Genomic DNA, 144,179 nt, shown 5'->3' with positions numbered 1-144,179 from the left:
GTCGTTTCGTCGACGCCTAATTACTCCTTGCAATGATGGGTAATAACGTTTGTGATCAATTTAATTCATATTTAATTTGATTTTGGTTAATTAATTTAGCATTTTATTTGTTGATATATATTTTGGAAAGTGTACATTTCAACCTGTCTTTTTCGCTTTTATTATAGTCGTTATTTTGTAAGGAAAAAAAATTGTTTATGTCAGACAAAATATTAAAAAAAAAAAAAAAAAAGTTTTTCTTCGTGTTATTGCATAATCGTGATGCGGTAAAATCTTTGTTGAGTAGAACAATTCTAATGCGTCAACACGAAATCAAGCTAGACCACTTTTTCACAAAATTAAGTATGTGCTACATTTCTATTCCTTGAAAAATTATTCTCAATTTATAGTAAAACATTCTTCTTATTAATCTTTTGAATGCTACACAAATTGTATTTAAATTAACCAAAATGGATCCTCACAATACAAGAACGATAAATTAATGTATTGGATTTTAAACCTTAAATATATTTTTTGGTATGAAAATAATTTTGGCAAAACGATTATGTAAAAGTAATATTATGAAAAAGAAAAGTTTTTGGATTTTTTTTCCTTCTAATTACTAATTAAGAACTACCTCCTTATCATAATTGCAAATTAAGAACTACCTCCTTATCGTCATTACAAATGACATTTGCAGTTCACATACAAAACAGACCTTTAATAGATGTAAGAAAAGTTACAATTTGACAAATTTTCGTTGAATAATATACTAAAAACCTTATTGCAATATACAGCATTTACGTGTTTAAGATCACCGGTTAACCTTTATAAGTCTCGTTAATCAACTAAAGTATCCAAACTATGGTTAAAACTCTTGAATCTTTTATTATCTTTTAAAATATTAGACAATAGAGAAAATAATAATTAAACGAGTTAAAATTTTATTTAAATTATAATTTGATCTATATTTTTAACAAAAAAAATCTGAATAAGTCGACTTTGACTATATGTAGAATATAACTGTTGAAAAGTTGAAACTTACATATCCTTTGAGTAGAAACAATTCAATCCTTTATCATTTTCAACTTAAAAGCCTTTTTATTAAAAATAAACATACACTTTTTTGATTCATTGTTTGCCCATTAGGAACATGAGCCTTCTGTTCTGGGTTATGAAATTTTTGTATGTAGTTACAAGATTATTTTGATGTAGGGGAAGCAATCATGAAGCATGTAATGCTTCTAAATTTTTTTGTATATGTTCATTTATTATTTGAAAGCCATTGTCTAATGGTTCTTCTCTCATATTTTTCATAACCCAAACTCAAACCATAAATCATATTCATACTTCTGAATCCCATTTTTACACAAAAAAAAAAAAAAAAATACCACATTTGTAATTTTTTTCCCTTACTTAAAAAATGACGCTTTCATGTTAGAAAATTGATCCGTTAAGGGACTTTTCTACAAACATTTCAAAGAAACAAAATATATATTATTTGTAGATAGGATCATTCAATCATATCAATGATGGATGTGTGATGAAAAAGTTGAACAGTTACTTACATTTAAAAAAATCCAATAGGGACGGGGGGTGTTGTGAAAAGGGAACGTGAGCTGAAATCAAATTTGGATGATGCATCATAAAGTTATGATATGTTATTATGATACTAATATATTTTATGTTTATATATATAATATGACTTTTGTCATTAATTTTATTTTATTTGTTTACGACTTGTTGGACTGACTTTTGTTTTTATGAGTTTTTTATGTATAAAGGGAAATCGAAAAAGTTATCATCATGATTTCATTATTTTTCAGTGCACCAGCAACTAAAGAAGAAATAAATTTAACTTTGTAGATAAATGCAAAGTGTCAGTCTACTAATACACTTAGTATAATGCCTCACTCAGTTATTAAATGTATTTGATCATGGTATTTGTTAGTCAAGGTCGGATATATATGTGGCAAAACTTCTAACAAATGCATTGTATTGCTATAAAATAAAGTTTATATATAAATTTGTTGATATTTGCTCCGATATTTTAAATGACGAAATCAGAAAATACGAGAGAATAGATAAATATGTGATTCAACTTTTTAGCATTTTCACAAACGTCATAAATTGAATCATATTTCTTCTTATTTAAGGTGGGTTACCCCTTTTATCGTGCATGTACACGTCTAAGTTGTTATATAGGTACTGACGTAAATCGTATGAATTTTTAATTGGCCCAGTTTTTTTGTTTTTCTTTTTCGAATTGCTATTGTAAGAAGAAACTTTCTTTTCCTTAGTTTTTGTCATTATTATCTAATTCCTGAATAGTGAACATCATTTTCTAATTAGGTTCAATTATATTCAAAATCAGATTTAACGTGTATGTTTGCTGAAAAAAGACAGAGCGCATATTTAAGGATTTGTTGTCAAGTTACAGTTGAATGTTATTGTTGGAGTCAGAGTAGAATGGGGGATTGACATCAAAGTAATTATTGCGAATGACTTTGTTTATTTCTAATTTCTTCTCATACCTTGTTCTTGCTCATTATAGCTAATCTCCTTCAAATCATTTCTCAAACGTCAAATTTCAATTTTTAAGAAGAAATGTCACATAAAAATGTATCTGTTTACAAATTAATAGATTTAAAAAGTACAGTATTTTCAATTTCAGGAACATTTTATTATCAAAATTATACAAAATTTACATAAACGAAATGGTTATAGCTGGTTATTTTTTCAAGAATATTATTCTCTAATTTATTTTTTTTTATTTTTTTTTGAGGTGCAGAAAAAATATTTGTAGATTTAGGTTTTTTCTTTACTGTGCCAATAAATTCTATTAATTATTTTTTGTGCAAAATTAGTTCAGAAAAGTTTTTTGCGATGTTATTCGTAAATATCGATTTGACAATTTTTTGACAAAACTAAAAAATGGACTTTACCTCACTACATATATATATATGTTGGTATGTTTTTTATAGTTTATAAGACAATATATATGTTTTTTATATTCATAAAAATACTACTATGGTTCTATGTGCCAAAGGTTAGAGTTTTTTTATATTTTATTTATGGGGGAGGGAGGGGTGCAATGATGAGACTTAGTGGATTACGAAACAGAACCTGATTGATATAGTGTGGATAGTATATTCAGTATAAAATATAGTCAATTTTTGCTCCATTGTTTTTATGAAAGGACAGGAATTATAATTGTTAGGATCTTTCTCGACAACAACGAAAAATTCAGATTATAATTTTCTTTTGTAAAATAGAATAATTCTGTATATAAAATTATTTTCTTAATAATTATTCAATTATTTTGACCATTGTCAATGTGATTTCCTGCTCCTCCCTTGGCCAAGCAATCCCGGGCAATCCTTTGTTATTATGCCTATAAATATACATCAGACTTGAACACGCATGATAAATGTTTTTTTAAAAAAAGATTTTTTGTAGCATTTTCACCGTAAATCATAAATTAGATCATAACTGAAACTAGGGATCTGGTTTCAATAAATTACTGTTTAAATTGACATTAGAACATGAAAATAGTTGTTGTGTGAGCTCTTTCTTCCTTTTTAAGACGGGTTAACAAATCTATCATCTTCTGTATATACGTCTAAATGGATTTGTATAAATGATATCAGGGGAAGTGTTGAACTTACGAAAACTTCCTTTAATCATTAATACATATGTATGTATATACACACTTAGACGTGTACACGCTCGATAGATAACCGCCTGAGTTCATTACTTCCTTAATTATTGTTGTGATAACATATTTCACTATTAAATACCATAATTTACCACTTACATTGTGCAACATTGAATATAATAATGTTATTAGTCTAAAGCCCATAAAAAGTTCCTTATCTGCCAGGATTATAATTAATGGGATCTGCATCTATTTATTGATCCAAGGTGTTCATGTTTTTCCATATTTATATGCTAGTCAAACTCCTTTGGACACTTCAATTACCTGTTTAAAGGATTACTTGATTTAAAAATAACAATAAAGCAAGGAGTTTGTTTAGCTAAAGCTCAGCTCGTCATATTACAATAGAAAAAAAACATATATACACAGAGTTGGGCAGTAAAACAGGGACAGCTAACTAATTTTAATTTTTTCATAATTATAGAAAGGTTTAGAGATTATTTTTTGTCATTCTAGTTCAGCCATACTTTGTTCATAAACAAATTACAATTAACATTTTGTCATCTCTTAATCATGTAGGAAAAAAGTGAAAAGGCAGCATATCTCAGATCTCGTCAGAAATGAAGTTAAGGTGGCGAGGATTATGGACATTATGAAATGCTCCTGGAGCCTGATTTTCAAAGTGACCATGATGGAGAATACCTCTGCAGGAAAGGAGAAAGTAGAGGTACAATTTAAAGAGAGATACGAATTTCCTATCCAGCTTGGAGAATAAGATTACGGAGGACCCTACTAAATCAATGAATTTCCAAGCCAACGACTTGTCCCTGGTTGCTAGGACCATAAGGAGGCCTGTGAAGAACCTCATGCAACCTTATGTCATAGATCATGAAGGCCAAGAGGTTCCAGAGGTTAAAAGACATAGAGATGTGGTCCCCATCCTTGCAAAATGGGGACCCGCTGGATTTTGCTGTTTTGGGCATTTGGGAGAGGTAAACAAAAAAACTTCACACTCAAAAGTGACCTTACGGAAGGTCACCATAGCTTGTGTGTGGGACAACTTGTCTGAGAAGTTTGTCGTCAATTTTTGCAAGACATTTTGTGGCGTCTAAAATGTATGATTGATGCTGAAGGCGGCCATATTGATTGAACAAGTTTGCAAAGGCCTTGTTTACAAGTTTTGAAAGAAATATTTAATTTTTCTAACTTATTTCTAAAGCAATCATTTGAGTCCTCTTTTTTCTGCCAAATACTGTATTTTATAGATATACGCCAATAACTCCGAGTAATGCCGGGTACTCCCGCTAGTACTAATGAGTACAATCCACGTGTTCTTGTTTCATCATCATTTTGTAAAGTTGTTGTCTTGTAAAAGTAATATACAACCAAATATGAATTTAATTTGCTCCAAAAACATAGTTTATTTTTTATTATTCTTCAAGCCTCTGAATCAGGATTGCATGAGAATTTGAAGGAGTTGTAATTTGTTGACAGGTACATTAGCTAGTACTTAGTAGAGTAACCGGTAGTTTTGCCTGGAGGAGAATATGATACCTGATATATTGCCCATTTTCTTATGTTTATAAAAAATTGGTTAGAACTTTAATGGTATATCTTGAACACATTAATTATATACAGGAAACAGAGATCAAATTGTCGCCTACTTTAAACCTTGATAACTTGAAGACGACATTATCAAATAAAAAGCCGGTTACCAAATAGGAAAGCTATTCTCGTCAGCTGACGATACGTAGTTCAGTTAGCATCATGCCGTCATCATATGAGGAGATAAAGAGCTATAAGTGGAACGAGGAGCTTTCGAGGTCCGCCGTAGTCATGGCATTGGTTAATAATGGAGGTGAAATCTCCAATTCAACGATTGCTTCAACCTTACGAGTGAATTTACGGACTGTTTAGCGTATCAGTAAGAAGCTAGAGGACACCTGAGATGTTGATGCCACCATAAAGAGGGCAACCAAGGAGGAGGGCGCCGACAGGAAGGTCAGGGACACCGACTTTGTCGACAAGGTGAAGAAGATGGCTGAGGATGACCCTACCAGGTCCATGAAGGCCATGTTGAGGGATCTGGACTGCCATGAGAAAACAATAAGGGACTGTGTTTCTGAGGATTTAAGGTGCAGGAGCTAATCGAGGTTAACCGAGGATTTGTGGCCTCCTAACTCTCCCGACCTTAATCCTCTGGACTATTTTGTCTGGGGCTATGTCGAAAGACATACCAACAGACATCCCCATAGCACCAAGGCCAGCCTGATGGACTCCATCAAGGAGGTATTCGGCAACATGGACAATGAGATGGTCAGAAGAGCCCGCGGCCTGTTCAGAGGCCGTATTGAGACTGTTATTGATGCCAACGGTGATTATATCGAATGAATGGCTACTCTATACGTATATGCTCGTCATAGTTTTGATTTTCAATAAAAAAGTTAAAAAATGTATATTTTGTGTTGTTTTTTGTAGAAAAATATTTTGGCGACAATTAGATCCCCGCTCCCGTATATGTAGATTGAGTTGAAGTGAAATGAGAAATGAGACTTTCCACCCGTTTAACTCCTATGAACATTGTATAATTTTAAAGCTATGAAATTGTCGTAGTTGTTATTTTCTATACACAGCACTTTCATTTTGAGACAATATTTCAAATCTGGATCCACTGAATATATAAAATTCAAAATCAAAGAAGAACAGGTCTAACTATAAAAATCGAGGCAAAATTACCAACAGCAAAAATATTTATTGCAAAATTATCTAGAATCATACAAAGCTCTTCATCAGGGCATCACTTTCGATGTTAATATGAAAAAATATTTAGGTATACATATAAATTTTTCTTTTCAAATATACTTTTAAAAAGTTCCATTTACCGAATTTCCTTCCTGTCATTTGCTTTTCAAAATTCAAATCCATCTTCAATCTTATTTCCCATTAAGGAATTATAGCTTAAAAGCATACATATATTTGAATATATATTCGTTTGTATGTACAGATTCGGAATGGCAAATAAAATGTTAATGTTGTTGCTTTTGTTTCTCTATGTTTACAGGACACAGCCATTGTTTCTTTTCTTTCTTTCCTATTAAACATACATCAATGTATGCTCAATGTTCATATCATCAATCTCCAAGAAAAAGAGATCCTTATCATCAACTCTTGTAAATAAACGACAATGGCAGGAATACGAAGTATCAATCTTATTTCTAATACTTTTTTTGCTGTAACATAATCAAAGCATCTTAATCAAATGGTTATTGTTGCTTTAGGAGTCCTATAGAGAAAGGATGGAAACAAAAGAGTTATGCAGACCTCTATAGAACTGCGGAAAAGCACTCAGTCGCCATCTTTTGATACGAGGGAATTAAAGGGTTATTACACAGTGTCTACAGAAAGATCTGTTAAATATTTATTAAATACTAATGATATCACTTATGACATAGTTTATATATAATTGATAGTTATGTCACATGTTCCAAAAACATGTGACATAACTTTCATTCGAAATGGTCACCCTTAGCCTAGACCACAGCTCCAAGTCGCTCAAGAAATGTCCACCGGGATGGAATCCCATGCAGCCACCAGTTTAGCCTTGGGGTCGTTCAAATTCTTGCTGGGGGGTGACAAAGGCTCTTCTCTCAAGAATACACCACATGAAGTAATCAATGACGACTCTGGGCGTCCTTTTTGACCTTGGTCTGCTTGATCTGGGTCTTTCCTTGAAAGATTGAGTCTCCCCGTACCTCGCAATGGTTCTTTAGATGAGCGAGGGGTTGATCTCAAGGCTCTTTAGGTTCCTCAAGATAGATCGTCAAGATTTACCCTTCTGGTACTTCCTGATTATAGCCTCTCTCTTGGCTTCCATTGTTGTTAATAAAACTGTTATTTTATTAAAAACTGTTTGTTTTGTTGTAGTTTCGACGCAACTAAAGTTTTTACATATTATATTACAACCTTTCATATAATTTTTTATGATTATAATTATCCTATTTGAATAACAAAGGGATAAAACATATCACCTAACTTTTTCATACTATCCTAAATAGTTATACCCTGTAATGGACTAATTCATGTGATAAAAAAATTTTTTTTTTTGCTAAATTTGTATGTCGATTTTTAATATATTCTAATATTTTAGCTACAACGATATATTCTTAAGAAAATGCAAGTTAAAGGTATACAAAATTATTATATTTTAAGGATTTTATTTTATAAGCAATTACTCTTTGCTTATAAAATTATTTTTAGAACAAAGGAGCTTATTGAATCGTAAATAATTATGACTTCACCTACAATGAGTATTTGTAATAAAAAAAGAAGTCAAATAAGCAACTTTAGTAGTAGTGTCCAATATTAAATTGTTTATAACTGAGCAAGAGCTATTCTTAGTTCAACCAATCATCGTTTAGAATACACTTTGAAGGGAAATAAAGGTTTTTATTTTTTTCCGTTAAAAGAAGCAGAAGAGTTCAGAATGAAATTTTATTTTCCTAATGTCTAGGCAACGCCGGGAAAACCTTTTTCTAGTTAATCATGAATTGTATATTGATAGGCAAACCACTGAGAAGATCAATCCAAAATGGTTACACAATTATCACTGTATATGTTGACCATATTCGGATAATTTGCACTCAAAAAGTTAGAGTAATTGCAAATCAATTATTCCTAAAGCCATATTTACTTTTTCGAAGTTTTATTCGATTATCAAATTTTAAACCTTACCACTATCTTAACTTATAGCAGTATATTCGATTATCAAATTTAAAAATAAACAGGCAAATAGATACCATTTTTGAAATAGCCACTTTGTTATCTTAACTTATAATAGTATATATTTTTCTTTTCATATTATATACAGTTATAGTATAAAAATAAGGAGTCAGGGAAATGGATACAATTTTTGAAATAGCCAACGTTTGTTATTATCCTAGTACTATGAAAAACTTGCATTTTTATGCTTAAAGTAGAGTTTTTCATGCAACCCATTGTGAAAAGATGGAAGAATCTCCATAAGCCATGATGTGACAAGAAGTTGCTTATATAAAACTGATAAGATTGATCTAATCAACCCTGTACATACCAATTATTGTGTTGGTCCTTACCTTACAAAAATGTGTCCTTAATTTTTGTTGCATTTGTCAATTTTTAGACAAAAATACAAAAATACAAAACCATGGAAGCTATTAAAATAAAAAAAGCTTTTTTTTTTAATTTGTTTAAAAACAATCGTGAACATGAATCAAGAAAAGGTAAAAAATCTTACTTTATTTTTTCCTTTGTTTCTAAAATCAGCCAAATACTTCATTGACATCAGTTCATTTAAAAATCATTCTATACTTGAAACAATAACTGTGGAACCAATAATAGCATCTATTAACAAACCCTTAGTCATCATATAATTATTTCGTTTATAGTACGTCTAGTCTCCCCTCTACTACAGGATTATGTATATCAGTAGATAATAACATCATTTAATAAAGAAACAAATGAATTCTTTTATCTTTACAGGGTATCCACAATAAATTGGAACTACTTTAAAATTCATCCAGATCCATAATGTGGATATTCGGGGTTAAATCATACTAAAATAAAAGGTTGCGTGAACAATACACTATAACTTACATCACAATTGTTTTGACAACAAACAATAGTCATCATGGAACAAGCAAGGAGAGACGCCATCCTCGAATTGGCTCGCGCAGGACACACGCCCTCTGCTATCTACAGGCTTCTTAACTACACCAAGACAACGGTGCACCGGGTCTTCAATGCCTGGGAGGTTGAGGGAAGGTCTGCTGCAAGGGGTATCCACAATAAATTGGAACTCCACAACATGAGAAGTGACCGAATCAGCACTCCCCACTTCCTTGAAGGCCTCCAGAAGTCCATCAAGGCTTCGTCGGGGACTTCCTTGTCCAGGTTGGCCAAGAACCGTGGAGTGAGCAAGCAACTGGTCTCCAAGGCTGTGAATAAGGATCTCGGGTACAGGTAATACCGAATGGCCAAACAACACATCCTCATGGCATCCATGAAGGCCACCAGGCTCACCAACGGCAAGCGTCTCCTCAATGACCTAAAGAACCATGGAGGAAGAATCATCTTCTTCTCCTATGAGAAGAACTAGACTGTCGACAGAAGCTACAACGTCCAGAATGACAGGTGGCTTGCCAAGGAGAGAGAAGAGGTCCTTGCAGTCTTCACCAACAATGTTCCCGGCCTCTGTGATGACCCTAGGTGTCATCTGCAGCACCGGTGCCTCCTTTCTTCATCAATCCCAAGGAAAGGGTTAACGTGATAAGGTACTGCGAAGTCATGGAGGAGTTCGTCATGGTCTGGATGAAGGATACGGCCGCTGGGAGGGAGTTCATATTCCAACAAGACTCAGCACCCGCACACATCGCCATGAGGACCACTAACCTCTTCAACTCCCACGACATCACTTTCTGGGATCGCAACACCTGGCCCTCCAACCCACACGACCTCAATCCGTGTGATTACTACTGGTAGGGGAAGTTGGAGAGGGAGATGTGCAAGGTCAGCCACAAGAGCATCGCGATCCTGAAGGGATCCATTGCGAGGGAGTTGATTGCTGTTGATTCCACGGAAGTCATCAGGGCATGCAAATCCTTTAGGGGCAGGATGGAGAAGATGGTGGCTGCTGAGGGAGGACATTTTGAATAAATTTATTGTTTAATATCATGTCTAACTTTTTCATATTAACTAATACACTCCAAATTCCGTTTTTATAAAGCAGGTTAAATTTTAAGATAGTTCCAATTTATCGTGGACACCCTGTATATATATATAGTGGAAAGTATAGAACATTTTGTCATTTCAAGATGGCAGACAAATGCGGTTTGTGGTAGGAAAGTTATTAAATGATTGCTTCTGAAAATTATGACATTTTCTAAAATGTAATCTTCTGGGTCATTTTTTCAAATTTTAATTACGATTTTATTAAAATTATCAGAATGGGTAGAAAAAATAAAGATTAAAGAATTCTGTATCCTTTTAACTGGGAATCTTCAGAGGAAAGGCTTGCAACCATTCCTGCTGTAAAAATACACATTTTCTTCAGAGAGTGAAAGTTTATTAGAAACCCAGAATCTATGTAAAATTTAGTGTTAAATAAAGTTAATCAGAAAGCCTTATATTCTAAAGTAGAACTTTCTTTCTCTTTGGACATTCCAAAAAGATTGTAAAGAAAACGAGTACATGGGAACATGGTCATTCAAACTAATATAAATACATAGATCAATGGACAATGGGATGGGCAAAAATTATTCTCTTGAATTCAATGTGCGTAGGTTCTTGTCCGGTAATTCCTAAAGAAGAAAATATACTTTTTGTATATGGACTTCAAATAAGATTCCATGTTCAGATGGAGTGAATATAATACTATTATGTTATTTATACTTAATCAGTGCAACTCCATCTGACCAATTAAATGAACATTTAAAGAAAAGAAGGGAAAAATTACAATATTAAAGTCAAAGAAGTAAAATAATGCTTGGCATCTTTCTAACGCACGGATACTTAAGTTAAAATCATTCCACAGTCCATGGAGGGTGAGTTGAAGTAAATACACCCACTCAAAAATTGAAGCTGACCTCTAAATTTCCAATTATCCCTAACATAAGTGCAGATTTCCATTATTAACCCTTTCCATGACATATAGAGATCAAAAATATATCTGACATATTTTCTTGCCATTATGATCCAAAAGAGGCTGAAACAACATTTTAAAAAACCATTGGCTAAGTTAATTTTAGTTGTCAAATTATATATGCAAAGCACAAATATTTATAGATTGTGGAAGAAAACCACTAGGCACCGGTGAACGGATGAAAGTACCATTCCCAATAGATCTAAAAAATCCCCACTTACATAATAGTTATTCATTATTATTATTCTCAATTGAGTAGGAATTATCAGCAATACACATTCAACCCTCAATAAGAAAGAGGCAAGACCCCTTTATGGGGTTCAATTTGATATAACCTATCATTCAGACATGTTGTATGGATATGATCATGTTGAAAGGGAGAGAGGTACTTTCATTGTGTATGAAGAAAAATAATCATATCAAATGGATATAAAAGTGAGGGATCTAGGAATAGGTTCATATATAGAGTAATCTTAAAGAATCAAATTTCTTTCATAAAAGTAGTACATTGCTTATTTTATAAGAAATGAAATACTTGCGGAGAAAAGGGGGAATTTATGGTTTTTGGAACCAATGGTATAAGAGGGAGACGGAAAAGTATTAATAAAACGACTAGGGAAACGTCATTTTTTACCCCTTTTTTTTACTTTTTAGCAGTGAGAAATAATAGTTTTTCTTTTCATATTTTTTTATTCTTTTCGCTTAAAAGTCTTCCGTCATATCCTAATGGATTCTTGAGGGTTTTTTTAGATAATATCACAAGTCAGAAAATAAAATGAACTTGCTACTCTACTCAGCATTGTTCAAAGTCATTTATTAAACAATGAAAAAAATCAACTGCCTTCTTACCCAAATTCATTTGGTAGTCAAGTGGAGAAATGACACTTTTTTGATATCAACCAATAATTTTTACCAAATTTATATTTAAACATTTATTCATAAAGTAAAACTATTACACAAAAACTTTAAGATCTAAAAGTAAATTCAAAACTGCAAAAAAACACATGGGATAAAAAGTTCCAGGCTTTACAAATAGAGGGCGCTACTGGCGTTAATTTCAAAATAATACATCAAAAACAATTTCGACACAGCTTCTTGATTGAAAAAAAAAAAAAATTGCACTCAAACTAATAATAATAATAATTTTAAAAGAAAACCAACAACAGGTGTTTTATGTTTAGCCTCGGACTTTTCAGCCCAAGTGTTACAGACTAAAAAGTACTTCCTTTCAAATAGTATTCTTTAGTACTTGCATTTTACACTAAGATATAAAAACAATTTTTACAATTAGCTAAGAATTCAATCTATAACTAATACAACAATGAAATGCAATGAAAACGTTACGAAATGTGTTATTTCATTTTTTCTTGACAACCTCATTCATTATTCGAAGATTCCTTAAGTTTAAAGTATTAGGGGATTCATTATTTTCATCATTTTTATATTCTTCAATCGTAGCTAGGAGTAACGATTATCATTAGATAGGAAGGATCGTAAGACTAATTACTCAGGTCATAGAAGTGTTCAATGGTAAAACAGTTCAGACGGATAAAAATATATAACTAAGTAAAAATTTAACAAAATTGATGTCTGTAGGATTAGATAAATTATATAACTTTTTTTAACAACAGGGGGGATTAGGGGCTATTTTGGGGGAGATAGGTTTTTGAAAAAATATATCAAAAATGAACATCCATTGGAAATAATTTGAAATATTCTAAAATATTAATTATAAAAGTAAATTTTTGGAAAAAAAAAGTAAATCAAAAAAAAAATTAAATTTAAAATACCAGCAGAGAAAACAAAATTACAAAAGTCTACAGTTATTTACAAAAAATTAAATATTTTGGTAAAAAAATTCAAATATTAATTTCTAAATATTTAATTTTGTGGAAACAAATTTCCAATATTAATTTTTTGAAAAAATATTTCAATTATTAATATTTTTGACAAAAACTTCAAAAATACATTTCTTGGGAAAAAAAATTAAAAAATTAATAGTTATTTTCAAAAAAATTAACTTTCTTCAATCCACAGCTGTTAAAAAAAATGATATTCAAATATGTATTTTTTGAAAGAAAATTTCAAATAAATTATTTTTTTTGGAAAAAAATATGAAAAATCAAATATAATTTCAGATATCTAATTTTCTAATAAAACCCAAAAAAAAAACTTTTTTTTTTTTTGGGGGGACTACAGCCCCTCCAGCTCGCCCCTTTTGGGCGCCCTTGAATATATTCATATTATTTTGCATTTTAGTTATAACAGGATTATTTTTTAGATGATACGTGCAATGCTTCTTATACAAATCTTATAATATATTATTTGGCTTAATTAACCATATACATTTTAAGAAAAATTTCCAAGGACCGAAGGCTGGAACTAAGGACTGAGAATCCTTAGGATCTATAGGGAATGTCTTAAAACTAGATTGGATCGAATAATTAACTACTAACATAATATTACAATTAAGTGACAAAGATTGATTTTTTTAAATTGTTATTTATTTCATTAGAGACGCGGAGCGTCATATACTCTTATATTTTTAGATTAATTAGTCATGTACTTAATTTTTAGATATTCTGTGACAAACAGATAAACTATGTTGTATTAATATAGAAATAACATCCAAAATAAATAATTTTGCTAGTAAGGAGATTTTACACATTAATGAAACGTTTACTTTTACTTCAAATCACTTTTCTTCTACGATAAAAGGGTTATATTAAACCCTGCATATATATTTTAGTTTCCCCTGGTTATCTTACAATCCCTTTGCCTATACATCATCCCTGGGTTGCACACATATTATCAATCCACCTTAAGAGGGATTACACTTCTATTTTATCCTTTAATGCTTCTTTTCATTAAAACGAAATCAGCCTTTGTATGGATCTGCTATTATAAAATGTTCATACATTGATGTATATCTCTTTGATGTTTTTGAAGACTATGGATAGCATCCGTTTGGTAGGCTGCTTACCCTTGATGAGGAATGCAACAACATATAACTCATTATGTAAGTAAGTAGTCTTTTAATAATTTTTGAAGCAGTATTAATTAATTATGCAACGATAAATAAAATCCAAAAAATGTAATTTTGTTTGATAAAAATTTAAAGTATTACATGTTTTGAAAAAAAATTCCTAATATACAAATTGAAATTTTGTTGTTTTTTCAAAAATCTATAACTATTTTCAAAAAATTAAATATTTAAAACAAAAATCCACATCTCCTCACAAAAAAATTAATATTTTGAAGAAAAATATCCAATATTAAATTTTATTGAAAAATAAATTTGAAAATCACCAGCTGTTCGCAAAACAAAAAAAAACTAAAAATTTAATTTGTAATGTATAATTTTTGAAAAAAAAACCCATTTATTAATTTCCTTGTAGAAAAATTTCAAAAATGCATAGTAATACACAAAAAAGTATTACTTTTTGAAAAATTAAATTAAATGGCAAATAAAAAATTATTGATAGAAAATTCAAATATTAAATTTTTCTAATAAAAGTAAAAATTCCTTAATTTTAGAGAGGCCATTTTTTTTTTTTTTTCATAACCTAGAAAGTAATAAAAAAGAATTGGAATTGCAAATTATACATTATTTTCCTGATGTTGATCTTGATTCATTTCCCAAAAAAAACCCCACCCAATTCTCTGTTTCTGATTAATTGTGCCATCATTAGTATTAATCATAATTAACATAGTCATATACAGAGGGGGATTTGTTTTGAAACGATAGCTGAAATAAAATTATCAAGTTTTGTCTTTAACCAACGTCCCTGGGTGTGATAATGACGGAGCACCAACAGATATACTTCAATAGCTGAAATGACTTAGTTACCATAAAAGAACGATAAGGACCAGCCATAGAAATTACAAAACCAATCTGGATCTGAGTCATAGTACCTCAATCTTATATTCAGGGCCGTGAAAATGAAATTTTTGAATTTTTTTTATCAAAAAATATGATTTCTTGTGAACTTTTATAGATTTTTTAAATTTTATCCAAAAAACTTAATAATTGGAATTTAATTTTGATTCTGATTAAACTATGACTCACCTCCTAATTGATTTTGTAATTCCTATGGCTGGCTAGACCTATCCAAGCATATAAGTTTTTGAATTTTGATATGGTTCCGCATTTTTTTCCATTTTTTAAGATGAGAAAAGCTTGATTTTTTTTTTTTTAGTGTTGTAAGTATGTCATCGGCCTTAAAGTTGTTCCAAAATTATTGGAAAATAAGCTATGGAGGTAAGTGCATAATCTTTCGAAAATATTAATATTTTTCCGCAAAAAATGGGTATATATAAGAGAAAATAACATTAATAGATGGGATTATACATTTTTAGTACCACAGTTCTTGCACCTAGATGTTTCTCTTTGCCTTCATTAAACTGGGCAATCTTGATACTTAAATAATAAAATATATAAAGAGTATTTTTTTTTAAATGATTATATTTTAATTAAATGTATTTTTAGGCATTCATTAGTATTTTTTATTAATATTCTTTTTCCAAAAACTACGTTAAACTATTAAAAATAACATATTAGAAAAACTTTAAGGGCGTTGAGGCAAGCGTGTTGGTCAACCATAGATTACCCAAAAAATATTTTGTCCTTTTTACATCTTAAAGCATGGGAAAAATTCGGAAACATATCCAAATTCAGAAAAGTATGTTTGTAAATAAGTAAAATGGCTAGTCCGTTTCGGTCTTATATAGTAACTAAGTCATTTTCTGTGAATAGTTAGGATTTTTTGTTTTTTTCAGATAACTTGTTTGAGATAAAATTGCATTTGTTAAAAATTAATCCTTGTAAGGGCTCAGATAACTTTCCCAACCTATAGAAACCTATGGAGATATTACATATTAAGTTAGGTTGGTGGGGACTCCATTATTACCACAATTTATCTGGAATAGCTTAAAAATAGTTTCAGTTTTATATGTCTTTTTGTTATCTCCCCTAAAGAACTTTTTCTGTATGGATTAGTTTTTCAGATCCTCATAAATAATCCATTATATACAGACAAAGAAAGAAAAAAGTAGAAGTGAAAGAATGGGAGGAAAAATGGTCTTTTCCAAGTTTGTTTATACTTTTTTTGCAAAAAAAAAACAACAAACAAGAAAAAAAATGTTACTCAAAAAAAAAATTATATATCTACACTCAACCTTGTAATTGTTACTTTTATATTTTTTTGTTATTTTTTCTTCAGCTTCAACTTATTAAACAAAACATGTAAGACATAAAATTACACCCATAAAATATCATTGGGGAAAGAGGAGGGAAACACTGAGTGCAGCTCACAAAGTGCTGACTCAGATGGTCATAACATGTAGATTGTAAGTACAATTTATACGTAAATATAAAAGTTTTTCAGGACGATAAAGTTGCTTTCACATCATTTTTCCTTTATTTTTTTATTTATCAAGGAGTTTCTTGATCATGGAATGTGGAACTGGTAACTGTTTTTTTTTTTTTTTATTTAATAATTGGCTGACTTGATATTCCATATCCCTTTGTTAATAAAATGAAATTGTCGTTACTTCATATTTTATCAAGTTTAAAATAGATTTTATTGCCAAAAATATAGATTGCCTTGAAGCATCCCTCAGAAAAGCATAAACGCAACTTTTTGTTTTCCATAAATTGTATTTTTGGCAATTATTTGTAGATTTTGTAATTTTTAATCAAGGTTAGTTAAATTTGTACGTTTTTTCGTCTTTCTTTTGCTTTTTCTATTTCCCTTTTTGAATTTAAGGTATATGAATTGCTACAAACAAAAATCTATTATTTAATATATCACACTCAACTTCATCAAAATTAATGAGTGTTAAAAATGTATGTACAAGATCTTTCTGATGTTTTTATCACAAATAGAATTAAAATGTTTTCACAGTAATAATATCAAATTATATCTTATTATTAAGATTGATTTAAAAAATAATGTTTCTTCAAGTATTATATTAGAAATTTACGACTACCAAAAGAATTTTTTTTTGAAGAACACATTACAAATTTAAATGGTGTAGTATTGAGTTAACATAGACGATGTATGAAAAATAAAAATTCGTTTAATATTTGAGGTTATGTATTAATTTAGTTCACTAACTACGTATAAAAAGATTTCCCTAACAGAGGGATATAAAAGGCATTAAGACCAAATCGGCATTTTCTTGCGATATGATATGATACAGATGTCTGAGGGTCTCTATGTTTTTTCTTGCACAAATGATGTTGCTTCAACAAACTTTAATGAAGTTTTGGTAGTCCAGGCAACAGCTGCACCAGCTATAAACAATATTTAATTTACATAGGAGAAATCGTGTTGCACCGTAAGGATGGTTTTTGTCCACAAAAACACGGATATTTGCAGATTAAGAGGTCTCAAATATGACTGATGTCCCAATCTAGACCCTGAAACAAGGCTCAGCACCTTTCTATAGATCAGTTAATGACTCAGTGACTACTGAAAGATTTTTGAAAAATTCACCAATTTCATCTTAAAAACCTGTAGAAGCGATTCTTTTTTTTTTTTTACGCCGTGTCATAGTTTCATTAAAATATGTTTGAACACTTTAGATCAGTTCTACGGACGACATCAGTTGCATTGTAATTGAAGGAGACACCATTTTGGTGGGTCAAATTTCATATCTTTACTTCAAAAAATGAAAAATAAATCCAATACTTAGTACAATGACTTTAAGAATATATAAATGCATAATACCTGCATTAAATATTACTAGATATCAATGATAAACAGGGATATTTGAATATAATAAAATTATTATGTTAATGAAATCTTTAAAAAGACCAAATTTGTACAACTAATTATTTTGGTATTAATAAAGAACGATAAAAATAGGATCTTTTTAAAAAAATATCTCATTTTTTTCTTTGTGATAGTTATGTTTTATCAATAATACAGAAATACGATTGTGTAACGATGGGGTAACATAGTTTCAAGACATATTAGTTGTATGTTAAATAAGTTGCAAGGGGTGCTCATTTCCTTATCCGAAGGATCTAAGAATGTTTTTGTAAGTGTATAGTTTTATGTATAAATTATGTTCATTTTATAAAAAAAATATCAATTTTCTCACATACTTTCATAAAAATGTTTCAACTATCGTTGGACAAAATTTCATGAATGGGACATAAACTATCTATGTCATATTATATGTTACAGAATCATAATGTAGAATTAAAGAAGCTACGAAAATGAAGTAGTAATTTATGTCATAAAAAGTTCAAATTACTCCGTCCCTGTCGAATAAATCGGATTTTTTTAAATCGTTAAACATACCTATATTTAAAGGTATTTTATAAAATAAATTTTTTTTATAAATACAAAAGTAAAAGTACTTTAAATTCTTGGTCCCATTTTGACATATAAACGTTCACTATGTTCCTGAACATTAATGAAAAAGGGTTTCATTCATGTATAACTTGTTTGTTTATGCCACTACCAAAATGACATGACAACGTTATATAATATACGAAACAGTTGGTATAATTTGTTCTACTGAAACAACGGACTGTGTTAGGCACAAGACGTTTGCATATTCTACTAATTCACTTTTTTTCTATATATAAATGGTGAACTCCGTATTGAAAGGATCTTGACATAGAAACTTTCCTATAATCAAGGAGTGCAATAAATAAAATTGGCTTGAAGTAACTTTGTAGGGACTAAAAATATTTTTAAATTTTGATAAACCCTCGAGTCGTCTTATCAAACCAAATAAAATCCTCAAAAATAAAAAATTGAAAATCCCTTTATGAAAATAAATACTAACTCTGGGGAGCTAAAAATGTATGAGATGTACTCCTCTACTGAAAGGAGAGATTAGAAAATCAATCAAGAAAAAGTTGGTTATTTTTAAGGGAAAGGGTGAAAAGAAACTTTGATAACGAAAATATGGAACGAAAAATATATGTATATATATTTATGAAATAGTTCCTTGTATTACATTTTTCAATATCTTCCAGAGTAATCAAGAGACAATCCATTCAATTTTGGGTACATAAATGATTAAACTAAAACTCATTTCATGAATAAATTTTATCTGAAAAAATATTTTGTTAAAATATATGTGTTTTTATGTACATATATGAAATTGTTTCTACAAAAATTATGTATATAATGTAGATCACTTTTTACATCAATTTTAAATTACAAAAGGTATATGAGAGTTGATTAAGCATACTATGTTTCACAGTTATTTATGTAATTATTGTGAATGTGGTCTGAAAAGCTTTTTACTTAACAAAGATACAATACATTTTCTTCTGAAATTTGTATTTAATTTTTCAACGTAGTCTCCTAATAAGTCTTTATTTCTCCCAACGATGCTCAATCTCTTTACTCCCCGTCCCTATAGTACTTTGCATTTGTCTCAGCAAAATAATGGTTCACAAATGTAATTGCCTTTTCATTTGACGAAATTCTTTGCAATCCACTTTTTGAACTTTATTTTTTTTTTGGCCTTATAACAGTGTATCCAAATTCTCTCTAAAGTAATTAATTAGCGTAACACGGATTTAATGAGTCTAAATTGTGCTAACAGAGCAATACTCGATTCTGTCAATTTTCACAAAAACACTCACATCCACTCTTTCAAACGACTGTTACATAACAACTGGGCTTCTAAAATGGCTGAAACTTTGGTAAGTTAGTCTCAAAAGATGGTAGATAGATGTGACTAGTTGTTTGTTTTTGTTTCTTACAACGAAGTCAAAGATTTGGTTGATGTATCTTCACTTTATAAAGTCTTTCAGTGAGGTGGTTCCCATTCAAAATTAGAATCGAGGATGGGGATCTAGTGAGATATGTTGGTCTAGAATTAAAGATTAAACAGCCCTTGATAATGCAACATGTATTTCCATTCTCAATTTCAACATATTTTCATATTTTAAGTAATAAAACTTTTTTTTTAAGAGGAGGAGGAGGAAGGAGATATCTACTAATTAGCACTTAAAATAGATGGAAGGTCTCATTATTAAAGAAACTTATAAGTTCGTCCCTTATACAGTATCAATGGGAGAGGGACTTGGAGCCTATCTGTGGACTGAGAGATATTCCGGGAGATGGAGGCCTAATCTAGAGCATGCAAGTTTACCACAAGCTGAGTTATCCCAAGGAAAAGTTTTCAAGGGTATGCATTCCTAGATCCAATTCAGCCAATCTACGGTCAAAATATTGATTAAGAGAGAAAAAGCAGAAAAATGGATAGTTGACAACGAAATACTTTGTGTATTTTAATGTTAGCCAAGTAACGCCGTAAACAAGAAGAGTGTTTTGTTCCAAATGATTGGTTTTTTTTGTTGGAAGTTTTCTTTTATAAATAATAATTATTTCACATATGATGGTTGCGTGTTCATCTACATAATAAATTTATACTGTTCCTTCTTAGTCCCTAAATCAATATAAAGAAAGGGGAAAAATGAGATCATTATGAAAATATCTTTATTCGCTAATGGATCATCATTATTAAATGTTTGTGAAGCATTCACTGCCTTTCATTTATATAACCGTATATACATACAACCATTTTTCTTTTGAAAAGAAACTATGAAATATAATAAATCCCCCCCCCGCCCATCATTTATCAAATTCCACATCATCACTAACAGGATAAAAGATAGAAGTAAATAAAGCAAAAAAAAAAAAATAACATCCCTAATTTGCTTCTTTCATTATTAACTCAGATAGAGTCCAAGTTCTTTGTAGGATGCGATCTACGCGTGTAAGAATGCTCGAATAGTTTTTGAGTTAATTTGTCATTATGGTTACAAATACGGGGTCAGTATTTCTTTCTGTTCTATGTTCATAAAGGTTCTTGAACCTAAGATATTGAACATTATTTTAATAAAATAATGTAAGTAAAGAAAATCAATCATTTTTTCATTAGATGGTTTTAGTCATGTTAATCTTGCGTTGTATAAGTGCAGTCGCTTTAGAAAGTTAGAAAAATACAATTTCGTACTATGACCAATTATATAAAAGTTTTGTAATTGTTGGACAAAGTATTGTTTGAGCTGATGTCAAAAATAGATAATATGGAATTGCCGTAGTTAATGAACAATGCATTCAGGAGAAATTATTATTTTGAACTCAATGAGCATAGGTTCACGCCGAGGGGATTTCTAGAGAAATAAATATTTTTATGTTTATGGACTTCACACATTATATCTATATTAGTTAGAATAAATGTAATATTTACTTATACTTAATCAGTGCAACTCTATCTAACCAATTAAAGCAACAACACATATTTATAGTTTTTCTTTGAACAAGAGGAAAACGCAAGCCAGGGGCTGAAAATTTAGATAGTGTGGCTGGTAAGAGAAATCCCGCACGGGTTTGGTTTCGTTGATTCTGTTCCGGTAGTTTTGATATCAAAATGCAACACATTCTAGAAGACCGAAAAAATATAGATGGAAGTCGAGTCTCATCGTAAATAAATCCTTTTTTTATCGAGTATCAAGATATTTGTAAATGTCGAATATTTATTTGTATAGGTATATATTAATTTTAAATAGAGGTTTAGTGAATTTTATTAAGGGTTCTACTGAAAAGTTGATCCTTTGTTTTTCCTTTTGATTTCATTGATTCTTTTTTTTTTTATTCTGAGGAATAAGGCGTATAACGATTGCTACAAAATGATATTATAAAATGATAGTAACTGTTATTCTTATATAATATATGCATTCCTAATTCCTATCGAAAACTGATTTGTACTCATTTAATTTCTTAAAAATTTAAAGTTTTAACAATAGTAGTAACAAATTGTAATTCCAAATTCATGTTGTGAAGATTATTTGAAAAATATTTTTTTTTATGTTTTATGTTTATACAAGTAATTTTAGCATTTTAGTTGATATTTACATGTGCAAAATCGATGGAATAGGTACCAAATTGGTACCCTAAATATTTAAAATAATTATTCAACAATTTATCATGTAATAAAGTACGTTGATTTTTAGTATTAAAATTTTTTGAAATATATATTTTTTTCTACATATCATAAATGTATCAAAAATAATATAGTATTAATTACTAAGAGGATTTCTGTTATACTAACTTAAAGAAGCATTTCAGCTTAAAGTTAGATCTTGTAGCCAAGACTTAGGGCTAAAAATAATCAATAAACATTTTATTATTTTGGGATACAGTTTGCCATGAATACCATCGAATTATGGTCATGAAAAAATCAATAATCATCGCGTAATCTCTCGAAAAAGTGATTGCAATTGCACATCTAGATCTTGCAACTTCTTCCTTTGAGGCCATGTGAAGATAAGGTCTACATCAACAGGCCAGCGTCGATTTAAGAACTCAAATATGGATTTCGTGGAAGAATACGGTAATATAGTAATACTCAACATTAATCGGAGCTGTTAGAATTTTAATATATTATAAACTTGCTAAAAAATATGTTATATGATAACTTAGAAAAATATTTTTTTCTGTGTGTATAAATGCGATTTTAATTAATTAAAATGTAAGAAATAATTAAAAGTAAATATTTTCTTCAAAAAAAAAAATTATAAGGTTAGATAAAGGACAACTTTCGCCCCCTCATTAATAAAAGTTTACAATTAATGTTGGGAAACTCATAGAAGAAAGAAAATCTATTAGACAACAAACAAAAAGTTTTCTTGTCCATTAAAAAAAGTATACAATTTTATCTATCGGATAGATGACTAAATAGAACACAATTACTTGGAGTATGGTCAAGGTTTCTTGGCTTTTGGTGTACTCTGTTTATGGTATTTTTGCACGTGCGTAGTACAAATAGTACATTCGCAATTATAATTGATCCATTTGCTATTAAAACCACAAAAGTATAAATACAAATTTATAGCATTATAAAAATATTGTAAAAACTTATATAAATACATATATCGTCACAAATTTGTGGAAATGTACTTATCGCAACTAGGACTTAAATTTTGTTACACGTCGTTGCTTTCACATAAAATACTAATCTTTTTAATTTTACAAACTTTTTAAAAACTGAATGATATCTAAATATATAATATCTAGATTTGTAAAAATCATAGTATTACAATTACTCCATCTAACCTTGGAATCTTTTGTCAAATCCATGTACATAAAGTATATGTCTTTCTGTAGGAATAACGGGGTACGAACCTACGCACAATGTGTTCAGGGGAATAATTTATCCCGAGCGAGTTGCACATGAGCTTCGGCGGTTCCATTTGGTTCCCCACTGTTTTAAAGAATAGAAGACATCTCTCCTTAGATACACCGAATAAGCCGAACATGGTTATTTTTATTTTTTAGTATTTAGGTATTTGAATTACTTTTCGTTCAGACATTCTAAAGGGTTGGTAACTGCTTACAAAAAAAAACCAATATTTAATTAATGACGTATCTTATTTTATAATTGCTGATTATTTTTTGTGGTAGGGTTGGAATTCGACAAAGCTGTTAGAAATATGATTTTCTCCAAAATAAATCCAGATTAAATTACGATTGCAAGTTAGTAAGTGACTGTATGTCAAAAAATCTAAGAATTTTGACGTTATACTGGAACTACTCCCATCCTGCTAATACTTCTACATCCAAATTGCCACGAATTAGAATAAAGAAAATTATTTTGGCCTCCCTGCCTTACCCATATGAAGTATTTCTCAAATTATAAAAAAAATCAAGCCAAAAATAAATAAATCCATGACCATACCCCAATTACTTCTTTAGCTTAATTACCACGGATTATAAGAAATAAAGTTATGTTGCACCACTTTATATGACCTATTTGAAGCATTTCTCAAACTATATAAAAAATTTAGGCCAAAAAGATTAAAAATATTTTCATGGTTAAAGTAAAATAAACTTTACTATTAAAAACTGATACAAATTTATAAGATTAATTAATAAAGAAAGATTGATCTTAATTTACAAATTTAGTAGAATACTACAAATTATTATCACAAGAGAAATTTTTTTATTTGGCGTGTAAAAATTTATTATTAAATTTATTTAAAGATAAGAGATGTAAACAAAGTTAAGTGAGCACTCGATTGCAAGCTGAAATTCAAAATATTAGTAATTTTGTTTAAATAAACGTGTGATAATATAATATCTTAAATATTATTAATTTTGAACTATTTTATGAAGAATAAAAGGTGCATGAAACAATTTTTAATTCAATTTATTAAAATATTGATAATTAGTTGTTAAAAGTCATATTTAACTTTTAAGATAATTTAATTTTAAAGAAAAAATACTTTTTAATTCATGCATATATTTTTAAGCAATATATCTTTTAAAAATAAAGTAAACAAATTCATAACTTTTTAATGAACTATATACAACATAATTGTGGACATGAAGAATGTAATAAGTAAATTAAATAAGACTACAGAATAATGAAGGGCTGTCTGTACTCAATACTTTACCGTGTGGTCCATTGAAATCTGGACATTTACTAATTCAATAACTAATGAAGGTTGAGTGATTGAAATTAATACATATTTTGAAATATTATAGTATAAACAATTAGAAACAAAAAAAAAATATGGCTATCTATGTTTTGTACAATTTGAGAAAATAATACTTGAACATGATTGAGGAATTTCCATTCGTGCAATCCAAGGAGTTGGACTTGTCCAGTACCGCCATCAGCAAGTCCGAAACGTTGGAAAGGAAGAAGGTATCCATGAAAAATGCAAGGGGGACCCTGAGGTGTTAAAGAAAACAGCCCATACTAATCCTCTTAAGTGAATGACGGCCAATGCAAGATATCTTGGGGTTTCACAAGAGACTGCCCATAATGCTATCAAAAAAGTGGGTGGAAAGAGCCTTGTGAGGGTGGAGAAGCCACTTTTGACACAAACAATGAGAGAACCCCATTTTCTCTTTTGTAAGACTCATTTGAATTAGTCTTTTCAATTATTGAGAACTCATTTTGACTCTTTTGCCCCCCCCCCCCCCAATCCCTTGGACGCATTGACAGAGGACTACTTCTAGAGCCTTCTACAAACCACCTAGAAGCCATTATATCCGTTAATGGCGGATACATTAATGATTAAAAGATCTCAGACATACATCTATCTATACTATTAATCTTGCTGAAATTCTATTTCTTATTAATAAATTATATCATGTGGAACTTTAAAATTCTAAGTTTTCAGATTGTTATGGACTACTTTGTACTTATTTAAATAATTTACTTGATATTAGAAGAAATGTAAGAAACTCAATCAATAAAAAGAAATGAAGGTTTCAAAAGTAAAGACTAACGGTAAAGTCAAAACTTATAATATAAAAACATCAAATGTTGGCGAATATATTCATGCTGGAGAATTTCCATGAGGTAAAAATGTTGGGACCGTTATTAGACTTAAGTGGATAAAAGAAATCAAAATCGCAATAACACTAGTGGCAAATTCAAGTTCTATAAACAATTTATTGTAGAACTGTTTTTAATGTATCAATTTTTCAGTAAAACTATATAAAGGTTACATATCTGGATTATATATCTATGTTGAGAGGACTTATTCAATAGTGGGACCTTACTTATGGTAATGATCATGGCTGATGTTTATAGTATATTTAACAGATGATAATCTAGCTTTGGAGTTTACGTCGAGTCGAGAGTCTTTGATTAAAAGGTCAAACCAGATCGCAAGTCTTCAATTATGGACTCCAGTCTTGAGTCCAAATCTCCACTTCTGTGAAATACTAAGGCCTCCATGTTTGATATTTGCTTTATCCTAATTACAAAGAATGTTTTCTTGACAAAAAAGGCCCAAAATCAAATGATATTTAGCCAATTTCAAGTTATTCTTCATCACGACCATTTTTTTTTTTTTCATTACATAAAGATTCAGTGTATTTTCCTTCCAGCTATTTTCATAAATTGACTAATCTATAATTAAAAACAGCTGACTTTATTTTTTATCAGCTTAATTTATACCAATCAAAAACTTTTGTTTGTAATCTGTGTCATGTCATACTTAGTCATTGGAAATGCTAATTTATGACAACTTTCAAAGTGATAAGTTTACTGAATTTATTTGGCTCCCAGCTTTCAAATGATTTATCACATGTTGCAGTAAAAATATGGATGAATATTTACTTCTCTAGAACCACTGTGAATCGAACCTAAGCAGATTTAGTTCCGAGTATAATTTATTCCTAGCTCATTTTCACTTGAGCTAGGTTACTCCATAAAAAAAAAAGTTCACTCATATGGGAAAATAAAAAGATCTATTTTTATTCTTAATATATATAATTCCATCTCTTGACATAACTTATTCTAAACTATACAAACTCAATGTTTGTTTGTTTTTCACTAAAAAATGAATGTCGTTACCAAATGTTTTATTTTACCTATGTTAGATCCTTGTTTTTTGTATACATATATACTTATACAGTACACTCATATGCATCTGCCAAAAGAAAAGGTATGGGTGGGTGCCAATTTCCATATTTTGAAGCATACTTATAACGTTATACCTAAGTCTCTGTCAACAAGTATTTTTTTCCTTATAAATCAAAGTGAAATATACTATAATTCAAACTCTATAATATATTATATAAATATTTGATAATAAAGTTTCTTACAATGTATATAATTTTGAAAGTAAGGAATTGATGATTTTGAGAAAGTAAGAAACAAACTAATTCCATGGATTACAAACAAATGTCATATAGGTATATGTAAACAAGTCGTGTAGTCGTGATTCCCTTTTTTTGGGTTAATTGGCTAAGGTTGTAAACTGGAACCATTTTTAGCTGTGTTGAGTTATCAGCTAACGACATTTCTATTAATATTAATACTTATTTATGATGACCTCACAAGTTGGTAAAGACATAGAAACAAAAAATTAATATGGTAACACTGACCATTTGAAAAAATGTTTTGAAGAGAGCAGCTTAGCTCTTATGACGTTTTATTAGATTGGCTACACGCGGCAGCTATGAGAAGAAGGCAATAAACAAAATTTGCATGTTACCAAGCTAATTTCTGTTTATTCTATTCATTACATACCAAAAATGCTACGATTTACAATTCTAACCATTTAGTCCAAAAAGTGATGACTCTTCCCCTTCTTTATATGCATTTATATGACACCTTTTATACACATATAACAATTGATACAAATCATGTATAATTTGTAGGTCCCCTGCTATTTTGGAATTGGTAATTTGAAGAATAAACTTTCTATTCCTCAGCTGTTGTCATTACTATTTAATTCATAACTTGTAAACTTCTTTTCCTACGACACTCATTTATATGCCAAACCTTATTGAACCTTTATAAGTTCTCATAAAGTACAGAACTACTACCGCAACCATTCTACAAATCTTTCGGGGTTTATATTTCTCTACTTTTTTTTTAAGCTTTAAGACAAACAAAAATACTATGAATTTTCTCTTAAGCTGTTTTTGCTAAATGACTCTACCTGATTTAAAACAGCAGTATATATGTATTTATGAATCCACAAAGGTAATAGTACATTTTAGCCTGCTTGAAGGTTCCATAAGTTTTTGGGCATTTTTTTTTTTCTTTTCCCTATAAATATAAAGTTTTTGGGGGAAAAAAATAGTTGATTTATCACATTGAAACCTAAGGCGTGACTGAAAATTGTAAAAGCAAGGAAACTTTCTATTTGGGAGACACGCGAGTCATTTTTTACGAGTAGGGATCAAGCATCAAATCTTTGAATACGAGTCCTTATTGAGTCAAGACTGCTATATGTTGGTTTTTTTCCGATTCAAAGTTGGAATTAGTATTAAATGACATTTGGGATTTTGAAGCCATGATACTTTTCATAACTTTGAGCCGAATTAAATTGGAGAGAGAAATTCCATTTCTCCTACCTACCAAGTCAAACAAGATCCAATGATTTAATCAACAGCTTATCAAATGTCTCTTAATTCGGTGTATGACTGTAAATATTCGCATATATCATAAATACGACCCATAAAACATTATATCATACTTTAATCCGGTTATTATTCAACATATACTTACCATGTACATTGTATATCAAATATTATATCTTTTTATTCAATATATCATTCAATAAATCTTGACATAAATTCATATATATAATTATACAGGGTTGCAAGTCCAGAGCATTTTGGACATATAAAAATAAAAGAAGCCGAAAATCAGAAAATTTGAAGAAAGTTTTGAAGGAGAGTACCTTTGCTGTAATGATTTTTAATCTGATCAGCTACAATCAGCTCTGACAAGGAGAAGAAGAAAATAAGCAAGAACATAGGCTATAATTATTCCTATGTTGACCTTTAATTCTACTCTGAGTCCAACAAGGACTTTCACTTACAACTCCGGAACAAACCTCCTTGTTACTCATGACCTGTCAAAAACATATGCAAATAGGTATTACTATGCATTTAGATGTTCCCTTTTCATTAATTGTATAATAATGATAACGAATTAAGAAATATAAAAATTTTATTCAAGTTATAACAACAAAATTAGATCCACCTTTAAAAAAATTATTTTATTCACCTTGTTAACCGTATTTAATTGGATCCTTTAATTATCGAAAACTTTGTTAAAAATGTTCAAACGCGTTATATTAAAAAAGAAAAGAAAAAAGGTAGTATATATCTATATTATTAAAACTAAGTGTGTCTGTTTGTCGACGCCTAATAAGTCAAAGCATTGTTGGGCTCAAGATTTTTAATTCTTCAGGAGTGAACATCTAAGTATAAACTAAATACAGAAAGACGGAGAGTAACATTGCAGATTTTTTGGGAGGTTTAAGTAGGATTGTAAATCTGAAGCATTTTGGCATATAAAGCATACCGTAAATTAACATGGTAACCCTGATAATTTGAAGGATGTTCGAGGAGAAACTAGTTAAACTGGTATGATTTTTCAATAAATTAGTTACTAGGAACTTTGAGATTACACAATACGTCCCACTCTGTATTACAAGAAATTAAATTTATTGTCAAAGTTGTGGATTTACAATTTTTTTGAAATAGCTATAGATATTTGATTATTTTTGTCCTTTTTTAACAGCTGTTCCAAGCTCATTCCCCCAAAATTATAAATCTCTGCGGACGCCCTTTTTCATAAATATATTTGTATGTTGTGTGAATTTTAGAATTTAGTATAAGTTGTAACTTCAATTATATCTTATTCTTTTTACGACAATTTCTAATTTCAACATCACTTTTATCAATTAAATCTGCAATTATTGGAACTGTGGATCCACAGATCCACTAATATGCCACACTTTATCTATCAATTATAATTTTAATACGTCATATATAAATTACGCCCTTAAATGGTCACTAAAGAAATGTTAACGAAGTATTATGCTTATCTTGAAAAATATATTGTAAAGTATTTATTTAAATGAGTCATCTTATTTTTAGTTGTAACTTGTGCATTATATTTTTATACAATAGTAATTTATTCCTCGATATATTTTGATTTATATATCTAAATAATGTTGATTTATTTGACAAATAATTTACTGTAAATATACAAAAAGCAGTGGTTGACCTTTAATAGTAATCCTCTCCAAAAAATGAGCTTTTTCTATGATATTCTTAAAAAACATACAAAATCAATAAAAAAAATAGGTAAAAAAAGGTATACATATTATTGATTGAGTGTTCTTTGTTGTTTAATACTGTGGGCCCTTAATGATGCAACCCCACCCAAAAGTTATTACCCTCATCTTACCCATTAGTGAATTCTCATAACCAAACTCTTTACAAAATGAGTTTGACCTTAATGTATTCAAGATAAGTAAATATCCATATACGATTATGTATTAGTGTTGAGACTTGATTGAGGACCGAACTTTTTTTTCAGTTCATTCTTTTAGTAGACCGATTTCGACTGATATTTGGGTCAGAACTGCGATCTTAGATTGTATATCTAAATTTAATTACTTTCAAATCATGGCTCGATATTTTTTTATACATACTCAATGAATGACTTCTATTTATCAACCAACACAATTAAAAAAAAAATTGTTCTCCTAAAATAATCATCTAATTTTAAGCAAAAACAATACAAATTGAAAGCTGAATTTAAAAAAATATGTTTAGTTACCATAATTATCTTTGGTGTTGATAACCACCTTGACTCCACTTCAAAAACAGAAGCTGGTTTTAATGGCAGTCTCTTTGGAAGATTCTGGAATTCCTCCTGGATACTGGACAACTGCTTGGAATTTCTGTTATAAGAGGATCTTTTGCTCAACTGTACCTCGCATAAAGAAGTCTATGGGATTGTGATCCATTTAGCTAGGTGGTCAAACACTGGGTACAACAAAGTAAACATAAAATATAATAACCAGGTCAACGTTTTCTTTACAGTGTAGTATGGAGCAGGGTTTTGGGTGTCACCTCCAGACTCTTCCTCTTCCTTCCCCACTTTTCAAGACATCAAAGATCTTTCCAGTCTTAAATAGTTGCAATCTTAACATTGTCTCGTTCCAGTGAGGATCACAGAAAGGACACTCACCCTTTACACGATCCTGGAAGAAAATCTTTGTTGATCGACGCTATTTTTGTAAACTGACCCCTATAACTTTTAGCTGGCCACCATTACAACAAACTAGGCCCTACCTACACATGTGCAGCTGTGACAGACGCTCTAAGTTTGTTATTAAACTACGTCCTCACGCTGTAGACCGATTGTCTCCCCAATCATGAGTTATGTGTTGTACAAATATGTTTGTGTTTTTTATACAGAATACTTCTAATGACGTCATTCTGCACAATTTTGAAACACACCTGACATCACCAACAATTCATATATAGAAATCGAATTTTAAATAAGATGAATCCAGTTCAAACGCTCCTTTGAGACCCCTCCAGATCGAACTAATTTGAAGTACAGAATTTGTTTGGTCAATTAAAATCATAGCCGTCTCAGACCGAAAAGCAACACTAATATATATACATATAAGGGATATTTTTGTTGCATCATTTATTATCATTGATGTGTCATTAGCGAAGACGAGATGTTGGTTGTTATTTTTTTTTAAATGATTCGCATTGCGGTATTTTTTATAGAGAAGATCCATTAAACGTCATAGAGACTTAAAGAAATAAATAGATTGAAATGTTTGTGTAGTATTTTTGATAAAGAAGAGGGTTAATGATTAGTGCCTAATTTTTTGGGTGTATACATATATATATTTTTATACTTAGGAGGGGGATACAGTAATGAGGCTTCTTCAATCTCCATCTCTCATCTCTAGCAATAAGGGTTTCCGCCCCCTCTATTTAAGTACCATAATGGATGTTGATTTTGGTATATTTATATAATATACAGCATATACTCGTATCCAGAGTATAACAAAAGAAATCCTGCGCTTTTGATCCATCCACTTTTTATTAATATAAAATTGTTACAGATTTCCAGATTCATAAAAAAGGCAAATACTGAGCACTAGGTAGAATCATTCAGAATATAGCTCACTCAAGTAGCCTTGAATAGGGTCTTGAATCGTGCACTGGTCCATGGAACCAGAACCTGATCTAAATTTTTGTAGTCCAGGACGTTGGAGTGGATGGAGGACTGAATGACTCATGGGAGAACCTCCATACACCTATAAATTAAAGGTAGCTCCAAACAAAAAACAAAATTAAATTCAGATAGAGGGTGCTAGGAGGCAAATTATCATTGTTGAGTAGTTTAGTTGCCTTCTAAGGCCTTGTATTTTCAATGAGATAATGGCATGTAGTCAGTCTATCAGATTTGGAACGCATACCTTTATGTTCATATCGACCAATGTTCATCAAATTGGTGTTCAGCTCTTGTGTCATGCTTTCAAAAGACCGTTTTGGGTGAACAACCGCACTTTGTAGCCTTTCTCCCGTCAATCCCTGTCATTTTTGAGATCTCAGCATTGCTAACATCCAGATTGTTCTTCACCAAAATCATCTTCAAGTATCAAACAAGGACTTACAGCTGTTTTCTGTCTCTGAACACTCTAATAGGATTGAAATCTTTTCTTGTTGACTCCATAGAAGTGTTTTGGTTATTTAGTGAAACGTGTAAATGTACATTTTATCACAACAAATATTGCGTATTTCCTACAAATGTGTGATAAAAAAAATCAGGATAGTCTAGAGCAACACCCTGTACGTTTATGTGTAACTCAATAATGGATGTTTAGTAATCGATAAAGACCCTAAAGTCCAATTCTTTGTTCTTTATTCTCCTTATCTTTTTTGGTCAAGATTTTTCATTATTTTTTCTTCCTATTTCATTTTCATTAGAGCAAATTGCCAATAAAAGCCATCAAACTCAGGGAGATAAACATTTATGTGTTCATGCTCCACAACTATTAAGGGTAATATCCCTGTACGTATACCTGAAAAAACATCTAAAAATGTGGCATTATATATGTTAAAATACAGATTATGTTTTTAGATACATATCTAAACAAAGAAGTATGCTGATAAAAGAAGTAAAGGCCTAGGATGGAAGACCATAAAATAAGTAATGGATACTAATAGTTGGATAGATAATGTAGGTATCCATTGATTTTGATAACCCACAATACACCTGAAAGAAATTATATTGTCGTAGTTCCTCCTATTATTTCAATATGCTAATTGTGTTTGTATCTAACCAGTTCAAAACAATTAATACATGTTTGATATTTAATTAAAAGCACATACGTTTATTTAGCGGTCACCAAAATATAACTAATATTCTAATCCGTATCTTTATTATTAAAGCAAGGTTTCATCTCATCGATCCGTAATAACTCAGGTCAATACTAATTACTATCACTAGTGTGTATTTTAATCAATTGAAAGAGATTTTCTACACCTGTCATCAGAAGGTCAGATCAGACATAAAACTAATAACATTTGTGTACTCAATGCTACATTTCCATTGATCAAGGATTATTACTCTCTAAACACACCCAATCCAAAAGAAAATATATAATACATAAATAGTAAAATTATTCAAATAAATAAACAAACTACTCAAAAAATATATGTATGCATATGAAAACTATTCAAATAAGCAGGGTTTTTTTTTTTTAATATAATAATGTTTGTGTAACCCAATTTTTTTTTTTTTTTTTGTAATAACAAACTGTTTTTATTATTTTTAAAGTTTGTTTGCTTTTAAGTTATGAATAAAAGGATTTAAAAATTATATATATATGTATTTTTTTTAAATAAAAAAAACCTTTTATTGAGAAGTAGAACTCTCAGTTGAAGAGAAGGAATATATATACCATGATAAGTCTAATTTCATAGATGTATTTAGTAATAGATGAGGGCCTGTGTTGCAATAGTTTTTAAGCGGTGTTTTGAATATTTTGTAAAATTTTCCTCGTATTTTCCACTTGAAAAATCTATGGGCCTTCTTATTAAAATAACGTAAAAGGCCATTTTTCTTATATAAGTTTACTTTCACAAGTACCATTATTTTTTTTAAAAAGAAAGACAATGTTTTCCAAGGTAGAAGTTTTTACAAGATAAATTATTGATAAAGGATTTGGCTTACCTTTTCCAATTTGTATGGCAATTCGAATAGTCGAATCGAAGAGAATCAGAGATGTCTTAATTCAAAGAAAGATAAACAGGGTCCCTGCAAGGTCAGTGAAAAGATAAACACGCTCCCTCCAAGGTCAGTGAAAAGACAACCAAAAAAGTGCTGTGATATTTCACAAGAAATACGTCCTTAAATCATTCATCCCAACCGCTACATAACTTGACCGTAAAAATACTTACGATATAGACTTGCAACCTCTTTTAAATATACGAATAAATTCTTTTAAAAAAATTGGCTTCTTTTGTAATACTTCAGTAGAAACCTCATTTCAATTCTTTATTAAAGCTAATTTATAAAACTAGTTGATAATCTCATCCCAGAATAGTATGGAAAGAAACCTCTAACACATTTTTGGTATTTGCACCCTTTATTGGAGGAAAAGTAAATTATATTAAGGAGAAAACACTTAGCAAAATTCATTGGCTAATCTGCACCTCTAGATCTAAATACGTCACCACTCCAATAGAACTGGAGGAAATGATTCTGTGCTTCATGAACTGTATAGACTAATTAATTTTCTTTTTATACCATTTCTTGTGTTTTTGAACAAGGTAGAAAAATCAAAATTAAAAAAAAGGACAACGTTTTTAAATAACCGTTTACGAAAGGATCGAATTGTCTTTGGTTCTATTCTCATAAACTTTTTTCGTTAATTTTGTGTTATTAAATTTTTTTTCTAAACAGTCCTTCTTATAGGTGTAGAAATATCTCTTTTTTTTTAAAGAACATTTTCAGTTTTTTTATTTAGCCAGAACGTAAATCATCCTCGAAATTCCAAATGATACCCCATTTTTTCCAACTCGTTGTTACGGATTATACTCCGTAGTAAGGACCCTGATGTGACTGATAAAATTTAAAACAGATTAGCTGAGATGTGTACTTTTTCATTGTTCTCACACATATTAAAGGGGTTTTTTTCATTATTAATTCATTTAAAATGACGTTTTAAAAAAAAGTTATAACTTTTTTAAGCCCCTTTTCCTGAGCTATGCCAAAATTTAGTTTGATGACCTACGAATCAACACAAGTAAATAAGTAGCACCACGATGTCACTAACTCAACCAACAGAGATCCCATTTTTTCTTTTTCTAATACTCCATGTGGGTCAACCCCGTAGCAATGACCCTGATAATAATTGATGCGGATAAATTTCTGCAATAAGTATTGTGTGGTCCCAGAGGAAATGTTTACCTGTTGAATTTAGTGAACGTGTTAATTTAAATTTTTGACTTGTTTTTACACCACTTTCCCGCCATTTAAATGATTTGATTAGTTTAATTAAGTATTAATTTCATTTGTACTTTACAACTCCCAGCCATTTTAGTTTACTTTTGATCATAGAACCAAATCAGTGTTTATAGGGGGTTGACAACACTCTTCTGATATAAAGCTTTACTAGAAACTACAAAATCATAGGAAAGGATCTTAATTAGTAAACAAATGAATAAAAAAAACTCACGGTCTCGCCGTAATGTTGCACGGAGTAAAAGTAAAGACATTAGCTACCCGAAATAAAGATTGCCCTTTTTTTTACACCACGTCTGGAGGCAAGAAGGCTCATTAAATGAAAATATATATAACCAAAAAGAAAATATATACTTCACTTTGGTGGTGTGTCAGTATTAAAAAAATCAGGAAAAAGAGTATGGAAGGAAACAAATCACAGTATACAATTTCTCTTAATTTATACATGCTGGCCAATATTTTATATACATATTTGAATCAACCATAGCCTTATTATTGAAACTTGAAGGACAAATTAATATACCCAATAATTTTAGTTTTTGTTAAAACCCTTTATTTGATTTCAGATACTTATGTAGCCCTGATGTGGCACCCTTTATATGAAATCAATTAATTATTTGTTCTTAATTTGTAAAAATTAGCTTTTCCTACTTAAATTGCTTTTTTCTGCACACCCAAAGTGTTAATATGTTGATAGATCATTCGTCAACGAATACAAGTGTTATCTGTTCTTATTTTTTTATAATATCATTCTAGCTTGTTTTTTTATTGATGGATCACATATGGTGCTAACATTACCTTTGCATCCCCTGAATGCAACTTTGCACCATATGGTATTCCAAATAATGTTTTTCATTTTACTTTATTAATTAACTTGTGTTTTTATAAAATCTCCTGTTTTTAAAAGTAAGATTTTTAAATAGATTTCTTATTAATTAGTTCATTTTTCTGTTTACTATATAAAACAGACCTTATTATTAGAGAGTTCACGGTGTTACTTACTGATCATTACAGGGTGTCCACGATCAATTGGAACTATCTTAAAATTCAACCTGCTTGATAAAAATGGAATTTGGAGTGTATTTGTTAATATTAAAAAGTTAGACATGATATTAAACAATAAACTTATTCAACATGTCCTCCCTCAGCAGCCACCATCTTCTCCATCCTGCCCCTAAAAGATTTGCATGACCTGATGACTTCTGCGGAATCGACAGCATTCCACTCCCTCGTAATGGAGCCGGCAACTTTGTGGTGAAGACCGCAGGGACCTCTTCTCTTTCCTTGGCAAGCCACCTGTCATTCTGGACGTTGTAGCTTCTGTCGACAGTCCAGTTCTTGTCGTCGGAGAAGAAGATGATTCTTCCTCCATGGCTCTTCAGGTCATTGAGGAGACGCTTACCGTTGGTGAGCCTGGTGGCCTTCATGGATGCCGTGATGATGTGTTGTTTGGCCAAAACAATTGTGGTGGAAGTTATAGTGTATTGTTCACGCAACCTTTTATATTAGTATGATTTAACCCCGAATATCCACATTATGGATCTGGATGAAGTTTAAAGTAGTTCCAATTTATCGTGGACACCCTGTATTTTTCTTAGAAAACCAGTACGCCTAATAAGAAATCATTCTAAGAATTCATTTTTGAAAATCAACAAATAAATATTCAAGTGTGTATATTTTAATTACAATATTCTTTAATAAATTCTTATACTTTGTGTATATATCCTATATTCAATTGAATAAATACTTAAATTTCTTAAGATATAAGGTAATTTAATACATTTTGATTATGTAAACTAAAAATTACGTAATGGGTTAACCATTGCAACATATAACTAATGCAACTTAATATATGCTGTAAATAATGCTGTAAAGGATAGGGCCTTGACTGTGGCTTTGTTTAAAATAAATTAATTTTTAGATTTGGTATCTTTAAAAAAATAATCCAACTAATTTGAATATTAATTTTGTATAAAGTGGTATGTAAATTAACGGATTAATAATGTATGTTTAAATTTCCTCACATATAGACTGATTTTGCATGTAAGACACATTTGTCTTTCTATTATTCTACCAGATAGATTGTTCATTGGCTTTAAAATATTTACGAATAGGCTATAGGCTTTTTTAGTTCGTATATCAAGTGTTTACAGATTATAATAATTCAAAAGTTATTGAAAATCAAAATTAATGTCTGGAGAAAAATTATAGGTTTGCTGTATATTTATTCATTTTAAATTAAAAACAAAATACAACTGAATGTTTTAAGCTTATCAGCGAAAAGAAAAAGGTCTCATATTTCATTCGTGTCTACTTTTTCCTAAAGTTCTTTGGATAATTGTTAGTTCCTTATACAAGAGTAGGGACCTAAAACTTGTATTAGCTTTTTATTACCCATTAATCCTTGTTATTTTTCATTGGGATGTATCATGACGAACCCAAAGGGTAGCTGAAACGAAAATAACCAATTTTTGTTTTTATCCCATGTCTCAAAGTGTGAAAATGTAGTAGCAACAACAAAAAAGGGGATTTCCTACGTGTCAGTGCCAAAAAGTGCTGCAGATACTATAAGTAAATAAGTCCATCTGGACTGCCCACAACATCAAGAAGTCTATTAAACATCCATACAGTCAAGGAGAACCAAAAATTATATGGCAGACTTCGGGTATGCCTCTCTGTGGCTCTGTGATACTTTTGTGAGAGCATATAGCACTATGCACCAAAATCCATGCCTTGGAATGCGTGCTCGCATAAACCCACATTTATTATTGTAATTCAAGCCATAGAACACCAAAATAAACTTTAACAATTTCAATTGTAATAGATTTTCACTTTAAAGTCTTTTTTAAGAAAAAAAATTAGAATATAATTTCGATTCAGAGGCAGATTACAAAATGAAATAACCATATATGTAGATGAAAAAGAAAAAGACTAACATAGTTAATATATTATTAATTTAATAATAACAATTGATATACAGTATTCCAGCATTTGAAATATAATATATTTATAAAGGTATTTTTAATAAAATTCTTATAAAATTGGTATAATAATAAAAAAATAAAAAAAAATGAAGGGTTTTCTTTGGAAGCTAATATTTTGAGTATTTTTTCAATTGCTTATATTATAGCTAAAACTGAAACCTTTTTTAAAAACTTAAAAATATGAACTGCAAAAAAAAATAGATTATTTCAGCTAAACTTTAAATTTTCTAATATAATATATTATAAATATGCAATGTAAGATTATGTGAAAATGTTATTATATATAAAATAATAAAGTCCATTATTGGACCAATTGTTATAATTAATCAATATTTCAGTGAAAAAAGTAGTTTAAAAGTTAAACATAATTAAGTTGATTAGATTACTTACGTTCAATCAATAAATACTAATTATATACATTGAATATTAAACATATTTAAATTGGGGATAATTTCCTGCCTCTAAAAAATATTTTTCTTTTAACAATTTGTTAAATAATCGATTTTAATTGTCATTTTCATGTTCTATGGCTACACAACATATATAAATATGTTTTTTAGACAGAGGGTTAAAATAATATATACTGTTATGTATTTAGGTGGAATGTCAAATAGATCCTTGCCAATTTATGAATAAATAAAGAGTCGTGAAGGAGTATGTAGAAAGAGGGTATAATTGAGATAAGTGCAATTCAGTTGTAATTGGTAAAAAGGTTACGTAGGTATATAAAAGGAAAAAAACAAAGTATATTATAAAACAAGAAAATCTACAACCGGGATAATCATCCCACCCATCTAATCAGGCTAACAAATAAAATACATGACACATACTATGATTGTTCGAGTCGAAAGCAGATCCCTGGACAAAAATGGGAAAAACGATTATACTTTTAAAAAGTATTTATCCTTGCTGAAATATTTTATTAATTTTTATATTGTTGGGAAATTAATGTGAGCACTTAACCATTTGGTTTTTTTAAAAGACATCCATTAAATCTACTTCTCTAAATAAAATGAAAAGAGAGTGTTCATTAGTTAAATAAACAACATAGGAGATGATGGAACTTCTAAGTAGTCAAAGGTACATAATATATATAAATAATCAGTAATAGCACGAAAGGGGAATGTCGTAATATACTTTAAAGGTCCCCCTCAGGGGGGAGTAAAAGAAAGAAATTAACTCTTCCCCTCTCTGTTCGATAACTTTCCTTATCTTCTATTTTGCCTCGTTATTAATTAAATTAAAATATTTCTCTCCCTATTTGTGTATTTTAACTAGTAAAACACTATTATTAGGGGGGAAAAAATATGAAATATTTTTGGGATAAAAGGGTTCTTTCATGGCGGAATCAAATATATTTTTGTTTTTTCTGCCAGCAGACTAAAAAATATATACATATATTTTTCCATTACATAGTTACTTTCTGATGAATCATTGTCTTATTATATACATTGGAGAAAATAAGAATTTGATTCCTGATTCCTTGCTGGCTTTGTATGTTTGCCCACTGACAAAGATTTTCGGTGGGATTGAGGTAGAGAGATCCATGACCTTATGTATTTCTACTAACCTCACTTCTTTGTTGCTTTCGCATTATGTTTTTTGATCATTGTCGTACTGATAGACCCAGCAAGGGATCTACAAGGTGTCTACGATAAATTTGAACTACTTTAAACTTCATCCAGATCCATAATGTGGATATTCGGGGTTAAATCATACTAATATAAAAGGTTGCGTGAACAATACACTATAACTTCCACCACAATTGTTTTGACAATACACAATAGTCATCATGGAACAAGCAAGGAGAGACGCCATCCTCGAATTGGCTCGCGCAGGGACACAATCCCTCTGCTATCTACAAGCTTCTTAACTACCCCAAGACCACGGTGTACCGGGTCTTCAATGCCTGGGAGGTTGAAGGGAAGGTCTGCCGCAAGGGCCACAACATGACAAGTGACCGAATCCGTACTCCCCTTCCTTGAAGGCCTCCGGAAGTCCATCAAGGCTTCGCCGGGGACTTCCTTGTCCAGGTTGGCCAAGAACCGTGGAGTGAGCAAGCACCTAGTCTCCAAGGCTATGAATGGCCAAACAACACATCCTCACGGCATCCATGAAGGCCACCAGGCTCACCAACGGTAAGCGTCTCCTCAATGACCTGAAGAGCCATGAAGGAAGAATCATCTTCTTCTCTGACGAGAAGAACTGGACTGTGGACAGAAGCTACAACGTCCAGAATGACAAGTGATTCCCAAGGAGAGAGAAGAGGTCCCTGCGGTATTCATCACAAAGTTCCCGGTCTCTGTGATGACCCTGAGTGTCATCTGCAGCACCGGTGCCTCCTTTCTTCATCAATCCCAAGGAAAGAGTTAACGCGATAAGGTACTGCGAAGTCATGGAGGAGTTCGTCATCCCTTGGATGAAGGATAAGGCCGCTGGGAAGGAGTTCATATTCCAACAAGACTCAGCGCCCACACACATCGCCATGAGAACCATTAACCTCTTCAACTCCCACGACATCACTTTCTGGGATCGCAACACCTGGAACTCACCCGACCTCAATCCGTGTGATTACTACTGGTAGGGGAAGTTGGAGAGGGAGGTGTGCAAGGTCAGCCACAAGAGCATCGTGGCCCTGAAGGGATCCATTGCGAGGGAGTTGAATGCTGTTGATTCCACGGAAGTCATTAGGGCATGCAAATCGTTTAGGGGCAGGATGGAGAAGATGGTGGCTGCTGAGGGAGGACATGTTGAATAAATTTATTGTTTAATATCATGTCTAACTTTTTCATATTAACAAATACACTCCAAATTCCATTTTTATCAAGCAGGTTGAATTTTAAGATAGTTCCAATTTATCCTGGACACCCTGTACACTGGTAAAAGAGGATTGTCGTCCAAGATTTCACAGAGGATCAAATCCATTTTTCACTTCCATTCGGCGAAGTAGTGTTCTGTATATGAAATATTTAGAACTGAAAACGTCAGTCTTTTCCACTTTGGTATTGATCTGGTACTGTTTAGTCTTATAATGCCAGTCATAAAACTGATAATGTTCGGTCCTTGATAAAGCCATCAAATATTAATTCTTCTTTTTTAAATTAGTTATACATAGTACTGACAGTCCAAATGACTAACGGTCTTAAAAACCGATCCCAAGGACTGATAGGAACGGTCTTAAGACTAAACTGGAAGGAATAAACAAGGGCAGACATAACCTAACCCCATATTATTAGTAAAAAGTATGTAAGTAATGTCTCAGACTTATTATAAAAACCGGCAAGGAATCGAATACTTATTTTTTTAAATTTTTTTTTTACGGAGAGGAACTTGTATATATTCTTTATATCACAGCTGTTTACAGTTAATTTTATAAAACGTCATGATAGCTCAGCTGCTCTCCATCAAACATTCTTCAAATTGAATGGGTTATCAGACTATTTTTGTGGTGTTTTTTTCTTTACTTGACCACAAAATTTATAATTTACATCCCTATTAACAATTTTCCACTTTACAAACGCAGACTTGAAACAGATATTTTTATTTATTTAAGAAAAAATAGAAATTTTAAATCACTCAAACGACTGTTACTGTGCGTCTAAAAGGGGCAAATTTTTGGGGAGTAACTGTCAAAAGGTCCTAAATAGATGTAAGTAACTTTTATTTACGAGTGCTGTTATCTTCACGTTGAGATAGGAAACATTTCAAACATTCCCCGTAGGACTAAAAGAATAAAATTTGGTCAAATAAAGGCTGGAAATAAGATTATAATGGTTATCAAAATTAAAGATTAAAACTTACGTGTATGATTAATCGATATTGTATTAAACTAAATTTGTTATAATAACAAAATTTTGTAATTTTGTATAGATGAACTACATGTCTTTTTCAAAATTTCAAAATTTTGGGAAAGTTAAATTCCATTAAATATTTATAAAAGTAGTTAGAAGTGTGTGAATCATGTTTTCTAAATAAAAGAGACGTATTGAGGTTCTAATACTTATATATATATATCACCCTATTATACATACAAATAAAATACATCTGTCCATGCAATCCTTATACCAAAAGATGACTCAGCTGATAATACTGATTGATTGCTATGGAAAACTCCTTTAATAAATATAAAATCTGTTTTTTAGATACATTTAATCAAGATAAATACATAGCTAAAAAGGAAGATCTGTTATCTAATGTGTTTGTCTCTAACCATCTCACTCACGTTGAGAGTAAAAAGCAATTAATCATTCTGATGGCTCTATTTATTATCTTAATTTATAATTGACCAATAGTATATTGTATATAGTAGTCTATGGTATAAGGAGCCCCTATAAATTATCTTTATGTATAGCCACTTTGAGTGCCCTTATAGAGTATGGGGGTATTTGAAAAGTCTTGTAATTAAAATAACAAGAGGTTTAAGTGGTTTGTAGATTATTTTTTTGCAATATTCGGTTATACATTTTTGGCATAATAGTTTTAGAAGTAGTTTAAGCTTTGTACATAAAATTGCATACTCTTAAATAGAAAATAAAAGTAAAAAGAAATGGTGTGGGGGTTCTGCTCTATATTGATCACATCAATACCAACATAATGCACATGTTCTTAGCCCGCAACCTGACGGTCTGGAGGGTGAGAAAATCATTCGAAGCTGGAAAAAACAATGAAAAGGATACTTCATGGGATCCATCTATAAAACTCACTTAAGAAACTGCTAGAGAGGTATTTGAAGTCAATTTTACGATGAAAATGACTGAGCTGGCCAGAAAAAAATGCATTGACAAGTTCACTGTGTTTAGAGCCGTAAAAATTGCTACTAGCAAGTTTCTACGGATAAAGATCAACCTTTATTTTGATGTGTTAAAAAAACTCGTTTTCAGAGCTGTAAACTCATCTTAAATTATTTTAAACATCTCAAAAATACGGCTATTTTTTCCAGTGATGAAAAACCTTCATTTTTGATCCGGTTATTAATTCGCAAAATGAGGGATTTGTGATTATTAAAAAAAATTATTTCGAGGTTTGTCTTTAATTTCATTTCCAGATTCAAGTCGTTTCCTGACACTCCAAACCGTTTGTCTACTGACTGAGAGTATGTTAATGATATTGGTATTGGTATGAATGGCACGGAATATAACTTCCAATTTCACTTCTAAAGCTATTGCACTAAAAAGCTCGAAAAGGATGCTTAAAAAATACAGAAATAACCTCTTAAATTTTCATTTTAATCAAATGCAAAGACTTTTCCAAAGGCTGGTAGTTAAAAAAAATAAAACCTATATTATCATTTTTGTTGGTAGAAATCTTTAGTCAATAATAATGATTAAATTATGTAATTCAATTTCAATTTCGTTAAAAGAAATTGCACGTTCTACTTAATTTATTTAATTCTCTTTTTGTAAATGTATGTAGTTTTCTATACCAGGCTATTATGGGGGTTTTCAATCCCTACCCAAAACTCTGTCAAGTACTTTTAATAAAGTGGTATAATTGCAAAAAAATTTATTCATAGCAAATTTTCTTGTATATCGGTTCTTGCATTTTTTTTTTTTTTTGTAAAAAATCTTACTTTTGATAATTTATATTTTGAATTTTGACTTTATTGAGTTCCCTACATAGCTTTAAGCCAACTTTTGATTGAAAAAAAGTAGTACCCACCACAAACTGTTTTCATTTCGTAACAAAATCATATTTTAATTGCAAAAATGATTTAGTATTTCATATAAATTTTGAGAGAATGCAAAGTTAAGATAAGAAACTTATTTGTTTTAATGATTTGATTTCAATTATTTTGATGTAGAAATTGCTCATAGCAATTAATCATTTTAAGCAAACGATTTTCATTTAAAGTGTGAATATTTAATCAGTCATTAACAAAAGATTACTTCAGTTTAAAAGATTCAGTTTTGTAGGAATATTGATTTGATCTTATTTTTTTTATGCAGCCTTTGCTAGAAGTGAATTACGGAAATGTTTAAAATTCAGTTATTATGAATTATGTTCAATTAAAATAAAAAGTACTGCAATTTAGGCATCTATTAAATATATTAGCTAAAGATTAAAAGCTTGAATGATATAATCTAAGACTGCAATACAGGGTCATAGGTGAAATCGTAAGCTTTTTGACGACGAATAAATGTGGTAAAAATTTTGAAAAAAATAAAAAGAATTAAAACATTCAGGCTTTTTCAGCGACTTCTTTATTGATATATTTATCCATTTTTCAAAATTTTATTCCAACACGGCCTGAAAGTACAGCAGCACTTCTTGATAAAGGCCATGATCATGGCTGCCCACTGCTGGTCGAAAGAGGCCTTGAGTTCATTCAATTTTCAGTGAAGGGTAGCGCATGCTCTCTTCTCAACCATACCTCTAATGACAAAATTGAAGTGGAACAGTGGCCAAGGAGAGTGGCCAACGCCCATTATGTTTAAAATAACTCAATAATTTCTGGTCTCACATGACTTTAATGATCTTGGTTGCAATCAATGTAAGTTGCTGACGTCGTAGTATAAAAGGAGATTTTCCCAAATCCTTCAATACTTCCTCACAGTTCAATAAACGACATTATATGATCCTTGGCATACTTTTTCATCAACTTAGACGGATATATGATGATTACGGTCTCCATCATCCCGATTTTCCGGCGCTACCACTATCAACAGACTTCTCAAGACACTTAACTGAAGCTGATATGCTTTTAATCTTGTAAAAAGAATCTGGAAGCACCTTACAACCTTCATGCTATCTTCAACACTCACTTGGGCTTTGCAGAAATTAGAACTGTTGATATTTGAAAGGTTTTTTTTTTATATTATTAACCAGAAAAGTCCCCACTTTTAATAACGCAGCTTAACATCCTAAAATATTACCATATATTAATACAGCTTGATTTAAAGATAAAAATGTACATAAAGTATTTTCATATGTCCAACTGCTTAACATATAATTAAATACGTTGAATTGTTGGGTTCTTTTTATACACAGCTCAATAACCAAGTTATAACAACACATTAATTAGGAGTGATATGACTTCTACCTTTAAATCATGTATTTAAATTAATTTGATTGCATAATGAAACAACAATAACGAGACGTTAATATTTTGTGGACAAATGCTATTGGTGGAGAAATTGTCAACTTCTATTCTACATTATTGACTATATATATGAGAAAGTTTTGTCCTATTATAAGTATATTTATAGGCTAATTGAATACTTACAATGTTAGGGAGAAAAAACCGTTTAGCACCCTTCTCCCACCCCCTTATTTCCCCCCTCTATCATTCAACCCAGACATCCACTTATGTAACTAATAGCTTGATTCGTGTATATAGGTATACATATACAGACCCCTAACTCTAAAGACAATTAAGGATTTATTTTTACCCCTTCTCTACTATAAACTTATAGGTTTTTCAACAAAGACACCTTCTGTTGATAACGATTCTATTATAAAGATTTCACATTTACTTTATATGGTCCATCGAAGAGTTCGGGGATGGTTTTTGTAGCCATCATGTTCTTAATGATTTGTATGTAATATATTCAATTGTCTATTACTCTACTAATATACATTTGGATTATTAGTTATTTGGATAGGAAATATTAATAGATATTTATATGTAGGAACCATTAAATGAAGTGGATAAAATAAAGATGGAAAGAAACAAAGAGATTTGTAGAGGGGGGAACCGAAAAAAAAATACATTATCTACTTCAATTTTTTTGAAGGAGGTCGTCCTTATTTAAAAAATAAAAGATCTTCAAAAGTGTGCAGAAAATGAGAGGGGAGATTCAATCTACGTAAATATACTATTTCTCTCAATTCAATGCACATTCGATTTATTAAATATATGAAAACCAAATCACAGACAAACACTCAATAATTATTTTTTTTTGTAAATTTGATATTATACACACCCACATTTAAAAAAATATATCTTATTCATTTGAATCTACATTGGCTGAATGAAAAACGATACATCTAATCTAAAACCTTTTTACAGAAGGTTTTGAGTTTGACGGAACGTTCAAATGTCATGCAAATTTGGCAAATTGTCATGATTTCTTTCATTGTACAAACGTGGAGAATACGGGATATGTCTAATGGTGAATAAATCATAGGGAACCTTACTTATGTTCGATCATTTTCTTTACAGTTGCGACTACCCTTTAATCTAATAAAAATCCTTTGAACTATCTGTCGTTATCTCTTTATTTGATCATATTGAAAATATTTAAGGAATTAATGTAAATCATGAAGATGAATGGTAAAAATTTAATGATTACATTTACACCTAAATTTGTTCGAGGTTTGTTTTTCGCAATGATGAATGGTAAAAATTGTAATGATAACCTCATGGAATTATTTATTTATCTTGATAATACCTTGTTTAGTATATATTAATATATTTAACCTTTGTGATAGAGGTTTTATAAATATAATTAAATAGTTTTTCAGGTTTTATTTTGAATATAATACAAATGTTTTTTTTTTTTTTTTAAGAGGCTGCATTATTTTTGAATTCCGTAATCCAGCATAACCTCCAAAGAAAGAAAATGAAATAGTAAGTGAAGTTTGAAGTCATAGAGCAGCTGATTGGAATGTTGGCACACACATATTTAGGGCAGCAAATAATTAATTGAAAATAATCCGAACAGAAGGCATTAATTTACAAAAAAAAAAAGGATAATGAAATTCGTATCTAAATAAACGCTACTATTCTCGAATGACCATTTTGAAAAAAAAAATCAAGGTTGCGCGATTTTTTACATTTGTATATAATACTAATTATTATAAAGTACTATTTATAACATTTTTCTCACATCTTTTATTCAGAACATGACAGAATAAAGGCCCAAAATAAGTAAGTAATTAGAAAAAAATGGAAAAGATTAAGAAGAAGTTGTTTATGTTTCTATTTAGTATATATGACCAACTGTACCCTTAATTTGCCAAGAAATATAACGCAGTGATGCTTCTTCAGTCTCTTGTTTATCAATTTATACCAAATTTCCGTCTCTCCAATTGTTAATACAGCGTTAATTTTAAGTTCTAAATCATTTTTTAATATTTATCAGGCTGTGCAGATCAAAAAATTGCATGTCGCAAACTATGTGACAGGTTGCGAAACTATGAAAGAATGTGTATTTATTACAATGTGGTCAATCCTTGAAATGATGTCTGTTTATAATTTTTATGAATAATTAGAAATGTATTGATTACAAGGTTACTGAAGCAGTAGAAAAATAAGTTTAATAAAACCATTTTCATTTAGAGGTGGATCGGACTTCTGGCCGATTCGGGCTACGAGGTGTTGGGTTTTGGGAGAGACCTTTGATTTTGGGACAAAAAAAATGAGAATCTATATTTTTACTGTTTAAAAGGTCTTTCAGCGTAGGTTGACTCTATTTCTCCTTAGATATTTCCAGTTCTTTTGAATATTCTTTCTTGGCATGTCTCCATATTGGATATTTTGATCTCTAACCATTTCCATTGAATTTCCTGAATTTTTACTATTCCATGAAAATTCTCTATAGTTTGTGTCGTTTTAAAGAAAAAAAGAATCATCGAAATCCATTCTATTGTAATTTAAAATACATCTTTACTGTTTCATCTCTTCATAGTCTCTTTTTATTTTAGGTAACCTGTAATTAATGTATGTCATCAATTATGGTTTATATTTTTTAGTGTAACACTTACAAATAAACAATAACGTCATTGTCCGTTATTTTCCATAAGGTATCAAATCGAGGATGAAGTCGGTGATTAGTAGTAAAATAATTATTTAACACTATATATAAAAATTGGGCTGGTAGGTTTAGGCATCGAGCTTTTTGAGCTTGCTAAAATAACGTTCAAACGGCGGGCTTTTGGGATCTGGCCTAGACCGAAGTCACCTGTACCTTCTTCAGGAATTACAAAGGTGACATTGGATACACGGAAATTTCGCAAAAATGGTTAATTTTTAAAAATTATACAATATATTTTATTGTATATGTCCCATAATAAGTGTAAATAATTCATTGAGTGAAGGAAACCAGTATTTGATCCCTTGTCAATTTTGTATGTTTGCTCACTGACAAAAAAAGAAAGAATAGTTTATCATTTTAATAGTAGGATTGTTTTAATAGTGAGAGACAAAGTATTTTAAAAAGGTAAGGAAATCACATTATATGAAAATTGTAAATACATACAGAGACGTCTGAAGGTTTCCAATGAACATCTGAAGGATTCAGTGGAGGTTGGAGAGAAAATCATATACTCCGATCAGACCAAAATTAAGGTCTTTTGTATCAACTCAATTTGCAGTATTTGAAAAATTAAAAATGACTATAACTCCAAGATCACAATTCCCACTTTCAAGTGCGACTGTAAAAAAATTATCTTGTGGTCATGAGCTAGGGAATTATGGGCACCTATTTCTCCTTCTGTCAGATCAAGATATTAAAATTCGTTATGAGTGGGACTTTCAGCACTACTATCATACAAAAAATACTACCAAAGCGACAAAGGAGTGGCTAAAGAAAAGCACATTTAGGACATGGAGTGTCTGGTTCAGTCTCTGAACCTTAGTCCGACAGAAAAACTTCTACAGTAGACAAAATTATAAAATGGGCCAAGAGGTCAAATACTGACTTCCACTAATGTACCTCAGGAGATAACATGCCCTATTCAGTGGCGAAGTAACACAAATTTCACAGGAGTGGTATTTGCAAACAATAGTACTCCCACATTTAAAAAAAAAAAGAAGCATGTTTATAAAAAACCGCATTCAAAGAGGAATTTATTCCGAATTTTGTTTTTTTTATGTAAAGATAAATTATTATTTGTGTGTTTTTCACCCTCTTTAACTTTTGACACTCTTTAAAAACATTCTTCGTCGTAAGGGAGAGCTTTGGATCTCTTGGCCCTTTATAATCCTGGAAAAAGTCCCAATTGTCCTTATATCGTGTTATATCGAAACCTGTCTTCCTAATTATTAATCTAAAACGTATATATTTTTTTAGTGTTTCTGTTTTTTTTGGAATTGGTCATCTGAAGAATGTATTAGAATGTAATTACAATTGTCAGGGTTACCAAGTTAATTTTTGGTTTATTTTTTTTAACATACCCAAAACATACACGATTTTAATCATTATTCAAAACTCAAATACTCGGAAAATGTTATATAAAAAAGAACGAAGTAAGAAAATAGTCCTTACACTTTAAGTTCAAGTCAAGGCGAGTCACTGGTCCAAGTTTTTGAATATTACATTTTTACTTTTATTATTTTACATTATTTTTAACCTTTTCGAACTTTTAGTATAGTATAACATATTCATCATGGCAGGGAGAGAAATAGACCATTGGCACCTGCAAATCTGGAAATGATCCCAGTCTTCCTTCTATCGTGCTCAAAAGATCAAGCTTCAAACCCCTAACAATACCAAAATATAGAACAAAGGCTAGAAAAAAATTCAATCCTTAAATCCAAGTCCTTATATATTTTCCTTGCGTTCGGTTCAAGAATCTCACAAATTATAAGATACTAAAAATAGTTTGAAATATTCTATCCTGCGAAAAAATTAAAATAACTTTTGAATACAACCCGAATGACAAGTCTATGCATTTCAGTCCATGTCCAACCTCAAATGATTAATTATGTGATAAATCCGAGTCACACATATTCAAAGCAGTAACTAAAGTCAAAGCTGAGTCATAAGTGTTGAGTCCAAGTCAACACATCCCTATAAACAGCTCTGACAAAAAAATACTGTAATTTATTTTTTTAAATAGGGAAACCATTGTGTTTCATTCTTAATAAAAATATTTATAAATTCCACCATATCCCGCATATCCACAAAAGATATGTAAATAAAAAAAGTACCTTCATAATATTTATTAGCTATTAATCATTTTTTTTTAAATATATATGTGTATACAAAAATAATTTATTAGAGTAAATTTTAGATATAAATTAATTTGAATGGTTGAGCGAATCATACTACATTATATTGTACACTGAATGAAGCACAAATGATATATATGTATGTATTAGAGTTTATCTCTTAGAGTACGGAGTACCGGTTTCACAGAATTTTGTTCGGTTTACATTTACAGAAAGTTTCCAGAATTATTTTTTTAAACTATTTTATAATAAATACAAAAATCCTTTAATTATATAGTTTATTAAATTAACAGTAACATTAAACTAGAATAGGTACTCAGTACAGCACCTTTAGTAAACTTTACAAAATTGAATAAATTTGCTATATGAAGCAATATTATTAAACTTACATAATAACACTAATTTGAACTCTGTACCTGAATATGTTTCAAAATCATGGTCGATTATTTATTTTTAATTTTTGAGCGACCATAACCTTCGACTTTTATCTTTAAGAATTGCGTCTTATTGTGAATATATATGATCTTTGTACCATGTAAGATAAAAAAAAATCCATGAATTTTGCCGTAATCCTAGTGACCAACAGACGAACCAATTTATTTTCGTTGGTGAAGGTAATAAAGAAACACTCAGTTTTTTATTTAATATTTGCGCTCTGCAATGGATGTCATATGTAAATTTTTAGAACATAATGCCTCACAAAGCATATAAATATTTCGAATAATATTACTCTATTCTAAATAGCGTGACCCGTGAAATATAAAAAAATGTACACAACCCTACATAAATATGCTAAGTCAATAATAGGTTTATTATTCAATTTTATGGGATGATTGAGGATATCAAATACTTTAAGAAATAGTTTTAAAACTTTATTGGATTTATGGGGCTTATATTGGGCCTGATATGGCCCCTTTCAAATAAAATCTATCAATTATTTCATTGTGACGATATATTTTGAGTCAGTTTAAGTGTATTTTTCTTATACCGAAAGGATTAAATATATGGGTGTACCAATGGATCTGAATTTGCAAGAATCAGCTTTTTTTTAAAGTATGGGTTATAGGAATCAGCAAAATAATGCCGATTCCACGTATTCACCTATTCCTTTACATTATATTGGAAAATAAATTATGATTTTATTATTGTAAATGCTCAACCAATAAAAAGAAGTGAGGATCATACTATAGACTAACTTAGGTTTAAGACTAGAAGCTCCTACCTGAAGAGGCACTGAAAAAAATTATTTCTTCTGTAATTTTATTTTCAAATATAATAAGTACAATAATAATAGACATGCATAACAAAAATCAGGTGCATTCATTGGAAATGTAAGTCTATTTATTAATGTTGGTAATAAATATGCACAACCAAAATAAATTGACTCCTGAGTAAAGATATAAATAATTATTTAAAACTAATTATAATAATAATTATGATTCAAACATTTACTTATTTTTATGTCAAGGTCTAATTAATAAAAAGTTAAATTTAAAAAAAAACAGTAAATAATCTTGTTATTTGTTTGAATTCTTTAATACTTAATATTAATAAATAACTGTGATCGGGATCAGCTGAAATTTTGATATAGGTACATTTATAGTTAATAAGAATATTTTGTTGATAAAAATGGACTATAATTAGCATAAGAATAATCCATATTCAATTGTAGCTTGCTTTTGTGTTGACAGGTCACATATATGTATGTATATATTGATAAAAACACAAATTTCATATCCATACATATTGTGGACTAAGAATATTCTGATGTTGTGATATCAGTAACTAGAGTTTTTTAAGTTCTGATAAGGGTTCGTCAACATAAAAATAATTACAAACATATTTGAGTTAATTAAAGGACTTCTATTCAAATTTTTGGAATGACTTAATAGAATAAAGAATTTACGCTGCAGTTTAGAACCTTTATTTGAATTACGAGACTTATACGAGCCTGATATGGCACCTTTCAACTATAAAATATATTCAAAAATCATTCTGATTTTGTGTAGATATATTTTGGCTAATTTAAGTGCAATCTGCAGGACATTCAATGGTTAAATATGAATAATTTGCTTATAGAAATTGATGATAACTTTGTCAAAGAATATAAATGTAATCTACACTCAGTTTTGAGAAAAATCATTCAATATTGTTTTTGTCTTGACGTGCAACATATATAGCTATAATATATATTTTGAAAAAGTACATAATTAAAACGCTGTACCGAAAAGGATTTGGTGATTTTATCATTTGTATGTTTGCAGTTACCTTAGCGCGTACTCGTACAATGATTAAATGCAAAAACAATTCCAATATTTTTCGAACAACGGGGACATTCATCAGGGAGATCCTCTGTTCCCAGTACTTTTCATTTGATGGGCTAATACAAGAAATAGATCATAGAGATGGAATAAAAGCCTTTCAGTTGCCACACTCAAATATAAAATGTCTATGTTATACAGACGACTTAACATTGATATCTTGCGAGAGTCCGTATATGACAATTAATTCAATCAAAAACACGTTTGGGGTCATTTCTTCATTCTCTAAATTATCTGGTCTCTTGTTGAGTGAAGAAAAACTGAAATTATGAGTTCTTATAACGGATTACCTGGAAAGGCTTGGCTTAATCTTAAATTTCAAAGTATATATTATTAGTGTTTGTTTTCCCGGGCTCAGGCCCAATGACAATTTCCCGAGATATGGGAGTGTATGAAAGTAAATATATACATTTTTGCGCTTCAAGGATTTTATGATATATAATGGAGTATGATCTAAAAAGACAACAGAGAAAGAAGGAGAGAACCAAAAAATGTTGGGTTCTTGTTTTCTTGTATACAAACATAGAATCCATTTGAAACAATGGTTATATGTACATGATATATATTTGTTTCTTTTATTTCATTAAAAAATCAAAATATCATATTAATAATTGTAAGAAGAAAATGATATTATTATTATTTTTAATATTACATATTATATAAAAATGCACATTTTTATATAATATGTAATATTATCATAATGTTACTGACATATCAATTGTATAATATATATATGTGTAATATAATATAATCAATGTCTATTTCATTTATTGGAGAGAGAAACTTTTGGGCATGAAACTAACTTTTGATGTATGATTTTATAAGGGCGTTATATATTTTATATAATACAAACATTCCCCGAAATAGTGTTGTGTTGAAGATTACTTTACCCCCAAAAAATATATTTATTTATATATCAATAAGTGTCTGTATGTTTCTGATTCATGCAAAAGTTATTTTTCACGAGCCTACCAAATAGTCCATTAAAATCTGAACACTTGTAATTTTAAAATTCAACGAGATATTATTTATTCATTAACGATATAATGCCAACAAAATTAATACTATGAATAGATGTGCGTTCTATAAATGATTAATGTAAATGGCCTACGTGGCAATGATGTCTTACAGGCGGCGGCAGAAGGCCTGGGGCCAACTGTGGATGTAGCCTTCTATCAAAGCATCCCTGGTGCTGACTAACAATGGATTCAAGGACCTTGTAGTTTCAATGATGGACACTGAAGGCCTTCCCTATGACATGCGCCCAAATGTTTCGGTCGAGGGGTTTGTTATCAGGGAAACATGGGGGCCAAAAGTGTCAAAAAAGGGTTCGAAAGAACACAAAAGACTGATTTAAAACACATTTAAAAGAGTATTTCAATGGATGGGATGTGTTGCTTTCGTCATAAGAATCTTTCCACTCACTTTTTTGATAGTTCTCGGATCCTGGAGACTAATGTCGATCAATTTTCTTGACTTGTACTTAAGCTAGAGATCTCAGATTGAATTAATAGGTGCTCAGATTTAAATGGACCACCCTTTGTAAAGCTAAAGTTCCCCACTTTATATCAAAAAAGGAATATACAAATCTTTATTTATAAAGCACACAATATAATTGTCATTTTGATAATCTGGAGGACTCATTTTAAACAAGGAGCGTGTGTAGCCATAGTCAGTGATACATAATAAAAGGAAATCCATTATGTTATCAAAATGTTATGGCTGTGTTAGTGTGTAAATTGCAGGGTATAAGTGCAATCTCTTTATGCATATGAGGGCGTGTCAAAGATGGACTACAGCAAAGAGAAAATACACAATGTTCTACGAGGTTTTTCGAACAAGGATAAAAAGCTAAAAATGTGAACACTATTGATGATTATGATACAGTTACAACCAATCACAGGCAAATTTGGTTTCTAAGATTCCGTTCTGGTAATTTTGATGTCAATGATTGAAGGCCAATATCACAAATGTGGATAATGTAATTGAAATTTTCGTGTCCGATAGTCATGTAAGCACAGTTTTGATTGCAGAGGAGGTAAAACAGGATTGGACATTTGCGTTTGCTTATAAAAGACAGAGAGTAAGCCTGAGAATTTGTTGCTGGGTTTTAATTATAAGTCCCTGTCTCGTAGTGGAACTCAGGATTGGCATTTGAGTAACTATTGCCTATTTCTTTTTTTGATTTCAATCTCCCCCTCTATAATCTCCTCGATAAATTGAAACTATCTTAAAATTCAACCTGCTTGATAAAAATTGAATTTGGAGTGTATTTGTTAATATGAAAAAGTTAGACATGATACTAAACAAGAAATTTATTCAACATGTCCTCCCTCACCAGCCACCATCTCCATCCTGGCTTCCACGGAATCGACAGCATTCCGCTCCCTCGTAATGGAGCCCGAGAACTTTGTGGTGAAGAACGTAGGGACCTCTTCTCTCTCCTTGGCAAGCCACCTGTCATTCTGGACGACATAATTCTTCCTCCATGGCTCTTCAGGTCAATGAGGAGACGCTTACCGTTTGTGAGCCTGGTGGCCTTCATGGATGCCGTGAGGATGTGTTGTTTGGCCATTCAGTATGACCTGTACCCGAGGTCCTCATTCACACCCTTGGAGACCAGCTGCTTGCTCACTCCACGGTTCTTGGCCAACCTGGACAAGGAAGTCCCCGGCGAAGCCTTGATGGACTTCCGGAGGCCTTCAAGGAAGCGGGAAGTGCGGATTCCGTCACTTCTTATGTTGTGTGCCTTGCGGCAGACCTTCCCCTCAACCTCCCAGGCGTTGAAGACCCGGTACACTGTGGTCTTGGGGTAGTTAAGAAGCTTGTAGATAGCAGAGGGCTTGTGTCCTGCGCGAGCCAATTCGAGGATGGCGTCTCTCCTTGCTTATTCCATGATGACTATTGTCTGTTGTCAAAACAATTGTGGTGGAAGTTATTGTGTATTGTTCACGCAACCTTTTATATTAGTATGACTTAACCCCGAATATCCACATTATGAATCTGGATGAAGTTTAAAGTAGTTTCAATTTATCGTGGACACCCTGTACACAGCTGATTGTAGTTGATCTAATGAAAACCCATGAAAACTAAGATGTTGTAATAACTTTCTTCTAATTGTTGGGGTAACCAATTTGATTTTCGGTTTCTTTTTTTGTCAATATGCCCAAAATACTACCAATTAGTAGCACAAGTTGTAAGTGAAAGTCCTTGTTGGACTCAGAGTCCACCAATTGCGGAACGAAATCCGGGTAATTCTTACAGATGTCATTATGGGATTCGAAGTGGTGTTTTGTGTGTATTTCCTTCATGTAACAGCTGTTTGCAGCTAATCAAATGAAACGTCATAACAGCTAAGCTGCTCTCATCCCAGACAATCTTAAAATTGTCAGGATTACAGCATTGGTTTTGATTTTTTAACAATAGCGTCAAGTCATATTTTTAACGAAGATACTCATAGTTATTGATCTTCAATTACAAATATCTACCTACATTTTTTCCCCCTTTTGGTTATCTACTCCTTCCATAAACAGAAATGCTTAATCGACATTATATCAAAAGGAATCAAACCCATGTTCAATCATAATGAAGTGAATGGAGGAAGAAGCAAAAAGAGGCGTAGATTCATCCATCTATATATGTGGTGGATAGCTATAAATACGTACATGATACATATTTATTTGGGATATACAATTTGTCTGTATACATTAACATAAATACGATCAAAATATATAGATAGATACATAATATACTCATCTATTGTAATACTTAATCAAGGTAGGAGGATGGGGGGAGGACATTAATTTATATAAATATATATTCATGAGAGTATCTATGGTTGTAAATCCTAAGCATTTTTAGTAGTGATGGGACAATTAATTGGAATCGACATCCTTGAGGGGTCTCCTCTATTTTTTTTTTTCATCTTGGCTAACTTAAAAACCAAAGTCCTAGAACGCTTAACAATGTCCTTCACCGTCATCACATCAACTCCAGCATCTAGGAGATCTGAGATGAGCTGCCTTTTTGCTTGTTGCTCGCTGATGATGATGAAATGACTTAATGATAAGTATAGTTTGCTTATGTAAGAAGGACGTTAGAAAAAAAAACACTAAATCCTTTTAAAGTAATGAGAAAATAAACATTTAATGAACAGTCCACGTTTTGCTGCCACATTTTGTATATCTAAATATAATTATAATTTTTTTCTTGCACTAATGCAATTTTAAATGTAGAATGTTCTCTTTCTCATAGCAGTAATTCATATGATTCACATACTAATAATGGCCTTAATTCAACTGTATAATAATTCTTGCTCCTTACCTCTCCTCGCATTGTAGAGCAATCAAATCCCTAGTTGGTCGCTTTAACAATTTGAAGAATATTAGAGAAGAGAGCTAACTTATATGTCAAATAGTTTAATTACAGTAGGGTCCAAATAAAAAAGGAAAATATTTTAAGACTTATAACGAACGAATTAGAAGAGGAAGAGTAATACATTTTTTATTATTTGCAAGCCACTTTTAATGATATTCCAATACTCATAATGAGAACCGCCTTTCTTGATAACCTTGGTCACATGGCGCAAGAAGCTTTAGCACTGCCGGGGACCTCGTGCTGTACGTGTAATATAACTTTTCAGGGCATCCACAGATGAATGACACTTAGCACAGGCCTTATTCTCTACCCTCCTCTTGAGATAGAAATCGTATAGATATAGGTCTTTGCATGCCAAAAATCTGGGCTTAAAAAAGGAACCTATGAGATGAAAAGGAGGAACAAAAGACTAACTTTTAAGCTAAATATTTAATAATTTCACTAAACCTTGATTAAAAAATGTTTAATATAAGAATAAATTCAAAACAAGGATCAATAAATAATTGCATAGAATCTGATTTAATGGTACACGAGCATGCTGAAAAGCAATGAATATCAAATCTAAGTTCAAAGTCCTACCCTTACTTGAGATGTTTTCACATATATATAAGTTTAATCAAATGTATTTCTTCAGACTCAACCAGAAAGACAATGACTGGCTTGGACCTAGATAGAAACGTATTCCGATGTATTCTTAGATATTCAAATATGCCAAATAAATAGATTTCTTCTATCGTCCGTAGCCTTATACATATTGTAGTTTATGCAAACCCATTTTTAAGGAGAGTCAAAGGATATATTCTTATTTTATTAGTGTGTAAAAAAAGGGTCATAAAGTTGAGTAATGTGGCAATCAATGCCCATTATATTTATGTATGTACTTAAATAAGTATATAATTATGTACACAAAAACATATAACATTAAGAGGAGACCAATGCAAGAAACTAATGTTACCAGCAAATTGACCATAAAACTGATTATATCATTTTCTCATCATATAATTTATAACGAAGGCAATTAGTAGACTGACTCTAATAGATGATCTTTTTGGTCATTTATGCCCTCAGTCTAGTATGTAATACTTTATTAAATTCTGCACCTTAGTCCTATTTGCTATAATTGAATGTCTAACCCCAATAACTTAATGTGAATAACTGTCCAAAGAAACTCTAAACAAAAAATAAGTTAAGGCAATTTATAAATAAGAACGTCATAACTAAAAATATGGAGTAACGCAGAGCTGCAATTCTGGAGCTATCCACGCGTGGGAAATCACCGTCATAGATCTATAAAGTGCTGGCCTGTAACTTCTTTACTATGTACCAGGTGACCACAAAAGGCACACTAAAAGCTCTCACAAGGTCGAAATAAAGTCGGAAATAATTGGTTAAGACAGTTGAAGGCACCATTGAAGGCAGAAGAGGCAAGTTGACCGTCAATGACCTTGCTCATGAATTTGAGAGCAGACACTCCAGCATACCCTGTTTAGTGAAGCAAAACTTTAATGCCTAGGAGATAAATCTTCGTCCAGATTGGAATACATTGGATCGAGTAAAGCGTGTGACTCGGTGCAAAATTTCAAATCTTTTCAAAGTGAAAAGACTTTTGGTCCCCCGACTGTTCCCCCTAGACTTTGGTATTTTTGAAGACCTCAAGGAAAGCTTTCAGGAGTCGGATACACAGCAAAGGATCTCCTGAAGGACACCATCATCACTGCTTGAGCTAACCTAAAGTCAAGTGTTGTAAGGAACTGCAGTGCAAAGTTCAGCAATAGGCTAGACTAGGTCATTAAGGCATAAGGGGGATATATTGATTGAGAATGAAAATAAGGTGTCCCTTGATTGTATCCTAAATAAAAAGTAGGGGTATCATGAGACCCGAAAAATTAGCTTGAATTGGCTTATACATCTTAAAAGTTGCCACTTGTAAATAAAAATCCTATCATTAAAATGAATTGGCCCTCAAATCCTGTCAAACCCCCCTTTTACCCAGAAAGATTGAATTTTGAAGCAAAAAAAAAGTAAACTTTTTTAAGCTTAATCTGTTTAAAAAACGACTGTATGTTTTTGCTTACATATTCCAACATTAAATCAGTTACTTCTAGAGCAAAATAAACGTGGTGCGTGCATGTATTTTGTAAGAAAATAAACGAAAAAATATAGAAATCACTTATGAAAAAAAAAAACATATAGCTAATATTTTATATTTTCTTCCATGTAAGTTTATGTTCTACAAGAATTTATATTTCTAAGTGACAACTTTTGAGATGTTTAAACCGGTAATAGCTCATTCTTTGGTTCCTTTGATACCACTTCTATTAAGTTTTTATTTCAAATTTCGATTACCAATGCAAAATTTATTTTTGGAAATTGTCTAATGGAATGAAAAATGAGATAAGTTAGGAAAATTTCATGATCTGCGTATAGTGCGCTGAAGAAGCATAATTTATTTTATGTTATTGTCTCTTTTTGTTCCAAAAGATAGCTTTAGGAAAAAACGTAACAAATGTTTTTACAGGTCAGAATAATGTCCACCATGCTTAATATATGTAAGAAAATGATCAATGCTGTATTTTAATCTTTATTGACGAAATAAACCACTTATGTACCCATTCAAACTTTGAACTAGACGTGTTTTCTAAAGATGACATCGTAGGTAAATAACCTTTTCTAAAGGTTATTTTCTTATATAATTTTTTTTTAAAAGACCTGTAAAAGTAGTTTATACATATTTTGGTCTGAAATTAATCTTTCTGTAGATTTTTCTAATCAAAACATGCAATATGTATTACTATAAAAGATATTGAATAGTTTTTTTCTGGGGAATAATAATTTAATTATACTTGTTCGTCAATATGAATAATCAACTATGAAAAATGATCATTAATTTATAAAATTAGAAGTGATCAGCACTTCTTCCATTTCCATTCCGTTCGAATTGTAGTTAAGTTTGTATTTTTTTATTCATTTTTTATTTATGACATATTTTGCATCTCGATCGAATTAATTACATAGTGAGATTTCGATAGTATGAATGCATTGAACTTGAAACTATTTAAATCATGGAACAAATTTAAATAAAAAGGCACTCACAAAAAATCAGCAAACAAACATGAAATTGGTGTTCACTCTGAGTTTTTTTCCCCAGGAAGTTTCACTTTTTCTGGCATAAAAGATGCCAAGCTACACAATATGCCCATTCCTTGGCATTTCAAAATGAATTTTTCTAACTCAAAAGAGAACTCTGTTTGATCAATGTGTAATGGTTGGATTAAGGAATTAAATCTATCCAGTAATTGGAAACATAGGATTAGTTCATTGACTTCCCGAATAGCTAATGGAAGAAAATTCACAAATCAATTTCAAATCAATTATTCAACACGCTTTCTCAGTTACATATTCTGAGTTTATTTATTAATTTAGACCAGAAGGGCCTGGAGGAAAATGACGTTAATATAATTACGGCAATAATTCTATTGGGCCTATCATCAAAAAATAAAGAAAGTACTCCTAAAGCTAGGTTGATAAGTATTGCTTTATTAAGTGTTAAGAGTTAGCTAACAGAAGATAAAACTGTAGGAGAACCTGTGGTTGTGGTGGATATTCGTGCTATTTTAATTTCTGCGGTGACAATATACAGAGTGTTCAAATTGAAGATCCCTAGGACGATCGAGGGTGCTTGGAACTGGGCCTCGGATATTATTAGATATCATCCATTAAACACATCAAGACATTTTTGGAGTTAGCAGAAAATAATCAAGCTTTTTAGAACGAGCAAAAAAAAAAAAAAAGCTTTGTTAGTCAAAAGAAATTTTGTTTTTCATGTTACATGTTTGTATTTTATTGATTTTAGATGCTAATGTTTTTAAATTGGATGTATGAATGTTTCATGTTTTTTGCTTTATCTTTCACAGAAATTTTAAACTACTGTTGTTTATTTATATTGCTGTAAATGCATATTCACTAGAAAATTTTAGATAATTCTTATTTTTATATATCATTTGCTGTCTAAATAAAGATTTACAAAATAAAATGAAACCTATATTTCACTTAAATCGGTCTTTAGAATATTAAACCAAAGTTTGTCTGTTCATCGAATACTAATAAATATGAGTTATGCCGAGTACTACCTCCAATGAAGATTTTTTATGTTTTTGCAGATCATTTTACTTTAGTAACATTTTATTTATTGCCATATAGAAGCAGAGTACATATGGTTCCGAACGTGTACAATACTGATAATTTCGTTCCGTCTTTGTCACATATAATCTCGACGTTATTTTGTAAGAAAAAGAAAAAATGTTTCAGTGAGACAAAAAATTCAAAAAAAAAAATTTCGTTTCTTCTGTTTGTCGTCAGATTAAAAACATTCATTGATAAGTACATTTTTGCCCTGTCAAGCCAAAATCAAGCTAGTATGTTTTGATTCAAAATTGACTGCAAACTACATTTCTATTTTTTGACGAATTATAGCTTAATTTCTAGAAATTAAGCTGTTCTTATTAACTCCCAAGAGGAAATGTGAATTAAAATTCAAGTAGCTAATAATGAAGTGCAAAAATAAAAACTAGATGAATTGTTGGATTTTATTCGAAAGCCCATATCGGGGCCAATATTATTCTTGTAAATTAAATAAAGGTTCTAACGAATAATAAAAATTATTGGATATCTTAACACATACCAGAAATATTAGTATTAACCCCATAATTGTCTCAAATATATTTAAACAAAGTAAAATAATAAACTAGGCTATTGTTCATTTTCTTGATTTTTGTTCAGGATTGGTTTTAAATTGACACATCCCATATACAACATTATTTATAATGTTTTACTTTATTTTTATTTTTAATTTTCACAGCATGGAATTCAATTTGATATCCAAATGTTTCTACTCACTCCAAGTCATTTATTTCCTATTGTATTTATTTTTTACTTAACAAAAAAAACACGGCTTTTTCTTTTTGAATAAATAAACAAAAATCAGTGCTTTCTATTCCCCCTCTCCCTGTTCCCTTTTATTTTCATGTCCATATATTATATGTACAATACAAAAAAAAAACATAGAAAAAGTTCATGGTCTAATGTATGTAAAAGTAGAGAAGGTCTACAATATATAGATCTTCAGTTACTGTATATATGTATGAACATTTGAATTCCCATGAGATTGAAGGAAACAGAATCAACTACTTTTCAATTTCTCTCTTTCTTTTTACATATGAAGTCTACAAGGTCACTTTTTCTAACCCCTCTGTTAATACAAAATTCAAAAAACGTTCATGTAATCAAATAAATAGAATTTTGGAACATTTAAAATTCATATCGATAAATGATATGAAAAATGCTTTGTTTTTATTTCTAAAAAAAGGTATGTTTGTAAAGTATTTGTCTACCTATAAGTGATGGATTTTGGTCTGAAAATCCAGAATTGGGCTAAGACCGAATTGAACTTTGGTCTGGACTGGTCGCAGCGAAAAAATTGATTTAGATCCGTCATACAAAAAAATTGTTCTTATTTAAAAGTCCACCTAGACTTATTCTGTAAAGGAATTGCTCATTGCGTCATGTGTGTTTCAAACTTGATAGCATTGGCACAATAAGGTTATACTATGTCATATTTATTACTGTGGGGTTTTGTCTCGGAGTGGTCTTAAAGAAAAATTTGCTTTTGATCGGCCTTACACAAAAATTGTTTTCATTCAAATTTGATGGATGAACTGTTGTTTACGACATTTCTGTATTTTAAAACTTACTAAATTTCCACAATATGGTCACATGATGTCATACTTCTGAAATCCTAAACAGGTTTCAGGCCGTTGTTATTTTTAGTATTTTGTACGGTCTAATAAAGATGTTCGGTAGAGATCAGTGTAAAAGAAAAAATTGATTTATACCTCGTACACAAAAATTACTTTCATTAAAATTCGATCTAGAATTATTATATAAAAGAGCTTCTCATGACGTCATGTGTATTTCAAAATTGATAACATTTCAACAATAAGACTATATGATGTCAAACTTAGTAATATTGGGTTTGGGTCGGGATCGGTCTCAAAGTATTATTTGATTTATATTGTTATACATAAAAATCGATCTCATTCAAAATTTGGGATATACTTATTCTAGAGATGAACTCTTGATGACATCATTGGTGTTTCAAAACGGATAGTATTGGCACAATATGGTTATATGATGTCATACTTATAACAGGGGGGTTTTGGTCGGGATGGGTGTTATAGAAAAATCGTAAATTTGTTGCATAAATCATATTTCTACTCTTCATAAAACAAGATAGTGAGAAAATCTTCGATCCATAGATTGAGACCGTAAAAATTTGCTCAGGATTTAAAAAGGATTAAATTTCTTTGTTTAGTTTTAAGATTGCGGACTACACCAAAATGTTGGTTCAAATTTGTTGTAAAAAAGTACTTTGGACTAAATTGAAAAAAAATCGGTCTGGGAATGTTTAACAACACTAATATCTTAATGCATAAGTATTTAAATTAATGTCTCTGGAGTCTTTTAAAGTTTTGTTGTTCAAGAAATGTTTTATTTGTTATCTATGTGAAATAAGGTATCTTCTCACAAGGGAAATGACTAAGTTAATGTTTATTATGTGTACATATATTATATAAAATTTGAGAATTTTTCAGGAAAATAAAGTGTTTTTAAGAACATTTCTGAGTTTAAACATTAACGAATAAATTCTTACAAATAAAATGTTAGTTTAACTCATAAAAAAAGGCAAAAACAAAATTTGAGGATCTTTTTATAATATTATGATCGGAAAACTCCCCTCAGGAAAATTGTCATTGCGGGCAAATTTCAATCCGCAGAAAATTGAACAAAATTGTGTATGCATAAATACGAATATTCAAATATTCCATGCTACAAAAACAGAGAGTTTATATCATTTCTTCCTATAAAAGAGAAAACTAAAGCGAAAATGAATATCTTTTTAAATTCTAGGAAGTTTTACTGAATGAAGATTACCCTACGGAATAATGACATCCGAAAATGTTGCTAAGAAAATTTCAGTCTGCAGAAAAATTCATTACATAAAGGTCTAACTAATCCAATGATCTGTAGATAATTTTCCCATATGCAGAAAAACGGGTGAAAATAGATATCAACCGTTGGAGATGTAAAGATAATAGGGATATAAGAAAATTTGGCAGGATTCTTTATGGTTTTTGAAGAGGCAGTACAATAATAAACACTTCAATTTTAAACTATAAAACTAATGGACTTGAAGCATACCCATTTATTCAAGTGACAATGGTAGTATTTAACCTGTCTTGAGGTTACACGTTTAACCTACTCAAATACCGAGTGTATGATTTGCAATTAGGAAGATAATGAAGGTTTTTATATTGTCACATATCTGCAGATGGTAAGACTATTAAGGGATTCTTCGATGGTGTTCAACTTATAGTAGATAAAACAATATAACTGCTGTATAATTTTCAAAGGACAATTTTGTGATGGCAATATTCCGGAGGGCGATTTTCATGCGGGCAATCTTCTGGGGACGGTCAAATGATATTATTGGTAATAGTAATTTATAGTTTGAAAATTGACCATTAATTCGAATCTGTTTTTAGCTTTTTCTAATAGCATTTATTTTTTGGTTATTTATTTGTATTTCTTAATATGCAAATTTGTAGCATTTCTTGGATTCAGTCATAAATTTCTCCTTTATATCAAATAAGGAATTACTCCGTTTTCAATTATCAATGTTAGTCTAAGTTAAACTTATCTGTGTAACTCCCCAATAAGTATTTAGTGTTACTTCCTGGCATACCCTCGTGGTCACTCTTTGTAATTATATGCATAATATCACCTCAAGAATGAAATACTAAAAGTAACAATTTTAACAAAAAAAAAAACACTTTTCAGTGTCTAACAACTACTTAATTCATATAACAAAAATTGATTAGGATTTACAATTATAACTATAAACTTACTCCCTGGTACGTTAGTCTTTTCAAATAAGCAAGAAAAGTTAAAGAGATCATTAATATATCTTGTTCTGTCACCATTATATAATTTTTTTTTAAATTTTACACTCACTGTAATTTGAATAATTTTCTCAAACTAAATATATATATTTTTTATTTACTAGCTAATGCGTAGGGAAAATGATTGGATGATTGGTTGTTGGACGGGATAAGTACTCCATTTTCTAGTATGACTCTACGAGTTATGTTCAGTACTTTCGTCGAATAACTGCTTGGGATGTGACTAAATTTCCGATTTTTTTATCTCAGTCAGTGTAATATTTTTCATTTTCATTCCTTATTTCCAAAAACTATACAAATTAGTTTTAATCTTAACCGTAGATTATTGAACTGTGACATTATATGCCCTATGATTTATAAAAATATTTATTATTTATTTAAATTATACTTTATTTAAAATTCCTTGTAGTATACACCTCAAACATTAAATAAATTGATTTGAATTTATTATTTTATCTTGATACTGTCTTCCTCACTATTTATTTCTATATCAAATATTGTTGGTTAAACGGGGTTAAGTGACTTTAATAAATTGGTTTGCTTGAAAGGTGTTTCTTTAGTTTTTCCTCTTGATATTTTGGATTGTTATGTTTTTGTTTTTTAGTCAATGTGGGGACTGAGGCGTATAATGGTAGCCACAAAAATGTAATATTTTAGCTATTACTTTAAATAATACAAGCCACCTCAACTAATGCTTACTAAATTGATTCCCCAAATTTGAATAAACTAATGAATATTTTATAAAAAGTTTTAATAAACAAAATAATATGTAATGTTTTATCTATAAGAATAACAAATTGAATCTTGTTGAACCCCTCAACTCATGATAATAAAATACATTTAAAAAAAGGATGTATTTTTTTCAATGAAATATATATTAATGCATGTGTTTTTGCATTTTGATGGATATTTATGGGTGCTTAATGTACGAAATAGTTAAAAAAAACTATACAAAATAAATAAATGACCTAATTATTATCAAGTAATGAAATACTGCTTTATTTTTTAGGTTTCTTTTTAACCCAGTTCACTAAAAGAATTAAAAAAAGGTGGTTCACTAACCGAGAGGTAATCACTTTTCATTTTATGAGAAAATAATTATTGTATTAAGTAAAAGGTTTTAACAATTTAACATTTATGTATTTAGTGACCTATATCTCACGATTAATATATTGTGTCAAAGCTTAAAGTATGTGTAAAGTTTAAGGGTACACTTTAAAAAAAGTTAATTTACAGTTTTGTGGTCTAGCCTGTTGTGTGTTAGAGCCTTCTAAAATGGAATTAAAAAATAGAAAATTATATTAATTCCTCACTATAACTACAACCAAGGTGAAACGATAGAGCTGACAGTAAAAAAAAAAAAAAAAACTTTTAACCGACCCAATACAGTATCCACCCAACAGCAAAGTGGTTTTTCCAACAGTTCTTTTCTGGTAATATAGACATAAAAGATGGGCCACCTTCTGGTAGGCCATCATCGAAAATGTCCATAAAATAATGGCAATCGTCGAGTTGGACTGGCATGTTAACACTTATTTCATTGGCCGGGAAGGGAATATCAGCCAGAAAATCCTTTTGAGCCCTTTTCATAAAGCTGTTCCTTACTATGTTGATTTTATTGTCGAAATAAAGTGAAAAAGCGCTCAGAACATTGCAATTAGTAGTGTGGGGGTCCTTATTTATTCAGTCAAGTCTAAGGACCAGTTCTATTGTTCCTTACGACTGTCCATCATTAACTGACTCAACTGTCGGTCTTCGGAATTTTTCATAAAATATCGAGGAATTATTAAGCCAAAAGAGACATATTAAATATTTGTTTAAAATTTTGCACATATCTGTCAATAATATGATTTTTTTCATTATAATACATAAAATATTGTTACTTAGTTCATTAATGTATTATATTATATTTTGAAATAATTAAAAGAAGGAAAACACCCTCAGTGACGTCACGAGGGATCAATTGTACCTTCGTTAAGGAACAACAATAGAGACTGTACTGGACCGTGATCGTCAGTCCTAAATAAGGACCAAGACAAAACTATTTGTAGTTCATTTATTATTTGTGATTAATTTCAGAATCAATGAAGGTTTAAGTGCACTTCAAAATGCTCCTTCATTCCATGGGTTGAATAACAAAGGTTGAGTGATTCATTCTGATTCCTTTCCTTCTCTTTGACTATTTCCCTTGTACAACATCTATCAAATACTCAAATTGCTCAGTCAACGACCTCTTTATGATTTAAATTTCTTTTAACTTTTTCTATTGAAAAAGCGTTTTAATTGAAACGAATTGATTGTTAAATGACTTATTGACAAAATGACGCACGCCTAAGCACATGACGTATGGACAAATCTTTCATCATTATCTTTTTTTTTCTTTTTTCCTCCTACTCAGTAGGAACGAGCCATTGACGAAAAATCAAATTCAATTAATTTTTATTTTCTTGAATTTTATTTTCTTGTACATTGTATACAAAACGAATATCAAATAAAAGCTTGTCAAAAAGGGAGACAAATGACAAATTGTATATACTAAAAACTATATATAAAAGCATTCCCCTAGTTCTGACATACATTTTTTTCTGACCGAATATGATATTATTAATTACAATGACCGATGACTCCTGTTCGAGTAACTCTCGTCCTCCCCTCTTTCCTTACCCCCTCTCCCTTCGATTTCTTATCAACAATAACTTCTTATGGTATATATATAAAAAGCTACGAGGATGATTACCCTCTTCCCTCTCATTTTACAATGTGTCCTCATTTTTTCCCGAATTTTATTGCTGCATATAAACAGAGCAATTATTTATTCTACGGAAGAGTGGTTGCGTGATAGTTTATAATAGTGCATTTTGACAACTTATTATTTAGTAGCGGTAGTGTCCTGTATTGCCTTGTTGAACAAACAAACTTTGCAAAGAAATAATGACGATAACTACCTAAAACATCAATTGAGTTACTTCCTGCTTTTCTTGATCATAACTCACACATGGTTACTAAATACATAGATGTTCTCTTCTCAAGCATAAAAGAATAATAATAGAAGCTTTATAAAAATAAAAAATGTGCAGGGATGAAAATCCAGTGTGAAAAAAAAGAAACCAAAATCAACATGGTAACCCTGACAATTTGAAGAATGTGTAGGAGGAGAGAAATAAAAAATGCTCATGACGGTTCATAAGATCAGCTTCAATCAGCTGAGACAATGGAGGGAGGAGAAAAGACTAAAAACAAGGATATTATTTAGAATTTCTTACATGTTTCTACTCTGATTCCAAGAAGGAACTCCATAACAAATCCTCATGGATGGTCTTTTATGATCAAACACGAATGTTCAATTAAGCTTTGAGTAAAATTAAATCCATTAAGGAAAGGATGTTCAATACTCCGGAATTAAATATTAATGACAACTGCTAAGGAAAATAAAATTTATTCCTTTTACTACCAATTAAAAATTAACAGGCCATTTAAAAAAAAAAAAACTAGATTTAGATGTATGATTAAAAGTAATACGGATGATTAGTAGGGTGGAGTTATTTTAGGTGTAATTCCTTGTTCAACTAACTAATCAACTCCAAAATATAGAAAATAACTTGACAGCTATATAATACAACGTTATTTACTAATGAGCCAGGGAGTACTTTAGTCTCAACAGTGCTAGCTGGCTAAGCCTTAACTATACACGCTCAATGCTACATATAAAATGCTAGCAAGATATCTTTAACATAACTATATTGTTATTTCTTCGATCAGAAATGACTTTATTTTTTTCATTCAAACATACATTCATACGTACACACTTTGCTTTACATTATTTAATAACAGTTGTACTGGGCATTACACAGAGTTATTAGGCGTTGTTGAACAAACAAATTTTGCCAATATTGAAAGAAGGTAACTACCCAAAAAATTAGTAGTGATATTCAACATTTTGTTATGAGGATGCTCACATGTAGTTACTCAATACATAGATGTTCACTCATTTCGAACAAAATAACAATAGTAATAGCTTGAGAAAAAAAAATAACATAACGTTATGATGGATGACCAGGGAGTACTTAAATTACCTTAGTGCTAGCTGGCTGAGCTGTAGCCACAAACACTCAATGCCTAGTCCAAAGCCCCACAGGATTGTATAAACACGACAACAGAATTTTTAATATGATCAAGAAGTTTGATATAATATGTATCAGGAAGCACTATTTACTGTTCACCTTGTATACACGCTCAATGCTACACCTGCAAGATTTCCTCTTTTTGTTATTTTTTTTTTTGTGCAAAATGTCATTAAATTAACTTCAGTCCTTTTCTTTAGATCATAAATATATCCATACGTTTATGAAACATTATTTTTTTTATTCGTTAGGTGACTTTTTATGTGAATTATTGTTACTTTTTAAAGACATTTACACGACACTAGTCGCCAATTATTGACAAAAGAACAGATGTTCAACTCAACTTAGTCAAATTTACTGAATATGAAAACATTATCTTATGGTTGGATAATTTAATACACTAATTCCCTGAAGGGAACATCCGTTAAGATAGCATAAAGTAGAGTTGATGTGATTATAAATGCCAGGGAGTGAAACTTTTATTTTATTAATTAAGGGTTTTAAATATTTAATGATTTTTTTTTTTTTGCTTAAAAGGGCAATTATACATATAGGGGGTGCAACATCATAGAAAGGTCAATATTGTTGGGAAAAACTAAAAGGCGTTGCAAAAATATATACATTATGATTTAATGTAGCAAAATAGCCCATCATCAATAAAAAATTTAATTTGTCAAATATGATAATTTAATTAAAGGAAAAATGAGTCGACCACAATTTTTATAAAATAAATATTGTCAAAGAAATTACTACCATTTTTTGTAAGTTGTGTGTAAGTACTTGTTGTACTTGTTCCTTATTTATTTGCTTTTATCTAGTCTTAGGACCAATCCTATCAGTTCCTGGGACTGAATCTTAAGACAATTAGTCCTTTGGACTATCAATAATAGAAATGATTAAAAATAAATAAATAAAGTTGAGTGTCATCAAAGACCAAAATACATCAGTTTTAAGACTGATTTGTAGGACTGAACTGCACCAGACCGAGACTGAACTGGACAGATGTCTTGATTCTTCATTAAGGATTGATACAACAATAAAGAATGTATTTAATAAAATTTGTTTTTTTCTTTTAGCAAAAAAAAAAAAAAGATAATCAATGAAATAAGCCATTTTACCTTTTGCAATGAAAATGTCACCAAAAAATTGTCCATATTCATAAAAAAGTAACTTAATTTTTGTATGAAATTTTGTTAAAAATTGTTAAACTTTCTGTTTTGAAGCAATACTCAATGGAACAAAATCTAGTCGAACGTAATTGATTACAAGTTTCATGTTAAAAAAAGAACAAAAACTCACATAATGATAGGTTTGAGTTCCTACATTTACACATGTCATTAAAAATAAAACGAGAATTTTAAATAATAGTTGAGCCCACTTACACAAATGTCCAAATATTGAATAATATTATCTTAAAATTCTACTCATGAAGACATTGAACCCTGGTAGTTATCGACAATCCAATATTGAAGGTCATTTAGGCATAGATATTAATGACTTTAGCCATTCTCACCCATGTTTTTTTGTTGTTGTCTTTCAAGCTCTTTGTCATTTCAATTTGAATACAAATGAGGCTTAATGAAAGGGTGGAGCAAGTCAAAATAAGTTTGTGATGTTTTAGATGATCATTTAAAATTGTATTTTTTTTATAATCGACAACTATAAATGTAATGGAAGGATTGCAAAAAATATCAATTTTTTGAAAAAATAATAAGTCTTCAATTTAACTATTGTATTATAATATTGTTGCATAATTTATGCGTAAAAGTAAAATTATTTATCTCTATCATAATGTTTTATAATTGTTATTTTTATAAAATATCTAAATTTTTAATAATATTATTAAATTTGTCTCTTACGCACCGTTCTCAATCGTTGGGCATAACTGTAACAACGTTGTGGCGAATTTTGCGAAAAGATCTTGACTTACACCCGTATAAGATCAAGTTGACACAAGAACTGAAGCCGCTTGACCACTTCAAATGTCGGGAATTCGTAAAATGGGATGAAGGAATATTCGAAAAGGATCCTGATTTTTAACGTAAAATCATCTTCAGGGATGAAGCACATTTTTGGCTCAATGGCTTTGTTAACAAGCAAATTTGGCCAGGATTCATGAAGCGCCATTACATCCCCAAAAAATTACTGTTTGGTGTGGATTGCATGCTGGCGGTGTCATTGGGCCGTACTTTTTCGTCGACGATGACAATCGCCACGTTACTGTGAATGGAAATCGTTACTGCGACATGATAACCGATTTTTTTGCCTGAATTGGTAGATATGGACTTGGACGATATGTGGTTTCAACAACACTTCACACACAGCAAATGTTACAATCGATTAATTGAAGAGTAAGTTTGGTGAGCGTCTTATCTCCAGATTGGACCAGTCAATTGGCCTTCTCGCTCGTGCGATTTAACGCCTCTAGACTATTTTCTTTGGGGTCACGTGAAAGCCCTGGTCTACACCAATAATCCGTTGACGTTAGAAGAGCTCAGAACAAATATTCAATGCGAAATTGCTGCAGTTTCAACCAATTTATGTGGAAAAGTAGTCGGAAATTGGGTTCAACGATTGGACTTCATAAAACGTGCACGTGGTGGTCATTCACACGATATCGAATTTTGTTCATAAATTAACTTGAATGTATTTTAACAGCAAATAAAGAAATCGTCGATATCTCAAACCGTTTACGTTTTATTTTAAAAAAAAATGTGAGCGCTGTTAATGAAAACACCTTTATTTACCTAAATAAGAATCCTAATTTATTTTACTAATCAATGGAAAATATGTATATTATATCAAATACGAGTTTAAATATAGAATAACAATACAAATATACTATAAAAGTGGTTTACATACTCTAGTTAATCCTCTCATTAGAAGTGATCCCATTAAGATCCCACTCTGAATTTTAGATATGTTTGAAAACATGTACGGAAACATTTTCTACCAAAATTAAAACAACATCGGTTTTGCTACTTGGCAGGGGCGTCATTTTGAACACCTCACCAGAGTCCCAAACTTTATTTTTTTGGATTAAAATCAGGTATTAAATAAATAAATATTATAGTTTGTGTTCTTGTGCATCTTTTGACGTAATTTTAGTTAACGTTTAGCAACTATGAAAGGAATGATAAATTATATCTTGTTGAAGTTTAAAATTAAAAGTGTGTTCAGATTTTAACTGACCACTCGGTACACAAAATGATTAAGTTGTGGAATTCCAAATAATTGGAAGTCTATCACCATCATTTTGTTTTATTTTTTTACCTCACTTGAGTAATAAATCCTTCTTCTTATATGTAAACATACACTTACATTTCTTAGACCTAAATTTGTATTAAGATATTTATATTTTTTTAATTCTTTGGAAATAAAAATAGTAGACTTTGTATGTATTGTAAGTAATTAGTTTTGTATGTAAAATTTTTGTCAAAATTTAAATTTTGTAATAAAAAAAATTAGAGAGGACCAATCTTTTCTCAAAATTGCCGTTTTCCATTTTAGTGATGTTAAATACAATATAATAGGACCCCATTTTATTCTGATATATTGCTGTATAGAACATAATAAAAAATGACTTTTTGGGAAAAGAAAAACGCTGTTTCTATTCCAAATATCTAGAATTGAGAAGATTCACCTTTTTTTTTCCCACATTCCCCACTTTTTAGTGAGTCACCTTTTCAAGAAAAGTGAGTTTTTTAATTCACATATAAAGCTTGAAACCAGCAACCAGGATCCCACAATAAGAAAAAAATATTTTTTCGTATCCAGCTAAACGACGATTTTTTGGGAAAAAAGAAACCCTAGCACTTTGCATGATTTAATAAAACAAGTCGCAATATATTCATGTGCAATATATATTCTATTCATTTAATGAAGTAAGTAATTAGCAAAATGCTGAATGAACAATGAATCATGTTGAAATAATAATTGAAGCACTACAAAACCCCTTCCTGAAGGTTAATTCAGTAGTGATTTTCTTTTTACTTTCTTCACAGACTTAATGTGTACACGTATAGCCTTATATATTAATGAAAAGAATAATTAAAGACAAATTATACATTCAGTTGAATCATTGATGATGTTTGAGAGGGGGAAAAAACCCCTGCAAATACCAAGGATATAAAATTCTGAATTACTAATGAGATCTGTTTGTACATAGTAGTTCTTCATTTCTAAAAATACAATAACAAAATGGGGCCAGTCATTAAATGTACACATATATATACAGGGTGCAGAGAAATGAGGGTCATAAATAAATATTTGTATCTCTAGCTCATCGAGGTTTTGTGATATTAGGTTCATTTTCTGCATATTCTATATTTATTCATAATTAAACGGTTGATCTCTTTAAGTCTTGAAAACATTCGTGACCGATAATTTTGCCGCGAATATTTTTGTCGCTTGAAATTTTGGCTCTAAGAGATTTTGCCGCATGATATATTCAGCCCCTTTTTATGTTTTTATATAATTATGTTTTGACTGAGTGTATACAATTCAAAACCAAAAGAAAACATACCTGCCTATAAATTTCATTAATTATTGGTTGATGAATGATAAGTCAATCATATTGGTATTGAATCCTTTTTCTTCTTCTCCTAGCTATATAATTAATATGATGGAGATACAACAATAAAGTTCGAATCAAGGAAAGAATAACTCCCCATATTTAGATCCTATGGACAACTCTTTATGACCCAATCTGGAGAAAAAAGCATTTGCAAAGTATCATTATAATTTTGAGAGTCTGAAGGCATTGCTGGTTAATGTATGACACCAAATTAGTAATAAAGTTGTCCATGCCACTACCAAATACTTTTCTTGTCGTCTGACTGCAAATATGTGGCCATTTTGAATGAAATTTGTATAAGTTACACAAAATTAAATTTAAATTAAACGTACAATGTTGGAATGTCGTAATTTCAAAATTAAATTTGTTAAAAACATTTTTCTGTATCACCATAATTTATGTACACCCTGTAAGTATATGTATAAATGAATGATGAAAGTAGTGAACAACCCCTTGATTTTTGTTTTTGTTTCCTATCCTCCCCTTGTGACGATGATGAATCAGTATGAATTATGACATGGCTATCTGTAATATATGTATGATATTGTATATACTACATATATGGTATACAAACAGATAAAACAAAAAAATGAATTAATTAGAAATAAGCAGTGGATAGAAGGCACTCTGTCCAGGGCTTCTGAATCCATTATTTACTAGAGTTTTTTTTTTTTTGTATGGTGGTGGCTTTTATTATCCAAGGGGCAATATAAAGGCTTGACTTCATGAAAATCTACTTCTCCCAACTTAAAAGTCAGAATAAAAGTTATTAACATGAATATTTATTTTATTAAATATAGTTAAAATACCGTCCAAAAAAAATATGGAGTTTAAATAAATAATTCGTTTGAACTTGGCTCCGAAATTCTGAACATATTATTTAATAAGTGTTTTTTTCCTCATAAAAGTAAGTTCGTAGTAATACAGTATGTTCAAAAATTCAGGGTTTTTTCTTTAAATCTTGAAATAACATAAACAAGTGATTTTTTTTTGGCGAAAAACATTATTTAATTCCCTATATGACGAACTTTAAGCTCAATACATTTTTTATGCCTTTTGGGATCCCTTGATAAAGTTAATTCAAAGAATCTGGAGAAATTTTTTCCCTAGCTTTTGTCAGTTTTTTTATTTAATTCATCCTCTGAAGTAGAGGACGTATTTTCATTGAGTTCCCTCTGGACCACATGTGGAGTTCCACATCTCCCTTATCTCAAGCCCAACCCCTATCTGTTTGGGGGTTTGGGGTATGAAATACCTCAAATGGGACTTCCATCACTGAAGAGGAAACATTTCCAGTCATCTGCAGTCTAGTGTTTTCTCTCACGACAGAATTGAAGCCGTGCCTTCCTTTGGTTTTCTGAAAGTTTTGAGTACAGACGAGGTTTGTATGGCAAAGCATTCAAAGAGTGTCTCAGGTAGTTGTGGAGAGATGACTTGAATAGGAGATAGCCGTTTGAATTCAATCTTGCTCCATGTTTCCTTGTGGATTGTCCCTTTTTGGTCATAGATTTTGAAATCACCAGTTTGGGAACTTTACTATTTTTTTTCTTCCTCCTCGACCCTGATTATTTACAAGGGTTTGTCCATCCTTCCTTTGTTTACACAAAGTCTCAATGTTCCTGAGAGGAATCTGTAACATTTGAGCAACGTCTCTCTGGCTTTATCCACCCTCTATCATCCCAACAGCTTTGGCCCTGTTCTCCAAAGAGTGCCCTCTCACCATTTCGGATATTGAATTTCAACTAATATCCTGTGGTGTTTTCTGAGCTCTTTTATACTGATGTATGATGCAATCATCGTAAATTATGTCATCAGAAAAATTAAATATTGATTGTATCAGCCAAATTTCATTTTATTCCATCAAAATAATTTTTTATACTATAAAACGGATATTTTTAATACCACCATCAATTTTTGGATATGCTGTAATATTCAAATAAGTTAAATTATAATCTGGGATTAAATCCATTCTTAAAAACATAAGAAAATATCTTTGAAAAATTAATTTAATTAAGTTTAACAGGTGGGGGAAAAGTAATTTCGTATTTTTGTTATTTTTCAATGCTTTAAAACAAGTATTATTACAGTCATGAGATTTAAGCCAAGTATGTCCGGTTTCGATAATTTGTTACCAACGAGAGTCCAACTTCATAAATCATTCTCATAGAGGCCCTTGTCCCTATTGACAAAAAAATCGGACAACCAATATTCACAGGCCTTTAATGAGGCCAAATTTGTAGACCCAAGCAATGGTTATAGACAGGAACAGGTGGTAGTCACTTGGTGCCAAGTCCAGACTCTAGAGTGAATGCAAAAGCACTTCCTATTCGATTTTCCGGAGTAAATAGCACGTCATCAAAGATGTATGGGGCCTGATATTGTTATCTTGATGTTGGCTTTTGTTCGATTTCTATTTAACCAATGTTATGTAAAGGGCAGAATTGAGTTGGGGAAAATGGCTAGAACCACTATATAATGTAAATATAGTGTAAATTTTCTTGGTCGTTTTCAGGCATTTTTCCTTTTCAGACAGCAAAAATGTAAAATATGCCGAATTTCTTCATTTGAGACCTCCATACACGACCCAAAATAATGCACAAATGAACTGGCTATGCGCAATACAGTCCAAAAAGAGTTGTAGAATACACTCACACCTATACGTTTTATCGTATGATCCGATGGGACCATTAATGCACAAAATATACTTATTTAAAAAAAGGGCCGGAATTACGAAATAACTTTTCTCCAAACTTGTATATAATTATTTATATATTACTCTAATATATTTTGAGGTTTATAGTTGCTTTTTTTTTTCAACGATCCAAAAACATTTTCTACTAGGAACCATAACAAAACTAACTCTGGCATAGTTTAATATTTAACATTTGAATAGGCTATTTATTTAATTTAAGTAAAAAATTTCAGTCAAAATTGGTAATTTGTAGACGTTTTGTTACGTTCAAAATATAATGTGTTGAGTCCAAAAGAGTACAGTATAAATTATTTCATTCTTCTTCTTAAATAAGTTGAGGTATGTTCAATGATTGGCTGTTTCCATGTTTTACCAACGATAATGTCATTTTCTTTGTTCAATAAATATCATTACAATTTTGGTAAAAAATTTCATGTTATCAATTGTAATGAAGCAAATCTTTTCTGTTAGTCATTTCTAAAAAGAAAGTCTATAGGTATAGGTCAAAGTATCATACTAAAACAGACAAGAAATTGGGATGCCATATATTTTATATATAATCTAACCTATGATTAGCTTTATATAATGTTCGTGTTTAGCTATAGCTTATCGCGTCATATAAACAGAAAGAAAAGGAGAGTACATACAAAAAGTAATTATTGAGACTTCAGAATATCTTTAGCAACGACTGTTTGTTCCTAAGGGTCAGCACAACATATAAAAAAGGAAAAAATAAGGGGATTACCCATAAAAAATACTCATTTGGACTTTAGATGATGTTTAGCAAAGAAAGTATCTAGCTATAGTTTAACTCGTTTTTTAAAACAGAAAATAAAAGGAAGTATAAAAAAATAATCAATGTGGCATTAAATGAGGTTTATGAACGAGTGTGTGTAGCCGTAGCTCAGCGTGCCATATAAAAAAAGAAAAAGGGAGTGAACATAAAAAATCATTTATGTAACTTTAGATGAGGTTTATCAACGGTTGTGTTTAGCTATAGCTTAGCCCGTTATATTAAGAAAGAAAAAGGCTGTTCAAATAAAAAATAATCAATGTAATTTCAGATTAGGTTTAGCAACGAGCAAGTGTAGCTAAAGCTCAGAGCGTCATACTATAAAAGAAAAACATATGTTTTTCCTTAAAGCAGAGTTCCCTTATACATAATAACTCCAAGCAATACCGTGTAGTCCTGCCAATATTTGATAAAACAGGGAAACGGCAAATTATTGTTCACATATTTTAACTAAAAATTTGCCAAAGTCAGTATTTTTACTTTTCCCACCAAAAAAGTATTTTCCAGATGGGGAAATAATATGAGCCCGATAACTGACCAGTCTAATCTTTATCTTTTTGATTTGAGTGTAGTGAATTACATTAAGAGAGCTCCGGAAGAGGGGGTAGAAAATGCATTATTCATGAGATGTGAAAATGAGGAAATGCATTTCCGATGTTTGATTATTTGTTTGCCACTATTGAATGGGGCTCATTCTGAAAAGGATATATTATATATGTTTTTTACATCAATGGGAAGAACGTAGGAGAAGGGTTGTCAATGTTGTTTTTGAGTGATGTGACAATGGACCAGAAGGAAATCTTACTTTTCTTTCCCTTGTTTCTTGATATACTTCTTTATGGGTTTGCTTCTATTATGATTGCTCAATCTACTTGTCAAATGACAACAAAAGCAATCAAAAGTCGGAAAGAGGGGAAGAAGAATCACCAAATTATTCAGATGATACATACCTACAAAAAAAAAAAAAAAAAAACACTAGGGCCCTCTGATGGGCAATATATATATTTATAGATTACAGCTTTTAAAAGACGATTTCTACCTAACATAAAAATCAACACTATATTTGGATGGCCGTAAAAGGTTGCAAATGAAAGAGTTTGGGTGTAATATTGCTGTGTCACAAAATAGTCGTGTTCATAATGATCATGAGACAAAATTAGTGTGAGGGATATTTAGTGTAGTGTGATCTGAACCCACCTAACAAATATACAAGATATTTTTTTTAATTTCTATTTTTTTAGGCATTGTCTCCTTATAACTCTCCAAGCTTTTATTTGTTGAATCTATTTAAAGATTAAACTGTATATACAAATATTTAATAACAGCTTGATACTCGATTTTGTCCATTTTCACTAAAAAAGCTCACATCATCTTACCCAAACAACTGTTACATAACAATAGCGCGTCCAAAAAAGACTGAAACTTTCCTGAGTAGGTGTCAATAGATGCTCCATAGATGTGCCTAGCTTTTATTTACGAGTTGTGTCATCTTCACCTTGAGGTCGGAAACCTTTCAAACCACCATCGCATTATATTCCAGCAATCAAACCATTGACTGATTAAAAAGGTCCACCGATGCCACTTGCATCAACGACCCTTTTAATATTACAAAATAACTCCTCTTCTAAAGCCGTTCAAATGCACAATCTGTGGGTTGATATGTCTTATAGGATTTTAAAAGGTGTCCTTGATGCATAGAGAAGCATTGGTAGAAGAATTTAACATCCCTTGGGGACCAGAAGTTCACTTACACTACCCGTGTCATATCAAAAACGTGTCTGGATTCCTAGAGAGCGCTAATTATAATATAATATGAAAATTAGTAACGTTGATAATGTCTTAGAATGCAAGTAATCACAATCATATTGCTTACAATTATGTTACTTCACGGCAATATTACCTACAACAATTTTGGACCACAATGATTTTATTACGCAACGATATTACTCTGACAATTTTGGCAATAAACATTTTTACAAAAATCATTTTCACAGCGAACCCGATTTTTGGATGGCATTTGTCAATTGTTCTGCTTATTTCTCCTTTTATTACTGGTCTTAATGTCGATAGATATAGGTAGAGTTTTAAATTCGAAATACTTTTTGCGTGTGAGTATCTTTATCATTGGCAATTTGAACAGTAAGGTGACAATTCAATCTTGTACCTCCTCCGTACCTGAAGGAAGCTTGGAACATATATCCATATTGAAATAGATATCCTAACTTTTTGAAATATTGCACTTCATTACCCTCGGCCTAAAATGACCTGAGAGGTTATTTATTTACTAAATTCGCTTCTACTAAATTTTTACTCCTATATTTTTTATCTTACACATTTTTTTGAATTATTTTATAAAATTGACTATATAGACGTTTATCCTCAAAAAAGGTCATCAAAATTAGTCCCTTTTTTTTTTGTTAATCTAAGTAAAAAAAAGTATTCCCACTTTAATTTAGATATCAGGAGCCGCTCATTGGCTTTGATACGCAGGTGAACTGACAGATAGGCAAAAAGGGTACATTTCATTTAAATATTTTTAACGTTCTTTAAGACAAGTAAAAAATGATTTATCATAAACATTTATCAAACCCTTTTGATAGAAGTTTAACATCACTAAATTTGTTAATTTCACTAAGAAGCTGTAATGTGTAGTATATGGATGATATTAAAACAAAATTACGTTTTTTTCCAAAAGTATGGTAAATTACGATAATTTAAGGTCGTTGAGCTACCTCTAAATGTTAATAGAAAATGTTCAAAATTTGTGAATCTTAATTTTTCATCAAAAGGAACGCATTAGAGCCTTCATTTTTTTTTTTTTTACTTTTTCACAAAAAGTTATTTAATTGTCTACTGAACAGTGTTTTTTTTTTGTTTGTTTTTTAATAAAATACCAAAAGTGTGATTATTCATTTATTTTTGTAGAAAGAAAATATACCAAAGTAAAAAACTGAACCATTATGAGTTTTTAGGAGTTATAAGTGAATCCTTAATTCTACTCTGAGTCTTTGATGGACTCAAAGTAGAACTAAGGATTCAAAAAGAAGTTGCTTGATACGGAATTGGACTACTGTTGTTGTTTTTTACTTCATTTTACAACTGTTCCCAGTATTAACTGGTAAAGAAAATTCATGACATCAAAGCTGTTATCCTCTCAAACATTCTTCAAAATGTGAGAGTTACCAAATTATCTTTTGGTTTCATATTTTACATACCAAAAATTCTTACGATTTACAGCCCTACATTAAGTTGTATTTAAAAACCCCTGGCGATATATTTTCAAGTAAAAAAACGAAAATGAACGTAGACACACTGCCAATTTGAAGAACTTTTGAGAATTGAATAGTTTAGCTGTAATGATGTTCCAGCTGCGAGGAGTAAGAAAATGAAGGAAAATAATATAAATCCGACTGCCTAGCTTTCAAGGGAAAAATAAAAAAATTATTGATGGAAATATTCAATTGTACAAAATTTTATTGATGGAAATATTCAATTGTACAAAATTTTATTGATGGAAATATTCAATTGTACAAAATGTTAGTTACTCCAACAATTATTTACTCCAGGGCTTTTACATATAAACTCCCCATCCAATCTCAGAGTTACACTCCATTATCCATGAGCTCACACAGTTTATACTTACAATATGTCGAAAAATTGATGGCAGTATTAAAAATATCAAAAAGTTTATCACTTTCAATTTTATACATATTTGAGTATACGAAAGTATTTTTTGACTGTTCTTTATATAAGTTTGAATATTCTCATTTATAATTGAATTGTTCCCATTTTGAATTGAACAGTTCCCATTTTGAATTGAACAATTCCAATTGTGAATTGGACTATTTTGTTTTGCACTGGACTGCTCTCAATTTTAATTAAAAATAGTATTAAAATATTTTTTTATCTCTTTTAAACAAAGTTATTTGCCAAATTTGGCCCTTTTGTTTTTGTTTCATAGTATTCAAATATTTTTTTAAAGTCAGTTCATTCATGTGAATTAAACAAATAAACATACTCAAAAACAAATGAATCCCAGAAAACATATGATAAAGAGAAAAGACACAAAGAATTTAATTGGTACAAATCACTCAAGATCAAAATTGAACAAAAACTTTCAAAAGTCTGATTTCATTAATTAATTGACTGATTATTCAAAGATTTAAAAACTATGGATATTTATCGCTATTTGTATCTTGTTCTTGAAAAAAATTAATTAAATAAATATCTGAATAAATGAAAAATATTTTCTTATTTATTTAAATTGTTTACCGTCAATAGTTATTAAATGAGTTTTTTCTTACAAAACCGACTAAATAAAAAAGTTAAAAAATTACAAACAAATTCAAAAAAATATAAAGTAATTTTTTCTTTCCTTATGCCTTAATTATAATAAGTTTTTTTTTCTTTTTATAATTTGATCCCATTTTGAAGTACTTTCGGAACACTGTAACTTTGACCAGATAGAGGGTAACGGTTATTGATGGCACAGAAAACATAGTTTAGGAAGTCATTACCAACACCTAAACACAGTTCATGACCCATGATAACTTTGAATTTGGTCAACTTTAAAAAACAGGAAACATTCTACTGTGCAATATGTATTTGCTAACAGGTTTTGTGATTTAAATTAAATAATAGTGTCTTTATTTTGTAGATAACGGTAGGAGGGAAGAAAAGGAGCTGTTTATTGGAGTAAAGGATGTTTTTTCATATGAACATACAAAAGAATTTGATTATATTTTTCATTCATAAGCCTGCATATAGACATTCTATACCTATATATTATAGAGGGATTACCTTAAACTTGCAGTAGTTTAACTAAATTACAAAAAAACGTAATTTTGATGGAATCAAGAAAATATAAGACAAAACTAATTTGTAATATGTATAAATACTATATTTTGTATTCAATATGTCCTTCACAAGAGCTCTTGAAGACAAAGGCTGTATCAATTGTGTACCACGCTGTCATGACGTCAGTTTGGGGCCATTTCAAATTTGGATAAGAGGTGTAGGAGACCTCTTCCCCCCAAAACACACTAACTGCAAATCCTGGGGGGGGTGAGGATTAAATGGAGGCAGCTAAAAGTCAGTCATAATGTTGCTCAATAACTGTTGTTTCTTCTTGGCTGTAAGGGATCGTAACTGCTTTTTGATATTGTAACCGGTCGGGATGGAGATTTCAACGGTATTGGCACATACTCCGGGTGGAGAAGATTGCAATGACGTTGCCTTTTTTGTTGTTACTCCGGTATTTTTATACTTAGAGACATCGGATAAAAGCAAAACAGGTATATTTTTGTTTCAACTGTCGTTTTATTGCAAATAATTAAAAATAACAGGGAATAAATCATACAAAAATTCCACTGCAAATTTTGGGTCACTACATAGTATATACTAGAGGTTCAATTCAGGGGGACTGAGATCTTGATTTTCTGTAATTTCTCGGAGTTTATTGGACACCTCCAATATTTCTGACGATCCTACTTGAAAACAATTTCCTGAAAAAAAGAGAAATCCTTAATATATACATATATTTGTCCTCTAAACATGTTTCCAAAGGTCAAACACGTCATTTATTTGAATAAATAGATACATACATAAATAAAATAATGATATTGCTCAAAAGTTAAGCATGGGCACTTAAAATATATATATTTATAAAAAAGACATGAATATTAAGTAAAGTAAATGAATACATGGAAGGTCATGAAGGGAATCAATGGTGGAGATTCGTTAATATTCTAGGTGTAAAGCCATTCCCATAATATGTTAAGTTAAAAGCTATCATCATTGTACATAAAATGATTGGTTAATCGATTCTAAAATATTAAACACTTCATTAATATGAACATAAGATAGAGAGAGAGAGAGAGTCACAGCAGGGAAGGAAGGCTCAAGATAATTTGACTAGTATTGTATGCGCATTTGAATACTAAGAGTCCTTTAAGAACATGTCAGAATTTATAAATGCCCTGTCGTAAAAAAACCACAACACCATTAAAGTTAGACAAATAATATAATCATCCGTATTTGAATTATAAAGAGTTGATTTTATCTAGTGGTAAGCATTCTATTATTTTCAATTTTTCAAAAGTTAAATTCATTCAAAAGGTTTTGTAAGGACATTTATTTTACAAAATTATCTGAAAATAGTGCTCAACACAATTTTTATTTTACATGAGAAGCATCACCTCTAATAATCGCCTCAATACGAGGACAAAATCCCTTGCAGGTCTTGACTATGTAGTCAGACTAAAGACTGGACACTCTTGTGATGAGTAGCATGCACATTCTCCTCCAAACGCAACTAGTCCCAGGGGTTCGCCTCAGCAGAGGAGGGCGGAAACATATTGAGGTCATACAAGTCCAGAAAGTTGTCCTCCGGAAGGCCTGGGTATTAGCGGCGCGATGATACGAAGCCACTCATTCCTCTCTACAAAAATGGGAGGGCAGAATTTACCTGCGCTGGCTACAACCCCCAAAACCGTGGCGGTAGTAAATAAGACCCTGCCAAGATAAACAGTGGTACAGCTGTATCCACACTTCGTGGATCTGGCCATGAACGACCTACAGCTTAAGATGGCATTCGAAATTTCACTCGTTTGGGGCTCCATTTTTGTCGTTCTCGTTTGTTGCTTTTAAAGGAGTTCAAACTTTACATAATGAATTTTGAGTAAATAGACAAATCTGCCACAGAGTTTGAAAACAATCAACAAATAAATTTCCAATTTATTAAAATTTAAATCCAAGATACCACAAGATAAGAGCAACCCTACATATAACATACTTTGTGTGTGTGTCTATTATGGCTACCCACACCGTTGGGCCAAAACTTTGCATGGGTACCTCTTTTGAATCTGGTCAAACTTAGACATGAGTGCCAATTTTGAGGAGGACGTATTTTTTACTCATAACACAAAAATTGTTTTTGGAGCTGAAGGAGACTAGATAGAGCATTGGGCTATAAATAAAAAGTGACTGACGTCTCAAAAAAATATCTATGACGAGCATTCCAGGCATCTGTAGATCAATTTTATTTTTAAGAACATGTTATAAATATTGTCTCAAATATAATTCAAAATATAGGATCTCCTGGGTTTTTAAGAATTTACTTTGAGAAACAATGATTCAAGATACATTTTCATATGTTCTGTTCACTAGAACAGTGGTTGTCAAACTGTGTGCCACAGTTTTTTCAGGTGTTCTCGATTCATTATACGATTATAATATAAGTTATTTTTATATACATATTATTTAATTGGAGTATAAGATATTAGTCTTATTTTGTATAACGTGTGCCATCAAGTATTTGTACTATTGTAAGTGCACTCAGAACGTAAATTTTTTAAGAACAACTGACTTAGACTAAACTACATATCGGAGGACTTAACTTGTGTCTTTGGGATGAAAGCAAAGGAGCCAAGTGTCCATAAGCCCCCATTTTTTTTCGAAAAAGTGTCATTATAATGAAATTTTAAGGTTGCTTTGCTCAGACGTCACCGTTCTATAATTTTCTCCAGACTCCTTAATTGAAATATTTACAACGCTAGTCACTCGAGCTCAATATCAAAGATTCGAAACTTGACTTGGACTTAAAACCTTTAAATCCTGTAGTCTACCAGACTAATGACCATTTTTTCACAAATTTTCCTACAATAATATCATTTTTTTATCGTTTCTAAGGGATAACTCCTCTTATAATAAGTAGTCAAATATTAACCATACTACTTATCAATTGAGATTTAGTTGTGGACATTTTTTTTCATTTATTGTAACAACTCATATTCAATAAATGCCTTAAGAGACAAAACTATAAATAAATCATTATAGACTTAAAATGAAATTACAATAAATATCAAAACTTGTATTAAGTATTAAAATATAGTTGAGTTAAAAAAATATATGCAAAAAGAAACAGTTAATCAGTTACATCACTGATTATTTTCATTATTGTTTTTTTGTCAATGAAAAGTAGCTTATATAATCAAGAAAATAAATCAGCTAGCAAGTGCAGGAGTGGTTACTCAGTTCAACAAAAGCTGCAACCAAACTTTGGAGGATAGATGGTTTTTTGTAGAAAAAAACTGTAGTTTTCAGATTAGAAAAGGAAAGAAGGTTGATGCTGTCGTTATTTTTTTTTTTTTTTTTGTGTACATTATTTAAAAGATTGTCATGTGGTAATATTTTATCTGATCAAGAATAATTTCCACTTAGTTCTGCTGTATTTTTAAAATTCAAGCATAAAAAAATTTATATGTCCTGTACAAGTCGAGATTTTGTAGAAATTGTAAATTTTATTCATTTTGATTTTGTACAAATCAATTTAAATGCTAAAAATACTTTTATCAATATAAGACATCGAATAAAATTATACATCATTACTTTAAAATAATCTTATCAACCAATATCATTATCTTTCAATAAAATATTATTTGTTATTCATATATTAAATTCCTGAAAGCTTTTATTAATGGATGCAAATTTTGAAAATCAAATTGGTACTCAACCCTTTTTATGTGATGTCTTGTATTTTTAAAAATAATAGCTACAGTATTCAATTTTTGTAGCGATTGTTATATACCTCAGTCCTCAAAGTAAAAATTATAAGAATAAAAAAAATCAAAAGAAAAATTATAAAAAAAAATTTCATTTAATTCACAAAAACTTTGATTAAAATGGCTAAATATACATATAAACCAAAAACAAGACATTATCCAGATAAATGTTGTTTCGAAAGGAACAATAAGCATTTTTTTTCAATCTCACGGTGTAATATATATCTTTATTTACTTGTTGAGGATTCAGCAAAACAGTTAATTAAATACCAGGTGGTCCATTGAAATCTAAACACTTACTAAATCCATAATTAATAAAGGTTAAGTGATTTAAATTAATTCATATTGAGATATATAAAATCATACAAAATTACTTTAAAAAAAAACCTTGAGCAAGTCCAGAAAAGGACCCTGGAAAATGATTGACAAATTTCCATTCAAGTACACCTAACAGTTGGGCGTTACCAAGAACACCGTCTTCACCGCGAGCAAGTCCAAAACTAATTGTAGAGAAATAAGGCCTATGTCAAAAAGGCAAAACTGGACCTAGAGAAGTTAAAGAAGAGAGCCCAAGCCTATTCCCTCATGTCCGCTAGGGTCCATGCAAGGGATATCGAGGTTTCACACCAGAATGGATTAAAAGAGCCTTGTGAAGTTTCAAACACCACTTTCGACATCAGCAATGAAAGAAAACCATGTCTTCTGTTTGAAAGTATCTCTTGTGTTCTTTTGAATTCTATTCCCCCCCTAAGGCCCTGATGGATGTCAACCCCCTCGACTACATGTTTTGGGTGGTTGTCAAGGAAAAGGACTACAGTGTACTTTGTCCAAACACCGAGGTCCTCAAAGCAACTTTTAGCCAGTACAGGGACACCAAGACAAAGGACTACTTCGTTGCCGGGTGCCAGGCCTTCCGCCGCCACTTGGAAGCCATCATCTACCTATGGGTAGCTAGATTATTGGTTAAGAGAGCTCAGATACACATCTGTTTATAGCATTCATTTTGTAGAAATTCTAGTTTTAATTAATAAATTATACTTTGTTGAAGTTTAAAATTGGAAGTGTTCAGATTTTAGTGGAACATTCCGTACACTAAATCTCGATTATAAATGAAAAAAAATTAATAATAAATCCTAAACAAAGCATTAGTAAGATATATAAAGAATGCATATAGCTGTTTTTTTTCTGTTACAGGGGCAAACTGAAGAGTATTAGTGATGAAATGTTGATTCAAAGGAATGGTAACCTTTTTTTTAACCCATTTTACTGATTGCCTTATAAAAAGGATATTTACAAACTTATATATAATATAAAAACATAAAACAATCATATATCAACACAAAATAGTAAACTAAAAGTTGTTTTTTCTTCCTTTCAAAACCCCTATTTATATTACGTACGATTGAAGGTAAATCGAGCTCTTTAAATGCATAACACACTTAAGATACTTTGGTTGTTATATATAAATATATATGTCATCATTATTTCTTATGACTATACATTACATATAAAGGGTTGTATATATACCTAGACACCCATATCCATTAAGGTTGGCCATTTGTAAGAAGGTAGAATCCAATTTGTAATTTAATCCTTCTCTAATAATATCGAAAATATACACATAACTGTATCTATAGATATACTTTTATATGTACTTATATAATAATATGTGTTATTTATCCATGGCCGTATTTGTAATTGAATATCTATCTATTTCAAATGGATACTTCTGCATTAAAATCGTCTTAAAACAAAATTACTTTTAGAGTATGAAAAAAAAAAAATACATATGTAATAGATAAAATAGTCATTGAATATGTATTGAGTGGTGCTATGAATATGGCCATGTGCAGGAAAATGGGCATGAACAAATAATAAATATATATTATCCGCAAGATGGAGTGATAGTCAGTAGTGTGTTCCACTGTGCCGTCTATTTGAGTAACATACTTTATATACCATATTACATTTAATTATGAAAATTTAATGTGTTGTTAAGCTAATGTCCTTGTTTATAACCTTTTCTCCTTCCTCTCTTGTTACAGCTGATTGTAGCTGATGGAATGAAACGTCATGGGCATTATTCTTTCTCTCCTCCAAAACATTCTTCAATTTTCAGGGTTACCATGTTGATTTCCTGTTTATTTTTTTTTTAATCCTCCTATTCTACATTGGATTTTCATCACTGGTTATATTAAACTAACAAAGGACTACCTGACGTTGCTCGGGCTAAGGAGGGAGCGGGAAATCACAATGACAATGGTAAAAAATTGGAAAGTTATTAGTGAAAGTATTTATATATACTACAAATACAAATAATTGTAGTATTAATTTTTTGTTGTCGTCGAGAAAGATCCTGATAATTATAATTATATTTATCTTACGATTGACAATACTTTATAATATTTTTACTGATCATACTATATCAATACGGTTAAGTAAGTTAATCCACAAAATCTCATCATAGAACCCCCCTCCCTTGCCCTAAATACTCTTACTCTGGGCTCTTTTAACCCTAGTAGTGGTCCTATTATTATGAATTTAAAAAATATATATATTGGGTTATACACTTCAAGTAACATTCCAACATTATTTGTATTTAATATGTATACAAAAATGTTTGATTTTTGTCAGAAATCGGCAAATCGAAATTCGTGATGAAAATTGAAAAAAAATTTAATTTATTTTGCAAAAAAAAGTAGAAAATAACATAAATTGGCATTGTAAAGAAAACATAAACAAATCAATATTTTTTCTTACTCACGAAAACCAAAAAGTTATGTGGAACGTTATGTGGATTTGTTGAACGAATCACCCTCATTAACTCGTCCTTTTTTGCAAATATTACAAAAATATGTTCGGTAGATTGAAATTGCCAAATAATAATTTTAGAATGAAAATGAATGTTTGATGAAACAAAATCGACAAAAAACAAAAATAACTGAAAATTTACTCAGAAAATAACAAATATTCCAATTCCATAACATATAAATCTGTTAAAGTTATATGTAACCGAATCTCCAAACAAAATTTTCACAAACTATTTTTTACTAATGGATACCACAATTCATCAGAAGGTCATTTTTTGCTCTTGAAAAAGATACAAAATTCATTTATCACCGATTTATTTTTTTGTCCATAACTTTTTTGATTTTAAATAAATTTAAAAAACGTTCTTATTCGAATAGTAGTTTTTTGAGGCACAAATCACTTTTTGATTTATAAATAAAGCCCCTATGTACTCTACTTGTTTTACAAAAACGTTTTATTTAGTTTTGGGCATAACATTAGGTTCTCTTTATTTGATCCTCCCCCCCCCAAAAAAAAAAAAATTCTCCATTTCAGCCTTTTAGGATCAACAGCATGGGCCCCATAAAATACACAAAGATTCTATTTTATATATGTACAGATAATATTATCATTGAAGGAGTTGTATTATTTGACTTCAAGACTCTACTGCTTAATTTATAAACTAATATAACTAAACAATGCTTATGCCATACTGTTTGCATTAATACAACATATTATGTATTTCATCGACCAATCGGTCCCACTTACAGATTTGTACTGAGCCATCTAAGGATCCGTAGATAGTTTTCCTATCTACAGAAAAACTATTGAACATAGATAACAGGCGTTGAAGCTTACTTTGTGACAAAAGTGTAGGGGAATTAGTCACTAACTACGTTATATACTAGTTTCTTCGTGTTTAGTTATGACAATCCAATCTAGTAGTGAAGAAAATAAAACAATAGACAGACTGTTGAATTCTAGAAAAGACAATAAATAAAAAAAAATACTGTTTAGGAAATCGTTGATTTCACAGCGTCCTCTATGTGAGTAAAATACACTTATATTTTATGTCGAATAAAATGATCATAAAGGAATATGTATTATTTTGCTGCAAGACGGTTTGTTTACAAACTAAATTGAGTAAACAACCATAATGCCCTATTGCATGCAATTATAATATTAGATTGGAGAAAAGTAATTTCGTATTTCCTGCCTCTTTTTTAAGCTATGTATATATCTTGTTCATTATTGGTCACATCGGATCATACGATAAAAATTGGTGTATCTATAAATTTGCACTACAAACGCTTATTGGACAGTATTACGCGTGGCCGGTTTAGTCGTAAATTATCGTGCATCGGGTATGGAGTCTTAAATGAAGACATTCGCCATATTTTACATTTTACTACATGGACAGAAAAAACACGTCGAAAGCGATCAAGACAATTTGCGATGTTTACAGGACCGATATTCTTTCGGTTTGTGTTGCACACACATCTAAGGATCCCTAGATAGATGTATATCTGTACATACACAATTAAAAATAAAAAGTGGCCATTGAAGCTCCCTTTGAAGCTTTATTATAACCACTTTCAAAGAGAAAATAAATTTTTATTTTTTAAATATCTTCAATCATAGTTATGACTGAAGAAAATAAAAATTGAATATGAAAATAGCTGCTCATCAAAAGGGTTTTCTTAAGTACAGAAATATATATGATGCTTCAAGAAATATACAATGTGCTATTGACTCAGTGAATAGGAGGAAAAAATTTGGGGCTATAATGGCCGTGGATTTTAGGAAAGCGTTTGATTTCGTTCTTCATAGGATCCTTGGGACGTATTTACTTCAATTCTCCCTGTAAAAGCTATAGTATGCTATAAACTCTGTGGTCCATGCTTTTAGTAATTGTCAGGCTCTGCAGATACTGAGAGGTTGTGTTGTTTTTTTTGCTTAATTTGAAGGGAGTTACAAAATGAGGGGTTTCTCCAATTCTACTATTTGGATTATCGAGTAGAAAAGTTAATGCTCCAGAAAAGACCACAGCAATAGATTATGCCATTTTAAATTGCAAAGCTTTTATCGTGGAGAAACTGAGACATTTGAAATATATATATAAACGTGGGGGGATTAATAGGAATTGTCATTGTTTCAGCTACTCGCTATACTGCTTTTCCGATTAAAATTCCAAATGAAAACATCTTAAATTGGGTGTTTGCCGATGATCTAATTAAATTTCATCCTTCATTCTCAGTAAGATGCTTGATTGTTTTGAGTAACATCATTTGCAATTTTAAGAAGTTAAAATCTTTTAGTTCCAAATAGTCATTTGCATATTTTTTTTTTTTTTTCGTTGTTCTAGTCATTTTTTGTTGATTTTATGGTTACTTTTTGAACTTACAAAAAGTAACGCTCAGCTTATTGTTTAGTCATCTTTTTAAATCCATGTGTAGCAGTGAATTATTGTATTTTGTTGTTCTTTTTTTCTAGGAAAGTAATTTTAAACTCAAATGTTTATTTATACATGTATGATGCAAATTTTCTAGATGAATAAAGAAGAAAAAAAAAGATAGCTAGGACATTTAAATGGTAAAAAAGATCGGACATATAAATAAAAAAAATGATAAGGAAATCAGTGCAAGGACCGATCCAATCCTAATTACAATAAAAAAAAGTATAATCTTTTTAATACTGAAATTATTTTTTGTTAAATTTTGATTTTTGAGGTCTCTAGGATTAATATTATCATTATTAAGCCTTATAAAAATCTATAACTCCTCTTATTGTCGGGAAAAAAAATATATATATATATATGGAACAATGACACATAATTTGATTACCTCATCATTTACTTACGAAATCAAAAAGTGATATAAAAGTACAAAGTTAATTTATTTCAAATGTAAAACAATCCTGATATTCAGTAGCTTAGAAAATGTTTATAACTCTCTTTTTGAGCAATTATTAAAAAAAGATTGTGACATTAAAGGTATGAAACAAAACAAAAAAAGAAAAAGCCATGAAAAATAAAGTGCATAACCAATATTGGAATGATGTGCCTTAGTAGCAAAAGGGATAAATGCGGCATATTTTACACACACGGTCTGTAAGTTATTAAAATAATAATATTTACGATGATTTCGTTCATTTCATGTACCTGCCAATGTAATAGTATTTATGACCACGCATACATAGAGCTTTGATGGTTTTTTTTTATTTGAATCATAGCTCTATAATTTTTATTTGAATTCATAAAAATCACCCATTTATAGAATAATAGCTGTAATAACAATAGCTGATTCAGCTCATCAAAGTACGAATAAAAATATTATCTTCATGGCTAGGGTGACTCAAATAATGGTAGATGGCTGTAATAGGTGACGTAACGTCGTCATTTTTAAACTTTTTAAGGACATCATTATTAAGGAACTCTGTACTTTATTATTATCCAAGCTTAAAGCAATTCTTCCTTCTCAAAATTGATAACATTTTACTATGCTAACAAAAACAAAACGTGCTCGATAGTATTTATTTTTTTGAAGTCGATGTGCGTAGGTTCGATACTCGGTTGCGTTTAGAGAGAAGAAATATACATTTTATATATACAAATATATGGACTTAATGGAAAAATACAAGTGCCACGTGCAATGTGTGGCTCAAAGAGCCACAAAGTGCAGATCACTTCATTACTAAAAGTCTGACACTCTCATATGAAAGACATTAAACAATCAAAAAAGAAGACAAAGAACTTCGTATTTAAAATTTATCAAATGTTTAAGGATGAACAAAAAATATAGAAAATTACTTTGACATCAAATAGATTTAAGAAACTCCTGTAGTAGCAAATATACTCCTCTGTTATGTCGTGTTCATTTCCTTATATATTTATTGTTTTATTATAGTCAATGTATTTTGGTAAAACCCGATAAATTATTTAACTAACTTGTATATGGAATTCATAAAACAATTCCTGGGTCAGATGGAACCATTGTAATACTATAATTGGTGAAGAAAATCCATTGTATTTTTTAACTAACCCGTTTTTTGAATTGGTAATCTGACACAACTTTATCAAACCATTACAAAAATACCATTGGTAATTTGTTGGATACTATTGATTCCCTCGTGTATTCATCAAACATAATTTATTATGTTTGATAAATAAATGAAGTAACTAGCTATACTATGATTATGCTCCGATTCTGAACTTCTTGTTGATCCCTCGTTGCATATTGGCAAATGTATTATTCCTATGAATACATTTGGACTATCATATAGATAACTTTGTATTGCTAGGTTTTTAATAAAATATTACTGAGTTACTGTCTCAAGGTCCCTCCGTTATCCTACATAAACCCCTGTATCTGGAATGCAATTTTGAGTAACTACAAGAGTTATTTTATTGTCCCACATCTCTGCAGATGGGGAAAATATTAACAGATCCTCTTTCTTCTTTTTTTTTAACATAAATATATAAAATACAGTTGGTAATAACAATTTTAAATCAATTATAATTAAAAGAATATAACGTACAAACACATTCCTTTATAGTATGACAAAAATCACTACATTTTAAACTTCAAAGACACCTATCTGAAAATATTAAAAGAAAACAAATATGAACAAGAAAGAAACTTCGAAGAAAGCACAACAATGCTTGAACGTGTGTGTAACATCAATATAAAATAACATAAGATTACTCAAATAATTTTAAAAAGGCTGCGATGGAAACAAAATGAAGTACAAGACTTCATCAAGCGTGTTTGGGATCCTATCCTTACACTAAAACAGATGTACTTGAAATACCGTATTTTGTCTCGGTCTTTTTCATGTGAGGGCTCTTCAAGGACGACTGGGTGATCTGCAAGGAATGTAATAAAAAATACCATAGCACATAGTTTCATGGATTGCAGCACCCTGAAGTATACATATAATACAAGAAATTAGTCAGGGTCTGGAGTTCAAATTGGGTGGGAAGACATCGAACCACAAACTCTTGTATGGTTTTGGGGGAGGCAGCGATCTCGAGGAAGTGGACTCGAAAGTTGTAATCAAATTGCAGTGTTTGATGTCTGTACCACAGTACCATAATGTTTTTCCCACCATTTGCTTAGCTTTGGCTGCTCTAAACGAGTTCAGGGAGACAAGGTTGAGAGAAGATTGATAGGGAGAAAGAAAAAAGAGAAAAATTTAAAAACTTTGTAGAGCAATTTTTTGTTATTGTCTTCTTTTATTTTTTTCGTCTCTTCTTTTATAGATATTTCCTAGACTAATATGTGTTAAGTTGTTAAGGAGTACTTTTGAAAAAGATATTAGCGGATCCTATCTTTAAATGGGACAGATTTGTGGTTAATCACTATAAATGTAGTAAAATTGAGAGCATTTTTTCGGAGGAAATTATCCACTTAATCATCCACCCAGGATAATATTTGTTTAGTTTACGTTTCATTTGATATATGATTATTCTGTCAAAATCATTTTATCCCACCGTTTTGAAAAAATGACTTAAGTTTCTATAATTTTATAGATTAAAAGCTATGATCAAAGTGTAGAGGGTTATACCAAATAAACACTACGCAAAAGATGACCTTTCAAAAGACGAATGATGATCTGTTTTATATATGTATATTATTTATAAATATTATTTTATAATGGAGAAGACGTGTTGAAACCCCCCTAAGGGCAACCTTGAGGTGTCAAATACTAGTATATTTTATGTCTACCTTTTTCTGCAATTTATTAAGATATAAATAACGACTAAGGAAGACAAATGTTTATCTCAATATTCAGAGACTTTTCACGTCTTCATAGTAATTTTTTGTATAAAGTACCTCGATGCAACTCATGAATTAATGGTTTTGTCATGCCTTTAATGGTATTTTTACTTCTTTCATAATGATGATGCAACTACAATATGGTGTAGATATTATTGAGCTGATACTTTGCAAACATGTAAAAAGTTGGTGGACTTGCTGAAACAAAAACCTTACACCTCTGTTACTTCCCTAGGGAGTTTACTAGCATTGGGATTCTGTCTGAAAACCTATACCTGATATCGTTATATTTTTTAATGGTTCCAACTTATTTGGTCATTTAAAAAAGTTCAGCTTGGATCGATCCTACAAAAAACCGTTCTCATTTAAAATTCAGTCTAGATGAATTCTATAAATGAGTGTATAATGACGTCATGTCTCTTTTAAATCGTGAACATTGATCTACAATATCTTTATATGACGTTCATATTAGTACAACTTATAAATCAAGGGACGAAGTCGCTTTTGGATTGACTCTCAACACAAGTTTTTAACCACCCCATGATGAAAATATCCTTTTAATATTTTGTGTGTATCACATTTTTATATTACATTTATGATCTTAATCATATTGTAAATTATTTAAATATGTAGGCTCGTAGCCGATTCTCCGATAAAATATATAGTGGACCACTCTTCCCCAAAACTTCATTATGTAATGCACTAAGTAAATTAAACCATTAAGACTGAAACTTTAAAAAAATCCAAATTGGAAGACTTTCTTGTATTGAAATTATATTTTTTTTTTAAATAAATTAAAAATGGATTGAAGGGTTTGACAATATCTATTGGTATATTTTATATTATTTCCCATCCGGAATGAGATTGGTGAAAAATCACATACGAAGATAACAAGACATCTTATCTCCGAACAGAGCAAGCTGAGACGGTAGTAAAAATCAAAGAAAATTTTAAATTTTTTCAAGGCCAACAAAAATTCAAACAAATTTTAGCTCTTTTCTGTTGAAAAAAACTTCACCGTTGATACCGCTGGGAATAAACAAAGCATCTAGACAATGTATCACCTTCAGAGAGACATGACTTCGGAACAAAACCCCCAGCTTAAACCCTGGTCTTGGGCGTTGTGCCCAGTATAGGCGAAGTCTGTCTTCCCGATTATATGGATAGGAAGGAGTGGCTCAATGCAGATGCTTACATCGACCTTTACGATAAGAAAATTCTATCTTGGGCCAGAGAAAAGTTTGGGGACAACTTTGTCTTCACTCACAACGGGACTCCGTCTCATGGCACCGCTAAAATTCAGGCCTTCCTGAGCGACAACTTTCCGGGCTTTTGCAACTTCAACATGTGACCGCCGTTCTATCGAGTCGCGATCCCTTGGACTACTATATCTATGGTCGTCTGGAGGAGAGGGTGTGTGTTACTCCTCAAAGGAATGACCAGTCTCTAGAACCTTCCATCAAGAAGGAGTCGACCAGGCTTGAGTCTGACTATATAGTCATGGTCTGCAGGGATTTAGGCCTCAAATTGTGGCAATTATTAGAACTAAAGTGTCATATATTGAATAACGTTGTGCCAATCACTATTTTCCAATTATTTTGTTAAATAAATGTCCTCAGAAAATCTCTTATTTAAATTTTACTCTTGGAAAATTAAAAAAAATATAATGTGTTCCACTATGTAAAATCAACCCTGTATAAGTCTCAAAATGGCTATATATATTTTGTGAATGTTACTTAACACTTAATTTTTAACTTAAAAAAGGGTATGCCTTAAAATAATTAAAGAAAATACTTTTTAATTTTTGTTCAAACAAGAATGTTTCTTGGTAAAGCCTACCTTATATCGAAATGATTTAAAATAAAAAATGAATTTAAGAGTCTCAAAATTTGAAAATATAGTGTTATTCTTCTAACATGTGATATAAAATTTATATAAATGCAATTTTAATACGTTCAAAATGACATATACGTCATTTTGAAATTGTTTTTTTACGAATATGACTATAAATAATTATATTGACAATACACCATATTAAAAAAAGATAAAAATAATAAATTATATAAATTATCGGGTGAATCTTTGGCAAAAAGAAAAGTTTAAACAAATCAAATATTCAACATTTTGGTCGTTATGGGTGACTAACATCGGTATCTTGGAAGACTATGTCTTAAAAATATATTGTACGATTGGATCTTCATCATGGAATAATTCAATGGTTTGTAGATTTTCCAATAATTTACGATACTTTTGGAGAAAAAATATTTTAAAAAAAAAATTCAAAAATCCATAACTGTTCACGAAAAGAATTAAGTTTTGCTAAAAAATTTCCAAACTTAAAATTCAAATATAAAATGTCTTGTAAATAAATTTCAAACAATAAATTTTGGAAGAAAATTTCAAAAATCGGTAGTATAGAAAATTATTTTTTTTTGTAAAAAATTTAATTTTATAGGTATTTTTTTGATAAATTAGCCTAAATTTCCAATTTAATTAGTCTAATAAATAAAAACATTTCTTAATTTGGGAAAGGGCATCATCTCCAGCTTAAACCCTGCGGACGCTCCTAATTATTGTTCCTTCTTCTATTTAAATTATTAAACAATAATATAGGTTTTTTCCATATCCCATTTTTGTGAATCGTTCTTTATTAGTTTTTGTTTAGTACAAATTAAATATCAAGGGTGCAAAGATTTTTTTTTTCGTACTTAATCTTTACTGACCCAGTTATGAGTATCAACAAAGAAGATTATGAATTTAAAGGCATAAGACATATGTTCATTTTGAAATTATTCGTGAAGCTGAGAAACGAAAGTGTTACGAAGACATTAATCAGATAAATCCTTGAAAAAGACGTATTATTTATTACACTTTTCTTCTTCTTTTTTTTTTAAGAAGTTATGAATACTTGATCCGTCGTCACAAATATACATTATATAATGTTCATCTTATTATTTATATAAAGAAATTTTGGCTCTTTTTAAAATTGTGGAAAAATACTATGGCACTGATAGTCTCAAAGTAGCTAAGAAATAAAGAGCAATTGGCAATTATTTAGCTAACTACTATATGATTTGGGTTTTTTCTGTTTCTTTTTGGAAGAAAGGTTGCGCGATACAAAAAAAGTAACACCATGTTATATATATGGATGTATGTATATCAATCTATTTTCACGAGTGAAAGGACAGTTTTAATGACTAAGAATGTTGTAATTTCGAATCTACGTTAGGGTGAACCAGGACTTAACAGACTTATTTAAATTTTGTCAAAGCCTTTTAATAGACTTAATTAATATATCTTTATTAATTTATTGAAAAAGTTAATATTTTCCTTAGGTAAATAGCAGATTAAATTTTGAGAAATGTTACATAAAAAAATTAAACAAATTTTTGGTTTGTCTATTAAATTTTTTAATAAATATTTATGTTTGATTACCATTCAATTGAAGGAAAATATTTTTATGCTTTTACAAAAAATTGGAATAGAGATAAAAAATGTCATTACTCACTGCATTGTCTACAACCAACTTACTGGGTGCGGATTTTCAATCTTTACAAATGAATTTAATACAAAAAAAAATATTTTGTATACTCATACATTGAAGTAACTAATTTACGAAAGTGTCAGATTCCTCATCTCTGAAGACAGCCGTTAGCCTCCTTCTGAAGCAATTGCAGTACTTATTTATGAAGTGTACGTCCCTGGTATCCCAACACTAGTCAACCTAGGCCCTTCAGACGGCAATAGTAGTTGGACGCATTTTTTGGCTTTAGACTTAATGGGGGGACAGAAATCTAACAGGATTAGGTCTAGGTTGTATAGGGGCCAAATATCCTTGGACTAGAATTCCATGTTATTCGTGATAAATTTCTGGACCACTTTTGCCGTGTGTGCAGGAACCTCGTCCTGCTATAGCAAAAACATCACCAAATGTTATTTTCATCCATGGGATAAATTTTGTTCTCAGGATGTCCATGTATTAGTCAGTTGGAACCCAGATAAAGGGAGCCACGGCCTTGCTAAATAATACAAAACTCAACTAAATTACACTTGCTGGTCTGTTGGTGGTTGTAAGAATCCTCCTCATGTCCTAGTCGTTGTATAATGCAAGGAACTTGTCATTCTGCTGGTTTGATCAACTGTCCACGTTTTTTCGACAGAGAAGATAATGATTATCTTATGCCTGGCACTCTGAAGGCTTTCCGTGCACATCTTAAACCTTGGACCAGAAGTCTTTATTATTCTTGATACATTTATAGACAACTTTTACCATGTCTCGAGTGTTTTCGTGTAGCACCACATAAATGTTGTCAGTAAGGTGGTATCTGGTCTGTTTCATGATCTCTGATCGCCTTATATTGGGTCTGCCTCCAAAAAGTTATTGGTCAATTATGAATCAAAATTTACTTTCTGCCACCTCCTCAACTTTTTCCTAGGTATGACATTGTTGTCGTACTTCCTCTTTCGAACAACGTACACAGTGTGTATGGAAACGCGCTATGAACAAGCAGATTCCACCACACTCATCTCTGCACAAAGTATTGCTGAAATATGATTTAGGTTGTCTCTTTCTGCGCACATCTTAGACTGGAGAAAAACAATGGACATAAATTCACTATAGCTCATTATTCATCATGTATATTTCAGAAATATAAAATATGTGTTCCAAAGCACCTCTAAAAAAGTTGTTGAACTTTTTGTGAAGATTAAAAATCTGTACCTATTAATATATTTTTCTATAGAAGTCACTATTTTAGAGGTGGAGTCTAAATTATTTTCTATTAAAAATGTCGATATCTATTTTACAAATGGGAATGGATGTTATTAAAAAAAATATTATTTTTGGACAGAGTCGAGACTTTATTGTCATTATTATAATGACAGGTATACTATGAAGACTGTATTATTCTCATTCATATTTTATTTGGTTTCCGAAACCATACGTAAGCTATTAGAAGTAGTAGAAACTAATTGCATTCATAACTAATGGAATATTCATTACAGAAACGAAATATAAAAAGGAATTCAATGGTGCGTCAAATCGAGGACAAAACAAATGCATATTCACAGCACGAAAAAGTACTTTGAATTTATTTATTCTAATAAGAATAAAATTCATTTGCTTACAGTGAAAAAAATATATAAGAAAGGGGTTAAATTTATATCGATTTAATGTTTTTATTTTTCTTATATGAGAACCAAGGTTAAGAGGTCCTGTTCTACATTTATTTAAATGAATCTTAGGTAAGCGCATTTTCTATGGTTAAAACTAACAAATTATCAATTTACTCCACAGAAGCTTTTGATATAGATATTTTATGCGAATATCACATTCATAGATTATACATATATGCTGGTTCCAATTGTTTTCTTTTCAAAAGACATTTACACCATTTGTATATAAAATCAAAAATGTATTATTGTTTCATAATGAACGTAATTATTCAAAGTTAAAGTTTTTGAAATCATATCAGAAAGGTGACGTCACCCATTATCCAGGACGGGTGGTGGATTGAAATATGAACACTTACTTATTCAATAATTGGTAAAGGTTGAGAGATTGTGATGAATTAAAATTTTGATATATTAAAGCATACACAATTAGATAGAAAAGAAACCAACTTACTTATAATTTGGTAAAATGATACATGAACGTGACCAACGAATTTCCATTAGTGCACTCTGAGCAGTTGGGTGTCTCTAGGACCACCGTCTACGGTGTCATCAAGTCCGAAACGCTGTAAAAGGAAGAAGGGGTCTGTCAAAACGGTCAGATTGGAATTGGGGGAGTTAAAGAAAAAAGCCAGGCAAATTCCCTCAAGTCCATGAGGGTCCATGCAAGATATCTCGGGATTACACACCAAACTGTCCAGAGAGCTTTCAAAAAACTAGGGGAAAATATACTTGTGAGATGGAGAGGCACCTTTGTCACCAGCATTGAAAAAATAACCATCTCCTCTTTTGCAAGACTCTTTTGAGTTATTTTCAACTATTTTTTGCCCCCCCCCCACCCTGCAGTACTGATGTCAACTCCCTCAACTACACCTTTTGGGTTCATGTCAAGGGGAAGGCCTGCAATGTCCGTCGTTCAAACACCCAGGCCTTCGAAACTACTGCCAGCTTGCGCTGGGACGCCATCACAAATAACTACATCCGCAGCGTGATTCAGGCTTTTCGCCCCCGCCTGGAAGCCATCATTGCGACTAAGGGCGACTAACTTAATGATTAAGAGAGGTGGTAAGACACAAATTTATTTATAATATTAATTTTGTTGAAATTCTATTGTTAATTAACAAATTATATTTTGTTGAATTTTAAAATTCAAAGTTTTTAGATTTTAATGGACCAATCGGTATGGTGCAGTTGTTCTTTCTCCAAAATACTATACAAGTCTTAAAAATAAATAAATTAAATTTTTGTTCCATAATGATAATACACATTCAGAATTAAAGCTTTTAAAATCATTTCAGGTGGGTGATGTCTCCCTCCCATTGTTTATACACTGTATAAACCAAACTTTGGCATGTTTAAACACGGTGATTTCTTCACACTTTTGTTTATCTTTAAATACATTTTTTAATGTATTGTGTTTTTATTTATATTATACAAACAAAATCAAAATTTAAATAATTACATATTTTGTCGAAGAAATAGTGGATGATTTTTTTTTTAAATAATTAATATTTTCTTTAAGAAATTCTAGATGATTTTATTGATTAATTAATTAATAATTGGTGATTCGGGAAAGGGCTACAAAAATGTTCGTTTTTCCAGAAGAAATCTCATTCCAATTACACGATTTGAACAAACCTGGACACTTTAAAATGTTTCCATGGTGCCCAATCGAAAAGTTATAATTTTATATATTACATTCTTATATGTAGAGTTATTTGCGTTCAAATAATTTTGTAAATTTTAAATTATGAAAAGGAATTTAAAAAAATGTTTTTATTTAAGAAATTGAAGCAATTAACAGATTTGCATAAATTACACCATTAAAAACTCAGCATTTAAATAATAATTAGTTTAATTTAATCAAATATTCCAACTAGTTTTTGACAACACATTTTTATAACACATGAGTTAAAATGTCCAGGGCCTCACACATAGATTGAGCTATTTTTTTATTTATAATTCCCCTCATTTCATTTACTGCAAACCTTCAAAAGACATCTGTCAAAATTTCATGACCATTTATTCTTTAGTTTGTGAGCTATTTTATTAAGTTGGACTTTTCTTATTTTCAAAACAATCGATCAAAAACAATTTCGTGTATTAATTTTTACATTGCTTTTTGATGGGGAAAAAATACTGTTAAAGCTAAGCAATGGCTTAGAGAGTGTTATGGGGTCTCCGATACATAAAACGAATAAAAGATTATATTAATACTTTTTAAAATGCCAATTTTGAACGAGAATATAACGGGGTTTTTTTGTTATAAATTGTACTTTTCAGCCCATTTGTTAATTTGAACTACTTTTTATTCCAATCGTTTTCTAAGGTTTCCAGACTTTGAAGCAAAGCAGTTACTTAAATCCACTAAACCTTGCTTAAAAATGGTTAATTTTACTAATAAATCCTATGCAAGGTATCAGAAAGATAAATAAATACTTGTAATCAATTAGATTTATTTTTTAGAACAATTCTGAAAAGCATTCACGATAAAATGTAGATTCAACAGAATAAGAATTTTTTTTTTATAAATCTTGGGTTGTATAAAGGTTAATATAAATATAAGGTTATACCATAGTGCGTGCACGACTGATGTTTGACTTTCATCACGCTTTTTAAGATTGACATCGTTGTTTATGAGTTGTTGCGTGTTTTGTCAAATCTGTCTTTCTTGCCTAGCTGTCGGTAAGATGCATCAGAATGAAAATTCTAGGAAGCCCGGATTACATGATGGTCTAACCTCCTGTATTTCTATTATCCTTGAAATGTACAGCGGAGCGGGGATCAAATTGTCGCCCAAATATTTTTCACAAAAAAACACAAAATGTACATTTTTTAACTTTTTTATTGAAAATTAAAACTATGACGAGGATATAGGTATAGAGTAGCCATTCATTCGATATAATCACCGTTGGCATCAATAACGGCCTCAATACGGCCTCTGAACCGGCTGCAGGCTCTTCTGACCATCTCATTGTCCATGATGCCGAATACCTCCTTGATGGAGTCCATCAGGCTGGCCTTGGTGCTATGGGGATGTCTGTTGGTATGTCTGTCGACATAGCCCTAGAAAAAATAGTCCAAAGGATTAAGGTCGGGAGAGTTAGGAGGCCACAAATCCTTGGTTACGACGTCATAACAGTTCTCGGTTAACCACTGCATGGAGATTTTGGACACATGGCAGGGTGCTGAGTCCTGTTGTCACACCCAGGGTCTGTCTCCGGCCACCCATGGCCTTCATGGACCTAGTAGGGTCATCCTCACCCATCTTCTTCACCTTGTCGACAAATTCGGTGTCCTTGACCTTCCTGTCGGCGCCCTCCTCCTGGGATGCCCTCTTTATGGTGGCATCAACATCCCAGGTGTCCTCTAGCTTCTTACGGATACGCTGAACAGTCCGTAAATTCACTCCTAAGGTTGAAGCAATCATTGAATTGGAGATTTCACCTCCATTATTAACCAATGCCATGACTACGGCGGACCTCGAAAGCTCCTCGTTGCACTTATAGCTCTTTATCTCCTCATATGATGACGGCATGATGCTAACTGAACTACGTATAGTCAGCTGACGAGAATAGCTTTCCTATTTGGTAACCGGCTTTTTATTTGATAATGTCGTCTTCAAGTTATCAAGGTTTAAAGTAGACGACAATTTGATCCCTGCTCCTGTACAATAATATACCAGTTCACCAAGAGAGAATAAACACACTCAAAGTTGTAATATTTTGCAAAAATTTGCTATAAAAAAAAATCTAAGGATCATAAAGTTATAGGAATATAAAATCAATTACAGAAAACATATATTATTTAAATGATGCTGCAAAGTGGGAGTGAAGCATTGTAATGCCTATGTAGTCACATCAAACCCGAGAATAACTTGCAAAAAAATGAATTTGACAACAAAAGATAGTATCGGGCTTTATATGATGAAAACCTATATTTATGAACCATTTTACTATAAGACAGCGCCACTCTCGATCGTTTTGTAAACAAAGTAATATAAGTCCCTTGGGGGATGAAAATTCTTGTACACAATGGAAAGATTGCATCACATTAAAAAAAAAATAATTGGAATGAAAATAAACAAATATTATTTAATTTAAAATATAAATTTAAATATTGTGGAAAAATGTCATTATCTTTTTGTTATTTTTTCATGCAATTCTTATTTAATATAGTCTCCAATTTTTTTCTTTATATTTTAATCAAGATAATAGCTCACAATATATGAGTACATAAATCCATTTTTGGCTGACATCATCATTATAATTAAAGATGGGTGTAGTTCATCTGTAGACATATATACGTCATTTAATCAGTACATTCCTCATTTAATAATGGTATTTTAATCGATATACTTAAGAGGTATATATCAACAGTCCAAAAATTTAATTTAATTGAAGAAGACAAATGAGAGGTGCTCTGTTTTTTTGTTTTTTTATTATTATGAACAACTAAAAAGTTAATGATTTATTTGGTTAGGTGAATTAATTACTTTAACACGCGATTACAATAGGTTTTAATTGATTCATTTCAAAATAATATTGAATGAGAAGAAATTGGAATATTATTATTGAATATTTCTTTTTAAAATCCTGATTATTTATTTTGGAGGTAGGGATCGCATTTAATTAGGATTTGGCACTCTGTTAGTAAGAGATTTCCAAAGATATTTTTAATTAAAATATAAAGTATATTTATAATATTTGAAAATGAGGTCACTCCTAATAAATAGTTTTCTTTTATGTGTAACATTGTTATTACAAAAAGTATTCCTTCAGATGTTTCAAAACTAGTAAGGTGTATATTTTTTTCACAGTCAGTTCTTTTTTGTATAAGAATATAATCTCCAAGTTTTCAGATGTTTTGAACAATATTTTGAAGTAGCTAACATCTTTAAAGTTTTGAAAATTTACACATTTTTATAAAAAGTTTCGTTTACAATACAGCTGTTTTAATAAACTTAATAAAATTGTTATTTAAAATATGTTAACCAATTGTAAATAAGAATTTTGTATTTATTTGTGCAAGACAATAATAATTCAATTAATCCAATCATAGCTTTCAACCTCATTCTTTGATGGTTAGCATATTACAATCAAACGGTCATACCAATATTTGCAAGTAAGAATATTTTCTAGTTAGATGAACCAAAAAGTGTGAATTTTGAAGTCTTTGGGACCTTTTTTCTTACTTTTATTTTGTGGAAAATACCTACATCACTAAATTTTATTTTATTCAACCTAAAAGTTATATAAAAACAATCTGTTTCCAAAGAAAATTTAGTAAGATTAAGTATTATAAAAAAATTTAAAACTGTGAAACAGAGTTTTTAAAAGTGATTATATGTCAAAATTTGCTATTTTTATCAACAAAAAAATCGAAAATGTTTATATTTGAATACATAGATTCATTATTTTACATATGCAAAGACTTTAAATTCATTTTAAATATATAAAATCAACCTGAAATTTGTCTCAAGTACCCATTATCAATAACATGCCATGTCAATAGAACACCTGGCTTAGCGTGGCTGCATTGTGCAGCATATGGTTTTATCAATGGATTACAAAAATGCTTTTGATTTCACAAAGAGCAAGGAACAAGCCACAGCATCATGGATCGTTTTCTAAAATAATTGGACATGATTGATTTTGAAGTGGCGTATCAGTTTACTTAATGCAGTCGTTCGTCCACCAGATCTGAGTATGTACCAAAAGTTGTAAGTGGCAATACAAATAAGGCTAAAAAGAGGGCATATATCAAACAAAACCTCAAATTTGGCTTCATCAGTACTGGAGATGCAGCCTGCCCTCTCTCTTATTGGGGGAAAGTAATGTATAAATTTGTCAAACCAAAAGATGTCTCTGAGCAAACTTGTATAACTTATTATTTTCAGTTCATATTATCCTCTGTTCATTACTGTCTTGTCTAAATAAACAGTACATTTGCATTAAGGCTATGCAATGTCATTTTTAATTATATTTTATTGTGTGGTGCCTTGAGATTTTATTCAATTCTGAAAGGTGCCCTAATTTATCAAGTTAAAAAGAAACACTGTTCTAAAACATAAATGTAAAGATCGATAAATACTTTTATTTAAACCAAAAAATTATCGTTTTTTTAAAAGAAATATGAAGTGAATCATCATGAAGAATTATTAAATATATTAAAAAGCAATTTCATTTAACTAAATTCATTATATATTTAACAAAAAAACAAACAAAAACGTAACTTTTTCACAAAAATTGTAAATTTAAAAAAACAATAAGATGGTTGTTGACCTATCTTTATTTATTTTTTACAACCCCTCAAAATATTCAAATGATATATTTAGAACATAGTGAACGTTTTGAGACCTTAAAAACTGTTTATTTTGTAAACATAAGTTGTACTTTTAATTAAAATAAATCATTTTTTAATTTTTTTATATCCTTTAATTACAAATTTCATATTTGGTTGTTGTTAGTAATCCTGTTTTGTGCTTTCCTTAATTTTGAGAGAGCTTTAGAAAAAATATGAATTCATTTCATAATTTACATGAATAACTATTTAATTTAATTTATTATTTGTTAAATGTGTTATTATTCTTTTCGAGTATAAAAAACCATCTAATGTTTTAACCATGTACATGTATGTACTGTACATTTAAATATTCCCTACAGGTCACCGTTTCTATAATTCTTTTTTTTTTCCCCTGAATTCATACTTTATCTCTACTAATTATAAATTTTTACCCTTGGGGTATTTATCCTATACAAAAACTAAAAAATATGAAGATAAAAGGTTTGGGAGTAAATAAAAAGGAGTTGGTATGACTAACTTATTTCCAAAACGCCAAACTGATTTTGGGCCTATTTTTTGTTGATACAATGAAGGTTAAAAGGGGATTGTTTTATAATGCTCAATATGAAGCACCGACTACTCTATCATATATCCAATGCTTTACAACTACGCTAGCCTGTAGATGGTAAAAATCAGTAGGGCTAGTGAAAGGTTACATGTATTAGGGGTTAGGGAGTTAAAATCAAATTCAAAATATGCAAGTGCATATTTTAAGCACTCTAAAAAAATAACTTTTAATTTCGAGTCTACCCCCCTGCAGGCTTTTACCTCCCACTTTTTTGCAATTTATATACAAACTACAATATTTTTGGAATTAGCTAATTGTAATACTTAAATTCTTTTTGGCTTAGACACAGTCTCTAAAAAAATTTTTATATCAGTATAGATCTAAAATAGAGTTTGCGTGAGTGTGCCCTTAATGGGTGCCCTCACTTTGCCCTTAAGAATCTGAAACTTTGCATGGATACCTCTTTTAACCGTTTTAGCCTAATGCAATGGGGCTAGTTTTAGGGGAAGCTTATTCTATACACAAAATACAAAAATTGTTTATGAGCTCTTTAAGACTAGATAAAGGGGTTTCTTTTTCATTAAAAATGACTGGCATCTCCAAAAATAGATATACGAAAAAGTACGTTTTTTAAATAAATTCAAAATTACAAAAGTTAAGGGCAATAGAAAAAATGTGCGAAAATTACAATTTCAATTATTTCTGATGCAAAAAAAATTGATTTCAGAAAGAATATTTGATTCCTTGATTAAATATAGTTTATAGAAATTATTCTGGTAATTCGTTTGTACATAAAAATCTACTTTCCACTGAATTATCTGTCATTTCCTAAATAACTTTTCAACTTTATTTGAAATATTTTTAGACATTTAATTAGTGAAAGTTTATTATACTACATAGTATTTTCAAACTCAAAAACATTTTGTTTCGTAATTTTTGAAATATTTGGAAAAAAAAAAACAGTTATCAAAAGTTATTTTCTTGACAACATTATTCTCCATAACGTTTATGTTTTTGTAAATACGAAAAAAATCTTATTAGATTTTTGTTTCTCTTTAAAATTTCAATAAATTTTATTAATTTTTTTTTTTTTGTAAAATGAACGAAAAACAGTTTTTTGCAATATTTCTTCACAAATTTTGATTGAGCAATTTTTGGTCGATAGCGACCAGGACAATTTGCTGGGAACAACTCGATCGTTTGAAGCGGTCAATCGAACAGAAGCCGCCAGCATTGGTGAATAGGAGACAACAAGACATCATCAAGACAACACCAGGCTGCACACTTCTTTGATGACTCTCCAGAAGTTTGGGTAGCTCAGATGGGAAGTTCCAAGGCATACACCCTTCAGTCCAGACCTGGTACCAAGTGACTACCACCTGTTCCTGCCTATAGCCAACGAGCTGGGGAGTACAAATTTGGCCTCAATAGAGGCCTATAAAAATTGGTCGTTGAGCTTTTTTGCCAATGGTGGCAAGTGAACCTACGAGAAGGGCATTATGAAGTTTGATTCTGTTGGCAACAACTTATAGAACAGAATGAAGTATACATTGCTTAAATCAGATGATTGTAACATTTTTTTATAAAACGAAAAATACGAATTTACTTTTTCTGTAACCTATTATATATATCACGTTCCTGAGAACCACCATGAACCAACACTATCACATACAAAAACAGTTTAACTAGTGTATCACCAATTTTTTATTACTTTTTTAAAGTATAAATTATGGAATCAAATCCAATGAATTTGAACCGAATTGGGAATGTGAGTTTACCCTTGTGCACTGATTATGTACCTTTATCCTTATATTTCAACATTTTTCTGAAAATATAGGCTTGACCAAGTAAGTTTCGCTTACATTGTTATTTGAGGGAATCGATTTTCTTTAAATTTATAGACAGTGACATGAATCATTATACATCTATTTATATTCTACGATTAGCAACATCCATAAATGTTTAATACAATAAATTAGTACTTTAAATGAAGGAAATTTATCTTGATTTGAAGGCAATACAGCCATGAATTATCCTAGATATTTCCCAACCAGCTAGTCTTTCAATTAATTCAAATTTAACTTTTAAAGAAATTTCTCTTCTCAAACTATCTGAATGATTTCATAAAAAGATGCCATATGTCTTTGATATGATCAGAATATGGATCATATCTGGCCAAAAAAAGTTGAGAAATGTATTAAAGGATTTCATATACAAAATAATAATACATGATTAAATACAATTTCAATGGTCAGTGATTGTGATTATCATATGAAGTTGAAGGTATAATGAATGGGCAATATTTGTTTCTTTGTTTTATTCTCTTTCTCCTGGACATTAAAATTTGAATATTAATCAACTGCAATCAATCAATCATTCTGAATCATACTCAAAGTGTTATATTTTATGAAATTAATAAAATTGAGCGATTTACTTCTTATGATAAATATGGGTTATTTTAAAAGAAAGCTATATACTAGATAAATCCGAATTATGTGTATAATACAATTATAAGCTTCTGGGAAATGAAATTATATACACTTACATTAATCCAAAAATATCTAAAATACGAGTATTAAAAATGCTCGTTAGGAAATTTGCATTGAAGTTTGATAACCTTCAGCAATAATGAGTTATTTTTCTACGAAATTTATCTTTTATTTCTTCTCTTACTTCATAAACAATTTAGCTTATTATATGTTGTCCAACTATGTGTACATTTAATTTTAAAACATTATATATAATAGTCATTTCTATTACTTTAGCCACTTGGAGTAAAATTTAAGACTAACCTCTGATACTTATTTTATTCGATTTGGACATCAATATAGAGTTTCTGATTGTTTGAGTATCCAAAGTTGTTCGTAAGCCTAACATTTGTTATTTTCCAAAATGAAAAATAAGGATTATTTTCTTGTATACATATGTTATCAATTGAGAAAAGGAACTTAAATGAAACTTTTAGATTGAATTTTCTGAATCCATTTACAAAAAGCAAATGTCGTTAAAAAAAATCATTTTCAAATTATTGTAGAAGTAAAAAAAGATCCTTTTGAAAAATGTAACTTTACAACATATATCTTTGTCAACAAAGTACAACAGAAGATCAAATGAAGAGGTTATCCTAAAAATTATACACTCTAGTACACACGCTAAAATATAAATTTTAAGAAAAAATGAACTCTTTTTTGACCTTTGACCTTTTATAGGATCCTGAAACTTTACTTTATGAACTTAAAATATTAAGGAAACTATTGGCTAAAGTATAAAAGGGATTTAATCATGACACAATTTGCAAGTTTCTTCTTATTACATTGAAAATATATTAAAAAGAGGCATTTTTGTAATAGTAATTTTTGGTTTAGGGGGAAGCTTGGCGGGGATTTTTTTTTACCAAGATATTTAGTTACTACAAAAGTTGGACTAAAATTGAATAAGCCTATTCTCATAAATTATATATATCCCCTTTCTCTACCTGTATTGAGCCCGTTTGGTATTCAACCTTTAGAATTCAAACTAGTTTAAACATTTAATATCTCTGTGAATATTTATTTCTATGCTAACGACTCTAAACTGATGTAGATAAAATCGTGTGTTATTCACCTTTGTACATATTATATGAAGTACTTTTACCATTGATATTTGTAGCTTTATATATCGAATTTAATCAAAGACTTATGGATAAACTTTTTATAGTACTAAATATATTTTATAAAAAGAGGTACTTAAATTTGTAAAGTATTTTAAAGCCTCGACACTAATGGATTAATTACTGCATATAAAGAGGCAATTTTGGGTTCTAAAATAAATATTAAAATGAGAATTAGGCAAACGGGGCATCTTACTTCTTTCAAAATTGAGGAAATTAGTGCTAGTTAGAAGAAATATATACTTTCTATGTAACATGAATAATAAATATTATTTTAAAAGTTTAATTTTAAGTTGGACTTTTTATTAAATACAATTTTGTTTCACAGAAAAAAAATTTACTTTTTTTTTTGTACTCCCATAACGCTTTTTATTTTAAAAACAACAGTTATTTAGGCTAGTTCTTTACTTGTCAAAAAATAATCCTATATTTATAGTATTTTGGCCAGTAAAAGAAAAATGACTGACCTCTTGATTATTGGCTAATTTTAACGACCTTCATACCCTGTATATACCCGTCTTCTCTTTTGTTGTTTGAACAATCATATTGACAAACAATGCCCAGAGTTTTACGTTCCAAATTGCAAAACTGTGTTTAAAAAATCATTTTCCTACTGATGACTCCATTGTTACTTTAGTTCCTCCATAGTACTTTAGATATCCAAGGAACAAAATACAGAATTAAGACGCAGAATATATGTATATAATTATTTATGGCCCTGTCTCCCTTAATGGTTCGATGAATAACTATAAACCTGTACGTAAATATGATAAATATACAACCATTCAAAACTTTGTTTGTAATTTATCACTTTTATGGAGACATTAATTTATTAAGAAGTTTTACTTGAATCATATCTACCTAGGTATGTAAACTAGGCCTCTAAATAACTCAACATATATTCACAAATGATGTAGTAATAAAGAAATTTAATAGTATAAATAAAACACATTTCATCTTTTGCAGAGGAATGAGCATTTATATTTTGCTAAGGCTTTTTGCTACTTTTGACAGCAAATTTGTAGTTAAACATCCGTTATTTTCTAACTCAGAGACGGAAATATCCTTCTAATATCTTGTGAACCCTATGTCTTTGCCACATCTTGTTTAAGTTGCTAGCAATGAATTGCATTATAAAAATGGCAAAGAATAAATAACCAATTGGAAAAGAACAGTACAAGTATTTTATAATATCGTAGTTTGTATTTTATTTTCCAATGTTGCTATAATTATTATTTGATTCTTTGGAAAGGAACATCTAAGTATAGAGTAATAACTAGTATAGTGCTTGTGCTCATGAAATACTGCAAGTAACTATGAGGGGTTTCTCCAGAGTTATACAGGTTGTCCAAGCTATCTGCACCACAAAATGGATTTTTAAACGCAATTTTCTCAAAAAATAAAACCAGACTCTGAAAGAGTGAAAAATTCTGATTTATTATATTTCATGAAATCACATAGAGTCTCAATTTAAGGCTACATACGATGCCGAAAGTACGAGCAGCCCTTCCCTACTTGGTCACTTACACAAATCCTGGAAATCCTTCTTGATACAATTGATACATTCGTATTTGCTATTGCAAGGGGTTCGATTGGTGTTTCGTTCAATTGAGTCAGTCACAAAAAAGGCATTGGATTCAGATCCAGTGAGTTGGAGAGCCAAAAGTACGGCAAGATAAAGTTGTCCAAATTGTCTTGCAACCATTTGAAACTTTTATTCGAGGAGTGGAAGGGAGCCGAGTCCTGCTGTAACGGCTAAGACCTCCATTGGCAACCATATCGATTTAGGGGCTTCACCTTGATCTCTAGCACGTCCAAGTTGTGGCTCACAGCGCAAATTCCAAAGAGGGATTTGTGCCTTTTGGAAATATTTGATGAAAAAAAAATCCAAATGGTGCTAGTTTGCCACTGAGAGAGAAATTGTTGGAGGAAAAGATAGTTAGCATACCATATGAGGGTAAGTCCTTGCTCGTCTCAGAGTATAATTGACGATCAACATTCTATGTATTTGCTAGATACGATGTGGGATTACTGTTTATTTTCTTTCTCTCCCAGATACTAGTAGCCAATGGTATGAAACGTCATGACAACTAAGCTTCTCTCCAATCAAACATTTTTTTAAATTATCAGGATTACCAAGTTGATTTTTTTGTTTTTGAAAATTTGATTTACCGGTAAAACCTGTTTTATGCATCATTGCGTGACTTTAATAAACATTTTTTTGACGCCTTTGTTACCCACTTTCATCGCCTAGTTAAATAAATAAATTTCACCGTTTTTACATAAATATCTAACAAATAGAACTATTCTGTTAATACGAGTTTAATTACTACAGTTTTTTTATTATTATTATGCATACATAATAAGTGTTGAAACAGTCTTCATTTATGACCAAAGACCACGTTCTAGTCTCGTCCAATCTTTCTTTTTGGTCCTTAAAGAAGGTAAAATTGATGCCTCGTGACATAATTGAAGGAGTTTTGATTTTTTTAATTATTATATAATATAATATAATTAATTAAAAATATAATATTTCATATTAAATTGTATTAAAATGAAAACATGATTATTTTTTGCAAAATATATGCAGTACTTTTAATAAATATCTTATTTGGCTTCATAAACAATCAACATGTTTGTTAAAAATATCCAAGGACCTTCAGTTAAGGACCAATTGGAAGACTGGAATGGACTGAATAAATAAGAACCACCTTGTATTTTTTTAAATTAAAAAATATGAAATCTTTTTGCATTTTTTTTCACTAAAGTCCATACCTATTTTCAAAAAAACTCGTAAGTCTTTAGCTTTTCACAAAGAGTTGATTCCTACCTTTAAACTATCAACACGTCACTGGTTTTGTCTTGAAGTTTAATTCGGTTTCGAGGGGTTTAAAGTTCAATTTTACATTTTTAATAAGTTAAAGTGTTATAGGTGCACTTCCTTCCTCTTCTGAACCAGCATTGGACCTAAGGCATCTTCATTCCACCAATAAATGGATCAATCGAAAGCTAAGACAATGATCTCATATTCTTCTTAATAAGGGCGTTTCCGAACTGTCTAATGGGGCGGAACATTTTTGCCTATATGGCATTCAACCTTTGACTATGGCTGAAAATTAAAGTGAGAAAACATATATCCTCGACCTGAAGTTGGAGACCGTCACATACAACAAGTGGGTAACAGGGTAAGAGCCCATCCCCTGATGAGAGAACAAAGTTCCAAAGAAACTCAAAACAAAATAGCAAACTTGGAGTAAAAAAAACTGCACATGAAAAAACTGAAAATCAAGCCCTTCGAAGTAAGAAACGAGAGAGGGAGTGGCATTCTAACGAAACTCCTCCATCCAAAAGACCTCAAAGCTCAAAGCAGGAGTCTGCTGAGCAACAAAAGTTTCCACAATCAAAGCCTAAGCGTAAATTTCTATATGCCGAAACTGCCAAGGAGGGCATAAAATCACCATTGTAAGGAAAATTGGTGTTCACATCACCATTGTTGAGTGGAACAAAGTAATCAAAATACTGGACACATACTCTATACGTATCTTATCCACCACAGAATCCTCCACAAAACCGTTACCTGACTTTGAAGGTCACCGCTACACCAACAAATGAGCAGTGATCTATGTCATTAGTTACGCTACGGAACAATGCGTCCCAGGGGTTATCTCAAACGATACATTTCTCTTGCTAGTCTCGTTGGGAGAGGTGGAGAAAATGAGAGAGGAAAAAAATGCCGAGAAAAGGCTTACCGACTCCATCAGAGGGTTCACAGAAAATATTTGCGATAAGGTACTTGCTTAGATCATTGCTTATCAATGTAATTCCCTTTGTGTTAGAGGTAAGGTCGAACTGACCAAATCTGAAATAACACAGTTGGGAAAAGTCCTACACTTTGATGTGGATCAAGCAGCATTTGACGATCTGCAAGCTATTGACTTCACCATAAAAGTGGTTTCCGCAGGAAACCTGCGCTTTCAGGACCCTCGGAACGCGCCCGTAACTCAAGAAAGTGAGGAAACTGTGGAAAAGGTCATGGACCAATATGAAAATTGTAAACCCTGTGTTGATAAGTCTAATCAGCACAAAACAATTACCATTGTTTATGATTGTACAGGTAGTTCCACGGAGGAAATGGTAAATGTCTGTGTTGATGCTGGCACTGATAAAAATAATTGTAAAGATACTCCAAAGGACAAGGAAACTGGCAGTGCCCCCATTTGATAAACACTCATCTAAGAAATAACAATGTAGCAACGGGTGTGTGAGTCTCTTAGCGCGTCATATTAAAAAAAAAAGATAAGATAAATATTTAAAATGGGTTGATATATTTGGATTTTGTAAATCAATTTTCTTCTTCAGTATAACTTCAAAAAAAAGTATTTCCTCTTTTTGCAAAAATATATTTATATTAGATATTTGCATAAAATAGCCATTACAGCACTTATTATGTTTCTTAAGTCCAGACATTTACTTCGTATCAGTTGGCATTAAAAGTGGATGCACCTATAATTTTGTTAAGAAATGTAGATGTTCCTAAATTTGTATTGCTACAAAATTGATTATATAAAGATGATTTCTCAGTTTTAGGAAAGCAACTATCATTAAGGGAAACTCTGCTGAAGAAATAATTTTATAACAAGAATACTATTACAGCCTTCAAATTCACTAATTATTAATATTAATAGACTTAAGTTTTCTGTGAAGTTGAGTGTTGTTATGAACGTGAATAAGTATCTTTATCAGACATTTCAAGCTGTTGGCCTGAATTTGTCAAATCCGTCTTGTTCTTATGGGAAGTTATACATTGAATGCTCAAAAGTTGTTGTAAAAAGATTTTTTCCAAAAAATATAATATTTGAAATTTAATTTTTGATATTTTTTTGAAAAAAAATCAAAAATGTATTTTGCTATGAACAGCTATAGATTTTTGAATTATTGTTTTTTTAATGTTTTTTCTGTGACTAACAATAGATTTTTGAACTTATTTTACAAAAATTTTGATTTTCTGTGAATAGCTGTAGATTTTTCAAAAAACATCATAAAAAAATTTTTTTTTGCAAATAGCTTGGGATTTTCAAAAAATTTAATATTTAAAATTGGATTTTTTTTTTTTTCTAAAAACCAAACCCTCCCAAAATATAATCCTGAGGAACGCATCTGTCCTGATTATTGCAAACCTAATAAATGTGAGCAACGTCGGATACTCTGGCGAGTTATATTATCATACTCAATAGGTTGATGTGAAAAAACTGTACTATAAAAAGTTCCGTAACATTTTTTAAATTTTAGATTAGGAATAATCACTAATGATGTCACGTTATATTCTGAAACAATTTAGCGTTTTATTTTTAAAATTAAAGCAAAAGAATCTTCTATAAGTTGAGAAATATTCTGCAAGCATGTTAACAGTTCCCTTAATTTTTGTTTTTATCATTTTCCCACACAAATTCATTAACACATCAATTGTCGAATATGTCTAGCCATTTAAAATCAATATTGCCAAGCAAATTTCTTCACTACAAAATATATCTCTATTGATGTAAAATTGCTCAACTTGCCATATAACTGGGGTAAGTTGATTACCGTTGTTGGGCAATATTTTCATTCTTAAAGAAGCATTTATCAATAACCAGTAACATAGTAATAAATAAATAATGAAAATGCTAAATGCTTTTGTTATTTTATTCTCTAACTATTGCAGGATTCGTCAACCATTTAGAGAGTAGGGGCCAAATACCTATGTAGTATCATACCAGAGGGCCAAACAGATATCACTGCAGAGTCATGGATGATTAGTTTGTCTATATTTATAGGATTGTCCATCATAAGGTGGCGAGCCGGGGGTTGCCGACCTCTGATCTATTGAATAGTATATATAAGTATAGAATTGGATGGATCAGTTATTATTCTACTGTTCCAAGTTACACTAAAACGTTAACTGATACACAAACAACACAAGGGAAGGGAAGTTTTGTTTTTGAAACATAGCCTCGTCATTATTGTTTAGCATAAAAGATGGTGTGTCTTTAATCTGGTTTAACACCTATCCAATGTGATGAACCAACTTCACCCATATCATATTTCAACTCTGCCTATGTTTTGCAATAATTCTACATTTTAAATGCAAATTAATGTCACAATGACATGAGAAAACGGATAAAAAATTCCTAAACACTATTTCAATTTTTTTATAAACACAAACTTATAAAAAAATCGAATTCATCTTCCTAAAGTTCACTAATTTTACTTCAAACTGATGCGTTCAATTACTTTTGAATAATTTGTAAACAGAAAAAGAGAGGCCAAATTAATCAAAGCCATATCAAGGGGGCTCTCGGTTTCAAACACCAGAGATTTTGCATAACACAGTATTTGAAATTCTTCCAACTCCCCCTCATAGAGCAGTATATTCCCCTCTGATAAAGTGTCTTTATATTATGATAATGAATTATAAGAAACTATATTTTGAGGTAAACATTTCTTTTTTGGTAGTTGTTGTTGAATTCGTTCATACTATGACTATATATTCATATAATCAAACTGTATAATTTTACAATAACGGAGGGGGGGGGGAGTGTCCTGTGAGTATTAGTCATTAGATTTAATACATAGGTAGACTTATGGTTATTACTTAAGATACAAACTTACAATTAAAAAGGATGCTGAATAAATATTGGTTAGATTCCGATAATTAATATTTTATTGGATTGAAATGACCGGATAAAAATCAAGTAAATACTGTATTAAGGTTAAACTTACGTGTATCTTGTCTGGTATAAATTATTTTCAATAATTTATGATAAATAAATTGTTTTTTTGTCCGAAGCATACTAAAACTACCAAGTAAAAAGTGGACTTTGAAAAATAATTTATTCCATTTTGCGGGTTTTAGTACAATAAAATCTTAGTAAAAGGCGGATTTTTCTAGTTCCGAAAAACGTCGATAAGCAGGTAATTGTAAAAGTGTACAATGCCCTACAACAGCTTTAAGATACAACGTAAACATACTCAACTATTGTCACTACAAATAGATTTTGGTAGAATAAAGCTTGGATAATTATCTTTCATATTCCAATATTTATAGATTTGATTGATGATACGGTGTTAACATCGCTAAGACAAGAATACCCTATGTATTTTATTGTGAGCTTTCAATTCGCTCATACCGATTGATACGTCATTCCTATTTCAAAATTTACTATTTTTGAGAAATAAACAAAGTAATTGGTTATTCTATACTTATTCTCCATTTCAAAATAGCAGGAATACAATATCTTGTTGATCCCTCGTCGTTAATATAATAAACAATTGGTTATTTTATTATTTCGATGAATAAATTTTGCTATCATATACAAATATAAATGTATAACAATTCTCTGAATACAACTTTCCTATAAAATATGTAAATACAGTATCGAAAAAATTCTAAGTAGATTTTAGTATTAAAAAAAAATATATATATGTAATTCATTTTAAAAATGAGGCCATTTACATCTACTTCTTTTCTACATTTCTGTCTAGTTTGACACATATGCATCTATTTTACTCTGACAATTGTTCATTTTTCTTCTTTAAACATCTACCATAAAATAATCTTGAGTCATTTGACACTTAGTTAGAGACAAGTCAAAAGTGAAAACTTTACTGAAAGTACATTTTCCACATTTCTATGTTAATCAATATTCAAACAAAAACTGTGAAAAGTCAAATATTTACTTTCAGAGAAATCGAAAGTAATTTTTAATATGTTTTTAAGAATCCTTGGGCTCCAAAAAAAGAAATGCTTTAACATAATATGTTAGTTGTAGCAAAAAAAACTGATAGTAAAGTATTTCTTTATTATTTTTAAAACGTATTTACAAAATTAGCCAACCGATATGTTTATAATATGAAGTTAAAAAATAAAATGGTGTCCTCGTTGTGATTTTTGCTCAAGATTGATTTTTATGTTGACGCAACATACATCTTGATTTGATACATAATAAAGCTTGCCCTTTAAGAAATAGTTGTTTTATAAAGAATATAGATATAAGTCCTTCTATTTGTCCCATTTTAATATCTAAATAAAGAGTAGGAATTTAACATTTTCATTCATTTGAATGGAAAAGGAGTTTTTGTTGGTATAAAATTTGATATTTTAGGAACTCAGGATTAATAATCCTGAAGTCATATGAAACACTTTATTTTAATGAACAAATACCAAAATATACATTGTATTTTGTTTCTTGCCATCGAATGATTCTGCTTCTTTACCCCTAATCAGTGTTCTGAACGTTGATTGGTGGAAAAAGAATGATTTCTTATTAACTTGAGAGGAATTCCAAACAATTATTGAAAATTAATTCCATAATGGGGAAGAATTGGCCAAATGCCAACTTTTTGGAGGTTGAGGTTGCGAGTTACAATAAAGATTGACCTCCTTCCTATTCTGAAAAAAATCAAAACAACATTTGAATATTGTTGTTAAGTAAATACAAAGCATAAAAAAGTTTCGTCAATATTTGACAAAAGGAAATAAAAAGTCAAAAAAAAAAAAGTTTTTCTTAGAAAGAAAAAAAAACTCATCTTGTTACAACATGTATTGAATAGCAAATACACACCGTGAATATATTACAAGGAACCCCAATTTGACATTACATACTTACAACATATTATGTAGAAAGGCAACATTTGAGAAAACACATTCTTTTCTCTTTTCAAACCTTACAGATTTTAAATCTTAGATACATTGCTTAATACCTATTTTCGGGCGCAGGGGATAAACTAATCTTTTAGTAGAAATGAATAACAATCTCCTTTTTTTTATTGATAAAATTAATTTATTTATCATTGGTATCATTGTTTCCTCCCCGGATACTAGATAGTAGCTGCCCGGCCGAGGTCTGGCCTGTGCTTCTATAAAATTAACCTGCTGTTTAATTTTCCGTTATAATTCAAAGGTTTCCTGGATTTTGGAATATGGATAACCCATCCAAAACATTCCTCCAAGAATGTGCCAATTGAAGTTCAGCAGTTCTATCGGTCCCTGTCTTGGTTCAGTTTTATCAGTCTCGGTTCCGGTCTTCCGTTCCTTTTAATACAGGCCCAGTTTGGTAACAGGCACATAAAACAAGGGGCATCGCTAGATAATTCGTAACCAGAAAGGGATAATAGATACGAACAGGCCCACAGCTACCTTATATGCAGAGTACATAGTGCCCCAAGTTCCAACAGGGGCTCCACAAATTAAGGTTGCTTAAGACAATGGCTTTCAAAGTGGCGGCCGTGAGGGGTGGGGGAGGAAGATGGAGAATTGAGGATTTCTTTCAGTCTACACATTAATAGACCAAATATTTCGTATAAAGGGGCCTCAGCTAAAAATATTTGAGCGTAGAGGGGCATTGGCATTATACATTTTGGGATACCCTGGCTGAAGAAATATTATAGTTATCATATTATAGAGCTCCGACAAGCTTAGTAGCGGATCTAGTTCTATAATCTACCCCACCCCTTGCCTCTTTTATTTACACTGTCTGGTGCCTTAAACCACTTTTGCAGATCGGATAAGAAGCCCTTATCAATTTGGAACGCAGATACAAATGTATCCCCCTAGCGACGAACAAAAGAAAACTCAGAAAATTTACTTATTGAGTTAAGCTAATTTATTTTTTACAATATATATTCTAAGCAAAAAAAAAAAAAAAAAGATACTAGTGCGGTCTCGGTTCGAAATTCCGGTTCCGTTTCTAGCGGTTCAAGAACTAGAACCGCTTGAACTGCAAGACCGTTAAGGCCAAAACCTTGCATTCTTCAAAATGTCGGGGTGACCAAGTTCATTAACTGTTCTTTTTATACATTTTTGGTAGGACATATTATTTTGGATATATAATAATAATACATAATATTATCTTCTTTTTGATATCACATCCTATACTAATCTCTTGAATGTACTACAAATCGAAGATTTAATTGAATATTTTATAGAGCTATTTCACTCTTTTAATCTTCATTTGTATCTGAAATGGTATATTTTAGTTTGATGGGTTTTGTTTTATCCTACCAGCTGTAATATTTCTATATATATTTTTTTTTTTTTACGATTGACGCTTATATAATTTTATGCAGCATTTCGCATTACAAGAGGCCTCAACACACATACGGAATGAGCGATAATCGTGAAAACTTAATTGATTATGCAGAGGATATTCTTCTTTATGAAAATGATACACAATTTGAGTGAAACTACTTAATACTCCTCAATTTTTTTTATTTTTTTTTACAATGCAACTTGATTTTTGAGTAAAATATCCATATTTCGATATAATGCACAATTATATGACCAGCAGCTACTTGATATTGACTAAATCAATTTCCAATTTGTCACAGAACACCTGCATGAATTCAAAACCATAGGTATTTGATTCATTTGTAGAACTTGAAAATCCTGAAGATATATTTTTATTCCAGTCAGAATAACTACAAAATATATAAAAACCATTGCAAATCTTTGTACTATATATATTTGAAGTCTACATAAAATATTGTTTTAGAAAACATGTATTACTTATAAGAATTCGAAACTTGATATTTTTCCAATTTTGGCAGTGAACCCGGAGTCGTATCTCAAACCATGTCATATGAAGAAAATTATACACATATTAGTGCGTTGTAATTATCGCATCTTTTCATATTTTTTGCTCACAAAACCTTCTTTTAACAAAAAAATAATCATTTTTTTAAATTTTACTTTCCCCTAAAAACGAAGATTTACAATGAAATTATCTATTCCTTACTTTATTTAAATAATTAATTATTACTCTTCAACCTTTTCATTCATTATTTTAGTTAATAAACAGAAAATGACTCAAGGTGTTCAATTTTCTTCATTTTAGTATTTTTTACAAACATATCCTCAAATTCAGAATTAGATATTTAAGAATTAATTGTAATATTAAAAATCTGCTTCATCAACGTAAAAACATACTTTGCAAGAAACGCAAACTTCCAAGTTGAAATGTCATCATCTGAAATATTAATTGTAAAAGCAGTAGCGTAAGAGTTTTTACAGAGAAAATCCCTTTTAACTCCCCCACTTTTATAGGATTCAACTGTGTCTGTTTATCCCCAAAAATAACTTAACAATTTAAAATGCCATATTCAATAGCTTTGGTCTTTTCTGGAACATTTACGTTCTACTCGATAATCCAAACAGTAGAATTGGAGAGACCGTTTTTTCTGTAATTCCTTTAAAAATTAAGCAGAATAAACTCTTTCAGTATTATCAGAGTTTGACCATTCCTAAAAGCATGAACTACAGAGTTTAAAAGCTTGCTACAGTATTTACAAGGAGAATTGAAATAAATACATCCCGAGGATATTTGAAATTGTGCTATGAACGTCTCACCATCTACTATACCAATAAGATATTTTAAAATTCGATTTTGCAGTTTCTCCAAATGCACAAGGGTATCTAAAAACCTGTCATATATATTTTTTTCACCTCATCAACATCTGTCGCTGGATGTTTAATTTTCAAGTGTCTGGACATTAACAATCCATAAGAATATAATTACATTTTCAGAGGAAATAAAAACAGACCACAATTGAAAATAGAGGCAGAAACTTTTAGCCTACTGAACACTAATAAAGGAACTTTTTTTCTTATAAAAGAGAAACCCTTAATAGAGTATCTATTTGGGTGCTCCCTCATAAGTGTAATGCCCATTAGAGTAATTTAATAAATATACATCTAACATTTTAAAATTAACATGAAGTGTACAGTTAAGTGTTTCCAATTTATCTAATATGCTTGATAGTAATAATTCAACTTCACATTAATTAAGTAGTCCTCATAGAATCAGGAAATACCATGAGAGTGACTTGCTATAAATGTTCGTTTGTAGATATTTATCTTATTATAAGAGTTGCACCAACTATTTAATTTAATTGCTAATTTGAAATAATTCCTTGCATAACAAATGTCTTATTTACGTATCATCATTTTTCTGAATAAAATGGGAAATATGTGAATTGATGAATGAGGAAACATGGGAAGGTATGATGTATTTATACAAGTATTTATTTTTATTAACTATAATAATATTTGTTTAATATGATATCGGAATCATACAATATTATGTTTTTTAACATACAATCATTCCTAATGTAAGATTAATGGTTGATAAAGGAAATGGTTACTATGGGATTTGGTCTTATAATAAAAACGCAACTACAGATAGCAATGCATGGTTTTCTCAAGAAGTGATATGTACAGATATATATTATGTATTTAGAAAAGATATGTAAGAAATTATTAATAACTACTATTTTGAAATTATGACATCGGAACCATTTCATTTACTTCCGCAACCTCTCAGAAAAATATTGCAACAAATATTTCCTTATGGTTTGATATTTTGTACAAAGATATTATGCCCGTAAACACTGTTCACGTTTTTAGTTGACTGGCATGCGTTTTTGCAAAACCATTGAGATGTATTTAAGTAATCATAAATACTAGTTTTAAACAAAGTACCATTACTGATATTTTATGAAGACTTAATTATACAGGGTGGGGATTTTAAAGCCGGAAATATTAAACATATAAAAAAATATAATTATTTTCAAAATAAATCTTGCACATGAGTTGATAAGGTACTCCTTGTCTATGTTGGTCACTGCTGTGAGAATGGAAACCTGCAAGGAGTAAACAGTGCTATGTGCACATATATTTGACTCTCTCAAGAGACATAGTAATCCACATGGTTCATATCCAGTGAGCCAGGAGGCCACATATCCTTTGTAGAAAAGATACAGTCTAATTATTTTTTTGATGTTTTCGGTTTCATTAAACAGCACAAATTCAAAATTTTAGTATGACACTAGATCCCTTAAAATCAAATTAAGCTTTCTAGTACCATCATCTATGGAGTTAGTTGCGTAATTGAGCGTGTACCCGACACGATTGCACACAACAGCGGTATTTTGAGTACGTCTAAAGACTTTTGTAGTTTTTCTTATACATTTTTATTTAATGACTATACATTCAAAAACATAGACCTTTGGATTGCCAAGATATTGAGGTTTAAACTTATTCCGGATTTAAAATTCCCACCCTGAAAATTAAGTAATATAAGACTGGAGAACACTTAAATAGAAGTACTAAGTTGTTTGATCCTTTACCTTCCTTATGCAATTATTTAGGATGTTGGATATTGGTTAAATTAAGTTGAGGAACAATTGTAGATGTGCCTGCTTGGTATTTTCTTGAATCAGTGTATTCGAATTCGCCTTTGTTAAGCTGTGAACAATTCATTAGAATTATTAGATAATAATTCCTAAGTTTGGAAGAATTCGCTTACTACTAACTTTTTTAGGGCGATTTTTTTTTTCTGTTTGTGAGATACAACAAAAGTAACGACAATTCTTCTTTTGAAAATTTTAACGTGTCAGCGAATCACTGTATTTTATAGTGATCCATGTCAGCAGATATTTCGTCTCTTATTGTTATAAATATATTAATAAGCCTCTCTGAGGTGTGATTTTTACGCACGCCTCAATTTAGACAATATTATCATCCCTGACATTGATGAGACGTGACTACTTCAAAGGAGATGTTATACTCCCTACCTTTCCAAAATTGTGTTGTCAAATTAATTCAAATGAGTTGTGTTTTAAAAGTTTGATTTTTGTACACAATTAAACTTAATTTGTCGTCAAATTTTCAAGTTCCTTTACAAAAAAAAAATAATTTGTATGGATATAAGAAAGAGTAAGTCAATAAACATTTTGTTAAAAAAATAAATTATCTCAATAATTGATCAAAAATTTGCTTGTTACAAAGCCAAGTAAGAGTGTTGGGATGTCAGCTCTGGATATTTCTGCTTCCCTTCAGTGTTTGGAGCGTTGATTGGTTGCAGTAGAATGAGCCCATGTGATGTTCTGAATAATTCTTAGCGCTATTTTAATAATAATTTCATAGTCTGGAAGAATCGGCACAGGATGGGCTAATTACCAACTGATTTGGAATCTTTACTCAAATTTTCTTATGAAAGTTTGTGTGACACAATATAAAGTACCGACGTGATGATAAACAGACATTAATATAAATATATACATATTAAATATGTTTGATACAGGGGTAGAAATACTTTGTATCTAATTTCAATTACAGTATTTAATCATTAGAAGGTAGTAATTATGCTCCACTGAAAAACTGTTAGTTTAGTATACGGTGTATGTGAATAAACCCATCCTTGAAAATCATATAGCCTTTTTTCAAAAGGAACTTGTACTTTATCAAAAATAGTAACATATACACACAAAACTATGCCCTAAATTACAGTTAAAATCCGGCGGAATAGATTAATTGGTTCTAAGGCTTTAGACGAAAAAAAATATAAATAAAAAAAAGCTTTTATAAATGTTACTAGTTATTTGTATAAAAAATATATATATTTTTGGCAACAAGTTTGGAAACCCATTAAATCGTGTTTACTTGATCCATTGTATATATTTATAGATTTAATGGATCTTTGGTATGGTATGTCAACATAAAAACAATCCCAATATTTATTTATAAATAATTTTTCTGAAATGCTCTACTTATAGCAGGTCTGTTTTTGGTTTTTCACTTTTAATTTACTTTCCCTGGGTGGATGAAGTATCCCAAGCAAGAAATTCAACCTTCCACCAGGACAGTGCACCGGCTCACAGCCCCAAAAAGTACAGGATGACCCCAAATTTTCCCCTTGCAAACACCCTGGACATTAACCCATACGATTTCTATCTCTGAAGGAGGGTCGAACATGAGGCCTGTGTCAATTATCATTCGTCTGTGAAGACCCTGAAGAGGTCTCTCGAGCCTGTCAAAGCATCTGGCTTCCTATGGCCGGGGTTATCAAGAGAGGCTGATCTAATTAGAAATAATAGAATTTCATTAAATGTAATTTTCATATAATAAAATATTTATGGTTCTAACCCCATCTAGTTTGTTCGTTATATGCCTTTAAAAACGTTACTAAATTATCCGGATCACCCTCTACAAACAGCTTAATATTTCCTTGACATATTTTAGTTAATAAGAATAACTTGTGGGTATAACCTAGGGATGTACCGATACCAAATTTTCAGCCGATGCTATCTATATGGACAATTCTATATACGACTCGTGTACCTACTTTGATTCCAATTCCTTATTATGTTTAAAAGGTATTTCATGAACCAATAACAACATTGTTTATTTTTTTAATGCGTAACTTTTTATTAATTTTCAGATAGGGGAAAAAAATACATAAATTTATCAATAATAATTAGTTGTTAATAAATTTTAATAAGTTAATTAGTCTCCGTGCTCAGGAGTAAAACTAATTCCTGATTGGCTCATATTAGGGAGTTTGATATTTTTTTATTAGATATTTAAAGTCAACCTCCTTGCTCCTTGCCACTGATCTAGTTTCAACTGCTTTAAGGCTAAAAAATAAATAAACTAACAAACGCTTATTTTCTATTATTTCACTTGTTTGGCCCACATGATAACAAGCGGGTCTTGAACTGTCTCCAGTTTCTAACTGTGTTTTAAATGTTTGCCATAGGAATGAAAATATGTATAAGCCAGTGCTCGAACCCAAACTTTTGTCTTCTTTAATGTACCAGGGACGAATACTGATAATTCAAACTTGACTTAGCAAATATAGACTCAACTTCTGTTCGGTTATAAACAATATTGCTCAAAAAATATACAAAAAAAGAAATTTGAGTAAAAAAGCTACTTAATTGTTTTAAAGTAGACCGCTCAACCCAACTCCTGATAAAGTTCAAATGTATGGGGGACTGAAAATGTAGTTATTTCTATATATTTACTTTCATATACAGGGAGCGGGGATCAAATTGTCACCAAAATATTTTTCTACAAAAAACAACACAAAATATACATTTTTTAACTTTTTTATTGAAAATCAAAACTATGACGAGCATATAGGTATAGAGTAGCCATTCATTTGACCGTTGGCATCAATAACGGCCTCAATACCGCCTCTTAACCGGCTGCAGGCTCTTCATTGTCCATGTTGCCGAATACCTCCTTGATGGAGTCAATCAGGCTGGCCTCGGTGCTATGGGGATGTCTCTTGGTATGTATGTCGACATAGCCTCAGACAAAATAGTCCAAAGGATTAAGGTCGGAGGAGAGTTAGGAGGCCACAAATCCTTGGTTACGACGTCATAACAGCTCTCGGTTAATCACTGCATGGAGGTTTCCCTTGGAAACATAGACAGTCCCTTATTGTTTTCTCATGGCAGCCCAGACCCCTCACCATGGCCTTCATAGACCTGGTAGGGTCATCCTCAACCATCTTCTTCACCTTGTTGACAAAGTCGGTGTCCCTGACCTTCCTGTCGGCGCCCTCCTCCTTGGGTGCCCTCGTTATGGTGGCATCAGCATCCCAAGTTCCTCTAGCTTCTTACCAATACGGTGAACAGTCCGTAAATTAACTCCTAAGGTTGAAGCCATCGTTGAATTGGAGATTTCACCTTCATTATTAACCAATGCCATGACTACGGCGGACCTCGAAAGCTCCTCGTTCCACTTATAGCTCTTTATCTCCTCATATGATGACGGCATGATGCTAACTGAACTACGTATCGTCAGCTGACAAGAATAGCTTTCCTATTTGGTAACCGGTTTTTTATTTGATAATGTCGTCTTTAAGTTATCAAGGTTTAAAGTAGGCGACTACTTGATCCCCGCTCCCTCTAGATTTCATCTACAAACCTGCAAATTTGTAAAATCTTTCTGTGTCCTTCCTCTCCGCTTCTTTTATTTTTTTGAATTCGTCTATACAACAACATCTATTCAAGCTATTTCATTAGTTTTTGACCTTTAATTTGTCTCCAGAATGAACTTAAATATGTCATATTATCCATATGAATAATTATGCATAAGTATAGGTAGAATCGGCATTATTCAGCCAATTCCAATACTTTAAAAAAGGTCAATTCTTGCCGATTCTGATGCATTGGTACACCCCTAGTATAAATTATTGATAATACCTCCAAAAGTACAAATGTAAGCCATTATCAATTTTTTGAAAAAAAAATTCTATTTTACTTCTGCGCAAATATATAAACTACTTATTAATCATATTTATTTGACGTCATCATTCTAAAAGTCCGCCATTTTTGAGTAGAAATTACCAACCAGAAAAAACCATGGGCAAAGAATGAAAGGGACCTATAAGGCAACTTTCATCCCTCGCCCTCCAAATTTAATATATGAAATCTGATAAAAATAAACTTTTATATTGTCATTCCAGATTCATTTCTGATTCGATCCTCTATTTTTTTTAGTATGTTGGTACACATGTTCAATATCATTAGTTTTGCAATTTTTTTGACTGATTAAAAAGTAAAACGTCTTTTTTGACTACTACAATTTTCTACTATCGAAAAAAAAAAATATTCACTTGGGAATTTTTCAAAACATTGTTCTGTTTTTGTTAATAGTTAATTTTTACAAAATTCTAATTTTTATAAGTTTTTTTTATAATATTTTTTTCATTTTTTTTTAATAACCAAGAGGTTAGACTTAAATAATACTTTTAGGCGTTCAATTATAATCTTCCAAAAAAACATAATAGTGATGTCATAAGCATATATTTAAACAAAACAAAGGATAGGTTAAAACGACTAAATGAGAACATTATGTGCACATTATATAAAATACGGATGTTAATAAATTCCGTATTATATCAATAATAACTATTCAAATGATAAAATCACGTCCCGTTTTTTTGCCACATTGATTGACATCTCCACGATTGGTAAAATATATTTTAGAGTGGTACAGTTTGATGATCGTTTTGCGTATACGAATTGCTGCGTTTTTTTTATTATGTCATTGACTTTTCCTTCTTCGTTTCCAGTGAAGTAAGCCGAGAATGCCTATTGATCAATGTGTGCTCTAAAATTATTTGGTATATTTCTTTTAGTACCCTGTAGCTCCAAGAAATATGGTCTGTTGTCTCCTTTATGTCCATGCAGAAAATAGAGAGGTTTTTCTGGGCATCAAAGAACTTAGATTGTACTTCCATCCTTCCAGAGAACAGACGGTATTTTAACCACTTTTCTGAGGATGTGAGTAATCGGTAATTTAATACTCGGACACTTCCTGATACCTCTTATTTGATGATTTCTCTCCTAGGCAAGTAGGAGCTAATGGAATCTAACATTTTTGTCTGGAATGAGGCCATAAATGCTTTCATTCTGAATTGAACTATTGGCATTTTGGGCCAAGATAGATTCCCAAGTCTTTTCTTAACGAAAAGTTGGGCAATTTTGTTTATCCATGAGGTTGACGAATGAACCTCTGCCGTGATATCGGCGGAAACTGTTTGTACTTCAGGGAAATTAAAACTTTTGTGTATGGGCAATTCAAGGGAGACTTCAAGTTTTGAAATAATTTCCACACTGCCCTCATTCAGCCGTTTCATACGTTTGCCTGTGGTTTATTTATAAAATCAATTGTTTCTTCTTTTAAAAAGTTGTTACAAATGAAGCATCAGGTGTCCTTGTTGGTCCACATTTTCCTCACCCAGTAGAAGTTCAATATTTTCCACATTTTCGATATATTTATCAGGGACAGCCCCCATTATTTAGGGGGCCATTAATCCTGGCGTAAGATAAATTTTTTCTCTTTTTCATCTTAAATAATTTATTTTGGATTCCAATTAATTTTTGGGGGATTTTGTTATGTATGGAGTAACTCATACGAGGTGTCATACTTTTGGTAAAATGAATGTGTTTCATGAAATGAGTTTATCCTACATGTTGAGGTTAAAATTATGAAAGAAGAAACAGGGCTGGTTAATCTTTTTTACCATCTCATTTTCGTTGTATAGGCATCCAGACTTTTCAACCTAGTCCCAAGAAGCTAAATATCTTTTGTCATTCGGAAGTTTGTCCATTCTTTTCCTATTATATCCCAGAATGGGCTGAGTATTTCTGTTTTTTCAGGGTTAAGAAACAGTACAAAAATTATAAAGAAATATCATGGTCTCCTAATTGATTCAATAATGACGCGAGGGCCACCAGATAAGACCAATGTTAAGTCATCAGCATAACAGAGATTTTCGAATTACTTTACGATAGTTTCAGCACTTGGAGCTATATCATCCTTATAAACGTCTTGAAGAATTTTTGCGATCCCAATTTTATATAAAAATGTTGATATGGATCTCCCTTTTTGATTCCTCTTCTATTTTCGAAAGACGTCAATTAATTCCCGTACCCCACAATAGTCAGAACCATGCTAATGGGAGTCACACCATTCTTATGATAAATCGACAAATCCTTGTTGGTATATAAGGTATGGAAAAGTATCTCTCTTATTCGAGTACATTTTGTACTTTATATTTTTTTCCATAATGGAAAATCACGGAGCAGACCAAAAGACGTCCAACTTTTCCGATCTGTCAAAAACAAACTAATATAATTCAAAATGGCTAATAGTTTCAAGAATACTTTGTGTGGATGGATTGAGAATTGAGTTCACAATTAGAAAATAACAAGGCAGTTTTGATCAGAGTGTATATAATCTACTTAGTTTCTAAATATTAATAAAATGAACAGCCCCCCCCCCCACTCTCCTCCTTGTATAAATGATTAATAATCATGCCAGGAACATATCTAATATATTACTTGGGAAAACAGCATTTTTTTGCCTCGTATTGAGGCAACTTTTAGAGCTGTGGGCTGACATATTGAAGGAAAGTTTTACCGAGCACTATTTTCAGATGATTTTGTCAAATAAATGTCCTCATAAAACCTTTCATTTAAATTTTATTCTTAAAAAATTGAAAATAATAAAATGTGTATTTCTAAATAGGATCAACCTTGTATATTATGACACCAGCACTTAAGATATTCGAGTCCTTGAGATCCCTAAACCACTTATCAATATGCTATATCAACAAAAATTAACAAAACATTTGCTATATTTCGTTTTATTATGCAATGAATGAAATCAGTGAGATATTGTTTTCCTGTGACGTCGGCATTATTGATGTCAACCATTTTGGGAGAGGCATGATCAAGCAAGTATTATAAGAATAAAAACCATTTCTTCTTGAATTAGGGAAAATGGTGAACTATTGGATTTCAAAATGGAACCAACAAAGAAAAGGACTTAAACGTTATTGTGTATCAAAAGGGTATCTCTCTATTGCCAAGATTTTATGATATAGGTATCTGTTACAGCGTTCCGTCGCTTACACATAAATAATCATTGTATTTTGTGGTCATGCGTCAATTCCTTCGCCTCACTTGATGCGCTATGGCTGGGGATTCTCGCAGGAGCACGCGTACGTATATAAGCATTTTCTGCATCAACAACAAGAAATTTAAAACTGATAATATTATTAGACATATGTTTTTTTAGGCTGCTGATTCAGAAAATCGAATAAAAATGATAAAATTTCAAATTCTTAGCTTGTTTCTGGAGATGCTAGTGGAGTTATTTGAATGTAAGTTTGAGCAAGAGCACAATGTCTCTCCATATTTTTTTGCCTCACATCAAAATTTGAACTCTTTACTTTCTCTGTGGAAAAAAATAAAAGTCTAAACGTGTCTAGAAGTGTTCTTTTTGCCGAATAACGAAGGCAAAGTCTTTGGGACGTGCGTATTTAAACTATACAAGCTTTGTACAATAAAAAAATATAAAAAACAAAAGAGCACAACCACAGTAAATATGAATTTATCGTTAGTTGATGTTGAGAATAACCTTATACCGAAAGAAAAATAACCAGATCAACGACCTTGGTACAATGTACGCTAATTAATCTTATTGCACGCTGTATTTGCCACGATTAGCACCGTGAGACCACCCGTTGTGGTTAGAACATCATAACTGACATTTTTCACCAAAAAAAAAAAAAAAAACTTCCCCATGTTTACTAAAGCTCAAAAGTTGAGCGTTTGCTAGAAAATAAATGGTACAAAACAGCACATTCGCCACCGAATTTCATTTTTTTTAAGCACAAATTCTAAATCAGCCCCTAAAAAAATATAGAATCACAAGTTTTAATAAAAATGCACCATTTTTGAAATTCCCGTGATAATCACTGGCTATACCTATTAAATAATTTTTTGATAAATATACGATGTAATAAGTTATGAATCCGTTTCCAAAAGGACAGGAATAAAATTTTTGGTTGACCATTCAGGGGCATTCGCAGGGGTGGGCTGGAGGGGCTGTAACCCTCCCCAATTAAAGAATTTTTGTTTTTTAAAAGAAAATTTAATATTTGAATTTTTTTCTTTGGTGAATAGGTGTAGATTTTTTTTAAGCTTTTTTCCTAAAAAATATTTTTAAGTGAATACCTGTCAATTTTTGATTTTTTTTATCAAAAAATTTATATTTGAAATTAAATTATTAAATTTTTTTTTTAAACATTTTTTTTTTTTTTTTTTTTTTTTGAATAGCAGTGAATTTTTGAAAAAATTCCCAAAAATTTTAATTTTTAAAACTTTTTACCAAGAAATTTTAATTTTTGGATTTATTTACAATAAAAGTCCAAAGAACAAGATCCCTCCCCCAAATATAATCCTGCCATTTTATTTTTTTATGAAGAAATTTAAGGCATTATATACTAAAATAAATGTATAGCAAAGCAAAGTTTAATAATAATATTACTAGCAATTTGATAATGCAGTATCGAATAAAATACTTTTAATAACTTTAATATAATAAAACATATCTATGTAATTCATTTTAAAAATTGTTAAGAAATAGTATAATAATGGTAGTCTTATAGTAATAAAGAGATAAAAAGGAATTGGTATGATTAATTTTTTTGGCTAACTTCTAATTGATTTTAAGCTTATTATTTATAAAGAAAGATTTCATGAACGAAATAACGTTCTGACCTGAAAATACATTAAATATTTATTAATACATCGTTATAACATATTTTATTTCTATATTGTAGATGTTAATTTATTATAATACTATTAAAAAAATAAGATATATTTCTCTGTTTATTATTGTTTTATCTTAAATAAATTAAAAAAACAAAATTTTCAAATTGGGACTTGTAGGGATTTTCATTAGATATTGATTCGGTTATACTCTCAATATCACAAAGTATCAAATAGAATTCAATAGAAGTGTTAATTCTTTTATATTTGTACATTCATTTGATAGAGTTTCATCAAGATTTATAACACATTTGTCAGTTTTTCTAGTATCAATATGAAATTTGTACCACAAGATGGCGTCTCCTTTAAATATGCTGCAATTTACGACGTCATTGAAAACGCTCAATATCTCTAATATCAATTTATAATTGCAAGGATAATTTGAAGAAAAAAAATACTGGGTGGTCCATTGAAATCGGAACACTTACTGTTGAATAATTAATGAAGGTTGAGTGATTGAAATTACTTAATATTTCGATAAATTAAAGCATAATCAATTTGTTACAAAACAAAACAAGTATGAACTCTCTAGCTTACACGAAAGTCTAGAAAATAACAATTGAATGTGATTGACGAATTTCCATTCACGAACTACAAGCGATACAGTGTTTCCAGGACAAGGGCGTCCACAAGGGGCTGGACGGGCTGTAGCTCCAAAAATGGAGAAATTAAAAAAAATAACTTTTAAGAAAATTTAATAGCCCCTCTCCCCCTAAAAAAGGACTTTATTCTAAAATAAATCAAAAACAAATCTTAGGATTTGGTTTTTTTCAAAAAGTTATTTCGTCTACGGGCGCCCCTGCAGGACCACAGTCTACGCCATCAGCATGTCTGGAAACGTTGGAAAGAAAAAAGGGCTCTATCAGAAAGGTCAAATTGGGTGTATAGGAATTAAAGAAAACAGCCCAGCCAATTCCTTTAAGTCCATGAGGGCATATATAAGAGATCTCAGGGTTTCACACCAGAATGTCCAGAGATATATTAAATAAGTTGGTGGAAAGAGAATTGTGAGGGTGGAGAGGCCACCTTTGACACTAGCAATGTGGAAAATCCATCTTCTCCACTATTAGACTCTTTTGAATAATTGTTATTGAGTTCTTTTGAAATTTTTGGCCCCCCTAGAGCCCTGATGCCAACTCTCTGAACAACACCTTTTGGGTGCATGTCGAGGGAAATGCCTGGGGTGTCTGTCGTCCGAACACCAAGGACCTCAAAGCCACTGTCAGCCAGCACTGGGACGCCATGACGGAGGACTACATCCACAGTGGGTAACAGGAATTGCACCACCACCTGGAAGCTAAGAGGAGCTACATTAATGATCTAGAGAGTTGATACACTTACCTATTTGTGGTATTAACTTTGTTGAAATTATTTTCTTAATTAAGCAATAATATCTTGTAGAATTGTAAAATTCAACAAGTGTACGGATTTTAATGGACCACTTGGTAGTAAGCTGATGAACTTAACAATTATAAAACTCATAAATTGGGATAGTGGAGAAAATCTGTCCAGATATTGAGACTAGAAAAAAATCGGTTTATACATGACACCAAAAAAATCAGTCCTCAATTTGAAAGAAAATTTACTATCAGAGATCGCAGTCTGGACCGAAATCTCGGTCTAAATCATTCCACAAAAAAGCACTAGTCTCCAAACTAGAAAGAATGGGTATTAATACTAGTGTCGATACCGTATAAACAATGCCTTATTTGATACATTATTAACAAGGAAGGACTCATATGTACTGTTATGTTGACTTACAAAATTATAGACTCAGTTTGTCACAGCTCAAAGGGTGGGTCTATATTCATATTCTAAACAACTGGAATCGAATTCCTATTTGTATCACAACTAAACCTCATCAAAACGTTTTTTCTTTAGTTTTGTGGAGATGTTTGCATGTGATTTTGTAATCCATAATCTAAACTTCTAAACTTGTGTTGTGTCCACTTGAGTCCAGTCCATAAATTAGAAAAAAGAGTGAAGGGGGGGGGGGCGGAGAAAAAACTTTGTATCTACGATAATCACAGGTGCTTTGCAGGTTAATATTTACAAAAACAGACTTGTTTGAGGAGTTTAAGAAAAAAGCTCAAGACAATCTCCTCAAGTTTATGAGGGCCCATGCAAGAGATCTCGTGTTTTCACACGAGACTGTCCAGGGAGCTATCAAAAAAGCGTGTGGAAAGAGCCTTGTGAGGGTGGAGGGGCCCTTTTGACACCAGCAATGAAAGAAATTCATCTCTTCCTTTACAATTCTCTTTCGAATTCTGCTAAACACTTTTGACAACCCTAAAGCCCTAATGTCACCCCTCTACTTTACCTAATGGGGCTATGTTGTGGAGAAGAAAACACCGAGGTTCTCAAAGCCACTGTCAGCAAACACTAACATGCCTTGACAGCGTTTGCCAGGCGCTCTAACACTGTCTGGAAGCCATCTTTGCCACTAAGGGTGCCTACATTAATGATTCAGAGCGCTCAGAACACATCTATTTCTAGTATTCATTGAGTTGAAATTCTATAATTAATTAATCAATTACATCTTGTTGATGTTTAAAATTCAAAGTGTTTGATGTGAATGAACCACTCCGTACGTAACATATAAAACAATTTCTCCTTGCGCATTTCCGATTACAATTTGTTGGTAAAAGCATTATAAAATAGAAAATGAGGCTATATATTTCAACACATCAAGCCGTTAAAAACACTGCCTTTTTTTTTTGTTCATACTGTTTTGAAATTGAGAGAGATTTTTATTGCTCCTTTGTTATCACTGTTATCCTTACTTTCACTCTTTTTGAATCTATCTTTGATCCTCAAAATACCGTACTATTTTAATGGTTCTTTTTACCTTCCATTCTGTTTTTAATATATATGTTTTGTTCATGAAAAAAAGTGAAAAGAATAATAACTATATATTTTCACTTTTCCTCGAGAGTCCTAGGAGATTAGAAGATCGTAAACTTCCTTACCCCTCGACAAAATAACAAAGTTTGTATCCCCTTACTTTCAGTTTCATTTACCTCTAAGGGGTGGGATGGGCTTTGAGGATTAACCCTACATATTTATGTAGAATCAACCAATTTTGGAGCGGGGACAAAAAAAAAACATGTTGATTTCCTTGTTATTTTTTTGTACCCCTTTGTTTGTGATCATTGGTTTTTTTTTAAATTGTTTTTAAACCCAATCCCTTTATTCATTGATACATGATTATAAGTTGAGAAAAAACACAATAAAATAATAACTTCACCAACGATATTAGTTTATAAATATACATGGTAAAACAACGAAATACGCCGCTTTTAAACCATTTACTTTAAATGATTTTTTGAGATATATTCCAAATAAAAAAACTGATCAACAGTAACAATTATTGAAAGTATATTTTCCCTCAATAACAGCTTATATTCGGGTCCCAAACTCTGTACAGGCCTAGAAACTAGATCCCAATCTGAATTCTTACATTTCTGAACAATGGAAACAAAGAGATCTTTTTGATGATGTGAGGATCTTTTTCAAAGTTTGGCTAGAGGCAACTACAGACAAAATAATCCAGAGTATTCAAGTAAAAAGAGTTAGGACCGCCAAATAAATTTAAAGACCCTGTTGTAGCTGTGTTTCATGGATCCTTGGTTGCCATCAGGGCCTTCCTAACTCTGCAACTCTACTCCTGCCGATCTCTATATGATCTTTGAGACCTCAACATTCCTAATATACAGAATTTTCTTTAACAAATCATCATAACAGTGGCTCTATGCTCTGTCTGGAAAAATGTAATGTCCTTATAATCTCTATGTAAAAAAATGTAGGGTCTTTTCGTAGGGCTTCTTATACTCTCTTGCTCAGATATTATTGGAGGTATCCATGGAATTGATGTGTATACAATAATTTCTAAACAATCCAGGGTATATGTTACCGTCAAACTAAGCACTTCATGAAATCCCTATCATTTGTTTTTTCGTCAAATGGCTGTTTCGCTCGATCCTACGAATCTCTCTATAATTTTTTATATATACATAACGAAAAAATCTGAAGAGCTGTTGGGGAGAAAAAAGAGCCGGCTCTCATTAATGAGCCGAGCCGAAGGAATGACGTTTCATTAACTAAATTATCACCAAAAACATAGGCAGGAAATAAGCACAAGTCCCACTCCGTATCAAATCAAGAACCTTGGGTGGGATGACTCGGTTTTCGATTCTCAATTCTACTCTAAGTATAACGGGTTCTAGTTAATTTGGCTGCAAGTAATTTCTCCACAAATTATTTTGCCGTATACATTTTCATATCTTTGAGATTTTTCTGCATCAGATGGTCACTGCCTTTTTATCTTTACATATTATAGATTTGTACTATACCTTTAGTCATTCCTATTAAAACATTATTTTCTTTTTATATACATATTGTGTTTTTTACATGTTTCCAAGTATTAACAAAGATTAGGACAATGAATTAGATGCTATAGGTCAATGAGTCCTTTCGAAATAGACCCATGATCCCAAATCTGTGACTCATTTGTGCTTTAAAAAGACTATTGTTTCTTTATTTCATCACTTTTTTCCATTTTTCTATGCCTCATCCTGTAACATAAAAACATAATAAGGCGGTAAGTATATCGTTTGGCAAAATGTACAAGAGGAAAAAATGTATTTGGCGAAATTACCGTTCATGGATATGACTAGCTTTTAATACATTGATTATACTTAAATTTCAAAGTATTTTTAATTATTTCCTGGGAACCAGCTCTATGACAATATCTCGGCAAATGAGAAACGCTACTTTGTACTTACATATGGTCTGGCAATACAAAAGCAAGTTAAAAATAATTTTTCTCAAAAATAGAGTTTGGAGTACATTTATATTCTTCAAAACAAAATAATCAATTTCTAAAACAAATTATTAATCGACTGTGTGCACTTTAAGTATCAAAAAAATCTTTAAAATAAAAATTATGAGAAATACAGATTGTATTTCACGCAGGAAATATTGGTGCCAATATAAATATTTTAAATCAAAAGGTGAAAGATTTATTTGTAATGTGCAAAAAAATTGAGGTAAACTATAGTTAAAATTTTTGGGTATCATAACTCATCCTACAAATTTTAATTCAGTTATATAACTGAATCAAATATATCCATGAAATTTTGGGTTTTTTGTTCATATAAATAAAATTAAAAAAACTAAATTGGGATTTCCTCTATTTTTTGTTTTCCGTTCAAGATTATTTTTATTTTAATGCACATAATGTATAAGGATTCTCTTTTTCCTTCTGCAAGATCCCAGGAAACTAATTTTTAAAATTAATCAACCCTAGATAATTGAAAATGAGATAATTTATAATAACTGATATCTTACGAGGGTGGTATAAAAAAGTTTTAGACCTCAATGTGAAGATGTAATGGATTTGTTAATAAAAGCTAGTATCGTTTGAGAGTTATTCATAAAAGTCTATGCAATTTTAGACGCGCAGTGAGTGGATGGGAGTGTGTTTTTAAAAATAAATAAAATCGAGTATTAAGTTGTCATTAAATTTTTTTTTTAAAGTGTAACGTTGTAAGATATTCAAACACTAGCAATCATATTAAGGCTTGTTGTTTTAAAATTTGACGTATGTAAGTCAATCCAACTCGGAGTAAAAAAAAAAAAAAAGAAAGTATTGTGAACAATTATTTTGAGGATAAAAACGTCGAGTACTATGTACTTGAACGGGTTACAGAGATAGGATCATCATCGGAAGAATGGCCTAGAGTGTTCACAAAGACTATGTTGGAAAAACAAAAAGTTATTAATAAAAAATCAAAAAACTTGTATCTTTGTTTAGATTGGAAACTTTTCAGACCACCCTCGTGACTAATCCAACGAATTACTATGACAAGCATATATTTTTTTCCTTGCCATTGTAGCCTCTGATGGAAACAAGATGCCTTCGATCTATTTCAAGGCTGGACAGAAAATCGACTAGGATCCCTACTATAAATTGATTAGGTATACACTCATGCCATGGCTGAAGACCAACTACTAGGAGGGTAACTACGTGCAGACTCAGGACGAAGCCCCCTCTCACACATCCATCAAAATCTAAAAGTTCGGCTCAGATAACATGGCTCGATTCTGGTCCAAAGATATATCCCCCATTTGTGACCAGATTTGAACCCACAGGACTTTTCTTTATGGGACACATTGGAGAGAGAAACCAACAGGACCTCAGACCACCCAAATGTGGACTCACTGAAGTCATCCATAGTGGTTGCATGGGACAACTTGTCAGAAGAATTTGTCATAAACTCCTGCATGGCCTTCAGAGGACGAGCAAAGGCTCCGATTGATAATGAAGGCAGCCATATTCGGTCAAAAAAGTTTTGCAAAAACCTCGTCTACATGTTTTATTAACTCTATTTTTTTGCCTATTATCTAAAACATACAATTATTGATGTATTTCTAAATCCATCTCTCGAGTCCACGTTTAGCTGCACTATTGTGTATATATGAAGTTTAAAAGATAATTAGGGATTTTCTCACTTTCTTGACTTTTGTTCATGGTTGTTTTTATGTTGGCGAACCACATATGACGAATGTTGATCATCTATTTCTTAGTTTCTATTATTATACAACAACATGTTCACGAAGGAGGAAGATAGAGGGGAAGGGGGGAAGGAGAATAGGATATTGTCGTTTTTAGATTTGTTGGTCCACTTACACTTTCATTAACTTTCACTATGTTTTTGTATATTTTACAGGGCTCCAACATTCTTTTCACGAACTTAAATAATATCCAATAGTAGATAAGCTCCTTTAAAAATTATACTTATGTATTTTAATCACTATCACTTCGTGTATTTTTTGTGGGTTTTTTTTTTTTACATCCATACTAAAAAAGCACAGCATGTGTTTAACCAGAGAAGATAACGTTCACGGTTGATGCTAAGCATTTAATTGAAGAGTAATATATTAAATAGTTTTATTCCTCAGATTATGAGGGATGTTTGGGACTCGAAACTTTCCACGTTATACTTGATCACATGAGCAAAGATGAATACGAACGTCATGCAACCATTATTGTGTATATCCGTGCCTGGCTATTTCACAAGGCATATAATAGTTTCTTCTATTACCGGGCGTAGAAAAAGGTAATGAGACCTTCTAAATATATAGTTTTGAGTATGTAGAGTTGGTTAAATCTTACATGTCCAATTATTTTTGTATAGCTTAGATTCTAAGGCTTTGATTAATGTACATGATGTAAACAAAAACTGATGTAAATGCCGCGATGGAAGAAAGAAGAGTTACCATAGGCAAATTTAATCTGCATCCGAAGGACCACCTCGAATATCATGAAGACCTTAAACGTCAGCAAGGCCACAGAGTTTTGGGTCAGAAGTCGTTTGGCTGATGGGGATAACCTAAAGGACAAACCCTCTAGAGTGAAAGACCCACCAATGTAAACCCTGAAGATATCATGTAGGCCTTTTAAGGTTAACCCAACGATGAAGATGTCAGAATACTCTAATAAGAAGAAGGTGCATCGGTATACTGGGGGCAAGGCCATCCGAAAGACTGGAGGAAGGTCACATAGAAGAATTGAGGGGCCACTCCCGTCCCAATGTCAAAAAGAACTCTATCTTAAGGGATGTCAATAACTCATAAATGATCTTAAGTACAACAGCAACCAGTTTTTTTTCTGTGATGAAAACACCTATGTATACCGTTGATCCCGTCTACAATAAGCACAATGATCGGGTGGTATGCTTTGGCAAAGCTGATAACAGCATTTGCCCAGTTACCAAGACCAAATATCCAACCTCAGTGATGATGTTGGGAGTTGTGGCATCAACTGGAGAAAAAATTCCTCCAATTTGGTTTCTTGTTGTATACTGGACACCGGAGACGACTACATGATGGTGTTGAAGAATAATGTGGTCCTATTGATCACCAAGAACATGAAGAATTCCAACAAGGCTACGTTTGTATTTCAGGAGGACAGGGCTCAGGCCCATACTGCTAATATTGTACAAGAGTGGATGGGTAGCAACATGAACGTCTGGTCCAAGAACCTTTGGCCCCTTAGAGCCCAGATCTGAATCAACTGCATTACTCCATAGGACGCCAAATTGAGAAGTAGGCACGCAAAGTCCACCATCTACAGTAATGAATACCTCCGTTAACAAGCAGTGGCGAATTATGAAAAATGACTAAGCTTTTATTGCGTGCAAGTGGTTCTGGAGGCGGTTGGAGGCAGTCATTGAGGCTGATTGTGGCTAGATTAATAATTAAAATTATTATGAAATAAAATTTTCTTTGTACAGCATAATTTTGAGTATTTTAATGGCTACGTACAGGCAGGTTTCAGTACTTTTTCTGCACCCGGTATATACCCAAGGACGCAAATAACTCAACAGATCATGATCCTAGACTTGGGTTCATACTAAAAATTTTAATTGGTATGATTTGTACGAATTGGTTAATTGAAACCAAATTTATTCTGGAAACCCCAACATTTTTAAGATCTTTATGTTTAGGGCAAAGGAAATAAGGTATCTTAGATACCCAGATCTGAAACCTTTGGACTATTATGTGAGATAATACAAAATCTTTGTGATGTATTGCGGATACGAACTCTGTGTGGTCATTATTGTGTACTGTCGTGCAATCCGCACGACCAAGGAGGTTTTTAAGTTAACGAACCCGTCCAACACCAACTGTTTGCGATGTTAACAAGTCTTTCAAGGAGTTTCATTGGTTAGGAAGACTCATGATCGTTTGAATACTCTCCAGACTTCCTCAGGTAAAAGGGCAACAAAGTAAATGCGGCATCTTAGCTCGCCACATCTAAAACTCTTGGACTACTATGTGTTAGATCTCTTGGAGAGAGTTGTAATAACGTGCACATAACACTGTTGACTCCTTGCGGGTTTCCAATCTCTAGGAAGTGACCAAAATGGACAAATAGGTTATCATCTAGGCGTGTGCAAATTTCAAAGTCAGTTTGGAGACTTTGTTTGAAGCTGGAAAGGTTGGTTTAAGTGATTTACTTTACTATAAACCCCTACATGTAAGAAAAAAAAAATGTGAATTGCCGAATTAATTTTGGAAATAATTTGAAATATACATTAACCTTAAATTTTACAGATTTAAAATCCTCACCTTGTAGGGTACGTTTAAAAATATTATTTATTTTTTTAGGACTTTTTAGAACAAAATTCAACCACTTTGTAGTGGTCAGGAAAGGCTTGAGACTTGACTTCAAAAAGCCGTAGTGTTATGCCCCAGTGGTCAGGAACACGATTTTTTTGAGCCAATTCTAAAGCCAAAATAGAATTTATGTATAACTATTAGCTATTCTCAAAAAGATGGTCGTTATTATATAAATCTGAAAGAATTCAGCCCTCCCTCCGCATGGCCCTACTGGTGACGTGGACCCTGTGGTACAAATTACATCTTCAGTCATGGCATATATAAAATTTACAATCGACTGTATAACTACTTGATAAATATGTCGAAAAAAAGAAAAAAAAGAAAAAAAAGAAAATGATATTAAAATTTGATTAAATGAGTATTTAAAAGAAAAATAATCTTTTCAGACTTTTTTCCCCGGAAATTCAAATAACATTTTTCTGGAGTACTTAGAATATAATTAGGGTTCAAATTGACTTTGATTTTAATTCCTCTCCCTTATAAAAATGTCATGATGTCTTCTTGGTTCATCTTGATACGTGGAAGGGGGAAAAAAATTACTTAAATGTTTCAAAAAATGATTCCTTATTGAGCTAACAATTAGGTATAAATATATATATTTATGCAAAATATGCCAAAAGGAATTATCCAATTAGGCTCATACTTAGGTGCAGAAACAAGTAAATGCCTATTTTACACGTAAATGTCAACAGGAATATTGGAATGTCAACGATATAAACAATAAGGAAACGTTATTATTTTAAAGGTTCAAAATCACACAATCAGCATAATTCTTGGACCATTTGTTCCTATCATCGAAAGATACATTAAATTTTTTGAGACTTTGAAATTGTTCAACTATTACCAAATATCATGGGATTTTATATTGGAATAAGATTTTGGTCATCAAGAGTGGATCTAGTGGGTCTCAATTAAAAATTTGTATGTTATGTTGTCGCACGTACGCAGAGGATTATCTGCAGGAATAATTCCCTCCAAAGTATTGTGTTAGAACATTACCCTCTGAAAAATTGCTGCAATTATAATTCACTTGCAGGAGTAACCGGCATTGCCAGGAGTTATTAAGCGTTGACGAACGGATAAACATTGCTTTATTAATATAGAAGATAACTCCCCTGTAAATTCCCAGTATTACTTTCCATCTTACATAAGAACAATCACACCTAGTTACTAAATACATATTTGTGCTCTCCTCAAGAATGAAAGAAGAAAGAATAAAAGCCGGAGGAAAGAAATAATAATAGGTGAACTCAGCAGTTTTGAGCAGTTTTTTTCACATTATATGACAATAAAATTAACATAGTTAAGATTACCCGATTTAATTGGTTCCAAACAGTTTTTCTGGCTAATATTCAGTTCCTAGGTAATGATATAAGGTCTCACTTGCCGGGCCAACGTTATGATTTCCATTATTTTATTAACATGTTCGACATCCATATTACGAGAACGGAATCGTTGACAACACCGCTTTGCTGATCCATTCGATACTGAATTCGGTACATAAACTGCCAAAAAAATTGGGCTCCTTGTTCAGCCTTTTCACCTTGGTCCTAGTTATACTGAAGAATGTATCAAATTATTTCGATCTTTTATTTCAATTTTAGAACCCTGTAACTGGCTTCATTAAACAGAAAACTATAAATGAACTTGTTTTAAGTGTACGTATAACCTTTAAACATACTTTAAGCTCTTTTTAATGTAGATATCTACATAGTCCAACGGTACACTCAGAAATGACTGTACGTAGTACATAGACAAATACAGATAAACTTTGCTTTATTTATATTGATATCTAGAAATTCAAATACCGATCTGTGCCATCTACAGATGGGTCTGACCCATCTAAGAACCTGTTGATATTTTCCCCATCTGCATAACAATGAAATAACCCACCTAGTTTACGAAAGTACACCCAGGGCACACAAGATTTGTGTAGGATAACTGTGAGACCTCGTGAAAGGTTAAAACAAACCGCCACCACTTCAAAGTATCCCGTACGAGGGTCGTTTGAAAAGTCGGTGCAAAGTCCAAGAGATGGTTTAGTTAGTAGCCTCTCTGGGAAGAACACAAACCAATTTTTAGCCAGATTGGTCTATTTCTTTCTTTTTGGCATTCGTTTGAATCTAGGAAGTTAAGTGATTTTCAAAAATTTGGGAAAAATGAATTTTGTGTCTTGATAAACATTACTTCATGAAAGTAAAAACACCTTAGTAGACGTAAAAGAAGTTTGATAAACATTATGGGGACTCTGCAGCTTCAAATAGAAACAAACAGTTGGGGTTGCCAATTTAATGGAAATAGGGATCCAACTCGTTTTACATCCCTCCTATTCTCCAGACTCAGCTCCCTCGGACTACTAATTGTTTCCCAATCTGTAGGAAAAATATTTTATTCAAACGAGGAGGTGATTACAGAAACAAATGGCTATTTTTCAGACTTTGACAAATTTCTGTATTCTCACAATAAATTAGTTTTTATTCTGGACGGACTTTTCAAAAGACCCTCGTATGAAACTGGCTATGCTCCAGATCAACGAGTTGGAACTCGAGCCTGATTAAAAACCACCACCGTCACTTTAAGAACAATAAAGGACTCTTCCTAATTTCCCAATACTTTTTATAATGGCAGATTGGGCAGCCAATATCAATGTTCCACGGTTTTTCTATTGATTGTAAAATGCATCAATGAATTCTTAAAAGGGTATCTACCATTTGTTGATGGAACGGAATGGTAGACGAATCACTACATAGAATGTATAACTGCGGCCAAATATCCATAAATAGCAATTTTTTGCAGTACATTTTCCACTGATGACAATATTACAAAGGACAATGTTCCTAGAACTCTTGTTTACAAGCTGTAATTTTAAACAATCTCTTTAAGACTGTATTAAATAAAACCCCGGAGTTTAACTGCTCAATTTATTATGTCTTAATAATAACAAATACATTTACGTGATAAAGTTATTCGCCAATGCATTTTAAGTTGCACTCTTAAATGTTTAAAAATTTGAATCTTTCTTTAAAAGAATCATCTATTACATCATTAACTTATCAAACATCGAACAAATATAATTTCAATCCACACAATTTCCACAGCACAATTATAATTACACATTATTTATTAAAGCTGCCCATCTAATTATTACTGAAACAAGTTGCAACATTTACAAAATACCAAATTGTATAATGTACATACACATTTTGAATACATAGGTTCTTATATTTATTTAACAACTTCTAGAAATATTACACTACACTGTATCAAAATGTCAACATCAAGGAAGTCTTTTATTACATTTTGGATTCAAAACATTATTTTATTTGACTAATTTAAGAT

This window comes from Lepeophtheirus salmonis, chromosome 11 (genome assembly GCF_016086655.4).
Source record: "Lepeophtheirus salmonis chromosome 11, UVic_Lsal_1.4, whole genome shotgun sequence".
In the NCBI taxonomy this organism is placed as follows: domain Eukaryota; kingdom Metazoa; phylum Arthropoda; class Copepoda; order Siphonostomatoida; family Caligidae; genus Lepeophtheirus; species Lepeophtheirus salmonis.
Note: the sequence above shows the minus strand (reverse complement) of the source record.